This window comes from Sylvia atricapilla, chromosome 1 (assembly GCF_009819655.1).
Source record: "Sylvia atricapilla isolate bSylAtr1 chromosome 1, bSylAtr1.pri, whole genome shotgun sequence".
NCBI classification, from domain to species: Eukaryota; Metazoa; Chordata; class Aves; order Passeriformes; family Sylviidae; genus Sylvia; species Sylvia atricapilla.
In genome coordinates this window covers 129,669,365-129,812,561 of record NC_089140.1, presented here as the reverse complement: position 1 = coordinate 129,812,561, position 143,197 = coordinate 129,669,365, and the positions used below count along the sequence as shown (strand labels likewise).

The 143,197-nt window shown below is 42.3% G+C and overlaps 4 protein-coding genes, 2 long non-coding RNA genes and 1 other non-coding gene across 21 annotated transcripts; 4 read left to right on the top strand and 3 right to left on the bottom strand.

Moving 5' to 3' along the window:
- The first annotated feature begins 6,737 nt into the window (after positions 1–6,737).
- Positions 6,738–6,819, top strand: TRNAS-AGA (transfer RNA serine (anticodon AGA)). The gene has a single exon. It is a non-coding gene; the product is annotated as a tRNA-Ser (tRNA).
- A 190-nt stretch (positions 6,820–7,009) lies between these two features.
- CFAP418 (cilia and flagella associated protein 418) lies at positions 7,010–15,800 on the top strand. 2 transcript variants are annotated; one of them, XM_066333836.1, is made up of 7 exons: positions 7,010–7,107; positions 8,976–9,075; positions 11,410–11,480; positions 11,978–12,043; positions 12,867–12,962; positions 14,888–15,019; positions 15,242–15,800. In XM_066333836.1, exons 1-7 carry the CDS (start codon positions 7,010–7,012, stop codon positions 15,252–15,254), a joined length of 576 nt encoding a protein of 191 aa, XP_066189933.1. In that variant the 3' UTR covers positions 15,255–15,800. The 2 variants fall into 2 exon arrangements, with proteins under 2 accessions (XP_066189933.1, XP_066189923.1); XM_066333826.1 differs by having other exon boundaries at positions 14,888–15,800.
- Positions 15,801–43,602: 27,802 nt separating this feature from the next.
- Positions 43,603–64,192, bottom strand: PLEKHF2 (pleckstrin homology and FYVE domain containing 2). 4 transcript variants are annotated; one of them, XM_066333793.1, is made up of 3 exons: positions 64,070–64,136; positions 63,258–63,309; positions 43,603–46,857 (listed from the first exon to the last, which is right to left on the bottom strand). In XM_066333793.1, the coding sequence occupies exon 3, from the start codon at positions 46,841–46,843 to the stop codon at positions 46,094–46,096; it is 750 nt and encodes a 249-aa protein (XP_066189890.1). In that variant the 5' UTR covers positions 46,844–46,857; positions 63,258–63,309; positions 64,070–64,136; the 3' UTR covers positions 43,603–46,093. The 4 variants fall into 4 exon arrangements, with proteins under 4 accessions (XP_066189890.1, XP_066189881.1, XP_066189900.1 ...); XM_066333784.1 differs by lacking the exon at positions 63,258–63,309 and having other exon boundaries at positions 64,070–64,192; XM_066333803.1 differs by lacking the exons at positions 63,258–63,309; positions 64,070–64,136 and adding an exon at positions 63,692–63,848.
- A 684-nt stretch (positions 64,193–64,876) lies between these two features.
- Positions 64,877–69,533, top strand: LOC136370402 (uncharacterized). Of its 2 annotated transcripts, none has more exons than XR_010745171.1 (3): positions 64,877–65,190; positions 66,307–66,399; positions 68,107–69,533. It is a non-coding gene; the product is annotated as an uncharacterized lncRNA (long non-coding RNA). The 2 variants fall into 2 exon arrangements; XR_010745174.1 differs by having other exon boundaries at positions 64,877–65,270.
- Positions 69,534–81,029: 11,496 nt separating this feature from the next.
- On the bottom strand, positions 81,030–98,871 carry NDUFAF6 (NADH:ubiquinone oxidoreductase complex assembly factor 6). Of its 6 annotated transcripts, none has more exons than XM_066333765.1 (9): positions 98,720–98,871; positions 95,166–95,265; positions 94,153–94,275; positions 92,049–92,105; positions 90,319–90,421; positions 87,689–87,822; positions 85,749–85,850; positions 81,671–81,727; positions 81,030–81,180 (listed from the first exon to the last, which is right to left on the bottom strand). In XM_066333765.1, exons 1-9 carry the CDS (start codon positions 98,869–98,871, stop codon positions 81,052–81,054), a joined length of 957 nt encoding a protein of 318 aa, XP_066189862.1. In that variant the 3' UTR covers positions 81,030–81,051. The 6 variants fall into 6 exon arrangements, with proteins under 6 accessions (XP_066189862.1, XP_066189825.1, XP_066189832.1 ...); XM_066333728.1 differs by having other exon boundaries at positions 95,162–95,265; positions 98,720–98,851; XM_066333735.1 differs by lacking the exon at positions 98,720–98,871 and adding an exon at positions 95,881–96,150 and having other exon boundaries at positions 95,162–95,265.
- A 13,379-nt stretch (positions 98,872–112,250) lies between these two features.
- LOC136371814 (uncharacterized) lies at positions 112,251–117,627 on the bottom strand. Its single transcript, XR_010745411.1, has 2 exons — positions 117,356–117,627; positions 112,251–112,431 (listed from the first exon to the last, which is right to left on the bottom strand). It is a non-coding gene; the product is annotated as an uncharacterized lncRNA (long non-coding RNA).
- Positions 117,628–117,799: 172 nt separating this feature from the next.
- Positions 117,800–129,685, top strand: TP53INP1 (tumor protein p53 inducible nuclear protein 1). 5 transcript variants are annotated; one of them, XM_066333717.1, is made up of 5 exons: positions 117,800–117,901; positions 121,022–121,300; positions 121,800–122,148; positions 123,845–123,878; positions 126,233–126,384. In XM_066333717.1, exons 2-5 carry the CDS (start codon positions 121,189–121,191, stop codon positions 126,248–126,250), a joined length of 513 nt encoding a protein of 170 aa, XP_066189814.1. In that variant the 5' UTR covers positions 117,800–117,901; positions 121,022–121,188; the 3' UTR covers positions 126,251–126,384. The 5 variants fall into 5 exon arrangements, with proteins under 5 accessions (XP_066189814.1, XP_066189809.1, XP_066189813.1 ...); XM_066333712.1 differs by having other exon boundaries at positions 121,797–122,148; XM_066333716.1 differs by lacking the exon at positions 123,845–123,878 and having other exon boundaries at positions 121,995–122,148; positions 126,233–129,685.
- Positions 129,686–143,197: the final 13,512 nt, after the last annotated feature.

Below are 143,197 nucleotides of genomic sequence, written 5' to 3'. Positions count from 1 at the left end.
CCTCAGCCTCCTCCTGCTGTGGCTGTATTTCTTTCAGCTAAGGGCTGAGCCACTAAAGATGCATCCAATTTCCATGCTGTCCAAATGCTTGTAATCACAGATTTACAGTAAACTGAGCTATCATGAAAAGCAAAGCTGTTCATTAGGTGGCTCTTGGCCTTCAAAATTTCCAAGACAACAGAAGTAGTGGGAGGTAACAAATCTACTGTAGAGAGGGCTAATTTCCAAAAAAAAAAAAAAAAAAAAAAAAAAAAAAAAAAAAAAAATCTGATCACCTGTTTTCTTAAAAGCAGTGGATTTTAAAGAATTTTTGTTCAGGAACTCAAAAGCTGAGGTACTTTGACTCTACAGTCAGTCTACAGTCTCTACTGGAAAAAGAAAAGCTAACTTTCTAAGATTTTAGTTTACGGTTACATTACTGGAAAGCCAAAGGTGGTCTAGGCACTGTAAAACCACATAATAAAAGCAGAGCCCATTTTCTGTAGAAAACCAGAGCTTTTGTAACTTCACAATCAATCTGTAACATAAATTGCAAGGATGCAGCTAGATGGAAAAAAAATTAATTTAGTGAATCATAGTAAAATTCACCTAAATTGTGCTCATCAGAGATTCACTTGGCACAGATTGTCAGAATCTCATTGGTAGCGCTCCAAGGAAACACTACTTGTTATTTTTGAGATCTATCACCTTTTCTTGAGTTACTCTGTAGCCATTAAACAGCCCATGAGTGCAATTACAGGTGTGTATACTAGCAACTTCCCTGTACAGCACAAAGAACTATCTTAAATTTAAATGGTAAAGCATGAGAAATTCCTTTTGTTTGCCGTTCTCACCTTAAATATGTCTTTTTAAAGAGTAAGAGTTGTTTTCTGTTTCTTCTTACTCTTCTGAGTTTTGTTTCTTCTTAGTTTACTCATGTAATTCATTGCAGATATCAGGACAGTAACCTCTGTAGAAATTGCTAGCGGCCCACAGAGCTGGCATAAAATAAAAAGTTACAAGTCTACATAACCTTAATTTTATGGTTATAAGCTATATTTACTGCTATATCATAAGTTTGAAAAGACTGCTAAGTGTTCAGTGTGGGAATGTGGGGAATTTCTCTTAAGTTAGTTTTATGGAGAAATGTGTTGTTAAACTGTAGGAAAGGTTACAATCCTTTCAAGTCCTCCAGAGCCGAATGCCTATTAGGCATTTTTTAGGGTATGTATAAAATACTCCAACCACTCCCTCAATATCACTCATTGAAATTCAGATTCAGGACCTTTGCTCTGTTCAAGTCCCTTTGGTTTTAACACTGTAAACTAACCTGAGTGAGAACGTTATCAAGAATCAAAGTGGTAGAATTTAACTCTTGCCCACCTGGACTTCTTTGACTGGAAGCATTTCTCACCGTAGCACATAGACATGGTGCAGCTCAGTGAGTGTACAGCAAAGCTGAGACCTTAGCAACACAAGAGATGGGAGTGCTCTTAGCACTTCTATCCTGATTTTATCCAATGAGCCTGAGCAGGCTGCAGTCACCTGGGTGACTCAGTTTCTCCACCTGTAAAACTACAATGACTACTACTGCCTCCAGAGGTGGATTGGCACAGCTGACATGTGACAGAACCAGCCAGAATGTGGAGACAGGGTCAAAAGACCTGTCTGCATGAAAGGTACTGCCCTGTCTGCTCCTAAATGTTCCTGATGGGCCATGGGTGGGGAGGTGTAGGGCTCAAGGAAGATGGTAGGGAAGAGAAGCCTGCATTGAAAGCTATGCACTGTTCAGGTTACCCTGTAGCTTCTTGGTTTGATACACAGCATGCCCCAGTCATTTGAAAAATCTCCTTTCTTACCTGCATTATTTTAAATTATGCCTGTTATTCACATCTACTGCAAATGTTGAAGTTTCTCTCTTCTCCTTGTTGTTCACATCATTATCATTTTAATTCTGCATTTATTTCTGTAGGAAACAGTTTATTATTTTTTAAGAATGTCAAGAGGATCTGAACCTGAAACAAGTCTTTGCAATTCAGCCTACAGTGTCATCTAAAACATAAAATAAATTGTGTGATAGAGAAACTGAGGAAGAAATGCTTTCTGGCATTTGCTTTCTCTTTCAGGCATTAGGGTTTATTAGAGTGCAAGGAAAAATTCCTTTCGTCTTCCAGCTACAGTTTGCTAGCAGCATCTTTTGGTTTTAAACAACTGATGATCTACTCTTCCAGTGGAAGTCATGAAAATAAATTTTTGACCGGCCAAATAACCCCTTGAAGTTTACTTTACCTTCTGCCAGATTTCTGAAAAACAGTAATGTCATTCTGCAATGCCCTCTGCTGGGAGAGACAGGCTGAAGCTGGAAGGAGAGCTACCACTTCCCGTCTTCCAGCAAGAAACAGATATTTGCAGTGAGATGGACTGGCTATTTACCTTCTTTATGAAATCAAGCCCCTGCTGAAATCAGTGAGGTCCTAACTTTTAATTTTCACTTTGCCCTAAAACATTCTTCCTTTTGAAAACTACACTGGAGAAAAATCTGTTTATTGCAAGTCGAAATGAAAACCTCATTACTCGCTTACAGACATCAAGATCTCTTTTTAGCACTTGAGCTTCTAGAGGGAGGTTTTATGAAGAAGCTTTCATCTGAAAAAATCCTTGATCTTCTTGCCATTCTCTTAAGTCTTTTAACCGTAAAAGTCTGTACAAAATCACACATGCAAATGGCATTCATCTTACACAGGTGTGATTCTGCCTAACATGTATTTTCACTGACCAGGATTCTTGTACTGAGAGAAGGAAGCCATGCAGTGAAACAAAGTGCACTGCTATGTAGTGAAACCAAGGCGTGTATTTGGAACTTGATGTGCGACAACACCAGCCCTGTCAGCTGCCACATCTGTCTCCCTCTGAGATGCAGTATCTTCGGGCCTCAGAAAGAAAATTCTGAATCAGCCTCACTGAGGAGCAGGATATTAGTGTGGAGTTCATACAAAGAGCACCTTCACCCCCACATGCACACTCACACCATGCCCCTGTGGCTTTCAGGGTAGTTTTTCCTAGCTCCCAACTCTTCTGGAGAATCATCCCTGAAAAATATTTTCCAGCCTTGGCAAGGGTGAAAGAACATTATTCTTTGCTTTGGTTTCAGCTCCCTCAGCTAAGCTGGGTTTACATGGTGATATGTTCTCTGCACTGACCTGCTTTATCACCACGGGCCTCCCTCTTCTCCACTTTACAGGGACTGACACTCTTGGTGCCAGAAAATGCAGGTGCAGTAAAGCTGCACAGTGCCTGGCAACACCATTTTTATTCAAAGTTACACATAATTATCATTGATTTGGAAGTGTGACCTCCTTGTTACACAGCCTTACAAGTTTACAGGTTTTTTTCCAGAAATGGCTTTCCAATGTTTGTTATGCCCTCACAGAGATCGAAATGTCACGGTTATAAGAAGCTTTGAGGATTATGCCATGTTCATTAAAAGGCCCCCAGACAAGTATTTTTTTGTTTTGTATACTGTCCTGAAAAATCTTCTGCTTCTCTTGGTAAGCACCAGATCACATTCACTTGAAAATGAGCATGTATGTTTACAAACATCCAAAAGTAAGTTTACCCCTCACAGCAAGGGCTAAGAGCGAGATTCTAGACACTTACCTGTTCTTCTCAGGAACAGTTTCCTTTATAGGAGAGCTGTGTAGCCCAGGCAACAGGTGGTGGCTGCTCACACCCTCTAACCTTGAAATTATTAATTGAGAGGAAGGTTGGAAGTAACTGGAAGTTGTTCCAGTCCTCATGCCCCTCACAGGTAAGGCAGCTGTGCCAGCAAACTGAACTGAAAATCCACTCTCTGAGCTGGTACTTTGGATGGAAGGATTGACAGGGAAGTCCAAGACTGGGATAAGCTTCCAGCTTAAACTGTCCTTTGATCCAAGGCTGTCTCTCAACATCACAAACCAGTGTTATATGAGGAATCTTGTACACAGTCAGTTTTGCTGCCAAGAGGTATTTCAAGAAGTTGTCTCCCAATCTGTTATCTTTAGTAGAAAAATTGTATTCACAGGAATGCTTGCTGGTGGTTAAAATTACAGCCAAAAATCTAAATATAGCCCTGAATTTTCTCATGTTGATGCACTGTACTACCAATAAGAAGCAAGTGGTGTCACTCAAAATGATGTTATATTGGATTGTGATGAGGAACAGGATTAGAGTATTGTCCAGTGATGTAACTGGGAGCAAGGAGTTCTACATATGCAGAACACCTTGGTGGCAGAACACCTTGGGGAGAGGCAGTCACTGCATTACCTCCATCTCTTCTTCTGGGGCAAGAGACTGCAAGGCAGAAGGGCTTGCAGTAACATGTTATCATGTTATCACCATATCAAAAAGAAAAGTGCCTCCCTGCAATCATTTCCCTCTTGTCTGGCAATTGGTAGCATTTGGAAATGACTTTGGTAGTACCTGGCTCTGCTGATCTCTTACCATTACTGAGCCCCAGAGAGTTCATTGTTCAGAGAACAGGGCTGAGAAGAGTTCTGGTCAACCTTAATTTAGGCTTACTTTGGTTCCCAGAGAAAACAGAAGACAGAAATTAACATCCTGCCCTAAAAAGTGGGTTTGTTGTTTTTCTTTTTTCTTTTTTTTTTTTTTTTGTCTTCATCACTCTTGTGGCAACTCTTACCAACACTACTGAGAAAGCTTTCGGTAGCTTGAGGATTAGAGAACATTATGGCTTCCACCCAAGACAGCTTTCCAGTTTTCTGTCCTCTCTTCCTAAGGATATATTGAGATAGTATATTTTTTAAAATAAAAAACGGAACCATCATTATCGAAGTGGTCATTCTGTACTTTTCCAGCCCTCAACAATCAGTAACCTTTCCATTTGCACCCAAACAGTCAGTAGGAGACATGATTTGAACAAGACATTTCAATGATTTCCTAAGAGAGGACAAAATTCAGGGCATGACCTCAACTCCTTTCTCCTGGCCACAGCTTAGCTGAAGGCCCAGTATGTCAGATTCACCTCAGCATGATTCCAGGGACTAGTCTGGAATCAATTTGACCCAGTAAGTCTCTTTGATTGCATCAGGCCTTTCAGAAGTTTTGAACAACAAGGATCTTAACAGCAGGCAGCAATCTGCACAAAGCCAATCTTTTCAGCTCAACAATTTTTAAAGATCTGTGCCTTTTTTCTTTTTGGTTTCAAATGCTTTCCAACTGAGCAAATGCTCCAACGAGTTCATGGGAGAAGGCCTCGAGGCACCCCTGACTTTGGCACCGTTATCCCATAGACACTCCATACATTTTTGGCACCTTGCAACAGACACACTGACAGCCACAGGATTGATGGAAAGGGAAAGAAGCTGTTTTGCAGTCAAAAGAGAATGTACTCAGATTTCTAAGGCCATTTGAAAGAATGCCAGAATGATACTGGATTTCGGCATTCTTAAGCTCCTTTAAGATGATGCAGCAAGTGGTCTTTTTCCACATGTGATGATGTATTTCAGGACAAGAGTTTCTTCAAGATTTTCCAAGCCTGTGGGCTCCTGATCCTTTTTCAAATTACAGAGATGATAGCATACTGGGGAGAATTGTGATTAGTTTAAACTCTCTACAGCTGCAAGAGATGAATGTAAAAATTCCACCCCAAAATCCACTTCTTCTGGATTGAATTTACCTACATGACACAGAGTCCTGGCCAAGGGACCACTTAAAAGAGCTGGAGCAGCATCAACACTATTTAGTTTCTTCCATCACATCAACCCAGCAAAGGCTCACAACTCTTCTACCCAAAATATCTCCCCCAGCAGCACTGCCATGGATCGGGCAGGGGTATTAACAGACCTGAGATATGTGGGGAGAAAAATGGAACAATGAAGTAAAAGCTTAAGTAGGAGGGAATTCAGACACGGCTTGCAACTCATTAATTGAAATACCCAGAGAATTGTAAAATACCTTGTTACCGAGAGGCTTTGCTTGGAGCTCTTAAGGACAGCCGACCCCACTTCATCACAGGATGATGAATTTTGAGCCATCTTGGCAACGGGAAGGTACAAACCCTGTGCTTTCCATCTCAGCTGACCTAAGGAGATGGCAGTGCTCTGTTTAGCCTAACGGGACCTCTCTCTCTAAATTGCTTCATTATATTTCTAAAAAAATATAATAATATACAGCGTCCACTGACAGTACAGGCAGTGTGCCCATCTCGGGTCACCTCACATCTGGTGTGTCTCTGACGAGAGGAGAGCTGGAGCTGGCACTAGAAGACTGGTGACTGACACCTCCTACGGTCGTCTGGATTTATTAACTGGATTTATCGTCTGGGTGATCGGTGAGAACCACCTAATTTATGGGACTTTCCTCAAAAATGCCTCCCGACTTCCTGGGCGTTACTGCGGATGCCAGCTGGGGAGTGTTCCTGGTTTTAAGGGGACTGAGGCCATTCTCTCCACAACTGTTCCTAATCTACGCCAAAAACAAAACAAAACAAAAAAATAAAAATAAAGTAAAAAATAAAAACAATCAAACAAACGAAAACAGGCTTCCCATTAGAAGCTTGCTAGGCTTAGTAAAGCCTAGCCGTTTGGTTTTGCTCTAAACAGACCACTATCCAGCCCAATCAACTGTATGACAGACGGATTAAGTCTAACCTCTATTTTAAACCTGTCACGGCCCGTGAGGAGACGGACCGAAGCGCCAAACCAGGCCTTTTTCGGGTAGCCAGTCATGGGAAGGCGGGAAGGCCCTCCGTAGCATGCGTAGTCGTGGCCGAGTGGTTAAGGCGATGGACTAGAAATCCATTGGGGTCTCCCCGCGCAGGTTCGAATCCTGCCGACTACGGCCGCAGTACTGCGGCTTTCTATTTTCCTTTTTTTCTCCTCCCCTGCCCGTCGTTCCCCGCCGGATCCCGGGAGCGGCGCAGCGAGGGCGCAGACACGGCCCGACCCCGCACGGCCCCCGCCCCGGCCGGACCGGCACACCCCGCCCCGCCGGCGCCGCGGGGCCGCCTCAGCAACCGCGGGCCGGCAAGATGGCGGACGATCTGGACCGGCTGCTGGACGAGGTGGAGCGGCGGCTGTGCCAGCGGCACGGCGGCGAGGAGCAGCCCGCGGCGGCCAAGGAGGGCAGGTTAGCGGTCCGGCCGCGGTCCCGCCGCCCTCACAGCCCTCCCCGCCGAGCGAGAGGCCGCCTGGGCGGTGCGCAGCGCGTCCCCGCCTGCCCCGTGCGGCCGGACCTCTCAGGAACCCCAAATACGCGGGCTCAGGGGCCGGAACCGGGCCGACGGTCGGCGAGTGTCACCTGCAGCCCGTGTGTTTTACAGACCCAAATCGTGTGCCAGCGAGTTTGGTTATTCCAGACAGCCTTTGTCTCCTGCGTGTACCGCAACCGTGGATTAAATATGGCGTTAAAAGCTTCACTAATTTGCCTCTGAATTAGGGTTGAGGATTATTTGGCTCTGTGACTGACCTCATGGTAGCTCTTTGTATGTAACTGGCGTCAAATATCTATAAATTTCACTATTTAGAGCAGGAAGAACTTTAGCAGTAGCATTATCGAAGTTCTTATTCTCTTGATACTTAAGTCATTTCACTGAAATCACAGAATATTCTGAGTTGGAAGGGACCCACAGGGATCATCCAAGTCCAGTTCCTTGCCCTGCCCAGGACACCCCAGGAGTCACACTATGTGTTTGAGAACATTGTCCAAACACTTCTTGAGCTGTGTCAGGCTGATGCTGTGACCAGTTCCCTGGGGAGCCTGTTCCAGCGCCCAGTCACCCTCTGGGGGAAGAACCTTTTCCTGATACCCAACCTAGACCTCCCCTGACACACCTTCATGCTCTTCCCTCTGGTCTATTATTTCTGTTCATAATTTTTCTGTTCATACTTCATTAATCACATCTGCTACAGTAAGCACTTAACTTACATGCTACACTTTGAGGTATCTGCCTCAAATTCCATACTTTTCAAGAGGGTGGTTATCCAAGTTTGGTCCTGACAGGTCATTGCTGACAGTACTACCAAGCATTCAGTGTCTGACATCCCAGCCTGCCCTCAGGCTTTCATCCCAGACATCAGGTTCCATCCTGGCCCTGAGGTTTCCATACTGGCCCTGCAGGCACCTTTCCCTGCCCTTGGGTTTCCATCCTGACCATCAGGTTTACATCCCAGGCTTCTCAGGCATCTCGGACTCCCTTTGGAAGATCTGTGGACCAGAGAGGCTCAGCTAGATGTCTCTGCAGGTGGGCTGCTGAGCTCTTACCCAACACACATTTCAGAGTCTCAGGAAAGGATCTTGAAGAATCCAATGACTAATGCAAGACCAGCAATACCACTAGCTTTGACCACATTACTGGACTTCCACATTGTTTGCATAATGGTTAGATGAATGCTTAATATTAGTCGACCTAATTACAATATTGGAAAAAAACAGTTTTCTTCTTTCTCAGGAGTAGATTAGTTCTTGATTGGTTAATGGAGCAGTACTACAGGCCTCTCTTTCTTTGACAAAGCTAGCAAACAGCAGACTTGAGTGTTACTTGAGCAAAAGCAAAGTGCAAGTGATCTTTCTAAATGCAACCAGTTTGGCAGAAATTCTCTTCAGGACCCCTGCAGTTGTGTAGCTTGAGCAAAGACCCTCCTCCAACCTTATCATATTCCTGCTGCTGAAGCTAAATGTGAAAAATCAGAGTTGTCCAATTAATTGCCCAGTAAGTGTAGCAGGGGTTATACTGTTATAGTTTTATTCATGGCTGAGAGTGGTCAGAAATAAAAGGAGCAAGCAAAAGTATGACCTGTGATGGGATAACTCAACAGTGACTGAAAGGTGTTATCCAGCAGTTTACATCTGTTCAGTCATGATTTGGATAGCATACCTGAGATACTACTAAAATATTAGGGGGAAAAGGCTGTAACTGTTTATGTTTTTTAACTCACAGTTCTTAGAATTGCTGTAGTCTTGCTACAAAAATGAAGGGTGATTTCTTTATTTTTCAGATCAGCTAAAGTGTTAATGAGTGCCGGTAGCAGCGAAGAAGATCTGGACGACATTATTGATGAAATCTGTAATGACAGCAGCTTTACCAAAACACCTCCGGTGAGTAGGGGTTTGGAGGAATTCAGAACAATGGAAGTAAAAGCACCATAAGCTAAAACTTTTAAAGCAAAACATGATTGAAAACAAGCTGTAGAATAAACTTGGATAATAAAGCAGAAAAGAAAATGCAGTAATCTTGTAATGAGGAACAGGAGAGATATAAAGAGATGTTCTTACCTAGGCAATAACAGACAATTAAAGGAAATGCTGGTTCAAAATAGAGCATAGTGTTAATCCTCAGAATCACAGAATGGTTGCAGTTGGAAGAGGGACCTCTGCAGATCATCTGGTTCAACCACCTGCTTAAGCAGGACTACCTAGAGCCAGTTGCCCAGGACTATGTCCAAGTGGCTTTCAATTATCCATGAGGATGTAGACTGCAGCCTCTCTAAGTAGTGTTTGCCCACTCTCACAAGTCATGAAGGTTTTTCATACGTTTGAGTGGGAATTCTTGTACTTCAGTTTGCACCCATTGCCTGTCAGTGATCCCCACTGAGAAGAGTCTGGCTAAGTCTTCTTTATTTTTGCCTGACATACCTTCACAAGGTTCTCCTGACCCTTTTTTTCTCCAGGCTAAACAATTCCAACTCTCTTAGCTTATGCCTGGAGGTCAGATGGTCTAAATTTTTAATGACCTTCATGGTCCTTTCCTGGGCCTGCCCTATTGTGTCCATGGCTCTTTTGTACTGGACACAGTGCTCCAGACATGTCTGTGAGGCTGTATCTGGGGTAATGTGACCTGTTCTGGTCTCTCAAATACAAGAGAGAGATGGAGCTACTGGAGAACCTCCATCAAAGGCCCATGGAGATGGTTAAGAGAGTGAAACGCAGTCTCTTAAAAAAATATGAGGAGCCGCTGAGAGAGCAGGGACTGTTCAGTCTGGAGCAGAGAAGGCTCCAGGGGGATCTTATCAATGAGTGTAAATAGCTGTGAGTGTTGTAAAGAAGGGGCCAGACTCTCCTCTGTAGTGCCCAGTGACAAGACATGAGGCAATGGATATACACTGAAACACACAAAATGCCGTCTGTACACAAGAAAACACTTTTCTTACTGTCAGGGTCGTCAAACACAGGGACAATCTTCGCAGAGAGATTGTGGAGTCTCATCTGTGGAGATTTTCAAAATGCAGCTGGACACAGTCCTTGGGAAATTGCTGAAACTGACCCTGTTTTGAGCAGGGGAAGGTCCCTTCCAGCTGAAATGATTCTTTGATTCTGTCTCATCAGTGCTGAGTAGAGAGGAGGGATCACCTCCCTGGACATGCTGGCTACATCCCTCCTGAGGTATCCTGAGATACTCTGGGCCCTCTGTGCTGCAAAGGCACATTGCTGGCTCATTGGCAACTTGTTATCCACTGAATTTCCCACAGGCTTCTCTGCAAAGCTGCTTCCTGGCTGGCCAGCCCACATGGTGTTCTCTGCATAAGGATTATTCCTCCCCTGGCGCAGGAGTTTGCATTTCACCTTAGCTGAACTTGAGGAGATTCTTTTCACCCCATTTCTGGAAGTCATTTGAGGTCCCTCTTAATGGCAGTTCAGTCATCTGATGCACAAACCACTGCTCCTCATTTTGTATCCTCTGCAAATGTCTTCTCATTTCACAGCAGGAGATGGAGATGAAGCTGCAATTGTACATTCTCAAGACAGTTACAATGATGGAAGGCATTGAAAATTTGGGTATCAGCAGTAGAAAATGGTGTTACTTATACTACATAACCTTCTGCAGATTCCCTTATTGTCACAAGTGACATTGTTTTTGTTTTGCTTGCCTTTGATTTTTTACAGACTGGCTAAATCTGAACCAACAAAAAATACTTCCATACATCTGAAGGAGAGAGAATTATGCCAGTAAAGTTGTATAATTTTATCATTTTATATCCCTAGAACTTCCCATTTAGGATCTAGAATTCTCATACTCTTCTGTGTGCAGTAAATAAGATCCTTTCAAAGACTTTATCTTTTTGAATAGTCCAAGTTCTTGATGGGTTTTAATGAAACAAATGAAAAAAAAAAACATCGAGGGAGAGGGTTCCAAATTATAACTGCTTTTAAAAGCAGAATTATTAAAAGGAGGGCATGAAATACTAAGTCTTGATTGTAAAGTCTAAGTGATCGTGTGGTGATTCTTCAGCCAGAGCTGGAAATTCAGTGTGGGGAGAGAAGCTTTGTTCCACACTTACTTCAGAGCCTCGCAAATCTGAACAAGAAAATTCCCAAAGTCTTAGTCCCCTTCTTCTGTGACTGAGATTTTCTGGCTTCTGCTTATTAAGTAAAACAGTATATTGTGACTTTGCTGTAATGCTGCATTTTATTTTTTTCGTTGTTTTTAAACAGAAATTGAAGTCTAATTCTGCACATCTCACACCTGAAAGAAACAGTGTTCTTGTACAGGCACATGGGAAAAGGTAGGTGAAAAATGTTCAAGCTCGTTGGACATTGCTTGATTATAACTTCTTATCAGTCTGTTTAATCTGTGTTGATATTCCTTAGGAAAGATGCCGAGAAAAGTGACAGTCTTCTTAAAGAAAAACAAAGATAAACATGTAATTTCAAAGAATTGTTAATGTGTTTTCATGTGGTCAGAATAATTTATTACAAATTTATTAATTATTTAAGCTCATGAACAACATCTTCCTTTGCCTTATGGACATATACATTTATCAAATGTTGCAATATGTAGAACCTTGTGTATTTGGCATAGAGAGTGATTTTCGTAGAGTTTTTCTTTGAACACTTTGATAATGGAAATTTTAAAATTCTCTAGTTTACAAGCATTTGGATGCTTTGCCTATATTTAAAAATATATTTTTTTATAGATACCCTGCTGTTAAACTAGGAGAAATGTACTGCTTTCTCCAACCTGTCTTGCCATAATTTCATATTTTTTAATGAATCCATATAGGTGCTGTCCAGTGTATCTGGGTGGAAGCGATTCACCATCTGGTATAGGAACAAATATTTCAAAAAGGTAGGAAACCTGACAAAATATGTGCTACTTACTTTATCATTATTTTTATTTACAATTATGTTTCTGTAGTTGTACAAAATTCTGCATTTGAACTTGGCAGGACAGCCTTACAGTCATCTGAAGAAGTGGCTGTCTGTAACTGCAGTTGAAATCAGCTCCAGTCCTCTGTTGTTGACCACTTGACCTTTTGTTTGTTTGAGACGTTGAAAGATGCTTGCAAAGGAGACATGAAACCAAAATTCAGTAACAAGTAGTTAAGGAAATTGATGCTTCATTGTTATTTTTCCCTGCCTGTCTTCATCTTTCTGTGTGGTGCTGTCTTCATCTTTCTGTGTGGTGGCAAGTATGTGACTTAAATCAGTGGGCTGGTTGAAATCATCCCAGAACCTGAGCTGAAAATGGTCAGAGTGCTTTACAATTGCAGCTGAATTTAGCAGAACAGGTACTTTGATGATTTATCCACAACATCCTATAGAACATTACTGCATTTCCATGTGGCATTCTTTGTAGTAAGTAATTGTGTACTCAGCACATATTTGGGTGCTGCCCTTGTGCTGTACCAGCGAGGAAGACTAAAGAGAATATATCAAGTAAATATCAGGTTTTTTTATGTGTTCAGTGAGGATAGGAACCTGTAAAAATAATACATGAACATATAATTAAACTACATACCATAATGCTGAACGTGTCAGAGATGTAGAAACATTAAGATCAGGTGATGTTGCTTCTAGTATTTCTGAGTGAGTGCTGTACTTTGACCCATTTATGATGGATGTATGTTGTATCAGTCAGCTTCTCTGATTGTTTGTTCTTCTTTGTCCAGGACGTGTGATCAGCTCCGTTGTACTGCTTGTGACTTCCGAGTGTCACTTTTCGATGACTACGTCTGGGATCAATCCTGTGATTATCTTTTTTTCAGGTGTGTCTGGGGTGGGTGTTAGTGTTGTGCTACTGTGCTGTGGGCCTCAGTAAGAACAGGAAAGATGAAAAGCCCTTAGCACTGCTGGTCACCTAAAAAGAAGCGTGCATGCTACGGGATCAAGTGGGACAGTCTGGAGAGGGGGAAGCAACATCTCCCTGTTGAAAACAAAATCTGTTTTTATCCATTTCTGTCTCTTCTCCCATGACTCTCCTTTTGCTATTAAAAACAATTCAAATTTCATTGATCAAAAGGCCAGCTTACTGCTGAAATAAGCAGGTAATGCATGTGTTGGGTTGGACTCTGCCAACCAGTGCAGGGTATCTACAGTGTCAACAACATCAATGCAGACTGTTCAGCATGTGCTTTGCACCTCACCTTCAGTCATATGGACTGTGATGGTTTCAAGTCAGATGTTCGTTTTTCCACTATTAGGTGTGCTGTCATGTTCGGTGAAAATCAAGTAGCTTCATTTCTTAACAGATTTCTTTCTTGGAGCAAGGTTTGGTTAAATGGAGAGGCAGGATTATTGGGGTTTGCTTATATTGTGATGTCTTTAATTCTTTAAATAGTTTTTGAAGACTTAAAAGTAAAGAGTTCTTATTTCTAGTTTCTCTAAAGCTAATGGAAGACTTGGTGAAAGGTTGTGTAGGCACCTTCCTAATAGGCATTAAATTTGGAATCCTCTTATTTTAGTATGGTTTCTGTGTGTGCCTGTTAACTGATGGAAGAGGTGGATATGTTCAGAGTATGTGCTTGGACAGTGATGTGACAGTCAGAAAAGAAAATTAATGGAGATATGAGCTCCTTTTCCATTATTTTTCCTGTGTTACATCTTTATTCCTGTATTTTTCTTCCAGTCTCAAAAGTCTTATTTCATATTTCTTACTGAATACCATTATTTTTCCCATTTTTTAAGGCAGCTTTAAATACATCATACTGCACTAGTCTCCTAAGATGAGTTTGGTAGTGGAAAAGATTTAAACAGAAGTGGGATTCTTTTATTTACCCAAGTTAAAATTATTTTGTTTCTCAAATCTCGAAATTAATAAATGAAACAAAAAATGACAAGCGGTGTTAGTATCAGATACTTGTAACATTTATTAAAATCTGTAATCTTTAGCAAGATACTTAGCTGTTTATTTTGACAAACCTGAATTTTAGAAAGCAAACTTTAAAACATTTTCCTTCCATCAATAGGTATCTGATTTCTTTTTCCAAAAATTCTTCCCTTGATATTTGTTTTGAGTTTTCTTTGCTTTAATGTTGTTTGTGAGCAGTTCAGTGGCCAGTGGCCAGGAGGAGGTCATGAGAGCAGATATAGCTAAAATGCTACATTTTCACTTGTTTTCTTTGAAACAACTTATTTTTGTCATAGCATGTTGATTTTTCATTTGTTATCGGTAATGGCTGCACAGGAATTATTTCTGGTTTGATGTACAGTCTACCCTCTGATGGCCATTTCATTTCAGTCACTTTAACAATCACCCTGAGTAGCAGTTCCTGATGAAAAGTTTAACTCTGTAATTGTACCCATTATGCATGGCAATTTTTACAGTAAGTTTGATAAGATAAATCGATTTTGGGGTAATTTTTTAACACAGGAATTTACTGTGCTTGGTTTTCTTCCCAATTTTTTCTCTAGAGGCTGACTGGAAGTCTCTAAATCCAACAGATAACATTGTCTACAAAAACATCAGATCTGTTGTTGATCTGAGAACACAGAAACTACACACTGAGACTGCTCTCAGGAAAAGATTGTGTTCAAAACAGAATTCAAATATATCTGTAAATTCATCCTTGACAGTGGTACTCAGAATTGTCCTTAAGATGTCTTCTGATTTGAAATAGCCTCATGAATATTTTTTCTTTAAAAAAAAAAACCAACCCAGCATAATCCTAAGATGAATTCACTTCTTTGGCAGGAATAACATGCCTGAGCTCAGTAAACTAAGAGCAAAGATGATAAAGAAAAAAGGAGCACGAGCATATGCTTGTCAGTGCAGCTGGAGATCCATTGATGAATTAACTGACCTCCAAACAGAGCAGCAGCTTCGGTGGGTTTGTGGTAAACATGGAGAATGAAGTCTTCTTGTGTGGGATGCCTACTTGTGTGGAAATGGCTCTTAAAATCTATTTGTTTCCTGTCCAGTTTTCTGAGAACACATGGAAATTTGAATACTTAGATCTAGAAATAGATTATAACATCCAGATTTCAACCTGAAAACTCTTTTTTTTTTTTTTTTTTTTTTTTTTAAATTTAACTGTCTTGCAAGCAGTGTGAGGAGTTGAATTATTAAGAGAAATAACTTGGAAGCTTTCTGGAAGCTAAATGAGGTTAAAATTCATACTCAGTAGTGTTAAAGAAAAGAAGAGGAAATAACAGACTTGGGCATGGGCAAAGCACCTTGAGACTGTTTGTCACGTCTAGCAGAGAGCCTTATTTCCCATGTCTGCAGAATCTTGGACTCAAAATGGTGGGTTGGGAAACAGCCATGACACACAAGCATATGAATTTCTGCACAGAAGTGAATCCTGCTCTTCTGCTTTGCTCACAGTTGTTAATGAGCAAGTGGTTGTTTATCTCTTTAAAAATTACTGTGGGATCAACTCTCATCTTAAAGGTTTCAGCATACCCCAAAACTTTATTTCCTTTTACCCACCAGCAGCAAAAACTGCAGGTGATGAAAATTTTCTTCCAGTTCCTACTGCTTTCTTCAGAGCACTTTCTGCTGACTAAGGACTTCTATCACAGTGAATTTCTTGAACTTGTCTTCAGCCCTCACTGCACAAGAGATGAACAAGTTATTGTGCAATTATTAAATACGCAATTTTAAATTGATTCGGAAGGGTATGTTACTCTTTTATCAATATTTTCAAGGGAAAAAGGCTCAGGCTTTTCAGAGTGAGAAAATATATATCCCCACTGACATTCAAATTCAGATCTTTTTTTTCAGTTTCACATAGCTTTCACTTCAGCTTCCCTTTAAAAAATTTTGTATTCAGAAAGTGTAACTGTCCTGTTTCAGCACACTCCCTTCCCTCAGTAACATTGATACTTGGTGAATTGTTTTGCTTACAGTCACTGTCTCTATAGTTTATGAGTTTTTATTTTTCATTATGTAAAAATAACATAGAATATAGACTTGAGTTTTATGCAGGGGAGAGGGAAGAAAGAATAACCAGTCTTGTCATTTACTACACTGAAGTGTCTCAATATGGGAAGTCTGTCAGTGTTTTTGTTGTGCAGTATGTGTATCTGTACAGGTAAATTCAGAGTGAGTTACTTTGAGCAATTCTAGCTCTACAGAGCCATTTCCCTTTCTCCAAAGTTTTGCTTATGGTTCTAATCTGTACATTTGTTCTGTTTCTGAACTTTTCCAAAGCAATTGCAGGGTCGTAGAGAGGTGATTCCTGTGTCTGTCACCCTCTGAAAGAGCAGATCTCAGTAGTGATCAGGCATCATGCACTCTGCACCCTGCTTACCTTGTCTGTCCATGAGTACTTGTTTCAGGACGTGCAGAGGCCCAGCAGTGTGCCTGGGAAGTTTGGCAGTGCTTTTCCAGTGCTCCAGACTGCCCCTCCCAGTGCCCATGCAGCCTTGCTATAGAGTCAGAGGTGAGTTGGCTTTGAAGAGGTACTACTTGGCATGATGGTATTAGACATATTTAGGGTCATGAATTGCTTCCAGTGAATTTAGTATTTCAGGCTGAAGTTTCCACTGCTCAGGTCCAAAACTGCAGGCTCAGGACCAGAGATCAGTTGACTAATGCTCAGTTAGCTCCTAGAAGAGCTCTGCTTGCCTTTCTGTCCCTTGTGGAGATGTAGCCCTGGTCTGGGCTGTACACAGTGAGTGCTCCTGAGTGTTCTTCAGGTGAGACCAAGCAACTTTCATGCCTAGAGAGCATCAGTGCTAAGAACAAGAGAAGAACCCAGCACCAGGTAACAAGCTCTGGAGAAGAAGAAACTTGCTTTCCATTCTTCTTGAAGAATGCATTTCAAAAAGTGATGTGTTGCCTTGGCATTTCTGTTCAAGGCTATTTGGAACTCATGACCAAGTATTTCCACAGGGTGTCTTTTGGCTGGAATGGTACTGGAACTTGTGCACAGTGTAGAAATAAGCTGGGGTTGCAACCTGTGAGCAGGAAATGGGGAAAATCCTAATTCCCATCTCAGTTCATGAGACCAAGTCTTGTGTGACTTGGAAAGGGAACATGTCTCCTGTACCCTGAACATTCCCCTGAAATAATCAGGTTTATTCAAGTGTAGTTAACTCATTTCTGGCCTTGGTCATAGTAGTGGGATATGACAGCGTTTTGTCCAAGGGAACAAAACAAGTGCAGAAGCAAGTAAACAAGTATAGAAACAAATAAACAAATACAGAAATAGTGCTTCTTGTACGGGTTTTCAGAATTTATCATATTTCTAGATTTGAGGATGATTGCTATGTCATTAGATAGAATTATTTTGTTGGAAGGAGGAGCAGTATTAAGATTTGATTTCATTTCCTTTGCTTTCTTCAGTTACATGTTACAAACCACTCCAGAGTCCTCGGATGAAAAGAATGTAAAGAAAGGTAAAACTAGAGCTTGAATGTTCATTTGATGAAGGTATTGTCAGATTGTACAAGGTTTTCAATATGTAGCCCAGACCCTAAGTGATATTTCTGAGTCAGTTATCTGAGATAGCAGGGATTATGTAGAGAATTCTGTTTAAGAATATTTAAAGATTCCTGTTTAAGAATGCAATTCAGCTGTTGTTGAATGGAAGTACTGGAAAACAGTGTTGCTGAGGATAAATGTGACCATTGGTTTCCTCCAGTTTCTTGCTTTGGAATAATAATACCATTTCCATTTGTGAAATGGGCAAAGATGAAAATTTAAGACTGTTATTTTGCTTACTGATACACTGGGAGATTTTTCTAGCCTGTCCCATTAGTCTGCAGCAGATCCCTCAAAAACACAAAAGCAATGAAGGATGACAAAATGAGATTCCATTAAATTTTAATGTGCTGCTCTGACTTACCTTTCACTTATTTTACCTGCAAACTATGGAGGGTGAATGTAGTTCAGAAGAGTCATTACTAAGATCGACCAGCAATCAAAATTAACTTACAGAAGCATAATAACATTATATATTGCAAGCTCTGCACCATATTATATAAATAAAGATTTTTTTCCCTCAAAGACCTATTTTAGTTCTGTACGCTAGATACTCTGCAAATGCTGCCACTTGTTGAAAGACTGCCACTTCTCTTGTTTACTGACATGTGAGTCTTTGGGTCATGTAACCAGCACATGTGTTAGTCACACAATACAAGAAGTGCTATGTGGAGAGCTGCATACGCACATTTTCATTGTCCTCTGGTGTGACACCTGATAACTGCTGGCAGGTGGAGTAAAGGAACATCAGGTGCTGCTCATTTGTGAGGGCCACATCTGATGCCTAGGGTTTGGCATGTCTGCACTGAGAAAGTTTTTCAAATGTCAGCACTTAATAAAATGAAAAGTTGGAACTAATCTGAATCATGTGTTGTGTGAATTCTATTATATTGTTCCTATCCAAGAGAAGCTTTATAAAAATTATATTTTCTGTCAGAAGGGTTACGACATGTCCGTAGTTCAAAAGCATTATCCAGCTCATAAGAAGCACTAACTACTGTTGTGTGTGTTTTGTCCCATCAGTGAGGATGCAGCAAATAGAGAAGAATTAAGTAAGCTTTAACATTCTTTACTGGCTAACATGAGGAGAGCACATGAAATTATAGAGAGCTCACAAAGGTGGATGCATTTACCACATTTCTTGGATGTTTACTGAGGATAAAAGGTGGAGGCAGGTGCTGTGCAGAGGGGCATATAGCTAAACAACTTGAGTTGGGTGCTGGTAGCCTGGTGTATCAGTCAAGCATTTGCTGTGGTCCACATGCCCTGGGTCTTGCTGTAGAAAAACGTTCTTAGTACCAGGGAGAAGTTGCTATGCATATGGGAGTTGGAACTTTTTTCTCCACCATCCAGAAATGCTGTGTGGCTTACATTAGAGTAACACATAAATACTTCCTGTACCTCATCCTGAATTCGGATTCCAGGCATAGCTGCTATTCAGGCAGTCATTATTTCCCCAACTTAATTGGCAGGGTGGACACAGTGAGGATACTCAGAAACCAGGTGCTGCCTCAGGAGTACTCCTGACTTGCTCAGCACTTGCAGTGTCACAGCGATGTTCATATGTTTCATTCACTTCGGTAACTTCTTTTTCTGTTGAGTTAGATGTGTTCCAGAAGTGATTGGGTTAATATGTGATTATTCAATCTGGTCTGCAGAGGGCAGAGCAGCACCGCTGAGTTACAGTTCAGGCTTCTGCTTCACTTACAGAACCTCACGCTCCTATTTTTTTCTGTAATAGTGGTTTACATTCAAAAGACCAAGGCTTCTTGCATGTCTCCTACTAGTGTCATTATAAGTGGGATAGCCAGATCTGTAGCAATTCCAGTTTATTTTTGTTTTAATTCATCCAAATGGTCTTCAAGTGGTCCTTGACCAATACTGAAGTAGATTAAAATTTTAACTGTCATGTAAAGAAGCATAAAAAACTCTCTGTGTGTCCATACATAGGTATATTTGTGTATGTTTATTCTCTAATAACATCAGTAGAAAACCTGAATTGCCTCACGATTTTTTTCACTCTGCCCAAGTTAATTTTCCCTGAAAATGTTAAATAATTTTGCCAAGTAGATGTTGCATATAGTAGTATTTTCTAATGTTCAATACAAAATTTATATAGCACATTACCCAAGGTGATGGCTCTTTAAAAGGAAATAGTAAAAGTCAAAAATGTAGAAATGCAGAAAAACCAAGTTGTTCCTATCTGTGTAGGAAAGCAATGTAGACCAGAAATGCTGCAGAACAGTCTGAGATACTGAGAATCATCCAAAAACCTAAATCCCACAGTCCGTCATCCATGAGCCACAGCTGAGGTTAGTGAAGTCTCACTCTGTGAACTCTCTTATGGTTCTTTGGGAATCCAGAAAGTCTGAGTGTACAACGCAGATTTGAAATGGATGGAAATATTATTTCCAATGACCAGTGAAGTTGTGTCTGTTTCTGCAGAAGTGCTTTTAACTAGAAATGCAAACCATATCTAAACCACGAAACTAAAGTTCACTTATTTTACTCATAAAATAGGGTGTATGATCTACATTTAGCCTAGTTACACCATAGGTGAGTGATCTCTGTAAGACTTCATTCTTTCCTTACTTGATTTATTCTAATAAGAGAAACAATTGAATTAAAAGTTTAATAGAGCAGAAAGGAACAAGTAAGGCTGAGAACCACACTGTGAGAGGTTTCATACATGTTTTGATTAAATATTTTTTCAGATAAGAAATAAGCCATTGGTTTTTGTTTGCTTCTAAACTAAAGACACACATAAGTGAAAGAAATAAAAATACCATGCTGCAGGGAGAAGCTCAAATGTCCACCATTTGCCAAAAGCAAGGACAAAACTTCACATGGGAGGTGTCCTTTCTAGGAATCTTTTATGACTGCAATTCCACAGGCTGGCCCAGAAGATGGGGGTGAATCCATGCCCCCATTCCCTTTTTCAGGGTTTCCTGTAGTATTTTGGAACCTGTTTCCTGTTGATAGGCTTTAGAGATAATAGCTAACATAGATATTATATTTAGATAGAAGAGCTAAGATATTCAGGGCTTGTGAAACCTCTTAGACAGTGGTTTATAACTGTTATTCAAATATAAGCAAAAGGTAGTGAAGCTTTTTAAGAGAGTTTAGTGAAACTGAATCCCTTGCAGCTTCAGAACTTTTGCTAAAGAACTGAGGAGGCAGAGAGGAGGAAAGACATTTTCACAGTGGTCAAACCAGCACATAATATCCTAGCTCCTTAGTACCTTAAATTCCTCTGCTTAGAAAATGTGATTGCCTGCAGAGGGTAAATGAATGGTGATAATATAAAGTATCCATAGAATTTTTTCTATTTAAATAGAAAATCTCTATTTAAAGGCAAGCCATATGGCCTTACTCTAAGACATTGCAGTAGATGTAGTAGTGAGCATACATCTTTCAGCTAGGAGCTTTGGGATAGTCAGCAGTCTGAGTGTGCTCGGAATTCCGTGTCCTGACTGCCTTGATGTAAACAGCATTCACAGGAAGGGGGAAGCAGCTACCAGAGACAGGAAGGTTGAATTTAGCATCAAACTCCTTATCTAGGCAGAGCGGACTGCTCAGGATGCTGATAAGAAAAAGTGTATAAATTGCTGTAGCAGCCTGTGATAGCTGCCTGGCCCTTCCTGGGAAGACCATTCTCATCAGTGTAATCAGAGTAATCTTACACGTGCAGATAGATGGGTTTAGGAAGGGATTATATCTGGGGGCCACTTAGCCAAAATAATGCTTTGTGTATTACAGTCTCATTCAGTCTGGGTTACTGGCACTTGCAGGAAGAGATTAATCTGCATGCTGAAGTAGGAGGATGTGTGTCTTTAAAAATAAAAACTTTGTCATAGTAAGAGTTATTATTAGTCTTATTAGCCATAAAGGAATAGAAGCCTTTCCTGAATCTGAATACACACTGCAATATCTGGTTTAATTTTTAGATTACAGATTTTATATCAGTGCTGGTACAGCTCTGGTTCTACCTTTTCAGAGATAAAAGCTGTTGCTGCGTTGTTTTACGTGCTTTGGATCAGTGAGATGTCTTGTTTACAAGTGGCAGATACATGGCTTCAAAACACTATTTGCAGTGTAATCAGTTGCTCATTAACATAGGATGTCATTTTCCTTTTGATTTGTGTGTGTGTATACTTTGGGAAATCCATCTGCCCTGAGTCTACAGCTTGGCAAAGCACCATTCCATCAATATGTGCTCCTCAGTGGCTGAAGTGACACTAAATGCTAGGCTCCTCCACATTGATTTTTCTACAAATGATGACTCTCATTTCTCATGTCTTCCCCAAAGTATACTGAGAAATTATTTCGGCTAAGACTGAGACCTGGAGGCAGTTTAAAGCAGTCTTTTAGTTGCATCTTCATACATAAGTCTGAAACCTCTTCCCCTTTTCCCTTTTCCTTTCCCTTTCCCCACCCTCTGTGCTAGATTAATATTTAGTTCCATTCCAGTGAGGAAGGCTAGAAACAAACTATGAAAAAGGAGAGTGGTATAAAAGAGTGTACCCATGTCCTGAACAGCAATAAAGCAATCTGTCCTGGGTCATTGCAAAGGTAACATTCTGGATTTGAATGGCTAAAATAATTCAAGTCAAGAGGATGCTGGGGTGCATCTGTTCTGCTCGCTGAACTTGGGTACCACACATCTCCTGAGCACAGAAGAACGTGGTGATACAGCTGTCAGCAGTCTTAGCACCAGAGTATCCAGCCAGGTGCTCCACACCACGGTTTCTAGGGTAAGCTAAAATCTTTAACCATTCTAGTTTTGCAAAAGAGTTTTTCCTGTGTGGTATATTTCAAATCCTTCCTAAAACCTGGAAACATTGCTTCTTTATAAAGTATATGTTTGTAAACTGGATAATTTCCAGATGTCAAATCATTTGGCAGACCTTGCAATAACAATTCTCTGCTCTGGGTTCTCAGCCAGTGCTGGGCATGTGGTTACCTTGGGTATTTTCAGGATCCATCATAAGGCAAATGACACCTTTAAAGAGGGGGAAAACAAACAGCCTATTGGCCACCTGGTGGCAGAGAACACCTCATCAGGTTTGTCCCAATACATTTTCACGTCATTGTTCAATAGGGTAACAGGCCATAAAAAAATGAAGCTGCTACTTTCCTTTTCTGTTGGTATTTGCAAGTTACTCATATTTCCTGTCTTGCTATTTGAAGGACTAAGGGCTGAAAATGAGAGTTCATTAACTTGTCTAGATTTTTTTTTTCCTACAGCCATGCTTAAATGAATGATAGTAACATAGGGGCTGGAAGGCATCACCTTCTTCCTTGAGACAGGACTACCCTTACAGGAAGCTCAGGCTAAATCCAGGTGCAGGTTGCCACCAGAAATGCCTCTCCAATCTGAAAGGGGAGCTGGCTACAGTATACATCAAAGAAAGTGACATCACGTGTTCCCTGCCAGCTGCCCAGTGAGTCCCAGGAGGAACGGAACGAACACTCTTCTCTCCCTGCAGACTGGTGGGTTGGGCTGTAACAGCCAAGAACACGGGAGAATTGCAATAAGCAAACATCACAGTGGGCTTTAGGCACTTGGTGGTATTTTTGACAGTCTTACTTTAACTGAGCAGATTCACACCTCAAACATTTCAGAATAAAACATTGCTTCCCACCCTTTTTTCCGGCTCCTGTTGGCTGTTGTTTTCTTTATGGACTTGAAACTATGCTTAGTCATCTTCCAGAAAAAATCCTTATCTTTGTTTGAATGGCCTGGGAAAAGCTCAGGGCACGCTTGCAATGCAAACTTTGAGGAAGTAAATTTAGTTTCTCAATAAATCTAGCCAATTCAACTGTCACATTTGACAGCCATCCTTCTAAATTTTGCTGGAGACTGAACTCTCCTCTGCGTCATGCAGTCTAGAGTTGTGAGTCCTTCAGCCTTGGGCCCCAGGAGGTCACAGGCCACATCTAATAGGTCCAAGAAGGGTAACTAAGAAAAGCAATTCTATTGTCAGCCTTAAATTTTCTGTGCTGGAAACTCTACTGCTGGGGAAAAAATTAAAAGTGTGGGTTTGCAGATTGAAAGAAAGGTCTGAGAGCACGGCCACAAGTGGGGCAGCCGCAGCTGTTGTGTTTTTCAAAATGCAGAGGCAAATTCTTCTTGAAATGCAAAGATGTTTTCAAGAAAATCTTTCCACTGTTTAGTATATTCTGATTCAGCACTTGTGTGTAAACTATAGTGTGAGTGAGCACTGAGGAGCCTGCTCACTGGAAAGGCACACCTGAGGATCTCCCCTCCCTCTGCTAATTATATCCTAGAGGAGGTTGTAATATATGGCACCAATCCACCCTGCCGACTGTGGGGCTCCATTTTTCTTCCATGCACCTTAAATGCAAAGGAAGGGGCTCCCAGCAAGAGCTCCTCAGTGATTGCTGCCAAAAAGAGTAGCAGTGAGCTTGAAAGGGGGAGGAGATGAAGAATCCTTCCTGTGAGATGGAGGCCCTTCCACACCTCCTCCTCTCCTAAATCCCACACCACTAGCAGGGATTTGGGGCTCTACCATGAAAGAAAGCGTCTGTGAAGCCACAAGTGCACTGTGCTTGAGGAAGGCTTGTCAGTAGTCAGAAAGCAGAGGAAGATGATAAGAAGGAAGCAGGCTGCACTTTTTTAGAAGTTTGGGGAGTTCAGACAGTGAGTACTCACATGCATTGCTTACTTTTTAAAACCTCTCCATAAACTGCTAGTGATTTAAAAATAAAAAAAAAAAAAGATTGCCTCTTAGCAATGAAAGCAAAAAAAGTAAGAGAATAAGCTACAGCCACAGTGTTACGACACAGGTTTTTACACTTCACAGCCTTGAGAAATAATCTTCCATTGATTCATAAAATAAATCAACATGGTGCAAACAGCATCAGAAACTTAATAGTTTTAAGAGGAGTTGATGCTAAAATAAGGTATGCCAGCCCTGAAATGCCTCCAGACTATGGTTGTGTAATGGGGATAAGTACAGTACTTCTTTGGAGCATTAACCTGAATTAAAGGATGAAACGACTGGTTGGCTGGGCAGGGATCAAGCACACCCCTGGTCACTGCTGAGGCCTTGACAGAAGGATTAGAGAAATTGCAAGATGGTATTTTAAATACGGAAATTCCCACTGAGGAGCACAGCAGTGTTCTTAAAAGGGCCAAACTGGCAGCCATGGCTGTGAAGGAAGGCGTTCAAGAGGGGGCTCAGCATCCACTCTCCACCATGTCCATATCCAGTGCTTGGAGGACACAGCTCCAGACTGGCCCTGCTCACCCCACAGGTTGCAGTGGCTCTCCACAGAGCTGAGCATTGCTTTCCAGGGAAGGCAGATGGATAAAGTATAAGGGACTGATGCAAACCCAGTTTATTGTGTCTATTTTGCAGCTGCATCACAAGTCACGTAGCTAAATCCCTCCTTCCCTCCACATCACAGCAATGCTCCCCACGCAATGCTGCTTGTTGACAGCGATCCTGTCAACTCGCTCTTCAAAATACAGCACACAGCACAAAATACAGCACACAGCAGTTGCTGCTGTGCCATGGAGAAAGCCGTGGTGTGTTCCCAAGTGTGTGTGATCTTCAGCTGGGATCAGGCCGTGTTAACCAGGGCGATGCCTGCCTGCCACAGCTGGCTCATCCCGCTGGAGGCATTCCTTCCCGTGAGAGCACAGGCAAGGCCACACACCAACGGGAGGCTCCACTGCAAATACACAGCCCTTCAACTGGCTTATTCCAGATTTTCCTTGGGGATCTTGAGTTTGGATTTAGGCAACAGCACATACACAAATCCCATTTGTTTGAACTGAATCCACGGGGTTTGCTTCAGTTTGAGAGATACCTCAAAGGAACATACCTCTGTGCGCTTCACAACCTGAGAATGGATTTTGAGATGTTGCTGCCTGCACAGAACCTGTAATGCACACTGCCCTTGCAGAGCTGCCTTGTATATTGCACACAGGACAACCTTAACTTTCTCATCTCCATGATACCACACTAGATAGGTTTTTCTGCAGGGGAAGCCCACTGTGATAGTATTAGCCTTCAGTGGAAGGCTGGTCCCTGTGTATGTTGCATATAGGTAGGAATCCTATAGAAGAAAGGCCTTATAAAGTCAGGGCTTAGGCCTGTTACTTTGGCTAAGTGCAGCTAGCAGCTAGCTTGTAAGTTCCCAAGTGAAAAATCATGAGATTGAGAATCAGTTAGCACAGCAATCTATTCTGGTAAAAGAACTGTTCATACCTGTAAAAATACAAATTCTGTCCCATGAGAATCCCCAAAGAAAATGTGTAAACACTTGAGTAAAGAGTCTTAGCACATACACATACAGGCACCTTCTAACTAATTAATTGAGTGGCATAAAGTTACTAACCAATTAGAGTTAAACACATGTCTTTGAAAACTGTATAAAAATGGGCTGTAATATTAAAGACTGGCTTTTCTGCATGAAAAAACGAGTCATATCAGTTTATACTGCAACATGTGTAAAAGAGGAATAATACTGAAAATTTTGCTCACTAGATGAAGATTTTGAGGCTCGCAACTGTTGGCACACTCTTTTTCCTTTACTGCACTGCCAGCTTTTCCCCCGCTGGTGACATTAATGCAGTTCCATGATTTTGTTGTGGTGATTTTCACACTTACAACACCTTGATGAGATGAGCAGGGTTGGCACATACATACTCCCTCAACCATGACCAATGCTCGCTTCTGGGGGCTTCTTCTCTCAAAACTAGCTCCCAGAACTGGAACAGAGTAAGATCTGAGTCAAATTGCACACTGGAAAAAGTCTTCCTTTGCCACTAATTAAGGGCAAAGTGAAGATGTTTGGCTGGTGTGTTCCCCTAAACTGATCATGTGTCTGAGCACAAAACATGCTATAACTAGGCAAGGCAAGCTGGCTCTAGGACAGCTTCCCACTAAGACTGGTTTAACATGTGCTGAGGAACAAGTGACAGTGCCTTTTGGTTGGTTTAGACTCTGCTGGTTACATCAAACCAGATGAGATGATTTTGCATCATCCCTTTCAGCACTGTCTAGAGTTAGAAAGCCAGAAATTAGAACAGTCAGCCAGACTTTGATACCCTCCAAAGAAAACTAGTTTAAGAGTCATACCTCAGGAGCTTATCTAAATGTAGCGTTGCATTAATTTGACAGGAACAATTAAACTAATTGAAGCTTTTGCAAAACACTGCACTTGCATTTTAACCAAGTGTCTTTCATACCTGCCTCCACCATTGCTTATTCCAGTGGTTTTTGATGTGTGTTTCCTCCACATTCATTCATACACGTCACAAAAAACAGCTGAGAAAAGCAGTTTGGCAACAGGTTTGAATTCTTCTTGGATAAGCACTGGAAAGTGTCTGGTCAAATGACAAATTTTAAAAGATAAAAAAACCTACCAGCTTCTTTAGTGAGCTAAATAAGCTTACAACTAAAGCCTGGAGATGAAACCCACATCTCCCTCAGGCAACAATGCCTTGGGAGCGACCTGACTGACTGTCCTGCAGCATGGAGCAGAGGTGCTATGGCAGGGCACTCAGGACTGGAGCTGCAAAGTGGGATCCCGTCCCACCACTTAAGTTCTCCATGCCACAGGCTTCAAAAAATAAAAAAAATCACCACCTCACCTCTGCCAAACCCAGCTGCTCAGGCCTGCTGTGATTTCCAGAGCATAGCTGTCCAGCTGCAAACCTGGGTGACCAACCCCCAGCACACACAAGGCAGCCATGGCACTGCCCTTCCCACTGTCCCCTGTCCCCTGATGTGGTCTTACACACAGGAATGTCCCCACATGGCAGAGATTTGGCTTCACAAAGAACCCTCAGCCTTGCTGGCAGGTGGGAGTTGAACCAAGCTGGCTCCCCAGGGGAAATTTTGCCTGTGTGATTTCTAGTTCAGTAGTTCCCACAGCTAAAATACAGAGCATTGAGGCTGAAGGGTTTAAAATCGGCATCCATACTAAAACACAGTGATTATTTTATAGAATTATCATTAGTGTGTAAAAATGTACACTTCAGATCCCCTCAGAAGCAAAAGCTGGGATAGTGACACATAGAAGGAAGGAGAAAGGCTTACAGAGGTTTCACCCCTTTTCATCCTTTAAACTACAATTTTAAATTATAGTAATCACAGTATCTGATCATATTCCAGACTGGCAGAACCATTCCCAACAGAGTTGTCCTCCTTAGAGTGTTTAACCTTTAATTGTAAATAGTTTTCTTTTAGATAACTTCTATAATTACAGATAAATTTTGCCCACTGAAACATCTGTTCATTTCCTGTACACTCAACATTTTTTCAATTTGGCTTTTTTTAAGGAACTGTTTTTGAAGAAGTAAGAAAGTAGCATCTTGTACAATTTCATTGTCTTTACCTGCTTTTAAATTCGTGATCTAACATGTTAACAACCATCACTCCAAATACTTCAGCTATAGCTGAATCGATTGATGTGCTTAATTGTAGCTAAGGAATATGGGAAATATAGAGAGAAAAATCTATCAAGAAGAAGAAATTTTGGAATGCTTGTGTACATATATGTCGTTTTATCAAACCAGTGTTTAGCTATCTCATAAAAGATAGAACCTGGAGCAAGAAGCTCAGCTATTCCTGCAGTTCTTTTACATTAATTTAAAGCATCGTGCAATTAAAACAGAAGAGGATATAATAGCAGATATCAGTGTGCAGATGTTTCCTCTGGACAGTGAGAGTTCCTGAAGCTCACAAACCTTTCTCTTGCTTTCAGAGCAGACTGGCATTAAGGCAGATGAGAGACTGCTTATTTAATACAGAAATAATCTGTCAGGAGTTGTGCTGTCACTTTCACCCCCATTTCAACCACAGTCACTTCGTGGGGGGAATCAAGAGATGCTGTGATGAGGAAAGGTGACACTGAGGACCACAGGCCATGACTGGCAGTGAGTACTCAATGGAAGGTTGAGTATAACTGGTGAAGAACCTGGAGGAGGCAGCACACAGCAGAGAAGTAGTTAAGTGTGTTTGGGAAGTGCAGAACCCATTCATGTTTTTAGAGGAAGCACAGGGAGTGATGGGGACAGATAATTATGCCAAGGGACAGTGAGAGACACAGCATGGCCAAGGGTGACATTAATGCCCTTGGAAGAGACCACTATGGCAAGAACACTGGCCAGAGGAGGAGCTGCTTCATGTCCACAGCAGCAGCCTGGAAGAGGCATGTGGAAAGCTGAAGTGCCTGGGGTGAGCAAGCACTGTCTGTCCCACAGCAGCTCCTCACCACACTGAGCTCTCCCAGCCCTCCTCCCATCCTGGGCAGGGCTCTCCATTTGTAGGGGCAGGCTTTAAGCCTCTTATTCCCCTTCTTGTCATTTTTCAACCGCCACACTACATGGCATCAACAGTAAGATCAGGAGGATTATCCAGCCCTTACTCAGGAGGAAAGAGACAAAGGCTCATGCCATTTCCTCCTGCATTAGTTGTATATTTCTAGCTCAGTGGCTATCAGAAACTGGGAAGCGGTATGGACTAACAGCATGGTTGCTGTTCTCCAGCTCTCTGAAAGAAGTTAGGTACAGGAAATGAAATTAGGCAAAATAAGGAACCTATTTCCACTGTCCTCCTCAGCACTCCCTTCCCTCATTCCAGCAGCTGGAGACACACTGCAAGCAAAGAACATTACAGCATATGCAGGGTTATGCTGTACCAGAGCATTGCACAAGTCCAGAGGTGCCTCCCTTCCATATCCCAGACATCAAGAAGTTTCAGCTACCTCCATTTGCTTGTGGAGCTGCAGAAGAGCAAAGCACAAGCTCTTTCTGTCCCACCAAACAGGGTAAAAAAGATACTTTTAAACAATTTTAAATTTGTGTAAGTTTCTTTTCCTTGTGAAAAAAAGTAAGGAGGACACATTTTTGCTGACTACGATGAGTTCCAGCTAAGTGCCACCCTTGTTCTTTTCTCCTCTTTGTGACCCCAGAAATGATGTTGCTCCCCTTGGCACTTGTATGTATCTCTCCTGCTCTTGGTCCTTGGCTCAAATGCTGTTTCCAAACAGTGGATCTTCCATGAACCCTGTAGCCACATGGCCTGGACAGGGTGAGCTCTTACTAAATTTCACAGTAAGCAAACAGGCACACTGAAAGCCTCTTTAGGGCACAGCAGGATGCTGTGGCCCGTGGAATGTCCTGTCCACCACTGCCTGCTTAGATGTGGATGCTGCAGCAACTCTGGAAACAGTAACTTCACAAACATGCTGGTGAGTTTAAGACAGGTTTGAGATATTTCTGATTCACACTAGGAATACTCAGCTTGCAGAAGAAAAGCTCATGTCATGCAGAAATCAGAAAAGCAAAAAAATCCTAAGATGATAGACTCATAGAATCATAGATCATAGAATATGCTGAGTTGGAAGGAGCTCACAAAGATCATCGAGTCCAATTCCTGTCCATGCACAGGACACCCCAAAAGTCACACCAAGTGCCTAAGTTGTCCAAACACTTCTTGAATTCTGCCAGGCTGGTGCTGTGATCACTTCTCTGGGAAGCCTGTTCCAGTGCTCTGTCATCCTCTGGGTGAAAATGCCATTTTTTTTCTTTCTTTTTTTTTTTCTTTTTTAATTTATTCAAACCCAAAGCTCTGTTCTGAGACATCAGCCTGCTGAAAAAATACCTTCAAGTCCCACAGAGTGTTCACAACCAGGCAGATGGTAGTAAAATGACACTGTGGGGCCTGAAGTGCCCTTCTCTGGCAGATGCTACCTGCCTTGCCAAACCAAAATCCACCATGGATGAGGTGTCATGGAACTGGGGAAAACCACCTGCTGGGCTGGATCAGACCCCACTTGTGGTTGGGGCTGCTCATCAATGCAGCTTTCAGAGTAGCAAGTTTAGCGGGAGACACCTGAGCAAACATCCCCACATTCCCAGCCTATTTTCCTATCCCAGGGTTCCAGATGTCCTTCCTGTGCCTCTGTGGATGCCTCCAGCTTGGCAGCTTCCCCTGTGCAGCCTGCAGGAGAAGGACACACATCTTTATCCAAATCTACATGCTTTAGAGTGGTTTTTAAGCAGGTTTAGCCCCAGGGGTATTGACTGTGCCAGTCCTTGACATTTCGGCTGCTCTGCACAGAGAAACAAGAACAGCTTTTATTCATTAGGGAAATGGCTGTAGCAAAAGAAGAAATTAGTATTTATTTGGTTTTCTTCTCTCAGGAAGACTTTCAAAAAGCACCATTTCTGTGGCTTCAGCCTCAAACCCATCTGAGGTCTCTTATGGCCTCAGCTTCTGGAGTGCTTTGCTTGAGCCACAGGCACGTGGCAGGGTGGAGTTGAGTGCAAGAGGAATGTGAGGCCCCAAGTAAAGACCTGGTGAACAAGGGACATTCCTCTGCTTGCAGGACCTGCCCTTCATCCCCACCAGTGGTCACTCACCACTGAGCCACTGCCCCAAGGCTTTTATAAGGCTTTTACCTTTGCTGGTGAGGGGCATTGCGAGTGTAAATATTAAAAGAGCCACTTTGGCATGCTCGGAAGTTCTGCAAGGCATCTGTAGAGCAGTGTTGCCACGGGTGAGCTGCCCTTTGAGAGCTACAGAACTGATTTTTGTTGTGCTAATGTGACTTGGAGAGGTCCACTGGGGAGGAAAGTCGTCATGGTTGGAAACAAAGGTAAAATTAGATGAGCCTTTGACATTTGTCCAAAGTGAATTCAGCCCAAAAAGGCCTGAGCATCCATACAGAGAAGGATGGGGGACCTTATTTCCCTCATTAAAGGGGATCTCTTACCCCAAAGTGCATAGACAAGGGTGGTGTGGGCTGGCCCTCTGGCACCACACAACTGCCCAGGCAGCTCCAGCTCTCAGTCCCCTTGTCACACATGCGTGACCTGACAGCTGTGATATTTAAAATTACCACTTCCTTCATGCTGAGACATCAGGACATGTCCTGACATCCAGGGGTATCCCCTCCCTGTATGAAGGTATGGAGCCTTGCCAATTACAGCTAATCACTGTTTACTCCCTGCATTCCTTCCCACCTGCACACTTGTGGCAAGTTAAAATAAATGAATAATATTTAAACGAACAGTGCATTTGTGACTCCTAGTATTTTCCCTTGAAGTAGTGATGATGAGCACATTAACTGGTACTAATTCATCATGCTGCTTGTAATCTGTCCAGGATTCAGATGGGAGAACCTGTTTTCACAGCAGCTAATAAAAGGTGGTTTATTGCTGCCCTACCAGGTGTTCTGGAGCTCCAGTCACCTTCTCAGCACAGCAGCCATGAGCATCTGCTTCTCTTGGCACAGGCTTCTGGTTAGAGACACGACAATTTACAAATAGGCCAGGCTGGCCTATTTATGACTCAGCCCTAATCACCACCACAGTCCTTTTGTTTCATCAAAGGAAAACCAGATGGAGCAAACATCTACTAAACGCTGTGCAGTTCAGGTGCATTATACAGCACCTGAAGCCCAGGGATATGTTCATAGGCCTTGCCCTAAAAGACAGTGCCAGCTCAGGAAACCAAATTACACAGTGACCTTGCTTATGCATCATGCTTACAGCTGTTCCAGCTCACACAGGCACCTCCTGCTTCTGGGGTTCCTATGAGGCCAGGCCCACAGCAGGGACTGGCACAGCAGCACCAAGGCCTCCAACCCAGACCCAGGAGTCGATTTCAAATGGGAGGCTGAGGAAAAGGGCTGCAAGAGGTTGGCAGGATCCCCAGGTCAGAGAGTACTGACAGTTGAGCTCTGCACTCATTCCTGCTCAGCAAGGCAGGAATTAAGTTAAAACCTGCCTTCTGACGGCTGTGTGCGCTCTGCTGACTCATGCCAGGGTGAGGGGGCTTGCCTTGTTAGCCAGAGAAATGGCAAGGCTGGGAGAGGAAACCAGGGCTGAGATTTCCATCCCACTTTTGCCAGCACACCCAAATCCCGTAAGGCAACACACTCATCCAGTGACCCAGTGGAAACTGCTTACAGGAACAGGGAGGGAATTTGTTTGTCAATGAGTCCCTCTAATTTGAAAGTGTTTATCCCAGCTGAGGGCAAGGACAGAGGGCACTTGCCCTTAGGGGATGCAAAACAGCTTGCCAAATACCTCCTTATGGCTAAAGATGCTAAGCTTCACTAAACCCATCAGTTAATAATAGCTAACAGCTAACAAGAAAAGAAAGAGATTTGGGTTTTGGGGTCCTGGTCAAGGCCATATCAAGACCTCACCCATGGTGGCCCCTGAGCCATCAGTGCCATGCAGTAGCATCAGAGGTCTGCCTGTGTCACTGCATGGCACCACTGTCCCTACCTCATTAGGTGCTGGAGCATCCCTGTACCACCCCTCCTTTCAGCAGCCAGCTGCACTTCATTCCTTGACATCGAGCTACCAGGAGCCCAGGGCTGGCCAGACACTGGCATGTACTCCACCAAAAAAAATGTCCAAAAGGACAAGAGTCATCCTAGACCAGCCTGACCACATCTCAAATCTTGGTTCTTCTTTTTTCTAATCAATTTTACTGTATTGTTTTCTGATCTTTCTCATCTCACTTCTAAGCCTTTCTCTCCCAGCTTTTCCTTTGCAGCCCCTTCCCTAGCTGTCTTCCCCTCCCTTCTTGCAGCAGTGCAGTAAACCATCACCCCTAGACATGGCTACCAGTCCTCAGCAGTGCAGATGAGGGCTTCATGAGCCCTTCTGTAACTCTTGCCTTGTGGGCTCAGGTGCCATATCACAGGCCAGGCTCTTCCCTGTTTCCATCCAAGCAGGCAGCAGTTCACAGTTTTCTGGACCTTGGCAGGAGCCCAGGCAGTGCCTTCAGCAGAAATCACACCAGCACCCACCTGGAAGGTAGAGGCTGGGTTTGCCCAGGCCAGACCCAGCTCTTCACTGACAGAGTTTTAGCAATGAAGCTAAATTTAGCTTCTTACTAAATTAGTAAGAAGAGGGGGCTACCTTGATTAAAGGGTTTGTACTTTTAGGCCATTGTACTATTTGCTATGGAGGCCAAGGACGAGGAATTGATCCAGGGAGAACCAAGGGGTAGAGAGTGGAAATGAACCCAAGGCAGCAGTGTTAGGCTTTGGAAAGCACATCAGAGCAACTAAGCCATTAAGCTACATCCTGGCTTAACCAGGAAATACACCAAAGCTGCCAAACAAAAGATAAAATGCAGGAGCAGTGTAGCACTTTGCACAGAGTTGCCAACTCTCAAGAATGTAAAGGTCAGAACTCAATGCTTAAAAAGCAAGAATTTACATATAATGCACTTTGCTTCTCCTTCAGATTGGGTGCCTCTAGGGTTGTGTTTCAGTTTTCCTCCCAAACCACCAACTGCATAATGAAAACTAACATTTTGATGTACTTCATATTACTCTGGGAAGGTGGAGCTTTAAGTAAAACACCAAATATATCAAGAGCCAGCAATACCTTTTTCATGGCCCTCTGCAGCCCGCTGTCATTCTAATAGCCAGAAAAAGGCTTCCTCTTCTGTGGGCTGCCAGAGCAAATGAACCATCCTGAATTCTCTGCTGAAGAGGACTGCTATGTAGTCTTACCAACCCCCCAAAAATGACAGCAAAACATGAGAGGAGCAGAATCTGGTTGAGAAGAAAATTAATAACCAACCACATCATTTACTCTCTGCTGCCTTTTGAGGGCCACTGCTGAAGCAGCACACTGCCCTCACCCTGGATAAATACAGCACCATCCTACCCATCTGCAGACAGGCATCCAGCCCTGCTCTGTGTCAGGTAAACAGCACTGTATTGGTACCCTAAATTGAATTCACACTGCTGTTGGGAGTCTCCCCATGCATAGCTTCCAGCCAAATTCTTGCCTTCTCCAAGAGCTCTGTTCATTCTTGGTTTAATATCCAGTTTGTGTTGCAAGACTCAGAATTACAACTTCGGCCAGGTCTTCTGGGGAAAGCATTCCTTCTCTCCTGTTTAACATGCTTAAACAGGTTTTGAATTTGCCCACCATATTTTAACATAATAAAGAAAAAAAAAAAAAAAAAAGAAAATTAGAGGCTTTGAAGCCCACAGAATTCTTGTGAATTCTGAAAAATAGTAAATAAAAATCTTGCCATCACCCTTATGGCAGAATAGGCTGATAACGGAAGCCAGCTTGCAACAGGCATCAGGGAATACCACAACAGAACTCCATTTCTCCTGGCTCACACAGCTGCTTGTCTACAGGGCTTCTGTAAAACTCCTGCTTTCGGCAGTTACATTTCAGAAACACATGCAACATTTCTCTTGTCCTGTGTGGCAGCAGCTTCACACAGCAAACAGGGGCTCTGGCACCACAGAGCCACCCTCTGTAGCCAAAGGGTTCCATGCAGAAAGGCCCCAGTGGCTGCACCATGATCTGCCCTTTGCACCATGGAAAGCTTGACCTAGGAAAGCTTATGGCCATGAGCAGTTTCTCTACCCATGGCAGGGTCTTCTTGTGACACTCTCCGTGTCTGGGTGCCTCCTGGGTTTGAGCCATGAGCTGCCTCCTGTCTGATTTGCTTCCACGATAAGACTTTCAATAACTAACTGCATGTACAATAAAGTAAATGTTCAACCAACTCAGAGCTAGATTGCAGATCAAATATCTTTTAATCTTTCTTTCCCTGTCAAAAGCAAAAACCCACACATGCAGCCTGCAGGGGAAAGACTGCTCTCTTAGCGCTTCCTTCAGCTCATAAGATAAATAAGCAGCTACCAGTTTTGTACTTTACAAAAAACAGGCGAGGCAGCTGCGCCACTGCATACCATGGTAATGTGCTGGGAAAGAGCCAGATGCCTGCTGAGGTCTGGCTCCTCTTCTGCACTTGCTCTTTAGTTCTGCCCTCCAACCCAGCTCATTGGCATGGCAGTATGAGCTGCCTGAGCTGTCTCTGGCCAGGAGAGGAGATGGATGCCATCTCCTGTCCTTCCTCACCAAGTGGGGCCACATTCATACAGACTCAGACTAAAGAAAATCACTAGAGAGACCATGGCTGGAAAGCCCAGGCTTAAAACAGAGATAAGAAAGAAGGAATATGGGATACATCCTCTTTCCTGGTTGTGGATCCTTACAAAGGTTGTGGATTCTGCAGAAGTGAGTGCCAGCCCCAGGTTAGGATATCACAGTGAGAATCAGCCAGAAGCCAATGTCCAATTGTTTCTGCATACCACCATGGGTTTTCTGGGAGCCCCTTCTGTAGGGCAAAGCAGTGGCTCTTGGCAAGGGGAGGCAAACTATTCTTCCCCCACTGCTAGCATCATTTCACCAAAGGGGGGACACAGTCCATCATGTAAAACATCTGCACGCAAAAGAGCAGAAAAGGTTTGTGTCCAACCATCAGCCTGACATTCAACAAGTCATAACTTCATTGCTGTTCCCATCCTGAGCAAAATGATACCCAGCACACTCTGCAAAGTGCTTTGGGACTGCTGGAAAGTTACTTGACTTTTCTCAAAGGTATGGAAAAGGTTCCATACCTTTTCAAAAGGTATGGAAACTTTTACTTTACATAAGAGTGAGAAACCCAGACCTGTGAATGGCACATTTGGGGCTGAGCAGTGCTGCTCTGTTTGGAGCCATCCTTTGTTGCAAGCAGCAAATCCAAAACACAAGTGGCATCTTAAAGCTTCTTGTCTGTGAAGAGTTGAGACTTGAGAGACAAAAGCCAAAAGGCAACCACATGCTTCTTAAGAGCAGGCCTGGCTGCCCACCACGAATTAGTGACCACAGTGTCTGTACTCTGGTGGAGAAACACGGTCCAAAGCCAGGTCTCACTAACAGCTTGGCATTTCCCCTGGTAACACCAGGTCACCAAACAACTTCCCCATTGGACAGACAACAACTGACAATCACTTACCCTAAGCATTTTATCAGATGGGAACTCATATTCATGAGTTTCATAGAATCATTAAGGTTGTAAAAGACCTCTAAGATTCCCAGTGAACTGTGCATCTGTTCACATTAGTTTGCTCTTGGACCCACAAGGATAATTGTTCCCTAAAAAGGCTTTGATTGCTACTTGTACTAAGAATTGTGTTGCAAAAACAATTGGCAACACCTAAAAGCTGAAGTTTTCCTCTGTCCTCGGTTTATAATTAAGCAGCAGAAACTGGCTGCCTTTCCCTTCCCCTCTATACCTTTCCTGCTTTCCACCACAGCATGCTAGAGAGAGGGAAAAGAGCAGCCAATTTTCTTTCATAGGTGCTCCACTGTGAACCCATTGGGAAGAAGTCTCCATCTTTGTATCTGATTCAAGTGTTCCCTTCCCTGTGGTTGTTCCCTGGGTTGGAAGGGTTGCCCTCCCTCACAGTTACAAGGAGTTTCATTCCTTCTCCTCAGTGGAGCGCATCGCAGCTCTGCCCCGGCACAGGAAAGGACAGAAAATGGCTGTGGTGCTATTGCCAGGGAGCTCCCCCTTCACAGGGGATGACCAGAGCAGCTCTTGCAGCACCCATTACCCCACCTTGCTCTTAAATCAAGCTGCACTGGAAATGTACCGAGCACAGCTCAGGTTATTGGCAGTGCCCAGCAAAGGCGCAGGGAACTGAGCGTGTGCAAAGAGAAAGGGAGATCAATGGCGTCTTCGACAGAGGAATGAATCCGAGCAGAGCAGGGGGCTCAAAGATTGGGGAGAAGCTTTCTGAAGGGCCTGAATAGCTTCCTTGAAGGCTGCCTCACACACTGCGCTGTGCTCTAAGCTGTGAACTAGGCTCCACCGAAGCCCAGTCACATCCCTGGGATCGGCCGTGGCCGGGCCGGCGACACGGCCGCACCCGAGCAGGCGGCAGACGCCGTCTGGAGACAGGCAGGCACTGACGCAGTAGGGATTTAGCACAGCCTGAGCTTTGCAGAGCATATGCTGCACCCTTACATCCACCTGCTAAAAATGCCCTGGCAGCCGCTAGCTGCAAGGCAGGCACAGCATGGGAAACCTCCTCTCCTTCCCACCACGGCCTCTGCAATTCCCAGCACAAGCAGTTACACAAATTGTAAGAGGAAAATCCGATCTGCAGCATAACTTTATTATTTAACCTTGGTTCAGCTCCCCATATGCCCTTACATGAAAAACTTGCCTGTAGTTCTGCTTTGACTTTTCCATGCATAAAGACAGCCCTGGTTGCTTGGCACTAACAGGTACCCACTGCCTCCTCCCCACATCCCAATACCCACAAAATACAGCTCTTAACATCCAAATAGCACCATTCTACGGGTCATGCACTTTGTACAGTGAAGGACTGGGGCAAAGAGGAGTCTGGCGTGACCCTCCTGGAGCCTCAGCAGTGTTGAGTGTGCCCCCAGTGCACAAGTATGCTATGGGTGAGATGGATTTCCACCCAAAGCCGCAGGACTGTCCTCCCTCCCCTTGAGAGAGCTGAGAGTGCTGCTTCTGTGCGAAATGTGAGGTCAGGCTTGATTACCAAATCTCTGATCAAAGAGGAGAAAAAATTGCACACAGCAGAGAAAGTGAGTTAAGAGGAAAACAGCACAGCAGTCTCCAAACCCTGCTCCGAGCTTCTCTCGAATTGCCCTGAACCAGTTGTTTCTCTGTGACTCATATTCCTCTTCTCCTTTATCTGCACTTTTTCCCTTCCAAACTTGTTAGAGAAGGCAGGTTTAGGCATTCCTACGAAGTGAAGCAACAAAGGAGCCCTTATCTCAGCAGGGATGCGCGGCTGTTTCTGTAAGAGCCGGGCTGGGGTGTTGCCTCGCAGAGGCGGAGGAGCACCGCTCCCTGCTCCCAGCTCCTGTCCCTGCTCCCCAGCCTCCCTGCCCGCAAGCCGGGTGACGCCTGCACCGGGACACGCTTCTTCTCCAGGGCAGGCCCGAGTGCCAAGGCAAATGCCCATCCCACTTTGCTCGGTGGTTTCGTGCTCTGAGCACCACATCCTCTCGAGAGCCTGCCTTCTGCATGGCTGGAAGTGCAGCAGCTACCACACCTCTGCCTGCACTGAGCTGCTTCGGGCCGTGAGGACAAACACACTGAGGTGAGAGAAGTCCTGTTCCCACCACCACAGGCTGTCATGGAACCAACACCCACAGATGTGCTATTTTAGTCACAGGCAGGCCCACAGGTGCGGCAGCAGCCATGTGTCATCTGGGATGCAACCATCCCAAACACAGGCAAGGTTTTTGGCAGGGGAACTCCTGGCTGGAGCAAATCAAATCCTCACACTATGTTGGGAAGGCCAAATCAAAACAGTGTCACCTATTCTGCAAGAGAACAGAGATGTATTTAAGAGGTTGAGTGATAGTTCTCCCATCTAGAAAGAAACACAGTATGGGTGAGAATGCATGGCAGAGCAAAGGGATGGCAACAGGGTAAACATATTTGTCTGAAAAATCTGGGTACAAATAAAGAAAATGCCAGTAACTTTTAAAATCTCTTCCTTCCTCTTTCAAAACACATAAAAATATAACTTTTTTTTTTTTTTGGGGGGGGGGGTGGAAGGGGGAAGAAAAAGCTCAACTACACAGGTGGGACCAGCAAACCTGAAATAAAAAAAAATCACATTAGCGTAAGTTTATAGACATGTCCTGCACTTCATGATCCAATTTATATGAGGCAAAATATGCCCTTCCAGCAAAGGCAGCAAACAGTATCTTCACCTGCATGAGGGAAAAATGACCAGCAAACAGAGAGAGCTGATTCCTCCCCTCTGCTTGGCACTAGTGAGGCCACACCTGAAGCCAGTCCCATTGTGGGCTCTCTAGCAGAAAAGAGACATGGACACACTAGAGAGAATCCAATGAAGAGCCACAAAGATCATTAAGAGACTGGAGCATCTCTCCTCTGAAGAAAGGCTGCATGAGCTGGAAAAGTTCAGTCTGGAGAACAGTAAGGCTCAAGGAAAACCTTATGTGCATAAATACCTGAAGAGCAGGTACAATGAGGAGGGAGCCAAGCTCTTTCCAGTGGTACACAGTGACAGGACCAGAGGCAATGGGCACACCCTGAAACACAGGAGGTTCTCTCTGAATGTCAGGAAACATTTTTTCATCATGAGGGCAAATGAGCTCTAGAATATGTTGCCCAGAGAGATGGCGTCTCCATCCTTGGGGATATTAAAAAGCTACCTGGACACATTCCTGGACAACCAGCTCTAGGCGGCCCTGCTTGAGCAGGGGGTTGGTTCAGACAACCTGCAGAGGTCCTGCCAACCTCAGCTGCCCCACAACTTCCACAGAAAGCAGCAGACAAACACAATTTCCCCTCTCCTCCCAGCTTACACAGGTATAAGACCAAGAGAATAGGTCACAGATTTTTCTTCAGCCAAGGAGTTGGGTCAGTGCCAGCCCCACATCACTGGTCTGACAGCACACAGGACAGAGAAGCAGAAGAGAGAACCTTGCATGGCACTGTTGGTTCCTTGCTCCTGCCAGCATATGTGTTGTATTTATTCTGTAGACCAACAAGCTTCCTTTTAGCCCCACTTAGGTTGCCATTGCGTGCTGTGGTGAACAGCAGCAGCCAGAAACGCGGCAGGGGCAGGAGCTCGCCCCAGGCATTAGTCACCTGTACACCAGCAGTGACACTTGCACAAGTGGGACAATTGCCTGCATGCCTGACATTCTTCTGACAACCAAAACAGCCTCTGAACACGGGTACCAACTAAAGAACACCAGATCCAAGACAGAAACTGCAGATAAAGCTTCTCAGCCAGCAGCTCAGGTGCCAGGTATTCACTGCTGAGCCCCACCTACCCAACAGAGCCAGCGACAAATCTAAGACATGCTGATGCTTGTGCTCTAAGCAGATTGCAGTCTCTGCACTCGCTCAACTACCAACTGCAAACTTCACCAAACCCATCTGCATCCCGGGGTGATCCTGCCCACACATCAGCTCTGAGTAACCCAGCCAGCTCAAGTGAGGACTGCAGGGGCAGCAAGAATTCACTGCATTTTTGGAGAGCTGCTGTAGAGCACCCAGCAGTGCTGTGAACCCTCTTCCAGGGCAGACAGGCACAGGGCACTTCAGACGAGGCAAGTTCCTTCCCCATGTGTGGTTTTGGGGCAGCACAGCAGGAAGTCACTTTTGTTGTTACAAATTACTGCAATTAACTTTCAGATCAGATGTACAGGATCAATACTTTCACAGACCTATTACAGACTCTTTTTTTTTACTTTATTAGAAGTAACTTTAGCTTCCAGATTACAGACCCTCCAAAGCCCATTCCCCCTGAGGCTGGTTGCCTTTCCTTCTGCATCTGGCAGAAAGCACCTCACCATTTTGCATCAGTAGGCTGAGAGGCCAAGTCTTGCATTTCGCAGTGTAGCACTTAGCTCTGTTGTCTTCCTAATTCCCAGCACAGCGTACACATCCCACAACCTGCTGTAACACCACAGGAATGCTCACATCGTCCCGGTCACACTGGAGAGGCAAGCTCAGCCCTCAGTTATTTATCTTCCAGGGTAATACCTTGATAAAGCAAGTATGCAGCAAGCCAGGTGGGGAAGGAAGGAAATTACCTATATATTTACACAGATGGAAGCAGATATCCCAACTCATTCTGGAATTGTCATTCTGGAGAGAGCACAAGCCTGGAGTGGAGCAAACAGGTACCAGAAGGAACTGACTGCTATTTTTAACATACAAAGTACTTCCCCTTCTTTTGCAGCTGGACACATTTCTCAGAGACTGCTGATGTTACACAAACCTGATACAAGCCCAGAGGTTAGGAGTGCTCAACAGAAGCACTAGGCTCTATAAATAAAATAGCCAGCAAGCCCTAACTCTTATTACAACTCAGCCTGTGATTAAATTTGCATAAAGCCAGCAGCTTTTGGAGACAAAAATCTAAATAGTAAGTCCAGCAGCAGATGCTAAAATGAATCAGCAACAAGATACTCACACCTGTAACAGAGCTGCTTTTCATCAGCAAAAAAGACTACTTAAGAAAAATCAAGAGATCCTCTTGAAGATCTAACGGTTGAAAGATTTAAGCCCTCAAATTCATTCGCATTATGCCTCAGAATACCTGAATAATATCGGCTCTTGCTTTCAGCCTGAACACTTCCTTAGTCTGGGGGTATCATCTTGTCTAAAAGGATTTGTTAAGGAGGTTTCTTTTAGAGAAGTTCTTACCATTTAATCCAGTTACCTTCTGTGATACTGAGAATGACCCTGAAGAGGGCAGGGGGGGAGGCTGTGAGTGCAATCAGGCCTCTTCACATCACCTTGGCCTTTGCTGCTGTTATGTGTTAGCCCTCCACGCTTACAGAAATTAACCTGGGATGGAGTTTTAAAAAATACTAGCTACAAGTAACTGCGAGTTTCATAATTGTAAAACTTCATCTCAAGGGACAGATTCGTTAGGATAGGACCTGTTAGATGCACTAAGATGCACCATGAAACGCCTTCTGCTCCTTAGCATATCATTTCACCGTCAACTCAACTGATTCACTGTTAGTTTTTATCCTTACAGTTGAAGCATTTTGACTTTTACTCCAGGCACCTGCAGTATTTCACAGACAATTAAAAACTTGCATAGCAATTAATCTCTGTTCCAAAGACTTAGGTTCAAACCTCTTCCTCATTAATGAGTTTCAGAGAATGTTCAGGCCCGTGCCTGCAGTACAGCAGAGCTGTCTCTCATGTACAGCAGACCCATGGTGACTGTGCTGCGCTCCCGAGCAGCTCCCAGCTCCACCACAGCAAGGGAACAGAGCAGAGATTCTTCCCAGTGAGAGCGTCGGGAGAGACCCGATGAGTCATGGGAGGCAGCTCTGGCAAGAGACCGGCTGCAGGCACAAACAAGTAGCTCAGATTTCATCAAATGAAAGGCAATAGAGAGCCAAAAGACCTTCTAATATTTACTACAATAATTTACTATTGGAGGGGAAAGGGGGAACATTAATACTCTGACTCTTTTCTGACTGTATCTGCTAACACAACCAGCCATGCTTCTCTCAGTTCAGGATTTACAGGAAAATACAAAAATTACAATACAATCCATAATCTGCTTCCACACAAACATTAACCAGCAACTACGACAACCACTCTTTCATTTGCATTAAGAGATTAGCTAAAGCATAGCCCCCAGGGGGAAAGCCTCACAATACAAGGTTTCTGAATGTGATTTTCATAATCTGCCTGCTAGAGACAGGACCTTAAAAGCCCCACTGCAAACTCAGCACTCATTAATGCACTCACCCATTCTGTTAAACTTTGTTTCAACTGAGCAGCAGTGCTTGACCCTCAGATTACAGCCACACTAAAAACAGCTGAGTTTATTTTACGGGTAGTTTAGGTGCAAAAGCTAAAATTAGTAGTGTTCAATTAAAATCTTCAAAAGAAAGACTCTTCCCTTTAATATTTCCAGCAAATGAACTATGAAGTACTACCGGTAAAGAGTGTGCAAAATGTGAATTCAGCTAAAGCAAACACGTACTTATTTTTCTAATACAGAATCTTCAACAAAGCAGAAACTGACTGCAGAGCCTTGCAAGAGGCATGCACACTGTTACTTTTATTTCATTGAATTTGGGGAAAAAAACCCGGGGTTAAATCTACCATAAACAAAAAGTACACAAAAAACAGACTGCCCATATGTAACCACTATTATACGATCTGAAGAGCAAAGAAGTTTTGGGAAAAATACCAAGTTCCTCTCCTGTTTGATACCCCAAGAAGTCTTGTCCCCAGGGGTGGTCTGACAGGCTCAAGAACAGAGACCTGAATGTTGGAGCTGAGCCACTCCAAATGCAGGATCCTCCAGCCTCTTCCAGTGACTGAGGCTGTCAATTCCAGCAACCAACACCAGTCCCACAAAACCCAAACTTTGCAACATGCTTGGTCATACTTCTTTTAAACCATTCCCTAAGTGCATAAGTGGCTTCTAAATCCATAACCACACTGATTTCAAAATTAGTCTTAAAACTCCTTCTGCAGGTTTATGCTCCCAGTTTACCGACAGTGAATAAGCCTGCTGCTAAACTGCTCATCAATATAAAAAAAAAACTGTCCTGTTTTCTCTCAGTTTTGAAGGCCCACAGTCAAAGAAAATTAAACACAGGCTTGAAGCTATTCCATGTATTTGTAAATAAAATAACTGGACAGAAAAAAGATTACAAAGTACAAAATGAGCCCTTTCAGAAAGTTTTAACTACAAGGGAAGTCAATGTTCAGTCCATTTGCAGATGAAAAATTCCACATGCACACATTGGTTTGGTTACAGCTTCAGGTGTCAGTGCAGCACAGTGCAAGTTTCATTCACAGATAAAAAGATATATGAAGTAGGTACAAGTACATTCTCAAAATACAGGATGTGATTTAACTCTCAGAAACCCTTTTCCCCACCACCAAAAGGTGCTGAAAAGCAAAACATACAGAAAACAAGGAGAGGGACTCTTTTTAATAAGCCAAGTTAATATTTGACAGCTTAAGAAAGAGGAAACAATTGGCTAAGGAAGAAAACTATTGTTAGTCATTGGAAGGTATGTATGAGGGAGGTTTGTACTTTGATTCCATAGAAAAATGAAAGCTAGCAAGTCTCCACTCCTAAAATAGAAATACCAAGAGATACAAAAAAGTAAGCACTATTAACTGTAAGTGCCTTCTCAGAACAGCCCATTTTCCCTGCTGCAGCATCACCACTCCCTCATCTTTCAAGGAAAAAGTATATGTAACTATTTATTTCCATCAGTCTCTCAATATATACAATCTCGCAATTTTACAGAATCTTCCTGGTCCCAAGTCTGTATCAAAGTGTTTTTCCCTTTGTGTATTTAGTTCCAAGTAGAACAAATACTCCTCAGTGCTTCTAAAGAAAGCCTCATTTTTAGAAATTGTCTGAGCTAAAAATACTGATTTAATTTTCACCTGAAGCAATGTCTTGCGAAGTATGAATGTAGAATGCTTCTCTATAGATGCTACGTGCATCTTCAGCTACCAGAAATCTCATGGAAGGATTTGGCTCTGAAGTACTCTGCTAATTCTCATAGAAAAAAATGACTGACACTTTCAGCATACAGAATGGGAGACTAGTGCAACATACAGCATTGATTGTTTATTCAATAAATATTTAACCCAATTATTGCCAACCAAGGCAAACAGTGCAGAAATTGTCATTTAGAGATACAAAAGTTTAACTTTTTTTTATAGAAAGTCAGTTGCTACTATATTCATACAACTATTTCATAGAGGTTTTTCTGCTTCAAAATTGAGGTTATCATTATAAAAATACAGAAACATATTTGGGAGTTTAACATGTCTTTGCAAGTGTAATTTTTACATTTATACAGGAACATGACACTTCTGTATTGAAGAAATTAAAATGAACACTATGATAGAGACATTTTCTGCACTGACTGTTTCATGATAGTCCTTACATACATCTTTCTTGGTCCAGGGTACACATTTAAAATGAAGTAACTTGCATCTCACATTTATCCTGAGGTCAGCTGTGTAAAGAGGAAAGCCAGTTTTATAAGGATACTTGCAGGCTTCTTGTTCAAAATATGAGGTCATTTTGAAACAAGCCAATAAAACTCCTGGGGGAAGAAAAAACCCAATACTCTCACCATCGTTTTAAGAAAAAAAATTGTGACATTTTTGGGAATTACTTCCAAAAATATGTAGGCTAGCACACCCAAATGCTGTATCACCCAAGTAAAATTTTAGTATGCATTTGCCAAATTTGAAACTCTTCTGAAAAGAAAGTATATAAATCCCCAAGAAGAATCTCCCTAAGCTTCTCATCTCAAGATCCCAACCTACAACACAACTTCTGCAAGGAGAAAGCTGCTGAAGTCTGTAGGAATCTGCAGAGTCTTCAGCACAGGTGAGGACGTGCCATTTGGGTCCCCATCATCCACCATGGGGTGCAGTTACAACCTTGTCAAAGTTCCACTTTGAACACAGCAGTTATTTTCAATAGCACCAACAATCTCCCAGATACCAGCATTTAGGCAAATACAGACATAAAATAGGTTTGTTTCTTCCTGAATCAGCACAATTGGTACAAGGCACTGCTTGGCATAGGAAGTAATAAGTAACAGCAAAACAAGAGTTCCCAAGTTTTGTGACATTTAAGTTTGTACATGGATGACCTTGTAATTAATTATATACCATGGCTACTAAAATAAGACGGTCTACAGGATTAATGAAAACATCACCATCCCATGCATGCTTACAGTTTTCCTCCCTAGATCAGAAAAAACCCTGCATAACATACCAATGTGAAACATTAGAAAGTATGGGTTGTTAAATTAAGGAAGTACATTTCATTCTCCAATCTTCCACAAAAGTCTAACCTAGACACAACTCAAGTAAATGAAGTTGGAAAACATTCTGATAACATTTTCACCAGTCTATCCCTGCAGAGGAGAAAAAAACTCTATTGTGTCTAGAGGACTCATAGATTGAGGCACATTGCAGTTGAAGATATTCAGGCATATTTCATGGCTAGAACATAATTTCTCTGAGGAACCTCACTACAGACTTCCCCAAAAGCAGCTCCATATGGTTCAAAACACAACTTGCAACACGTGGAAAAAACATTTGGTCCTTAATCGCTACTGTCTTCATCATCATCATCATCAGATACATCATTTAAAGATGACTTAGGTGACTGGCTGTAGGAGTCTGACCTAGCGGACTGACAAGCAGTCATCTCCCCTGTAGAAAGAAGATCGTAGCAGAAGTCGCAGATCCTCACTGGCTTGGAAGACTGGCTGGGGAGCAGAAACCTCTTTTCCGAGCAGGGCCCGCAGACGACAAAGCCGCACTTGCGGCAGTGGTGACGGCGGTTCACCGGCGTGAACTTGGCTTTCTGACAGCGCATGCACACGGTGGCCTCCGAGTCCGGGACCCACACAGCCGCGTGGTCATTGCTGGGGGTCTTCCCACTCTTGGAAAGCAAATCGGAAACGCACTTATTTATGTGGTTCATCCACTCCGACTTCTCCGTAGCGGTGGCGGCATAAACCGCGAAAGACTTTGTTGGTGTCTTGATAAGCCACCCATTCCGTAAGTCTCCTTCATCCTGGATGGAATCAATAGTGACGTTTTCCAGTGGGATAATGTGCTGTTTATTGTATTTCTTCTTCTGGATGACAATGTTACCATAAACAAGAATGTCGTTGAACAGGAAGAACTGCCTTGCTTTGGGCTTCTTCCTACACAGTTTTGTTAGGACTCCCTCTCCGATCAGAACACGGCCGGGAATAGTCAGGGGTTGACCAGCTGCTCCAAAGCAGTTTTCCACTATACTTATTCTTCTAGTATTTGCTTCGCTGTTTGCCAAGCGATCCACCATCTTTCACAAGTATCCTAAAATTAGAAAAAAAAGTTTGTTATTAGAACAGGACTGATTCAACAGCAAGCAGCCTTCCCCAAGGAAGGTACCAACCCCGCATTTCTTAAAATATCTAACAGGACCTGCTGGCTGAGAGGCATTGACTTGGGCTAGATTTAAATAAGTATTAACACCTAAGAATTTTTAGCAACCGATTAGTCTTTTTTCCAAAAGCAAAAATGTTCTATGCAGCTGACAGCTATCTTTATCACACAGACAGCACCTACAGCACTGCATCTGAGAGCCTCCGGCAACAAACTAGTTCTTCTCTAGTAAGGCTACTGCATCCTGGTTTAATGCTCCTATTTCTCTGTATATCCTCCTGCACCCACTCCAGATAGCGACAGGAAGTATCATCCATCATTTCAAATTCTAATGCTACAAAAATACCAACTTAACTGAGCAGTCTGGAGATCCACATTAGTTTTAACACAACAAACAAATTATATAATTGCTGTTTACATAGGAAACCACACTCCCCGAGCTAGCTCACTACTGCTCTTTTTTTCCAGTATGTAAACCTCAAATCATGGGCCAAAACCATGAATCTACCTGCTAGAAACATTTTGTACAGGCCACAGCTTGCACTCCCCCTACATCTGCTTTCACGGCAAACTCTTGAGCCAGGAACAGGGAGTGAGTCATGGCTGGTGGTTCATCACCTGCTCGCTGGTGCCTTCATTTTGCAGGAGTTCCACAGTCCCTCCCTCCTCACCTACACCAGCCACATCTGCGTCCTCACGTTCAAACAACCTACGCTGGCAGACCTGCACAGAGGACCAGCCATACAGCTCCTGAGAAAGACTAAGTGACCTGCACTAGCACAAAGTTTAAAAAAGACTACTTTATATTTCAGGAAGTGCTAATAAACTGTATGCTCCAATTACAGACTAAAGCCCCACCTCGTTGTTCTCCAAGTGGCAGGTAAGATTTTTTTTCTTGTGTGAGATAGCTAAGGCATTCAACAGGGAATTAAAATTAGGAAGTCACTATAGTGATTCATACCTTGGCAAACCACTCTTTAGCCTCTTTTGCCCTAGAGTTTCCCAGGTAGAAGTCTGGCAAAGGCAAATCCTGCCAGTACGATCCAGATCTGCTCCCTTCAAACTCCTTGTAGTACAGCCATGAACCTGACCTGTTGTGCTTGACAAAGCAGTGAGACGTCTGGCAGAGGCAAGTACTATGGACAGACTTTTTCTCAGCAGACAGAAGACATTCCCCCATGCCTTGCACAGGGCTGATGCCCACAACACCCTTTGCCACATCCACAGCTTTGAACAGTGAAGAGCAGAGCAGGAAATACTCCAGTGCCTTCTGCCTGTGCTTCATGACACAATCCCAGGCTGGGAAGTCCTCTACAACACCTACTTCTTTAATCTGCACTGCCTACCATCAATACACCATCAGCCTACAACTGAGAGGAAACTGGGCTGAAACAAGGCTCAGACTTGAGGCTGCTCAGACTCCATCACTCTGCTATAACCTGATCCAGGCAATCTTCCTCCTAGGAATCAAAGCACCGATACTTCCTTACAAAACAAGGATGAAACCTCTCATCAGGCCTCATCTAAATAAGTATGTTACCTGTGATTACACACATCTACCTGCCTGATGTTAAGTATTATTATTGTAAGTTACTGCTTTGAAAGTGTAATTAGCTTCACACTAAAGGAGTTGGACAAGTGATCTTGCACAGATACGTTTTTTAAGCTCAGCACACATTATTTTATATCAAAGTCTGACACTCAAGACAGAAGAGTTATTTAACTCTATAAGTTATTTCTCAGCACTGTTTTTGAATTTTCTTTATATGCCTCACAGCATTAGTTACAGTATGTGAGTATCGTAGTAACTAGTTTTATGGTTAAGAGAATTACAAAGCCACCAAAACCAAAGCACTTTTGATTGTAGACGGAGAAGACAAAATACAAACTGCCAAGTAAAAAGTAGTAGGAAGGGAACAGAAAAGAAACTAGGAGCTTTTTTATGTGCACCTACTGTTGTCATAGGCTCCAAAATCAAAGTCAGGTGCCTGACTGCTGAAGCCCAGGATCTGGAAGGACAGTTAATTGCCATTAACTGCCAAATAACCATTCCCATTAACAACATACAAGAAATAACCAACCTCTGCAAGCATCAATCAAAACTGAACTAACAGCTATTCAAACTTAAAAAGCAAGGCCTCAGTCACAGGGTCAATCTAAAGTTTTTAGTAATCCCATGTTCTCCATAAAGTGGGAAAGGACATCAGAATGCAAAGGGGACAGCCCAGAAAAGACACTTTTCTACAGGTACAAATCAACATACACTACTTACGAACTTACACTTTACACAAATTATCTACAAATTACAGGAAGTTAAATGCTTCTGGTAGTGCACAGGGGGGGACATGACTCCCACCTCACCCCCATAAACACAACCAGACTGATGGGTTTCAGCGAGGCAAACTCCTGGTGTGAACTCACAGCCACCTGTAGGAAGCAGTCACTGCTCCATAGCTCCGACTCAGCCACTTGGCACTCCCTGCCAATAAACTGCAAACTCAGTTCAAGGCCACTGCAAAAGCTTTCAAAATACAAGTCACTGGGAGAAGAAAACAAGGGGAGGAAAAGCTAAAGGTTTCAATTAACTGTTCCCTAGGACAATTTAAGAGAAAACAGCTCTAACCAGGATCGTTTAATAATCATAATGGCTTCAAACCAAGTCACATGACTCCAGAACTTGTGCTGAAGCCTGTATTTTGAGCTTGTTGTGAAAATAGCAACTAAATAGACCTTAAGCAAGAATCCTGGCAAAGTAAAGGACTATTAAGAAAAAACTGATAAATCGTAGCTCTTCTAGACTGAAACTTTCCTGTAATGGATAGCATTCCCACCTACCAGCCTCAAGGCCATAAATGCCAGAGACTGCTGCTGCCAATTCCCCCTTTCCAAGGCATTAATTGTATTTTCCACACTATCAGATTGGACTTTTTAAAATAAGCACTCAGATATTTTTCTCCTGAGTTTTTAAAGAACTAAAAATTAAAAATCCATCTGAAATCCTATGCACACGAATGCTCATACACCTTCACTAGCCTTTTCTGAGAAAGGGAGCAAGTTCAGAAATGGATGGGAAACTACACAAAATACATCCTAATTACAAGTAATTATGAAACATGACAAAAATAGATCAGAAATACAAGAGAATACATCCCAAACTCACAGGTACCTCTTCCTGTCATGAGCACAGTGACCAAGGAGACTGAAATCAAAATATTGCCTGGACACCCAAAGGAACTTTCAACCCCAAGATGTGACAGTCCAAAACCAAAGTTATCAATACCCAGTCTTTAAATCTTGTCTTAAACCAAATTCAGATCAATAGTAAGAGACAGCAGATCATCATACCCTGGAACTGGGTGGCAACATCCTCCTCTCTTCCAGCTAAACTTTCTTCTGAAATTTCTACTGTTAGCCATCACGAGAAGGAGATACTGGATTACTGCCCTGAAGATGCAGAATCTCAAGACTTGATCAAACAAAGTGATTACTGAATAATGGCAAATTGCTCAGAACATGCCCAAATCCTTCCCCAATGAGGAATAAACCAGAACCACAGGCTTTTAAAAGAAAAAAAAAAAAAAAAAAAAAAAAAAAAGGTTAGACAGCTCCACTTAAGGGGGGGAGTATCTTATACATAGTCTCATTTTATGGATGCTGTGAAATCAAAAACCTCAAACCTATTATTCAGACTTTTATCATATTTTACTAATTTCACACTTCTGGCACAAAAACTCCTAAAAGTCCTGAGGCTGTTATGCAAGGCGGATTCCATTTGTGATGTCCTCACAGACATCAGATTCATTTGCTGTGTCCAGAGGCAGCACAGTACTAGCTGCTAGTCAAAACATTACCAAAAAAACACCCTTAAAAAACCAACCCAAAACAAACCAAAAGAACACAAACAGATCACTTCGTAAGAAAAGTAGCTACATAGAGCTACATCATAAGCAGGGTTTAGCAGCCTTTCCAAATAAATTAAAAAACTCTCAAAACACTGCAATACCTTCAGTTTGTCCCTCACACATATGCTCTTAGTAAGTACCTTCCATGATGAAAATGCTGGGCAAAGGCTCTTATTTTCATGGCACCTATTTAAAGGTGACAAAATATCTCATGACAAAAAGCCCCAACTCTTATAATTATATATATAATTTATATATTATAAAGAACTGTCTTTGACACTTCAGTTATTTCCACTTTAATTCACATGAAGCTTGTGGAGAAATAACAATTCTGTTATCAAGATATCAAGATTTTCTTGCTCCCCTATTTCAGTCCAGTTTTATACTTGTATCCTGTTGGTGAGAACAACCATCTTCAATGTGATCAAACATAGACACCACTGAAATTTTTGAAGAACTAACAGGTTACCCACTTACCTAAAACAAAATCCATCTTGAGGAAATCACCCACTTAGTACAGTTATTAACATTCTAAACTACTGCAGCAGGAAAAAAATTCTATTAGAGTTGCTGTGCACTGACAAGTCACTTTGTACATATTTTTTCTTTTTGCCACTGTATCCTGGAGACCAAACCAATGATCTCCCAGGACTCAATGCTTCTACAGGTCTTATTTAAAATAGCATGTTTATTTTATATGCTGGCTCTGCTTGTGATTGTGGCCAGACTAAACTGCACAGAATTGCTGCAGCTGAGGACAGACATAAGGAGACAACTAAAAAGAATGCAACCCTGACTGACATAGTTACACCAAATTAATTCAATGCTGACAGAAAACCTTTCTACTAGTACATCAGCACTGTAACAGTTAGCATTAGCACCATAAGCTAAGAACCACAAATAACAAAGGTGCTGGAGGGGAGAAATGAGATTAAAAAAGCTGTTATGGCACAGTGATGCAGACTGCATACAGCTCAGCACAAAAACATTTCCTCACCCCAGCTCAGTGCACACCACCATTACAACCAGCACGCCCTTCAGGCTGTAAGACAGGCACAAAGGGTGTGCAGGAGAGACAGACAACCCAAATTCTCAAGTTCCTTCAGCAAGACAGCAGAACTGGCAATGTTCCATTACTTCTGGCTTGGGCAAGAACAAATCAAGTCCAGTGTACAGTCCCTGCTAACAAATGTTAATTAATAAGCATCTAATTTTTAGTATTATTTGTCTTTAACACTCTTCAAGGGAGAAGAATATTACTGGCCTTGTTATAATTCTCAGTTCATCTATCATCATCTTTGCAATTAGCTATTAGGCTGTTAACAACTACATTTAACACATTGCATTAATACAAACCAGGCAGTCTGTATTTCTCAGAGCCATGGCATCAGGACACAGGCATCTTATCCATTCCTACGAATATTCATGGTTAAGGCAACAGCTTTAAAGAAAAACAAAAGCATATTTAAGCTATTGCAAAAAGCAAAAGAGATCAGAACTAATCACAAAGAGGCCCATCCAGTCCTAAAGCAGCAGCAGGATCCTGGATGTTTCAAAGCCAGATTCAGTAACACAAGTCCAATAAAAAAGTGCCACTAACCACACTACAAGACTGGACGAAGTGAGATGTAGATATTGCACTGAAGCAAATGTAGGGAAAAGAGCCAGAAATAGAGGAGTACAAAAAAGAATAAAGACAGAAAAGGCAAAAAACAGCAGATCTAAATCAAAGCACATTATATCTTGCCACCCAATAAAGTTCTAAATAATTATCCAGCTGTCATAGAGAGCCCTTGTTCTCACACCTGCACAAACAATGTCAGCAACTATGCTATACTACATACATTCAAATTAACCAATTCTCCTTCTTACCTAAAGGTAATATACATGCTTCACAAAAATTTCTAGTCAGAGTCATTTAAGAGCAGGCAAAAGTTACAGCTTTTATCATGTTTGACTCCACAACTGGAAGGTTCTGACTAAAACAGAAATTTCAAACAGAAGTTCATTTTGCTTCATTATACTTAAATCACACAAATTAAACATATATGAAAGGTACAGAAGATCAAAAAAAATTTGCAAGACAGAAACAAGTAAATTGTAAAACCAGAGACAGACAAGAACTATCTGCAGACCAGATATCTAATATGCGTTAAATGACTGGTTTGTAAAATGACGCATTATTTGGATCCACAGAGGAAAATACCACACTCTCCTTAGAGAGAGTTCCTCAAGAAGAATCAGTCATTTATTTACACAGGAATTTTCTAGTAACAGGTTTCAAATAATTGTTATATATTATATTATCACATCAGACTCATACAGTTTTCCTCTTGCATTTTACCTATGCAAGGAAGACAGGCCAATGCAAGGTACAGCTGCATGAACACCAACAATTAAGCTACCCAGAACCCTCATACATCCCTCACTTAAAGCTCTGTTTGAAACAGTAGTATCACTACTTTTCGTGGACAAACTTCCAGCTATAAAAGCATCTCAGTACTGTAATACAGTATGCTGACCTCTATCAGTAATATATACATTGCTATTACGAGCAACATCTGACATTTTGCACAACTGTCAAGAAAAACACAAGTGTAAATTCCTGAAGTGCAACCTGTTTAAGGACACTTATCCATGTTTAACACACTGGAAATAGTTTTAGTGTGGAAAATTGCTGAACTAAAAACGTGTACAGCGGATCTGATACAAGTGAGAAGACAAATCAGCATGTTTTAAATCTTACTTCAGCCTCACTAGTTACACCTCCTACCCTGCATCCTTTAGTACATCCAGAGAAGGATGATACTGATGCTTGTCCTGGTTGGCAAAATTACATTTTCTGTGGCCTTAGATCTCATCAGCTGTAATCAGAATCCAAGCATTCATGCACAAGCCACCTTTGTGATCCTTGACAGGTAGTGCCAATAACAACAGTTGGATTAAACATAATATAGAAGGAGACATTTAATTAAATTTTAACCCTATAATTCAGCATATTAAATACTGAGGAAAATTAAGTGTTAAGCATCCATCAACCCATTTTTAATCTATTAGTATTTCATTCAATTGTCTACAGTTACTTAAATACATCTCTAACAATTAACTGATAGCATTTTTAGTATTAATTATATATTTGCATTCTTCACCAGTTGCTTTTTATAAAATAGTAAAAACACCAAATTGAGCATAAACTTAAGTGAAATCAAGAAAATTTCACCCACAAAAATACTATGTTGATAGGACATATGGGTATGGCAAATGTTTTCTAAAGGTCTTTATCACTGCTAAAAGCTGACAGGACAGCAATAACTAAATGCCTGTCCTATGCTGGAGCTAGCAGGATGCTACTTAAAACATAAGACAACAACTCTCACTTAAAGAGAAATACAGCCTTCTAACAAGCAGTTGTCTTCACGATTCTTTTCAAAAAATATTCCCCCAACTGCTGTATTTAACAAACAGTCTCGCTATCACTATCATAAACCAGCTGGTAAAGATATAGAGGATAGCCCTGATAATATATCAAAGATGTATTAAGTACAGCAAAAAGCTTAATCACAATACTGAAAAGAAAGAAGAGCACAGATATTGAAGAGACTTTATCAAGGTAGAGATGATAGCAGGAAATGAGTCAGTAAGATCCCTCTGAACTTCAGCATTGTCTTTATCCAGATAACCACTTTTGACTAAGCTGGTTAATAGCTGCAGTGTTCAGAAAGGTACTCATAGTGGGACAGAAACTTTTGACTTGATTTACAGGCAAAAAAAAAAAGCCCAAACAACCTTTTCCTTATAGCAATGTAAGCTGTTCAATCTCCAAACCATTTCTCACACCCTTAATAAATACTGGTATTCAATAAAGCCAAAAAAGCTGCAAGATAAAACACTAGAAAAGATGATGGCAAAACAAGGCTGCTTCATATTACAGATGCAAAGATGCTTGTAACAGTTTCATCTGAACACTATAAAAAACAGTGTAAGCAGCAATCAGCAGCACACTGGCAGGAAACAGGGTGTTACCGTGGACACCTCTCCCAAAGTCTCATTTTATGACTCTAGTGATTTTTAGGATTTTTCTATAAGAATGCATTTTTTTCTTCCCTCCATGAAGACACATCTTCCTGCCTTGTGCAAGCCTGGGGAGGAATGGCTCCAGTGTGGGGAAACAGATTAGCCAACTCAGCCCCTTACTGGTACACCCAGTATGACCCAGCAGCCTTAACCCTTCATTGGTCTCATAACCTGTTGACCAATGCTGTGGCATCAACCACAGAAACCATGCCGGAAACATGTTAACAGCAACCACATTACTTCATACCGTGCAGCCTGTAAATATTCTGCCTTGACTAAACTTTAGAAACATTCAGATTATTTCTGCGTCCAGCATATAGTCATGTCCAACTACATCATGAAAGTCATGAAAGCAAATCCATGTATTTGTCTGCTTGGATGTCATCATAAACCTATAATTACTATAATGAACCATATGATAGTTCATACAAACAATAATGAACTGTTTTGTTTTTAACTGTTGCACATGACTGTCACAAGTCAAATCCCACTAAAATTTTTCTTGAAAGTAGTGTAGAAATTCTTGTTTTAACTTGCTAACATCTTCAGTTTAATATTTCTTTCTATAAATTGCACTTAATTTTTGTATAATCTAATTTCTATCTCACAATCAAAGACTGTTCTTTCACTTTAGCTAACCATTTGTGTAATAATTGCTCATACAATGTAAATAATTCTAAGTGTATAACAACAAAACCTCTCACTTTATTATCAAACCCGCACAGCACATGCATTGCTTTTCAAGTTTGCATTATCCAAATGAATTAGGAATTCCTGAATTAGGATTGCCCAGACAGGTCAATTCTATCGTCAGGATGGAGACCGTTTCTAGGTAGATCTTTCAAGATGTATGACCTCATATTCCCTAACCCACTCAGAAAGCTCATTTGAGTACAGAAAGGTATTTTTAGCAAAAGACTGTTTATTTTGCCAAGCGGCATATGTATTAGCACAGCAAGAGCAGAGCAATGCTGTTTTACTATCCAGGCTACTCTGCTGAACAATTACCACACTTCCTGAGTTGCTGTATGCAGGCAAAACCAACTAAGTTCTACACATTAGCTCCTCACAAGGTTTGGCATTTAACACCATAAACCTCAGCTAGAAATAGAACACCAACTTAACCTGCTTGTAAACAGAATGGCCAACTCCCACATCCAGAAGAGTTATAATGCTAAGTAATCATAGAGGAGACACAATGAAGAACAAAGGCACGCGGAAGAGGGCTGTCCCACCTGACATGTCTGGCCTGTTCTAAACCTGCCCTGCATGAAGCATCAGAGGAACCACCTCGGCCACAAGGCCACGTGCAGGAATGGGAGCACCCCTGCTCCAAGCAAGAAACATGTGGCACCTATGAAAGGGACAGAGAAATCCAGAATTGCTGAGTTCAAAGCTTCCCCCACTATCTTCTGCCTGGAGAAAACGTGAAAGATGGAAACCCAAGCAGTACTAAAGGGTTTGTATCACAGGGAAGTACATGGTCCAGAAGCCTCAAGGCACTCCTAGACCAATTGGAAGGGGTTGTATTTCCCTTCTGTCCCCTGCTGCACTGAAAGTCATCCCTGAATGCCTCTTCGGGGAGAAGAGACCTCACTACAGAAGTCCAGGAGGAACATTCTTGTAAGAGGCCCAGCTTTTTAATGAAGTCAGCTGCTTATTACCACTGTCAGGCTTCTATTTACAATAAACCATGATAGCTGGTATTGCTTTTGTCTTCTGGCATGATAGACTTGCTGCTAGGAAGAAACACATAATTTTCCATCCCCCACCTGGTAGTCAGGGGTTGGAGCAAACACAGCAACTTTCTAAGCTAACTTCCCTGTGTCCTTACCCATCTTTTCATAAGCTGATCATTTCCCAAGTACCTACAAATGCTTACGTGACTTTGGTGTAACTTCAGGAGCCAAGGTGCTGTCACATTAAGATGTGGAAATTTCTAACACTGTTCAGAATATGAAAGAGGAGGTTGCCAGCATAAGCATGTGAAATGGCTAGAATTAAAGGAATTATTAAAAAACTAATCAAGAAAAAACATACACAAAAAACCCCCCCAAACCACAGCACACAGCCAAAACTCCTGAAAGCTTGAATTCTGCAGAGATGAACAAGCAGGCCTGATCCACCATGAATAGTGCTCAGCTTTGACAAACTCTTCTCTCAAAGCACAGAAAGCAACATAAAGGCAGCTACAGACACAGCAAATACTTGCAGCTGTCAGTATACTAAAATGGAGATAAGTAAAAAGGCTGATATTTTGTATACCTAAAAATTATGTATTCATAAACTACATAACACAAGTGTGCCCTTTAAAATTAATTAACCAACAACTGACTAAAAAAGCCCAGTATTCACATCAAATTTTTGTTGTCATTGGAAAACACCTAAGTATTTTGACTTGCCATTTGTATTTAGCTGCATTATCAGTGGTTTAGCTTAACTTCTGGCACTAGCAAATGGCATCTTTCATCTTTACCAAGGCACTGGGGATATCCACCAGAATACAGTTTCAAAATCAATTTCCACACATCTGAAGTCCAGAAAAGCTCAAGTTCCTTCTGAAGTTCTCCACAATTCTGAGTAAATAAAATACATCAAAAGAAACACAGACAACAGAACAACACCTTCAAAATGTGCCTGAAGATTCAAGAGCAGAGGACAGGAGCCTGGGATCCTGCTCCACCTCGAGAAGCTCCAGGAGACACAAGCCCCATCTGCTGAGCCACTGGCTAAAAGATGACTTGACCAGGCAGAGATACCAAACACTGGGATGTATTTTTCTGTTTACAATTTAGTGTTTCCCTACTCCAACTGTTCAGCTGTTTGGAGAGTCGTTCCTCTCCAGTTTGGCAGGAGGGACTTACCCCTCCCTTCCAGGCCTGGACAGGCGCCAGGTGTGCCCCTCCCATCCCATACACTGCTTTTCAAGGAACAGCTTAACTGGCGATAGCCCGCTTTGGCAGCACCAGGTCACACATCTGGACAGCCGGGCTGGCAAATTACTTGACAGATATACACACTTAACATTAAATGGACATTGGGAGAGATACATGGGGAAAAAGAAAAATCAGTCAAAATGACCTGATCAATTCCTGAGCAAGCTACATCCTGCTTCAGCTTTGTCAACGCAGCATAACAAAGAGAACCCACTGCATCAACGTTTTAAATTTTAGAAACGACCTATTGAAATTCTTTTGAGGAGGGGACACAGCATCATTAGTATAGAAAAACACAGATCCAGATGCAGCTGTTGTACAAGAACTATTGCCAAATCCATCTTGCATGCAATTTTCCAAAACCAGATTGGCTGTGTGGTTTGTTTTTTTTATGGATTATTACAGCACACATGGAGGCAACTTGTTAATGGCTACCCAGATCGTCTCTCAGTCAATGTGAAAAAGAGGATTTGGTATCCAGTGACTGCAGTAAGTTGTATTTTTCAGCATGCTTCTTGCAGCACCTTTAACTGACAAGTACAGAGCAGTTACAGAAGGATCTCTATATATCAGTAAGACACAACCATACATTAAAAACAGCACTTCCTGGATCTCAGAGCACCTGCTTGTTTTAGCACCTGAGAGCTACCAGACCAGCTACATGTTCCAAAGAGCTTCGTCAAGGTCACAGGTTTTATTTCTGCTTTTTCTTTTTCCACAAATGCAAACCTGTGACACACCTGTTTAATGGCTCATGTATTTTTATTATGCACTGGTACTTAAACAAGACAATGTTAAAAAAATAGAAAGCTTTCTGCTTTAAGTTTTCTTCAGTTCACTTTTATTACCATTATGAGAGAAGTTACTGACTTCACTAACAGTCTAGGACTAGAGGACAGGTAATAATTCACAGCATGACCAAACTAGAGAGGTTACCAAGTAGTCAGAGCCTGGTGAGAGCCATTAATTTTCTACAAAGTACAACACAAAAGGATTTTCAATTTTAGCAAGCCATGTTTTAAAAGAGAGCAAAGTTTTCCCATGGAGTCTCACAAGCACAGCAACATAACATCATTGCTATTTCATTTTGATTGTATCAGTTTTTTTACCTGCATGTGTTCTTTGAATCTTATTATAGGAAAAGAAGCTGCTATGACAAAGAGCATAGCTAGTAAAAGAGTTTCTTTTACTAGCCGAGTAATTTTAAGCAATTCCACAAAACTAAACAAGACACAAGCCAAGTAACAACACTCAACCTTCTCTTCTCCGAGCAGGTGCAATCACCTCAACTTTCTCCGGCTCCTGATCCACCTAAGCTAAGAAATTTCTACTTCAAGAGGTAGCCCTAATAATACATTGTACCGTAGAAATACTTTCAGGAGACCAGGCAGCTGATAACTACCCAATGGGATCAGACAAAACACTGCTAGAGCACATTTTCAGTATTATAGTAGAAAAAAACCAGAATATACAGACATACGGAACTCTTTCAAATTCTTCACTCTTTAATTAAAAAAGCTCCAAATAACTTCTACCAGGCAAAGGACAAGTATGACTGACTGCAGGGAATCCTTTTCCTACTATTTAAAACCACTGAAAGAAGTTGCCCAAATTGGTACCAAAAATGGCTCATGCCCCAGTAACCACATGCAGGGCTGGCATGAGGAAATCCCAGAGGCACAGGCAGCCGAAACACAGCTTAGGGCTTGGAATTAAACGAAATGTGTTTTTCAGCAAGCTTGACAACACTGAAATGCTGTAATCGTGGACCTGTCACTGCTGATCCCCAGCAATATTTAAAATATAATTTGCCAGTATTATTTAAAAACACATAAGCCAATATGCCAAGTGTTGAATTCTCTTTCTGAGCAAGGGACATAGGACCTTTCTTACACCAAATGCTGTGACCTGGTGACACATGGTATAGTGAAAGTGTAGAAAACCAACATCTGACAGCTGTTAATAAAAGCCAAAAGGAAAGTTTTAACAATGATACCATAAATAAAATTTGTCAATCCTCAATACAACCAGCTTTTCAAACATAACCTGTGTGTTAAAGGGCAGTTCACTTGCCTCCGTGCTGTTAACCTAGATCAGAGAGAGGGGTGGAAGGGAACTAATCACTGTCACACAGCTTTCAGAACAGAAGTACACTGAAAATCACTCTCAGAAGTTTTACATTACAAGTACTGACAGATAAGGCAAGAGAAATTTAAAGCAGAAAAAAATGGTAAAAACAAGGAGTTATTTCCTGAAAGAAGTCCTTAATCACAGCAGCTTACTGTAGGTTAGGGCCAGCCTGGGGAATGCATTCATTGGCCCTTTCCCCTTTCACTGCTTGTCAGATGTGTTTGATTTATTTTAGTTACATGGAAAGCAACTAGAGCACAGACTATCTAGAGGACAACTGGAAAACTGCACAAAGGTTTGCACTGAAGTTAAGCCGCACAAGGAAGATGCTGACAACCTGAACAGCTGCGTGTACAGTACACTGTTAATTTGGTTGGCAAATTATGTGTACACTTTAGAAATGCAGATGTCAAAGAACATGCTGTAACTTTTCCTCTTTCAGAAGGCATATGAAGCACTTAAAAGCAAAACGGTTACCTCTAGATGATACACTGGAGGCATAAGAAGCATTTAAAGAAAGCTAAAGCTGTTGATACAAAGATCGTATTTATCACTATTTAGCAGCCCCCTGTATCTGTTTTAATCAGTAAAATTTCTCAAGAGATTGCCTCTCAACACAGTAACTAACAGCTTGCATGTCCTCTTATTACATTCACCCACATTCCTACAACCCCCATTACTTTGGGGGTTGGAGGGCAGGGTGATGATGTAGCAAGAACATTCCTGTATTTGAAATCTTTAACTTTCAACTAGTTTTTTTTCTTCTTTTACAGTCTGTTGAATGCCAAAATGCTGCTACATTACATACACAATATGCTTAACACTGTTTTACTGTAAAATGAAATACTGCAGAGCAAAAAAATAAAGTCATTCCAGTTTTATTTTTTAAATCCTTAAATTATTTACAATCACTAAAAAGCTAAAAAAACCTAACCAAATGAACAACAACAACAACAAATCAAATTTATGTCCAAACAAGTAGTACTCTTACCTATCAATGCAACTAAAGTCAACATGTGTGCATTTTTGACTGTGTAGCATTAAAGTGGCTGAAAAACATGCAGGACACTTTTTTTCAGTAACACTTCTGCACAATAATATTTACTTTCATAAAAGGAGCATCTTTGTCCTACAACTCTCAATCAAATCACTCATCATGTGTACAGACTCAATTTATTTCAACCGGACTACTCTTGCAGCCCTGAAATTCAGGACTCTACTTGCTAACATCATCATATCATACAGTTCATGGCAACAATAAAAAAATCTTTAGTAAACATATTCTATCATGCCTATACAGAGTAGTTTTTCACTCCCCTGAACTATAAAAACAAATCCTCCAATGAATGATGAAGACAGAAGTTATCCTACAACAGCAAACCAGGCACTTGCTGCATTAGAGAGAAAGTTTTAAATACGTGTTTCTATTTCAGAAATCCATATTTGCCTGTATGTGTTATCTTTTGAAACAATCTCCAGATTATCACACTCGCATCCAAATATTGAATTAATTAATGAAAGTAGTAAAATATATAAGCATAATGTGTAACTTTAAAAAAATATAAAAATTAAATGGAAAAGTAAGCTTGAATATTAACAGAGCTTGAAGTAAATCACAAACGTATCTTCACAATTTGAGGCTGTAGAGAATAAGGTTTCATCTCCTAATACAAAATCAAGAATTTAAATTCCATACCTACCATCATTTAAGAATCATATCAGTTGTTAATACTGGGATTTCCTTATCTGACATCATCCATTAATAAGTGCACTTTAAAAAGAAAAACTGGCATGCCATTTGTTTGCTAGGACACCACTTCCAACATTTTATCTAACATACATTTTCAGAAAATCAGGTCTGCAGGTACTAAAAAATTCAAATCTGCCTTACCTATGTGCCATGCCTTACTCCTAAGCTTTCACTTACACATCTCCAGCGCTCTTAAGTGAAGACAAGCCACTAAAAATGATGTAAGTGTATGAAATCAGTGTTTGCACTCTGCCATAATTGCTCTCACGGAGCTTTTGGCAATGCTCTGCCATATCATGCCTCACCTGAAATTGCAATTCCATCTCTTTACTGCTCTGAAACTATCCTGCATCCGCTAACCGTGAAACTTAAAAGCCACCATACCTTTTGAATCTAGCAAACATTTTGCCAGTGATAGTTTTTTGTAAACTAAAGGGCTTTAGGATACTATGGATAGATCCTTCTGTCACTGTGGGCACATGTCTAATTACTACAGTTAAAGCTCAGTCCTTGATTTAAGGGAAACAGAACAAAGCTCTAGCTGAAAAATTATTTCATCACTGTATCTAATGAAAACTTGCTTCTAAGTGAAAAGATGCTACTCTCTTGCTACATAATACAACAGAGGAAACTGAACCAGCTTCTCCAGCTAAAAATTTCTACACACCAGTTTTCATTTCGCATTTAAAGGACTTCCTCTATGTGGGCTTCTATGTAGAGCAAAACTCAGACACACCAAACAGCACAAAGCCGATCTGCATTCAGAAGCAAGAATTTGGGATTCAGGCACACAACACTCACTTCCACCGTTGTTTTCAACAAAATCGGTGGCACTAAAACCCTTGGGGAAAGTACTATTTAAGAAACTGTGCTGAAATAAGACAGTGGGATTCCTATTACCTACTGGGATTAGTCAACAGTATTGAGATTAGAGGCTAAAAGCAAGAGCACTGCTTTCTGAGCTAAAGGATTCCATTCTGCATGCTGATGACTGCACACAAAGCAATTAATCTGCAGGATCTCAGCACCGATACGCTGCCGTCTTTAAATACTTCCCTTCTTTCAGACATGCATCCCTAAAATAATTCAAAATACAAGTATCAGAACTTAAGATCGGAATATGGAAGTTCTCCTTATTTCAACGGAGAAAGAGGAATTTGCAGTCTCAGTTCTGAGGCAGATTCCTGTGTTGTAGGTCTGGTTTTAGAGTCACTTTGCCAACTGTATTAACCTCATCTGACCTTAAGCTGTTAGGCACATCGAAGCTTCAGATATATAGTGTTTCTCAAACAAGCATCAACCCTTTCAGTAACTCTTAGCACAGCCTGACGACAGCCTGAATTAGAACTTAATGATGCGTCTGGAACCGTTCCCAACAATTCAGCCAAAAGACAACCCTTGATCTCGGTTAAGGACATAAAAGGTCCCTTTGGTTATCAACAACCATTGTACTGACGCTTCATGCCAAAAATCGAGTTACAGCTATCTCCCTTAGCAGGGACAAAGCCGATGCCAGGACGTGCTGCTCAGCGGACTCACCCATCGCTTTCTTGCCGTGACGAGCAGTTTTGCCATTTATAAACATCGGTGCCTATGAACATAAGTATTTCGAATGAGGCGAGAGGAAAAACATGCGGTTGTCTTTTCTCGAGCTACTTTCAGAAAACAGCTTATGAGCCATACATATCTCTGGCAGACCAGCTACACTCCCCTCATCAAAACAAGCGAATTTCATAGAGAAAAAAAATTAGCACCTTATGCTCGCAGCCGCACGACTCGGGGTTCCGCTGGTGTTTCACCACAGCGTCAACACTTTTCGGGGGACTCGCTCCGAGGAGGACTCGGAGTTCCACGGGACGAGCGAAGGGCCGGGGGAGCGCGGCCGGGCAGGAAGCGCCCTCCGCCCGCCCGTCCCGTCCCGCCGCCTCACGGCGCCTCGGCGGAGTCACGAGCCGGGAGTTTCGGGCACTTACGTAACGCCGCGGGGCCGCCGCCGCTGTTCTTTCTCCCCCTTTCCGGAGGCGAACTCGTTTCCGAGATCTCCCAACTCCCGCGGAGCCCTGGGACGAGCCAGCGCCCGCCGCCGTAGCTTCCTTCCCCGGGTCCTGCCCGCCCCGCCGCCTCCCTCCCTGTCGGCGGGACGCGGCACTGCCCCAGCCCCGCGGCGGGACAGCGGAGCCCAGCGCCGCCTCCCGCCGGGGAGCTCCCGGTTCCCAACATGGCCGCGGGAGAGCGGCCGGAGTCCCGGCGGAGAAGGGTTCCGCGAGGAAAGTTTCCCTCTCGCTCCCCGGCCGGCCCCGACCCGAGCCGATCCCCGGGCGCCCAGAACACGACCGGACGGCGCTGCTCACCCGGTACAGGCCGCTCCAGCCGCCGCCTGCCCCGCTCTCCGCACGGCCGCGGTCATACACCCCGCGCCGGGGGACGGGCTCCGGGACACCGCCCGGCGGGGCGGGGCCGCCGCCATCTTGGGCGGGAAGGAGTCGGCCCCGCGCTGCCCCGAGAGCCGCCCCGAGCGGGCAGGGCCCATCCCGGCCAGGGCCCATCCCGGCCAGGGCCCATCCCGGCCCATCCCGGCCCGCGAGTGGCACCTCGTGGAAGAGGCACGCTCCGGGCACGAGACCTGCCTCCCGAGGGGCTTTTTAAAGGGACAGAACGCCTCCATTCTTTGGGGACAATCGCGGGTTTGTGCTCGCGGCCGTGGCTCCAAGTGTGCTCGCCCAGAGGTAATTCAGGATGGGCATGTTTTTAACCACCTCTCTCCACACAGCGTCTGGAACCGAATTAGTAACTTGTTTCAGTCTGAAGAGTTGCTGGTTAGCCTGGAGAAACTATAGAAACTATGGCAGGTCTGCTAGAAGGGCTCTTACCAGAAACCCTGCCAGCACAAGGAGCCCTTTCCACCTTCCGTGTCAGAATTTTTTGTGTACGTATCCAGAGCGGTATTTTCCCAATCTAGCCGGCTGTTCGGCAGCTCACCTGATCCTCCAGGATTTCCAGCCACTGATAGATGCTGTCCGAGGGGAAGGGTGGCTGGCAGGCCTCTGGAGGGCTGTGGAGCAAGGAGGGTAAGAGGGTACAGCAGCATTCTGTGGTGTTGCTCTGATGCCAAAATCTGCGCTGGAAAATGCCCCAATCCTAGTGGGCTCCGCTTTTTTCTTTTTTGTGTTTTTCCCTTTCTTGCTTTTTTATTTGCTTTTTTTTCCCCCCAGGAAATTTTCAGTTACATGTGATACGGCAGTTTCATTTTTCAAATTTCACATTATTGAGCAATAATGTGGTTAGCTTTTCTGGGGATTAAAAACAGGTAGTGGGGTTTTCCAGTATTAATCATGAACCCGCTGAACTTTCTGACTTTCAACTGGATTTTCTATCCCAGCACAGACAGACACAGATAAGCAAGAGCCACATCACTGAGCTGAGTTTGTCCTGCTGTGGAAGAGGGACACAGGAAAGGGAGCAGGACATGGAGGTCTGAGCACCCTAGAGCATGACAATCTGGTCTTCCACTTCTCTCTCAAATCCATCCAGTGTGTCAACCTGCGCTATCATGTAATTATTCTTAATGCACTGATTTATATAAAATGTGGGCCAAGCTGTTTAAGCCATGAGTTTTTTGGAAACAGGTGCTTATGGCTGTTTAAGCCACAAATCTGAGAATGTGTGCAGCAGGGTGTATTTGGCAGGTGCTTCATGTGTAAAGAATTCAGGCACAGCCAATATTTAAATTGACAACAGGCGTCTTCATTTTGTGATTGCCAGTTGCAGAGTGATCTTCACACCAGAAGATCTTTTATGTGTGGACTGGGTTGGTTCTTGTGAACAAAAAATACCCCTTTGTGTTGTAAACTTCTGTAGATTTAAGTTGTCCTTTAGATCAATTTTCTTGGCATCAGAAGCAGCTTCGTAGTTAATTAATTTTTCTTTAATGCTTACAAATAATTTTATAATACCCAGTCGAGTTGAGATGCAGCAGAAAGTTGGATACAGGCAAAATGAAGCAGTCCTAGTGTTTCTGCCTGTTTGCCTGTTTTAATTCTTGTCATGAAGTGCAAAGTGACATTGTTTTCTGAAAAGTTTGAATAGTGTAACTAACAGCAGTGAGATGCTTCTTCTACCATATGTAGTCATGGAAAATCAGCACAAGACCTTAACTCTGGTTAACAGAAGAATAACCTGTTGTCTGAGGAAGGCTAGGAACTAAAAATGACTTAATGTTATCATGGAAAGTAACTTTAGTGCTATGAAAGCCTGCCATAATTTTCGTCTGTTACCTTCCTATATCTTCGGAATTCTTTTTTTTCCTACTAATGGGATTTTTTTTTTTTTACTCTGTTCAGCAAGACAGGAAAATAAACCTGAAAACAATCTGTTTGCAAATCCTTAAACACTTGTTCCTAAGTCTCTCTATAGAAAAAGTAAACATTTGACCTAATTTTTAAGTAGTGTTGAAGAACTTGGCCAAATGCCAGTGATTCTTGCTTTGTGGTCACTTTATAGAAATATCATACTGATCATGTGCACTGGTTTCAATGGGGGTTTTTATGTTTATCTATCTTTGCTCTAAGTTGTCAACTTTGTATCTTAGTACTGCAGAAGCAATCCTGCAAAAAAATGGCTGTAAAGAGAAGATTAATAGAAAACAAAGAATGGGAGATCATGGAGTGTTCTACTGGAAGAGGTATACACTAATTTACTTTACTATTTCACATAGAGTGATTATTTATTTGTAATTTTAATTTAGCTGAAAAAAACCTCTTCCAAAGCATAGTGTAGTCTAAAGAGACATTTATTTTCACTCTCTAATTATAATCTGACTTCTAAGTTGTGCCAGAGCTGTGCTTTAAGGGTGGAGGAAATATCTTCAGAAAATACGAAATAGCAGTGATATGCTGCAACACATGTCTTATACTATGCTTCCTGAATCACCTCATGATTTTTGAATGGACACTGTTTGCACACAGCTGTTTTGGGGCTTGCATTTTCACTTCAAATCTTCACAGGGATCACATGAAAACTGAAGCCAATCTGTCTGGTGTTGAGCCAATGCAAATAGTTGTGTCAGTAAGGATTTTTACTTCATCGTGTCAGTGAGACCTTTGCACTATTTATGAAAGCTTCCAGTAATGGGCTTTCTACAACTCCCATGGCTTACAGATTTCTCTCAAGCAATTTGAAAATTGCTGTGACCCTTTCTTTTGTGCTGACATAGAATTTCTGATGGAACCTCACTGAGGTTGCAGCTTTCTTTAACATATAAAAATGCTCCAAAAGTTTCAGCACTGTTGTGTGGAGGGTTTCTTAGCAGTAGCAAAAAGTAGTTTTAAGAAAATTAAGAAGTAATATTTTAAAAAATGGTAGAAACAGTATATATGTAGGTTCAGAGGTTTACTGTGAGGTGAGATTATCCATTACAGGTGTCTTGCCTTTAAAAGCTGGAGTTGGAGATTTTTTTCCTTTAGAGTTCCATGTACAATGAATTACCTACTGGTAGTCAACTGTAGTTTTCTTTATAGAAGTGCACTTGTCTCTCCCACAAACTCTGTGTTTTATTCAAATGCTCAAGCATCAGTTTTAGAATTGATAGAACTTGCAACTGAAACTTTGCAGTGTTTGTTGTGCTTGGTCTAAAATAAGAATCCGTCCACTTCTTACACAGCTGAGTTCTGTGTTACAAAATTAATATTAGAGATTTAATTATTAACATTATATATTCTTGATCGGCAAAATTCAGTCATGGTATATTGACATGGGACTTTAAATGCTTTGCTTTCAGTAACTTCAAAAATATTACAAACAATAAAAGGAAAATCTTTATGGTTTTTTGCTTCTTTATTAAATGAATATTTTGAAGCAGCAGCATGTTGGCTTTTCTAGCTGATGAAAATGCAGAACACCTTCCCAGCTTTAGATTACTTCTTCTTTATCACTTGCAAAGGGAGACCAAACCCAGTAATTTAAAGCTTTTAAAGGAGCAGTGAAATGCTTTGCTCTCAAATCTTGCCTTTTGTGAATATGAGAATGAATATGCAGAACTGTTGATTTCTAAATTATCCTGGTCTCAGCTTCTGCATTTGAAATTTGTTTGACTCCACTGTGTTGTAACCACCCCTGTTGGTTCGTCAGAGCTTTTGGATGTGTCCTTCTGGGATGTTACTATCTTTACTCAATATTCTGTACATACACATTATCCTCTTCATTAATTTCATTTTTGCATTGTTGAATTGTGTAGGAACCCTTTTGACTTTTCTCACACCTTAGCTGTTACTGCTGTCTTATCTTTGAAGTGTTTTGCTGAGGAGAGCAGAGCTGTATGTTTTAGGGATGGGGGTTATAACAGACTCTATTCCATTATGATTTTTTAATGTGATTTTTTTTTTAATTGCAGAGATTTCCTGTTCTATGGTGCTCCAGGGACTGGAGAGACACTGGTAGCTTGTGTGGTTGCTAATGAATGTAGCCAGGGTGATGGGGGAGTAATATTTTTTATGAAAAATGGTGTCAACTGCCTGAGTGAATGGGCAGAAGAATATGAATGACAGTTTCATTTATTATTTGAGCAGGTAAGATTGAAATGTGCCACATGTTCTGTCTGAGTTGTAACTAATTTTCTGTGGTCAAGAAGAAATTCTTTTTCATGTTTTGTCAGGTCCTTCAACTGAAATGGGACTGTCAGTGTTTCCTTTTCTAGTGGGGTGTTGAGGGGGCTGGAAATCTTGGGATGTATTGGGAAATATTAATAATGCAAACAAGAAAATTTTGCAAAGCACCACCATCCCCTTCAAAAAAACCCCAAACTAACCAGTTGCAGTGGTCTTGTAACCATAATGTTTTTCATGTATTTTCTCTTTCAAATAGTGCTGTTTTCTTTGTAGGCCTACCAGATACAGCCTTCAGTTGTTTTCCTGGGTGAGATTGATGCTCTTGCTCCTATATGTAACAACAAACAAGACCAGGTTTATCGGTAGGACATGTTTTGTATCTTTTGTAGAAGGTTTGATCTTTGTGAAAAGAAGACCACAACCTATTTAACTTGATGTGACACCTTCATTTCACCTGAAAAGTAGTAATTCAGTGCTCATGAATTTCAGATGATTTTTAAATGAGAATTGAAAACAATTCACTAAGCTTGAAGTCAGCTCAAGGTCTGTGTTGTGTTATCGCATCTGTATTTAATGTCTTAAAACAAGTCTTTTGCAAATCCACATCTCATCATTAAAAACTTGTCCTTTTTGAGGGATCAGTGGAGATGGTTATGTGGAACTGAAGAAAATTTACTAAACTAGTGAATGAAAATCATATTGTTCTATTAGCTGTGTTGTAGGAACACTTCTGGGACTAATGGATGGCTTCACTGGTGGAAAGGTTGTGGTAATCAGAGCCATCAGCAGACTGGAATCTCTAGATCCTGCTTTACAAAGACCTGGACACTTTGTGTTAGAATTCCCCTTCAACTTGCCAAACAAAGAGGTCAGAACTCTAACTCAGTGGTTATGAGGCAAAGTCCATCTTGATAACAAACCCCAGTAACAAGGCAGCATGGCAGAGCAGTGCAGGTCTCCATCAGCAGTGTCCAGCCTGGACACCAGAGAGCTGTCTGGAGACTGCATTTGCTGTGGAGGCCAGACCTGCTACTGGATATGTGTGAGTAAGATGATCTCAACAGGCAGGTAATTCTCTGATCATTTTTGGTTTCACTTTGACCAGTGATGGAAATGGAATGCTGCCAGACACCAAAATGTTTTAAAAAGAATGAGTTGATGAATTAATTATAAAGTATGGCTGTAGCATCTTGAAGGAAAAAAAAAATAAAAATGACGGGCACACAAGAATTTCTTTTTGATAACAAAAGCTCTGAGCAAGGCTGGTGCTGGAGCAAATTAAGTGTGTTGGGATCTGATGTTCTTACTTGTACTTAACAGAGACTTGGACTCAAGCACACTGCACAGGTGCAAGGCTTGGGAACCTTCTAGCTCATTTGCAACAGCTAAGCAAAAAAAAAAAAAGGGTAGGCAGCAACCAAAAAGTTTTGGGATGGAGGTGGTGTGGGGGGACAGTGTACAAAATTGGAACCCTGGTTTTGTGGGTTTTCTCCGTGGTTTTTTCTCTTTAGTATTATCGCTAATACTTTTTAGCACTTTTTTGAAAAAAAATATCCACTTCTTGGATTTAAGGCTAGTAAAAGTGCTCTAAACAACACATTTAGCACAAACATTTGTCTCCAGTTTTTATTTGCTTCCAGGAACAGAAGATGAGGTGCCATAAAACAGATCTAATACATGATTCCCTACTGTGGAAGAATTCTAAAAATCTGCCATAATTAATCAGGAAATACTTCAAAGAAACTCTTGCAAAGATCAGAGATAAGGATAAGTGACATTTTCTGGATAAGTGACAGTAGTTTGAGTTATACCTACTCTTCTTGATAGTAACTTGATAGTAGCAATTTGGAATGGAGTGCTAGGACTGTTTTCCTTGAATGAACTGGCAGAAAAGCAAATTTAATGAACCAAGACTGTCACTATAAAATTTTGCTATTGCAGAGAATTTGATGGAAAATCTAAGTTTTCAGATAAGGTTTTACTACAAATTTTTCCTCACAATCATTAGATCTCATGCTTATGAAAACTCACTTAATGAAAGGGGTACATGCCTTTTATTTCACTGCAACCTGTAGCAAGTGTTTAATGTAGTAAGTTGAGAGTTACTAACTTTCCCATTTGAAGATGCAAAGAGTGTATTAATAACTGACCTTTAAAATGCTTAAAAGCATAGCAGATAAGAAAAGTATTTGTGTTGGGGTGAGGGCTTTGGGGGGGATTGTGGGTTTTTTTGAGAGAAAACTTAGGGCAAACTAAAATACAGCTATTTGCTTTCGGACAAGAAAAGGGATTTGCAAAAGTCACACATGAGACTGGACTCTGAAGCCATTGGAGAACTTTCTTGAAGAGCTGGCTGTGCTACAAAGAAATGTGTAAGTGAAATATGTGTAGCTAACAAAAACTTTCAAGGAAAAAAATCCCAAACACCAAACGATCTCGTGTTTAAATGACAGATGCATAAAATTCCAGAGAGGACTTTCAGATGCACTTCAGGAGCCACAGGAAGCAACAAATGATCTTCCCTGGGAACTGGAACATGGCACATGACAACAAGCCAACCTGTTTTCTGCACTACACTGAGCTCTGAAGGCTTTCCAGGGGGAAATTAGGAGCTGTTCCTAAAGTCACCATTAATTTTCCGTCTTTCTGAGCTGCCCAAGAGATGTAAAATGTGGAGCAGGAAGGACTCATAGGACTGTCTGTGCTTGTATGACAGAAGGGGGTTGGCCAGGAGCGTGCACTGTGTCAGGCACTGCAGGATTGATGAAACAAGTGTTGCCCAGGTTTTGGAGGCCGCCTTGAAGATCCCACTTTTCCTGCCAGGCCATTCTAGCAGGGCAATTTCAAGATGGAGAGGAACACCACCATTGCAGTGGTTGCAATGCCTTGTTTTTGTGTCCTTTCTTTCTTGCATGCTCAAGCTCTCTGCAGAAATCAGAAGCAATTTAATTGTCGCACACTCCTCAGTGCCTCTTGCTGTACACCCTATTCCTGCAGCAGTGCTGCACAAGACTTCCTGCCGAGCCCCATCTTTGTGTCTTCCAGGAGCTCACCTCAAATTTTCTTCAACTTCTCGATTTCTTATTCCCACAATATCTTCCATAAAGATCTGCACTCAAACCCAGCTTTCCCACACCAGCACTCTCTGTCTCTTGGGACTCAGTGCCTGCTCCAAGGGGCAAGCCTGGAGTAACAAGGGTGGTCTGAGTCAGAAGTGTCCCTGCAGCTCCTTATGGCTCCAGTCTCATCCTGTCATGTTCAGGCAGCACGTGAGAGGACACAGCAAAGACTGAAACCAGCACTAGAAGCTGGAAGTTAGATCAAGGTGCTCCAGCCCCCACTGTTTCTGGACAGGGACAATTCCTGTCCTCCCTGTCCACAAGAAGAGACAGTGCATGGCATTAAAAAGCCATTATGGAATGGTCCTGGAGTGACTGGGAGAGACTGAAGGCAACCACAGAGACACAAGGTGACATAGGAGCTTCTCCAAGGATGTTGATTCCAACCCAGGGGCCCCAGCATCAGGGTGACCTCAACCCCAGGGACCCCAACAGCCCATGCCTGGAATCCCATGCTACATCCCAACCTACTGCCATCCCCCCATATACACACCCCTTTGGGGACCATACCCTTGCAAGCTCATCCCAGCACTCTGTGCCTGCTGTGCCAGCCGTGCCAGCATTCCTGAGACCCCCCACTCAACCAGCACTGTTCCACCACTGTGTCCCTGCCTGGGACAATAAATACTGACCTGATGCCAGAATATTCTGTGTTTCCTGGGTGTCCCCATGCACTGGCTCTGTGTTCCCTGGTGTCAAGTCCAGTCAGAACACACCCATGTCTTGATGGATTTGTGTGTCCTATTGATCTGCATGTCCAAAACTAGCACACATCTCCAGAGATGGAAGGACTGATGAATGAGAAATTAAGTAATTTTTTTTAACATCTGTCATTCTGACAAGATTTCACCTGTTGATCATCTTTCTCTTTCTCTTTGCTCTTCTTTTGTCTTTTTCCCCATGTTTGTGGTTTTGGCTCTTTTCCAGTTCTCTTCCATTTCCAATGTGTTGCTTCCTGTGCTGCTGCTGCTGCTGCTCCTTTTTCTTTCTCTTTTTCTTGCTACTTTGACTCTCCAGAGCTGGTGCTGCTACTCTGCCTTCCAGCTTGACTTTCCAAAGGCTGAGGCTACACTAATCTGCACACACAAATTAAATTACTATAATTCAGTCACCCTTACACCAAAATTTCCTTCAGCTGCTGACATAGTACCTGACAACACATGAAAGGGTTCTGCTTGAAGGCAGGACAGCTGCTGCTTTGTGAGTGTAGAACACACCAGAAGGGTCAGTCTCCTTCCACTCCCTTCTGGCCCATGATCTACCAGACTTACTGATGGATTTCACCTGGTGTATACTGGCCTCTGCTGGTACCTGACACCCATTTTTAATGTTTATTGTCCAAATCTGTGTGCTCACTGACTGCACTGTGTGTTACTGAGGATGACTCTGACTTATCAGAGTATTGACAATAGAAATGTTATGGAAGTTTAAAAGGAATACTTCCACTCCAGCGTTTGTGTGTCTTTTATATTACCAATCTTGAGATTTACTCACTGAAAAGGTCCCTTTGTTTTTTCAGCAGGAACAGATGTTCCTCAGATTGGAGGAACACTGTTCCAATACCTGTCAATAATTAAAACCATTGTTGATGAATTACTTTTTAGCCAAACTAAGGAAGTTTTGGGGGTTACAATCCATTATAAAGCCTCATCTATAATTAATGGGTGAATATGATCTGGAATTGAAAGCATGAAGCTATCACTAGTGCCAGAAATTTCTGGTACACAGCAATACTGTCTGGTTTGGGGATTTCTCTGGTGCAGTAACCTTTGAAGATCTTGAGCTGGCTGGGTCAACTGGTCTCTCTTTCACTCTCTAGAACAGTGAAGAGTCACCAATCTCCAGATTAATGAATAAATCACATTTCAAAGCACTCCAAATTAAACTAAACACTGACATTTTTGGAGCCTAAATCTCTCCTATAACCGCACCACCAGAAGAAGGAGGAGGCAACAATTTTCCTTCTGCAGATGGTCACTAGATGAACCAAGAAAAGTAATTTTTTGACAGCTAGCAATGAACTTTCCTGTTATTGGCCTGAACCTGCAGGTTCAATTGCAGGACAGTATTGTGTGCTCACAGCACCTCACCAGGTTGAGGATCCTTGTAAAATCATACAGAGACAGCTGACAGTGGCATCTTTGCTTCACCACTGCAGCTCAAACACCTTTTCATCTACTGCCACTGAAATGGAGGCTTTCTGGATTTCTAACCCTCCCCACCCTGTCTTCAGGACACCTTTGCTTAAAGAAATGGTCCAAGTCCAGTGGGTTCATATTTTATGTCGCATTACCTCAGCCACTAACTTTTTTCTGGGTGAAATTACTGGTTAGGAGAGAAGTCAGGAATTCAGGCCAGTAGCACTGACATCCCATGGCATAAAATGGTTCATCAAGAGGAGACTACTGTGAGAGGGTGGGAAAGGGGATGTATTTATTACTTGCTGAAACTGCAAGCATTTAAAAAAAAATTAATTTATCATTAATTTTACTTGCATTAGATTTACAGTCCTGGAAAAGTGTCATTGTCAGAGAGGTTACAAGTAGGGCTGGCTCCTATGCCTCAAAGGCTCTAGAAACCCACCATCTCTCTTAATGTTAGGACCATTTATTCAGCCATCTTCATATTTTGGGGGGAAAAAAACACATCAGGATCCAGAAGCAGGAAAAAAGATGTCCTTTTTCTGTGTTGGCAACTGCAAGTCTGACACAGAGGCTCAGCAGGGACTAGCAACTGAAGGGGCCTGGATCTGACCTAAGCAGAAAATATAAAGTAACTTTTCAGCTAATGTATTTGATATGGCTAAAGATTGGAAATAAAGACCATCACTCCAAGCAAAAAGTTCACTGTAGAACTGCAGTAACATTATATAAGCCAACAGAAATATTCAGTCTTCTTTTCTCAGTTAATCAGTTACCAGCCAATGAAATTGAGTACACAAGTAAGTCCTGTGGTTATATCAAATACATTAATAACATTTAAATGATCATATATCAAATCTGTAAGTAACTTCTAAGTAAATACTGCTAAATTCCTTTCCCCTGATTTAGGAGAAAGTGAGAAAAATGTGTATTTTGGAGGAAAGCTCTTCAGTCAGTGTTTAATACTTCATGCACGTCAGTGGACATGGGATGGTTTTTAATTATCAATTCCTCCAGATAACTGCAGTCATAAAAGGTGTCAAAGACACCTTTTCTGGCCTGTTTTGTTCAACACTGTTTTTCTGGCCACATGTGTGCACTGTCTCACACACACTGAACACCATAACTCTTGCAGCATGCAGGGCTCTCAAGACATCACAGCACATGAATTATTCTCAAAGTATCAGCATTTATACAGTCTAGTTTCACATAAGGGCACCAGCTCTAGTCATTGAACAACTAGGTTTCAGTAAATTATATCTATATGTGTATATATACGTATATATATAGAGAGAGCAAAGAGCATCCCAAAGAATATTTCCATCAAGGAAATACTGGGAAACAAAAATGGGATTTTTACTACTCTTGTGATTTTTGCCTAGTAGGTAGACCCTACAAGGTAAAACAATACAAAGCATATAGAATTAGCTGAAAATAAATACAAAAACCCAAACAGACAAGCTTCTGTGCTTCTAAGTAATCAAAAAGCAGTTACTGTGAAAGAAAGGACAATGTTAACAGGTCAGGTGAGTAAAGGAAGCTTTAATAACTCAAACGTTTCTTTACATGCAGCCATTTGAAAACTGAAAAGACCACAACATGCCAACAGCAAGGGCTTGAGACTAAAAGGTGCATTTGTTTTGTTTTTTCTTTTGTTTTATTTTCCTGATGTTTTGTTTTCTCCTGAATTGCACTGGCTTTCAAATAGGATGGTTTGATTTGTTTGCTATTAATGCAAGAAACTATATCAATTCAGTTAATGATCAGAGGAAAAAAATGCTTTCAGGAACAAGTCAAGCTAGTCTGTCTACAAAGACAAACCACCAAAACCCTCTAAAATTCCTGTTTAACAAGTCCAAAAAGATATACTGTTCTGCAGGTCTGAGGCAAATTGTTTCCAACTGCTTTCCTAAAGATGAAGATTCTGAACTTCAGTTGAACAGAACTGTCTCTGTGTTTCCATTATGCCTTAGCGAAGTGCAGAAAAATAATCCATCAGATTATTATGTGTAACCAAACTATGTGGGTTTTTTCATTCTTTGTTCCACCCTTCACCATTATTTTACATAGTCTGCTGATAGCAGAGAGCCAGAAATGTGCCAAGACCCTGACCCACCTGTCAGATCTTGCCAGACATCAGCACCATTTCTACTAGGGTGCCAAATTTCCTGAAGGGCTTCTAGGACTTAGTAAGGAGAATATCCTTATGGTATAGGAGGAGATGAGTGTCTGACATGGGGCAGTTGGTGAGTTTGCTGGAAAGAAGCACATGGAAAACAGGAGTGTGGGGCAGAAAGGAAAATAGAGAATGGATGTGCTTTTCTTCCTCTAGAGTGAACCAGTACAAATATTTTATGTTACTGTGCCAGAAATGCAGATTTAAATTGAAAGACTGCAGGTCCAGGTTAACACTGGCCCTGAATGAGTCTTCAGAGGAGAAAGAAGAGATGCCAGTCAGAGGCTGAGGAAAAGAAAGTAAATAAACAAGGAAAGAAGAAAGGCAGTCTCTGCTTTAATATGGGTGGCATGAGTAGGAACAGAACTGCTTTCAAAGGTTTTATTATTTCATACAGTTTAATGAGGTTTCAATCCCAGGAAAATCAGAAGGGCATGACTCCAGCAAAGTCTTGTGCAAGTATGCCCAAGTTTAGTTCTCATCTCAAAGCCCAGATAACAGTCACATTCACAACTTAATGACACTATTAAAATCTTCCCCTCTTTTCCCTTAGATATACCTTACCTTGCCTGTACCAAAGGTAGGTACCAACTTCCATGATGGAATCATGCATGGAAGCAATTCTAGAAGACTATTTTCTGCAGCAACAGGCAATACTGTAGCACATTATGAACACAAATGGATGACAACTGCCTGTGAGAAATAAAAGCTGACTGCAGGACATGCTCAAATGCATGTAAAAACAGTTTAATCACCAACCCCTCCACTTCCTGCACACTCCATCACAAGTTTCTCTGTACCTCAGATGTCAAATCCAACCTGGGGCCCTCAGGCATGTAGGGAAGTGACAGAGAGTGATGGTTCCTAAAATACCTGTGTGAGGTACCAGCACTATCAGGATATATTAAACTATTTTACAGTACCTGTAAGAAACATTCAGTCCTTTTACTCATCAATCTTAGACAGTGTCCAGTGAAACAATGAATGTTGCAGAGGAAAATTCCTTGGAAAAGAAGGAAGAACATAGTTTGCTTCCAACTCAGCAGGCTGGGTGCCCTGAGGGCTGCTGGTCTTACTGTTAAAAGACTGTGGCATTAAGTACCTCTACTTTTTCATCATCACATTATAGATGGGCTTTTGGAGGCTGTCACTGAACTAATTTTGAAATTAAGGGTTTTTTGGCTTTTTGTTCATGAAAAACAAAGAGCGTGGGAGGAGAGCTTTAGCTGTGAAAGCTGGTTTGTTGATTTTTTTTTTGTGTTGCTTTTTTTTTTTCCCTGAGAGCTACTTCTTGGTGTAAAAGTGGTTGTTACCTGCTGTTAGCTGAGTCAGGAGAGTTGCAGAGTAAACTTTCCTCAACAAGTCAGAATTTCCTTCTTAGCTCAATATAAGTGGTTCAGATAACACTGTTCTTCCTTCTTGTTCCAGGAAAGTTCAGTTTGCATCCTCTGAGTATATTCCTGTGGAAGAACATTAAAATGTCAAAGACAACTGAAAAATGGGTCAAAAAAATGAAAGAGAGTGATCCTTGTGGCTAAGTCTCCTTCCAGAAATAAGGGCATCACATCTCCTAAACAGTCATACCTAAGCAAGGAGAATGAAATGTTGGATTGCCAAAAAGCTCAAACTTTCTGCAGGTTCAAATAACAAGGGAAAGTCAAACTGGACCTTTAGCTCCTTTTTTCTTCTTGAGGATGGTTACAGTATTTATTAGGTTTTATCTTTCTTGAATCCATTGTTAATTCTGTTATGTCTCTCTCAACTCAGCATTTTCTTGCATAACGTTGCTGCCCCTCTAGTTTTGCTGGCCAAACTTGTGTTTTTCAGCAGCTGCTGGTTTTGATTCTGTTTGGTTTTCAAATGGTACTAATTGAAAAATAATCTCTTGTCTTTAATTTCTTCTATGAGTAGCTTCCCAGTAATAAACAATGCGAGGTAAAAAACCTGTACTTCAAGCAGTGTGGACCCAGAGTCACATGTGAAATGGAATACTTATGTCCTAAAGTTTGCAATGTAAGATGTTTTTCCTAACCTAAATTACTTGGACTTCTACCGTACAGTGCTGTAATAGCAACGTGACATTTTTCCCTAGTGCTCTTTTTTTTTTGTATCCAAGTTTCTCATTTTTATGGAGCTGTGACTTTTGCCAGAAAGTAAAAGTCAAGCATTTCCTAGTGCAAAAAAGGTAACAGTTCTCTGTTATTGCAGAGACATACCCATTCCAGGTATAGGATACTTCACTGATACTGTATTCCAAATAAAGAGAAACCCTGACTTAAGACATTTGTGCCACTGCAGATTTGCGGGTACACACTGTGGCTCATGCAAGATAGTCTCAGGTAGACTAAGAATCACAAGTATGTGATGGGAAAGCAAAGAAAATTTACCCATGGGGAGCATTTTGGGATTACCCTGAGCTCAGAGTAAGTTTGATTTCAATTTTTTAATACTGAAGTGGGACATTTTCTTGATACTTGTACAGTAGGAAATTCAGTTGGTTGTTAACCAGTGCCAATTCAAACAATTATGGGAGGGATATTTAGCTTGTGAAATAATTCAACCTGTAATGGACTCTGACTTGTTTCTACAGCTGGTGTAAACTGTTCCTCTTGCTTTTAGTGAACTAAATTTTAGGAGACTGGTTTTTCTTCTGATTTCTAAAATTTTTAATGTAAAGGGGGCTTTTACATTTTAAAATAGCCCACTGACAACCTCCTAGTAACATTGGCTATTAATGTCTTAGCAGTTTTTATGAAGGATTGTGGTGGGGTTGTTTCGGTTTGCTGTTTGCATGTTTTTATTTAATAGGAACCAGAAAAGGACTGATTTGCAGCAGTGATGACTTTAATCCAGAGGTTTAGTGACCTGAAGTTCATCCTAGACAAAATACAAATACTTGCTTTTTTCAAATTCTTTCAAAATCCAATGTTAGAATTGTGCATACATAGAGTTGCAGTGTTACAAGGTTACCCCAGTAACCTTTTAACAGCCCTGTAGGAAAGAAGCTGCCATCCTAGGCTACAACTGGGGAAAGGGTCAAGAATCGGCCTAGCTACAGCTTTGCATGGATTGGAGAAGGCTGGAGAAGGACCTGCCCTTCAGAGGATATTAATATGAGGAAAATTTGGGAAATTGCTAGGTTGAAGAGCTGGAATATGGTCAAGGCAGAGGAGGCTACTGTTTACCTGCCATGATGAGAAAGAGAGTATTACACAATCACACAATCATTTAGGTTGGAAAAGACCTCCGAGATTGAGTCAAACCTTTGACTGATCTCCACCTTGTAAACTAAACCATAGCACTCACTAAGTGCCACATCCAGTTGTTTCTTGAACACTTCCAAGGATGGTGATGCCACCACTTCCCTGGGCAGCCTGTTCCAGGAAGTTCTAGTCTAACAACCCTTTCCACAGAGAAACTTCTTCCCCCCCCCCCCCCGCCCCACCCCTAGCACAGCTTGAGGCTGTGTCCTCTTACTTTGTCACTAGATGCCTGGGAGAAGACTTTACAGGAGCTGATTCCTTTTGAGAGGACAGACAGGTCTGCTTCAACTGTCCTGACTCATCACATCTGGAACAAAACATGACCAAGTGCAGAAAGAGGTGTTTGTAATGCTTGCTCCAAATCACAAAATAAACAGAGCCAATGTGCAGCTGGCCTGGTAGCAGCAAAAGAGCCTAACCCTTTGCTCTTCATTTGCCATGAAGAGCTGCAGAGCTGCAGTGCCTGCAGCTTTCCACCACATTCAGAAACACCAGTGATACGATCCTGCAGCTGATCTGAAGAGTGGACAGAGCCTGTAAAGATTTTACATTAAGAAAACAGCCAGTATGCTCCCAATCCAGTCATTCTTGTTTTGTATCACCTTGATTATTCCACCTCTAGTAATAGAGAAACCAGTAGCCTGAGCAGAACAAATTCAAAGAGAAATTTTATTCTTACTCAGGAATAAAAAAAACTGTACATTAACCAGGATCATGAACCAACTTCAAACACATAAAGCAAAATCACCAAAGAACTTAATGTCGGGATGCTAAGATTTCTACCAGGCTAGCAGTTTGTGATAAAAAAACCCACAAGTCTTGTTTGAAGAAATTCATTATGTAGCATTTGACACAAAAATACAGGATGTTGTTATACAGCCAAGCATCTGGGGTGATTAGCCACGATTTAAGAAAAAAAAAGTCTCTAGGAAAAGCAGCTATTTACTAGAACAAGGATGAGGGCACAACAAACTACCAGATTTGTGCAACTGAATCAAGCTGAATGTTAGGAAGCATTATTTTGCCATGTAACAAATCAAACAGAAATACTTACCTTGATCCTAAGAGATGCTGAGTACAAAGCTACCAGCAATTTCCCACAAAAACCCCAGACCAGTATCTTTAGAGAGAGAAAGAGAGAGAGAGAGAGAACTAAAATTACCTGAACCATTCAGGAATATGTTTTCACAGTACTAAAGAAAAGGAATTCAGGGAAGCCACATAGGAGTGTGTCCTGAGAAACATGCTGAATACTGAACAAAGGAGCAGTAGAACCCACATTGCAATGACAGCTGTGGGCAACAACAGAAACAAGGCCAGAAGGAAGATAGAGCCAAACCAAGAGCAGAGTGAAAACACTAGTGAAAACACTAGAGATAAAAAATGGATTTTGTTTTATCCATGCTAATCCATACATATTAATGGACTCTTTTCCTTGGTTGCAAAGTTATCCTCCCACTACCTACAGTCACTTCAATACTCAATCTCAACACACAGTTAAATAATTTCTGCCAGAACTTTTCCTGACAGTTTTCTTGCATTCAAATACACATGTTCAGTCTTCCAACTTTGAAGCATCATCACTACTTGAAGGAAGCCTGCTCCTTGCACTATACAGAACTACTTAGTTGATATATAGGCCATTTACTGTAACAGCTTTTGGGCACAAACAAAGCAGTCTTTTTTCTTTTTCCTTTTCTCAGCAAAGAATCAGAACTGCCAGAAGTATCCATTAGCACAGTGTTTGTCCGAGCATTCTATTGTACTGCTGTTATTACAGAAAGACAAGAAAAGCAATTTCAGACAAGGACATATGACTTGGCAGACAAGTGAAAAAGAGATACCAGCCTAATATTCCAAGAAGAAACTTAGCTACTGCCAGCAAGCTGACAGCTACAGTTCATGTGCATCTGCTGTTTCCCTGGAATTGCATTTTGCAGAAGTGTGAAGTCAGACACCTCATAATTCTAGCAAGTTAAGACATTAAAGAAAAAAACTCAGCACTCTGAATCCATATTAAAATAACCAAACTTTAATATGTTTTTTTCCAAGATCTAATATACAAATACAATGGTAGTAATGTACTCTTCTTTTGTAAGCTTGGATGAAATATATTGAAGTCCACTTTTCGCATATTATATAAATAACCATCTAAAGCAACCTAGAAAAGAAGAAAAAAAGCTTAATGCATATGGTGCACGCAAATAATTAGGCATTAAGTTGAAAAAGCAATACAAGAAACTGAATTAAAAACTGTAAAAAAGGCTTGACAGTTTGTCTGTGCTATTAAATGGTAATCATCAGATTCCAAGCATATAAAAAAGTCAAGTTTTATGAAGAAAAGTGTTATCTATTAGTAGAGCAAATACTAAATTATGAAAATAGACAGGATTTGAGGCTCTTGCATCAGAACAGCAGTCTATGAATAAACAGACTTCTTGGGAGGAATGACGTAGTTAGAAGAGGTGTTGATCAGAAGTGTAAGGTTCTACAGTCAGGCACACATTATGATTTCTATGAGTTTTAGGTATTACATCCTCCCAAAATAGACATGTGAAGTAGTAGTTAACCATGCTTAATTTGGTACTCTTCACAAATGTATCAGCACAGTAATAAGGCCACCACTTAAAGAGTCCATATATCACACCCACCGTACAGAAAAAAGCAGGATACGCCTTCACAGGAACTTTCTTACTGAAAGATCTAGCCTAAAAGTAAATGGGGTAGGGTGGGAGGGAAAAACAAAACACAAAAAAAAAAAAGCACTTATCAGAAGAATTTAACATTTCCTATTAAACACTGAGTACTATATATTATAATGCTTAATTATTGCTTATATATATACAAGCTTAATGTTTATATATTGCTTAATAAGGCAACAAACTGTACTACCAGCATTATCCCTTTTTATTTTGACATCCTGAAACTGTAATGTTTCATTCCATGAAAGCTGTGTACAAAAGTAGTTACAGAAAAGTACGTAATACTGGGAGAGGCTTACTAAAATACTTATGTGATTTGACAGACCTCAAGACTACATACTATAAACCAAGGTAAATTAGCATGCCTTGTTCCAACAAAGTCCCCAGTTGCATTCTGGCTTAGTAAACACAGTTTAGCCTCTTTTTTTCCCAATAGACAGAAATGATGGAAGACCAGAAATGCATTTTTCTGAGTGCATCATTTTGGTTCAACGTTGCCATCAGTCCCAGGAGTCCAGTTGTAAATGCTCTGGTTGCATTTCTGAGACATTGAAATTATCTCAGTTCCTCAGTATCTACATATAAAAATCTAAAGCATGACTGCATCAAATCTGCAACTTAAACTCGTATTCAACTCAGTGCATCTAACAGAGCTGAACAAGTCTTCCTGTAATGACTGTCTATAAAAACAAAATCCCTCCTTGTTTTGCCTTTTCTTACAGGCTAAAACAAACTAACTCTCTATAAATACTGATAAGAATGTGTGAGTTTGTTTAGTTTTTATGGACCTTTTCAGGCAACTGAGAAAATGAGCCTGAAATTTTAGGAGGAAAAAAATATCAATCTTTTCAGAAGACAAATTATTTTAAAATGCTGGGATATAATAATACCTGTGTGTGTTTGTGTAAATCTATTTCTAAAATAGAAATGTTCTTCCCTGGTCTAATCCTCTGCCCTTCTATTATTAATTGCAAGATGAAAAAAATAAAGTAGTCTTGTTTGACCTCCTCAACCCAGAATGGATCACATGTCATTCAGAAAGCATTTTATCTCCTTTGGTAAGCTGAGTCCCATAATGATGTAGCACAACTGAGGCAAATGCAAAAAGCCAAAAGGGAGACCCTTTTTCACAAGAGGAATTGGGGAAGGAGTGCTGAAGAGAAGGAGGGAGAATGTGTAAATCTATTTGTAGGCTTTCAAAGCCAACACTTTGGGGGACTGACAGAGCATTCTGTTATATGCTTTTATGCTGATAAAACATACAATTCCTAAGGAAAACTGCAATCTTCATTATCATATTTTGCCACCTGCTGGTCAGCAGTTGGAGTGTCAGGAAGACCCGACCATAATCCAGAAACTTTCCTCCAAGCTTAAGGGCCACACGACTACAATATTCTTCATGTAACATGGCCAAGACTCCATTCAGCATTTCAGATTTATGTGTCTTCTGGCTGTGAAACGGGGGTGGCAATTGTTACTCTCATCCTCTAAAACACATGGTTTGTGTAAAAAATGCTGAGATAGCTGAAACCTCTCTGCAGGTTTGAACTTTACCCTACCCTGTAATCCCAACTAAAACTAAGGATAAGTGGCTATAAAGACCCTCAGGCAAAACAAAATGGTGATTTTATACAGCAGAACAGGTGCACTTAAAGGCACCAGCCCATTAGAATCACCAAAAGCCCAAAAATACCCAGCAAATGCTGCCAGCAAAAGCCCATTTCATCCATTAGGCAGAAAGTATCCTTGTCCTTGGATTAAGAAAGACCATCTGATTGTGAAGGAGGCCAATACTCTCTTACTACTGCCAGCTATGGCCAGTTCAAGTGGTTTGAAGAGTCTAGAGTTCCTGTCCTGTCAACTATTCACTGATGATGGGAGACTAGAAGCAAGTATTCAGAGAGGAATTTTGTTTCAATTTTAATTAAGATGATACAACCCATCCATTAAAAAACATACAAAGGGGGGAGAAAATGGGAGGAGTGCCAGGATCAACATTCAGTTGAATAAAATGCTAATGCTGCCCTAATCTGGTTTCTTTGTATTTATACTTTTCTCTGTCGTCTCCAGTTACATGATCACATTGCATATTTTCCACAGGACACTCCCAGTGCATAACATGGGCAGGGCTCTAGGAATGAAGTGGGAAGAAAGAAGGCCTGTTCTCTTTAGAAGTTGGTAGGCTTATCTTGGGAGCCAGGGGATCAATACACTACAAATTATCAAATTACCTGAAAGGTTCTGAAGAACCAAATTCTCTTCCTGCTTCTGTCCCAAAGTTTCCATACAATACCAGCAACCAAATTTTAAATATGTGGACCATAAATACACATTACTCATTTTACATGCCTCTCATTCCTGATATGAGGCATTTCAGGCCATGCACTTGGCATTTTTCTAAGCCAAAACTGCAACTAAAGGCCATGGGTTTTATGTACTGTACATTATGGGTTTAAGTGTGGAGAATAAAAAAAAAAAGAAATCAAAATATTTCAGCTTGAACAAAGATAATTGGTAGTTTTGATTTTGTACTTTGTCTCTGTTCCCTGCTTCTAAATGGAATAAACAGTTTTCTTGGGCATGTGACCACAAAAACTGAGACATCAGGTTAAACAATATGAATAGGAATACCTTAAATGCAAATTATAATTAATGTCTGAAAAATAAAGCTGAAGGGTACACAGAATCATGGAATGGTTTGGGTTGGAAAAGATCATCTAGTTCCAACCTTCCTTCCATGGGCAGGGACACGTCCCACTTAAACCAGGTTGCTCAAAGCCCCATCTGACCTGCCCTTGGACACTTCCAGAGATGGGGCATCCACAGCTTCTCTGGGCAACCTGTCCAGTGTCTCACCACCCTCACAGTAAAGAATTCCTTCCTAGCATCTAATCTAAACCTGCTGTCTTTTCAGTTTAAAGCCATTTCCCCTTGTACTTAATGCCTTTGTAAAAGGTCCCTCTCTGGATTTTTTGTAGGCTCCCTTTAGGTACTGGAGGGCTGTTATAACATATACACATTATTAACATAAAATAAAAACATTAATCAGCTCAGTAGGCACTGACTGAACAAATCAGGGATGCCACATTTGACCTTCAGAAAAAAGATGCAGGGCTCTCATATTCTGACTGCAAAAGATACTGTGATCACAGGTAATGCTGTAATGGAGGCTTGTATTAACGGTCCGAATGCAGGGATAAATCTGGCATTTCTTTACTCTGAAGTGGTATCTTTCCCCACTACCTTGACTGGAACCACTGGGTGCCGTGCTCAAAGTGCACTTGCACTTGTTGACGTAAGAAACTCTTTGCAGGCTTTATTTTCCAGCTAGAGGCAGGCAAAGCATTGCCATTAAACCTTCATCTGCTTTTGTACTGTGCACTAGCAAGGATATCAGAATGCAGCTAGAATAAAAGCATGAAAGAAAAAATAGAGTAGGACTCTGCAGTTCTTCGGGGCCCATCATCCACTGTTCCAACCAAACAAACTTTCCTAATTGACTTTGCTGCATGCCAGGAAAGAAACAAACAGAAAGCACCTTTCTCAACATAGCTTTGGGCATGGCTGGTCATGTTAGGGAATGATTCCCCCCTCCCACACACACAAACCAGCAGTTAAAGGCAACATGCTCTGTTTTCCTGGCAGCTATTCCACTGCACTGTGAAATACCATATGCAGATGTACTTTCTATGGTGCTCATCCCATGCTGGCACATAGCTGCATTTATAGAAGTCTATTTAAAGTTTCTCCTCCAGTAATAATTCTTTCAAGCAACATTTATATATATGAAATTGGACCTGGCTGTGAGTAAACTGCCTCCTGTACATAAAGATTATATTCATATGGAAGTAGTTGTAATATTTGAATCTCTTGAGTGATGGGATTTTTTTAATGTAAATTCTCAAAATAATAAAAGGCAAAATATTTGAAATTAAGTATGCAGCTTTAAGTCTTCTAACAACAAATGTTTTATTAAGACTAGCATTGGTTATGATTATTTAGATAAATGAAAGGAAAGGAATCTCACGTGTTCTAGATGAATATGGGCCTGGCTGGCGATGTCATAAATTACATCTCTCACATTTTTCTCTTGCTTGCCTCTTATGAAATCCTCTTGTGAAACTCCATGCTAGACACGGGAAGGAGAACCAAAATCAAAAAAAGAGGAAAAAACCCTCATAAATATCAAGTTTCCATTTTTGCTTCTCAAAAACCTGTCCCAGCAACGAAGCTAAAGACTTAAGACTAAAACAGCCTACATGTTCTACCACTGCTCTCTCATTTTTTTAATTCCCTTTCTTTTGGTCAGTCTTTTTCTTTTTAGAAAAAAAAAAATCAAGAGAACAAAGAGAACAGTTGGTACAGACTCTCTGCATAAGTTTGTTTCCTAAAATTTTGTGGTCAGCAAGAAAACAAAGTCAGATTTTAAAGTTTAGGGGATTTAGATCAGTTTAGATAGCTAATTTTTAAAACCATAATCCAAGAATCAATATTAAGCAGAAGAAGACCAGTAACAGCTACCACAGAAGCCATGCTGCCTTTTGAATCCTGGGACTGCTGTGCACATCCCAGGCTTGCAAAAAAACCAACCAAGCAACCCTCAACCCACAAAACATCAAACAAGGTCATCTCCAAAAACCAATCAATCATCAAAACCCAGAATGACCAGGAAATAACCAACCCCTCCAACTCTCCAAAAAACCAACTCCAAACTTATTCTTTGACTACAGTGACCAGTATTAAGACAGAATATGGCATATGCAGAATTGCACCAGTTTCCCGCTCCCCTCAACAACCCTCAGGCATCTGAGCTGTATGAAGGTGGGCAGCAAGGCTTCACAGGAGGTACAGACTCAGGAGAACTGCACAGTTCTTGCCAGCAGCTGAAAAGCTTGCAAGATTGTCTGCACAGAAGTGATACAAGCTGTTCTAACAGTTTCACAGCAGAACACCTTCCATGGCAAGGAATGACTGAATTTTCAGGCTACATTTGAAAAGATGAAAACTTGGAAGGCCTCCCATAACATGCAGTCCCAGAAGGACTGATAGGAGAGTGCAATTCCTTTCTGCAGTCTTATAACCCTGACCTATATTAGCATCTACATTTATTGCAGCTACCTACCTTACTAAACTTCCAATCCAAACTTTGAATTGTATTGAAATTATATTCAGAAAATACTAACACAACAACCTTAGGCATCATCACAATTGTATAAATTTTGGTGAAGTTGAAAAAGAACAGCATTAACATTTAAAAACAAAGACTGCAAATGAAGGACTAACAGCTGAGATGCCTCCAGATTAACCCATGGAACAGTAATGCAAAATTCTGAGCTTTAATCCCATTTTACCTAAACTGCAAGATCTGCTAAATTCCAATGCAAATTTGATGTACAGTTTAAATTGGAGGACTATACCATCTCCTACAGAAATGTACAGAATATAGGCCTAAAAATAGGCCTGTCAAATATGGAACAGAAAAAAAACACAAACTACCAGCACATTATGAAAAGGTAATAAAAGAGAAGCACAAGAAGATTGTTCAAAAGTAAAATTTCTCATAGTGCTTTCTTTATGGTGATAGCAAAAAAAAAAAAAAAAAAAAAAAAAACCCCACACCCAACCCCAAAACACACAAACTCAGGCCTCATTCTGTACATGCGTTTTTATACAGTATTGGAAAAATTCCAGAAACCTAAAATACTACTACATTTAATAATAACAAACCAACCAACCAACCCCAAAGAGAAATCTAGTGTTTCTTGAAGATCACTCCTTTCACATCCCAAAAGATATAAAACGGTGACAATGATGTATTAAGTAGGCCGCAGCAGAATAAGTACGAATAAAGAAAAAACATACCATTTCTTTCTGGCATACTAAATTATGATCTCATATCATAATAGCCTTGAGAAACACAGTTAGAAAAACTACACTGTTCCATTCCAGACTATTTGCTTCTCTTACCAACATACAAATGTCCATGGGAAGAAAGACCTTTCGTTTTGTACAATGATATGGAGTTGCTCTTAAACAGGTGACTATGCCTTGTGCTTTCCCAATGTGACTGGCTGCATGGTCAGCATGGATGTCCCTCACACCTAAAATTGCAGAAACAGTGTTTAGAAACGTGCAGTCAGGCCTTTTGAGGGGTATGGTCTTCTCTGATGAGTATCACAGTCATACTTTAGGGAAGCTACGTGCATTGGTCCAGATGCACGTAGCTTCAGAACTGTCCACATGCATAAACTGCCTTGAGATCTCATCTCAGAGGTGCAAAATAGCAGGAAAATTCATTCATTTCCACATTTATGCCTCTTGCTGCAGTATCTGCAAAGGGTACACTTAGCAGAGCAGCACCTATTCAGATATAACACACTGGCACACAAACTCCTTTTCATTTGCATATTCTCTTCCCAGGATAACAGTATTCCAAGAACTGCTTCTCCTGCCAGAAAAAGTCATTCAAGTGTGAGATTCCTGACAAGCATTAATGCTTACAGTGTGGTTTCACGATTAGCTGCAGCTGATTCATCAGTGTAGTGAAGTCAAAGAGAATGAGCCTATGCTTCACCCTCCAAACCCATATTTCTGCCCCCTCCCTTGTGCTGTCAGGAGCAATGAGGCAAACTGAATGAGATCACCAAAACAATGGAAAACTAATGTTAGTTACTGCACAGTCCCACAACTGTGAGAACTGAAGGAGGGAGATGAGTGGGGCAGAGCAGTACCATTGCTCTTCATGGCAAGACCATACAAGTTTTGCTGGGACTGACTATAAAGCTGAGCTGGGATAAAATAAAAAATTAAATTAAAATTTATAAAAACTCTAACAGAAGCAGCCTTCTACAAAGAAAGAAATGAGGATACAGCAATTACAGCTCGATGAGCCTAACTGACATCTGGAAATAACACTGGGAGTACCAGATTCACTGCAGAAGCCTGTCTGGATCTTCAGTGGGTCTCAGAATTCTGTGAAGGAGTGACTATACCCAGATTACAGGGAATGATTTTGGCAATGGCAGGAGAAAGCAAAGTGTGGCTTGGAGGAATCAGTGGGTATTATTTACTAACTACTTAGGTAATTAGTTAGAGAGCACAAATATTACCATTTTTAAATGACAGGAGTTGAGAGGAAGTACCAGGACTTTGGATGACAAAGATTACCAGTCAAAATGAGCTTGACAAAAGAAATAACCTGAAATCAGCAAGAATAGAACAGCACTAGTACAGGGAAAGATACACACTAACTGGAGACTGGTCAGGAATAGAGTTTAAAAAGCACAAGAAATTGAGCAAATATGACCTGAATGAAAACAGGTCCACGTAGTCTAGAAAACACTGCTGATGGGCAACATCAAGAAAGGGGCTGTATTTGATTAGTTTCTCCATTTGGGGAAAAAAAAATCACAGAACTGCTTAATATGCAGTAAAAGACTCTTTTGCTTAGGTATTTTGTTACATTTATATATTTAAGAAAAGTTAAACATGACAATAGAACACTTAGAATATCCAGAGTCTCCATATAGATTTTCAAAAATAGTTGTACAAGATTTGTACAAGAAGAGTGATCCAAGCATGACTGAACTTATTCAGGAATTCTCAGCATGAAAGACACTGACATTTCTTATAATCCTACATTTCTTCAGTAAGAGGTTCAGAAAGACACTTGCAACATTTCACTGATTTCCTACTGAGGAAGCAAACATCAGATGTTAAGAATTAAGTTCCTCAATTCTTCTCAAAAAGAATGTACTCACCATCTCTCTCTCTTCTCTTTTTTCTATGTTTTTAAACTCTTTTAACATCAGTATTTGTCTTTCATCAGATTAGTCTGATAGAGGAAAATATCGCTACTACAATACAAAACACTAAATAATAATAATAATTATTTTCACCTTTTTTTTACATCTGAGCTCATATTGGGAATACTTCCATAATGCAACAGACATCTAAATGAAAATTACCCTTTTCTTCACTAGAAATGAACAGTTCTTTCCTAATCTGTGGTTCTTACATTACACATGTCACAGCTAGTAGCTCTTGATCACAAGGATCATCTTTGTTGCATTTTTTTCTAGCTCTTCAATTATTGATAGTTAACCTATTTCTACGAAGAGGAGAGGATTCAGACCCAAATTTACAACATCACCAAAGGAAGTTTATAGGTTGGGAAGCTGGCTGCTTCAAGATAATGAGTGTCCCCTACTGCAATATACAACAACAGCTGCAGGATATCTACAGCACTTTGTATTCTGACAAATAGGGCAATCGAAATACAGTGAAGAGCTGAGTTTACCACGTTCTATAAGAGGAGCAAGAACAGAGAAAACAAAGCTACAAAGAACAGTAGGAAACTGCACTTCAATGAGCTCTGCACTGAGCAGCTTCCAAGGAAAACAGAGACTTCTAGGACAGCTGCAGTACAATTGCACATTTATGGTTCAACATTCAAAAGATATCTGAAGTTCTACCTAGGACAACTTTTACTGAAATTAAACTCCAATAGAAAAAGAAAGGGCTTTTTGAAATATCAGTAAATATTGCACTGGCACTAATGAGTCATGAGCAAAACCTGTAAAGGGGAAAACACCTACCCAGAGTTTCCAAGGTGAGGTACAAGAGAGCACTCTGAGTGTTCTCAGCATATGTTTCGAGCTCCTGGATGTTACGGTACGCCCTGTCATCCAAATTCTTCTCCTGGAATATAAATACGGAGCTTCAGTGGAACACAAGCATAACTGCTGCTCCTACAGGCTTATTACTACGGTCATGTCAACCATTGCACTACCAAAAACAAAAAAAATTACAAAACTGAGAGACAGAGAGAGTATAAACTCAGATAGAAGCAGTCATTAAAGCTTATGGCAAGCCTAACAAATAACTATGCTCAACTGCAGCCAAGTCTGCTTCTAAGAGCAAATACAACTTTCTGCAATAATATGAAATCAGAATTCTCCATTAAAAACACAGGAACAGCCAAAACAAAACATCATATGGTATTCTTACATTACAGGGTTGTCAATTTTAAAATGTAATTTGCATATGAGGCAGAGAGAAATTTAGATAAATAGGAATGTATTTTTTTAAAACATAAAATAAATCCACGAAAGGCACACAAGTGTTAAAGTCATGTAAAAAGCCATAGATTCATAGAATCATAGAGTGGTTTGGGTTGGAAGGGACTTTAAAGATCATCTGGCTCCAAGTTCCCTGCCATGCACATGGAAACCTTCTGCTAGACCAGGCTGCTCAGAGGTCTCCCCAATCTCTGAACACCTCATAGAGACCCCACATCCTCTCTGGGCAACCTGCTCCAGTGCGTCACCACTCCCGCAGTAAACAATTTATTTCTCAGATTTAATCTAAACCTACCCTTCTTCACTCAAGGCCATTCTCCCTTGTCCTATTACTACATGCCCTTATCTAAAGTCTCTCTCCAGCTCTTTAAGCCTGTTCCAGATACTGGAAGGTGCTCTAAGGTCTCCCCACAGAGCCTTCTCTTCTCCAGAATCAACAGCTCCAAATCTCTCAGCCTGTCTTCATAGGAGAGGTGTTCCAGCTCTCTGAAGAACTTAGTGGCACTAATAAATAATACACCCAAAATAATAAAATACACCCAAAACTATAACATCCTCCAGCATTCCTCCTGTCCTAGCAGTTTGCTGAAGTGTGGTTGAAACATACCACTCTTAAGACTAAAAGACAGGCTAAACATGAAGAAAGTCTGAAGTTTTTCACAGCAATGATCCTCTGCAAGTAACTTACCATCAATCTGCTCAATTTACAGCTTCACGAGACACTTACTAGAGCAGCAAAAGTAGTTTAGGAGATTCCTGCACTCTACTTTTCATTCTTGTCCTTGTGTCAAGAGCTTTTAGCAACATTACTGTACCAGTGATAGTCTTTTTTTCCCAGGAAAAAAGCTGGCTATTTTAAACTTAATGTGATTTGAATGCTCCAGTTTACACTGCTGCTTAGAAAACACTCCACAGCCATGATAAGGAGTAGCATGAAAGTGTGGCAGAAGGGTTCAGATAGGTCATTTAATTTTTGAAATTTTATATCCATGTAAACCCACAAACTACATCAATTTAAGACAAAAATAAACAAAGGATTCAAGTAGCCATTTTGGCAGAAAGAACAGAAACTTTCAAGAGTAGCATCAAGGAAGAATCAAAAAAAATGCACCAGTACCATTTTTAAAGAGAAATACTACTGTCTGGAAAATTACAAAAGCTTTTTGTTTTACACACAAGCATATTAAAAAAAGGAAAACCCAAATATTACTAAAGCCAGATTCAGACTCTGAAGGGTAAATACTTACTCTTTCATCTATGATCTTCATGAACCACATTTTAGTCAAATTATGCCTCTTGACAGCCTGAAAATTATCAAATAAAACGTCCATGTTAATGTCTACAAAGTGATGGTAGTACTGTATTCTGAAGGCTGAAATACATTTTAGGTGTTTAATACAAGAATTGCATTCACTGGATTAAATCAAAGTGGCATGGCAGTGGAAAATGAGAATCGTCTTCACGTACAAAAATTTTCAATTGGCATTTACTGCAAGTTGCTGCACAGAAAATGAAATACCAGACATCACGCCAGCTAACTAAAAGCATTTCTTTTAAAATGTTTTTGAAATTAATTTATTCTTGGAGTCATATGTTCCCACAAAATATTTGCAGATAACTATGTTCACTTTCAAAAAAAACCAAGCTTCCTCCAGAGTCCAATAATAAAAATATTTCCCCTGTAAATTCTCAAGAAAATGTCAGCACAACAGATCAATACATACTGTAAAGACAGAATGCTAACAAAGCAATACAATTAATATTATGGGTTTGTTTAAAACAATATCTCACAGCATCTCCTATTCATGCATTCTTCTTTTGGTTCTTGTCTTATATTTGACTTCCTTCCTGTGCCACTTCATTCTATCACCTTACTTTCAATCCTCTTAGTTCCACACTTTGAAATTTTCAGACCACATGGTCAGAAAGGCTACAATCACACATGAAAACATCTATAAACAAAATTTACAGAGCAGATTTCTCACAATTTAGTCTTTATAGCTCACTTTCAACTTCTTCTTTAGAACCATCATATTAGTAAATATTTTTTCATGGTTTGACAAGACCAGAGCTTGTTGATTCAATAAATTCTGCTTGAGAAAGTACTTGGTATATGAAAAGGCAAATTTTAAGTTATAACTACAAATGTTACTTTTGAGTATCACTTGTTCACCTCAAGTATCCATTTTGTAAATTAAATCCTTGAAATACTAACAGGTCAAGACTTAAAGGACCAAACTCAACTATGCTAAATTACCCAATTTGTACATTACATCCATTTTGAATTACCTTCGTTCAAACACATGGGTCCTCATTTCTCCACAGTCTGAAAAATTGACTTGTTCCACAGAAATTAACAGAGAATTATGCCTCAGTTTTCATATGATCAAAATAGACAGAAAAGTAAGATCATGCATCATACAGTTGCTGTGTAAGTTTGTATTAAAGTTACCAAGAGCTGAGCTATTATTCTAGAAATATTATTAAAGACTATTTATCCATTTTACTAGTGCATAAAAATTTGGAACCCAAATGCAAGTATTCTGGGATATGCAGAACTTCAGAAACACATTTAAATATCATTAATTAAATTTATTCTGGAAAACCACATTGTCCTCATATAAACTCAACAGCAACAAAGGAGTATACATAGATTATGCTGTGCAAAGACACATTAATTCTATTAACAGGTCTGCAATCCTTGTGAGTTCAGGTGTCTTTCCAAATCCTTTTTACTAAGAATTGCAATGACATTTTTGGACATTTGTGAAGTCATGGGCTTCAAATAGGTCACTTTCGGGGTATTTGCTGAAATACGGAAATAAAATCCCATCTTGAGTGCAAAAGTCACTAAGTTGTGACAATTTGAATTGAATTGTTAGATTCCTCCAGTGCTCTGCAGTGCTCAGAGCTATCAGAGCTCCTAAAATACTTTCTGAATTATTTTTCATCATCTTATTTTGCAAGCAGTTCTGTTTGGATTGTATTTTATTGGTCTTCCTTTACAGGAATCATACATGAGGTGAAATCTCACCAAAGACCGTTTTTCTTCCACTTCAAAACCAATTTTCTGTTTTGCGAGAAAGAAGTACAACTGGCACTCTTAGCTACTGGAGAGGGTTGCAATTGGTATCCCAGAATCTGAATGACTTATATCTGAATACTGTACTGGTTTTGGCTGGGATAGAGTTAATTTTCTTCACAGCATTTTTATGAGGCTTTGTTCTGGATTTGTGCTGGAAATGGTGTTGTTGGCTAGAATGGATGCAGCACAGCACACACACAAAACACTGACATTACTTTCCACAGTAAGACTGAAACCAATTTTAGGAGAAGAAAGGTGTATTTTACCCTCCACAGTTCTGCAGCAATGGGCTGATGTGGTGGGTTATCGGCATATATGTCCTCCACAGCATCTCTCCAGAACTGCATCCGCATCAAACCTGTAGTCTTCTGAGTTACAGAGTCTTTAATCTGGAAAGGACACATCTGGAGTGAAATTCAGTGTCTTTAAGACGCTTGGTCTATCTATGCTGAAAAGACAGACACAGGACATAGTCAGACCAAGCACGGAAACAGCTCAGTTCTGAATTGACATTTATTCCTCATAAAGCTTAGGAACACTACATAGAGTAAATGCGAAATCTTCACTCCAACCTCATTTTAAAACCCACAGATTAAGTGCTGGGCAGCCCTCACCTTAGCTTTCTAACCTGAAGGAAAAAAAGCAGTGGTGACAGCAGCAAGGGACAGTACACCATGGGTCGCCAGAAGCACAGCCTACAGAAGCTGGTCAGGGGTTTTGCCTGGTCAGCTCATTTCCTGGATCACTCCTTTCTGGCCATCACTGCCAACTTTCCTGGTTGCAGTGGCAGTTTCTGGCCACCTAGCAAAGCAGAGAGACTGCAGCCACTCCTCTCCCACAACAAACAACAAACTTCCCTCCTGCAGCCTTTTCATCACCTCACTTCTGCCAGCGAAGACTTGGTCCTGATTATAGCATCCCACTTTTTGACCAACCTTCTACAGTTGGGATTTAGCTGCACTTTACCCATCAACTGCATGTGAAGCTAGGACTTAGATGCAATCATGTAACAGCATCAAGAACTACTGCCTATTTGTTACAATTCAATTTTAAAATGCATAAAGAAAAAAGTCATAAAATTATATATATAAAAAAAATAATAAGGCAGGCTGGGTACTTTCTGTGGGCCATTCAAAACTGGAGGTTTGTACTGCACTATCCAAAAGTTAATCTTGGCAAAACACCACCTACTACAGAAAGAGTACTTACAAGTGTAATTCAGAATATCAAAATTGTTATTTTAAATTTCCGGAGTTCACAAATGTATTTTAATACCTGCCTGAGCCAGTTCCACATTGAAGGCTCTCAAGGCAAAAGCAGAGGTTCGAGATTCTGCAGGCAACAGCAGAGAACACAGAAACCCTTCATAGTCACGCTTCCTATAAAATAATCAAAAAGTACATTTGTTATTTATAGCTCCAAGTCAATTGAGCATGCTACTCCTTAGCACTGAACTCCTGAAAGAGTAGCAGTAAGTTATAGCTCAAAACTCTTGACTTTGTGAAAGTAACAGCTCTTAGGCTGGTTTTAAAATAAGACAAATTCCAAGATAGCCGGCAGGCTGTCTGAACTCTTGGTGCACCTCTGAAATCCACATCTCAAGATATATGGCTAAAGGCATGAAGCAAGGCTGTGGCAGAACTGCAAATAGAGTCCAGATGGTCTGACTGGCAGATTTCTGTTCCAAACATGAAACCACATTTATTTAAGAGTGTGCTTTGGAGCTTGGCAGAAGAGTGCTTGCTTAACCATTAAGTTTTTGTTTACTGGCAACTATATTCAAAGCATAAAACCTCTGGGAGTTGGCAGTTTCACTGCAGGTAACTCGTTGCCAAGCCAGAGTGATGTGCTTTCATTTGGCCACGTGGGTGTGCCACGAAATTAAAAACACAGTGCTCAGTAGTTTATGAACTACAAAATCACTCCAGCTAACAAAAACACCTGACCACAGCTGAAAAGCTAAACTGCTTGTTTTGAACAACATTTTTGTGTACCTTCTGATAAGCTTGAAACCTGATTCTTCCTTAAAACAAGATGAACTCCCAAGTTTGGCCTGGAGAGTGGAGAAGTAGGTTGTCAAGGAAAACACATGTACTCATTTTCATTAAGTTTGCTGTTCTTCCAGGTACTCATATTTCTTTTAAATATGATCTTAAAATAGAAAGCCAGACTAAAGCCTAGGGTTATTAGGGCTGCTACTTTTACAATCAAAGACAAAGGAAGCAAAGTTTAACAGAGATGCTTAACCCTACAATACACAGCAGCTGAGAACTAGCAAATGCTTAGTTTCCACAACTGTTGTCAAACGCTTTCAGAGCTTGATGCAAATCCAGAAACATCAATCAAGAAAAAATTACATTTTTGAGTTGTAGTAGGCTTTAAAGGACACCTTCAGAAGGTGTAGTAGGCTTTAAACGACACCTGTATTACAGAATAGATGCATTAAACCTCCCTCAGTTAAGACACTTTCTGGAAAGTATTATCAGCTCAAAACCTATCATTTTTTTCAAGATTAATTGTAGAAATACCCAGTATTGCCCAGCCTAGACAGAGCTGCATGGTTTACAGCCACATTTCCCAGTCCCAGTCTGTCTGTGTTGTTCACAAAACACATAACCACCTCCACTTTCAGAAAGGAAACAAAAAAATGCGTCACACAAAGTACACAGCAACACAGTACAAGAAAATTATCTTCCCTGTGATAATGGTGTTGATATGGTCAGGGTTTGGCTGGTTGTTTTGTTTTTTTTTTTTTAATTACTCCAAGCTTAAAAATTTAGTGTCACAAACCCATTAAGCCTCAGTAAAATAAAATTGATATTGCTATAGATCACGTTCTACCCCAACCCTCTTCATGTATCAGTGTAAGCAATGAAGAAAGGAGGCAGTGACCTTAAGTCAGGTATTGGTGTTTTCATAGTTTTCAAATAAGTATAAGCTTACATATGAACCCAGAAACAGAAGAAAAATTAGTAATGGTTATAACTGGACTTTCCAAATAATAAACTCATAATAAAGCTATCAATCCACAAGCTTGTCTTTGAGAGCAGGCATCATAGACAGTAAGAGACATAAAACATACCTATCATGGAAACATATTTTTAGTCAAATAACTTGAAGTGAATTTAGTTTTTTAACAGAAAAAGGAAGACCGAGGAGAACGGGCATCTTCCATATCGCAAAAACAAATATACATTATTAAGGCATAACTCAGTTTTACTTTTCTAATGTGTTGGAGACTCAAATTCAGAACTAGGGAGTTGCTGACATTTGCATAGCCTCAAGTGTTTTATTTCTGTTTGGATAATAATTCCTTCCACTTATTTTTTATAATTATTATTATTACTTCCATGCAATATTTGAGCTACTGGAAACAGCAGCTTCAATTAAATGCTGCCAAAAGCAAAACTACCTTTCATTTTACTTTTTGAATGCTTGTGTATTTTTCTAATTAGTCTTTTTATCATTTAACAAAAATACATATAAAGAAAAGTTTTAATTCAACCATCTCATTGGAACCTAACTATTCTGTTCACAGTTGCTTGTTACTGGAAACATTTCACTTGCAAGGTGTTAACTTTACCTGTATTTTAGCTGTACACACAGCCTTTGGTCTCCTGAGTTTCAGGGAAATTAACCCTGGTTAGAGTAACTAGGAAAAGAAACCTGTATTCTGAAAATCATGAAAAATGCAACGTGGCTGTGCATTCTGCTGCATCCACACAGGTCAGCTTCTTGGGGCTGCACTAAACATCTAAGATTGTCCCATTTCTTTCCCTTAGTTTTCCTACCTCAGACATTACTGCAGACCACATACACTTTTCTTTCTTTTATAAGCACCAGTTTGGAGAAGATAATCCTGTTCCACTGTTTCTACACACACATGGGAACCCTTCTCCCAGCTTTTGTCAATCATCTGGAACAACAGTATCCAAAGGGAAACTACCTAGGTCTTTACTAAGATGCTTGTTTAATTTCTTACTTTAGAAAAAACTGAATTCCTGGGAACTACGAAGCAGCCAAGGGGCCCTACACATTGTTTACAGCCCAGATTCCAAGAAGGAAAAGTGGCCTGACGTGGAAGTGTCTGGCTGCACTCCTGCTCCTCTTGGAGCATTTTGGGTTTGACAAAAAAAAAAAAAAAAAAAAAAAGGTGTTTTGGAAACACAGCCTTCCTCTTGCGTTTAGGAGAGAGAAGGTACTCAGCTGCTCCAGCTGTCAGATGTCCTCTGCGTTGGCACGTTTTTCCAAGGAGCACTCAGGAAGCATGGCTATTTCTCAGTAGCCAAGATCTGAAAGCACGCAATGTTTTTAAACATCCACTTCGGTGATTTCGCTCTCCAAAACACCGATAGAAGGAAACAGACACGTTCAATACTTCTGAAGAAATCCAGGCACGCAGGGGCGGTAGGAGGAGAAGGGTATTGCCGTGGGAGGCCGCCCAGGAAGGTCGTGGAGTGTCTCTCTCCGGACACGTTCCTGTGCGACCTGCTCTAGGAGACCCTGCCTGGGCGAGGGGTTGGACTGGATATCTCCAAAGGTCCCTTCCAACACAACCAGCGATTCTGTGCGCAGGCTGAATCATGCACGCGGCCTAAATACACGCCTGGTTTCCCCTCTCCCGACACGGCGTGGTCCCGCCGGGCCACGCGGGCTGTTTTCGGGGCCAGGAGAGCCCGAGGGCGGCCCGGGCAATCCCGGTCATCCTTTCCGGGAATTCGTCAGCGTTCCCGTCGGGTGGGAAGGACCGCCGAGCTTTCCCGGGCCCGACCGGCCGCCCCCTCTGCGGAGCGCGCACCCCCGGGCCTGCAGCCCCCCGCGGCGGGCACTCACCGCACCAGCTCGGCGCAGTACTGCACCGCTCCTCCGGCCGCCGGGCCGCTCCAGCCCGCCGCCCTCCCGCCGAGCGCCGGCGGCCGCGCCGGGCCGTGGCCGATCCCGCCGCGCCGCAGCGCTGCCCGCGCCATGCCGCCCGCCATGGCCATGGCCGCGCACGGCGCCCGGCAGGGGGCGCCCGCGGCCCGGCGCTGTGGGGGCGCGCCGCCCTTTGTGCGCCGCCGATGGCGCCGGCTGCGGCCTCTCACGGGAACCCCCCGCTCCTTGGCACGGCGGCCGGGAACGACCTCGGGGTGCTCATCGGCCGCTGGCTGAACGTGAGCCAGCGTGTGTCTGGGTGGGCAAGAGGACCAATGGCATCCTGGTCTGTATCAGCAATAGTGTGGCCAGCAGGACCACGGCAGTGACAGGACTCTGCACTGGTGAGGGCGCACCTCGAGTGCTGTGTCCAGTTCTGGGCCCCTCACTGCATGAAAGACACTGAGGTGCTGGAGCGTGTCTAGGGGAGGGCAATGGAGCTGGAGGAGGGTCTGGAGCACAAGTCCTGTGAGGAGCAGCTGAGGGAACTGCAGGTGTTTAGACTGGAGAAAACGAAACTCGTGGAGGATCTTCTATACAAGTGCCTGAGAGATTGTAGCCGGGTGGGGGTTGGCCTCCCGGGTAACTAGTGATACAACAAGAGGAAATTGGTATAAACTGTGACAAAGGAGGTTTAGGTTGGACATTAGGAAGAATTTCTTCACGGAAAGGGATGCCCAGAGAAATGGTGGAGTCACTGTCCATGGAGATATTTAAGGAAAGACTGGACATGGCACTTAGTGCCTTGATCTGGTTGATGGGATTATTGGTCAGATTAGGCTCAATGATCTCAGGGGTCTTTCCCCACCTAATTGATTCTGTGATTAAGCGGGGGTCTTTCTAGTCCCCAAGTTTTTGAACTTAGGGCCCGCAAAACTCAAGGAAGCTGAATTGTAAAGGCCTCTCTGTTTTGGGCAGTGTGGCATAGGAGCAGCTCTGGGACTGGGAAAAGCCTCAGGCTGGTGCACTGTGTGAGGGAGAAAAGCAGAACAGTTTTGCCTAGGCAGCAACATTAGTCCCAGGGCTCCATCCTTGGTAAAATGTGTTTAAGGTTTGCAGCAGAAGCCCTAGTTCCTCCTTTTAGCTGACAGATGGGTTCACCGTGCAGGCTGGCTGGACTTTATCTAGAGACAGAATGGCTCTGTTAGCCATGTGGTCATGGACAGAACAGCTGTACTTCCTCAAAATTTGGCCTGTATAAGGATAAGACAGCAGATTCATATAAAAATGCCACTGTGCTTAAAATTAGTTTCATCTTAAAACTACACCAGCCCAACCTATTAGTAACTAGCCCAATCTAGCTCTTGCCAGAAGAGGCACAGCAGCAGTCTGGCTCTTCTTTCTATCCCCAGCCATGCCATTCTCTTCTTTTGACTTTCCTTTTATAGTACAGGGAGTTAAACCAGTAGAGAGCCATCCACTGCTCACTTTTGTTTCCCATGAGTTCATTTTCTGCCAGTTTGGAGCCTTGAATTAATTCACTGTGTGGTCAGCTGAGCAAGGGGGTGTGGGCTGGGGAGAAAGTGGGCTCTCCTGGGTTGTGGGCACTAATACATGTGTTCATTAGCTTAGTTGCAAAGGGAGGCCATGCAGTAAATATGGGGACAGTTTTGAGTGGGCAGTGATACTCAAGCGACAAGGCATCTATTTGGAAATCAGAGCAAGCCTTTATTTTGTGTCACGGAGACGGGGAGGAGGAGGTGAGGGATCACACTTAAACATTATTTATTTTATTGATTAGTGGTCCTTGTGGGTTTACTCCAAGCCTTTCTTTTTCCCTTTTACTCATGTCTAAAGTTCTCTCTTGTCTTGAAACTCTGAACCTTGTTTTAAACTCTTGCTATGCCTTGAGCAGGATTTATTGTTTGTCGAGGCACCCAAAGAAGGTCATTTAGCTTTGGGTGGAGGCTGAAACTGCTCTTGTTTAAGTTTTCAGGGAGAACCCCTAGATAAACGAATCCAGTTCTTTTAGTTGCTGCCAATTCCTGGCAGAAGGGTTACATAAACATACTCTAAACCTCAAGGGTATTATAAATAAATCTTACAAAATATTATACTTTTTTTGGTCTCTCAATGAAAAGGGTGCCAAACTGATTTAAACTCATAGTAAGGAAAGAATAAACCAGTTATTTATGTAAAATATTAATCCTGACCTTGTTCTCAGTGTACTGACATTTGTTTCTTATTGTTCTGTACCTTTACTGTTCTTATTAAAGTACTTATTTTTTCTTTAAACAAATATTTCAAGTGTCATGTGTGATTATTGAAAAGCTTCCTCAAGACTTTATAGATTCTAGTAAGTTAGCTTTTTGTGGGAGTAATGATATGGCTTAATGTTTTAGCAAGTTTTTAACAGTATATGAAAATTGAAACCTTGTAAGAGTCATCCACGAACTTTTTTTTCCCCATTATCTTGCTGCGTTAAAAAGCATGTTCCATCACCTTTTTCAGCATTTCTCTCAGAAGCTGAAAGGTGGCCACCTCTCTGATATGTACTTCTTACTGAATAGTTTGTCCCACTGACTCTTCAGACGAAACTCTGAAATCCTTGGGCAGCAGTGCTAGTGACAGCAATGGCTGGTTTAGGCAGAGATAGTGCAGTTATAACTCTAACCTGGTATTTCTGGGAAAAAAAGAAAACCCAAGTTTTCTGTCAAGAGAACTGATCAGTTATAGCCCACCCTTGTTATAAGAACATCCAGATACAATTTGTCAAGAGAGAAATGAGAAAAAGAGCCCCTCGGCCATCTCACTGGCCAAACAGAGGCTGAACCACAGCTTGTACCACAAAAGTCTTCATGCAGAGGAGAACAGAGGAGGGAAGAGAGAAATCTCCCACAGAATATCGGGTGAGTGGAGGTTAGGGTGTTAATTGGGATATGGGGGATAGTCACTGGGCTCCCTCATCTCTAGTGATGAAAGCAGAAATACGAACAGTGATCTAACAAGTCGGTTCTCTACACTCACAGGACCAAGGATATATTTCCCATCTCTCTCATTTTCCTTTTCTGAATAATCCTGGATTAATTCCAATATCAGAGCTAAGGAAAAATTTGTGTGTACTAACAATAATGTTTCCTGTTTAGTTCCATGCCACAGTGAACAGGTGATTGCAGTTACTTTTACCTGAACTACTAAAAGTATTCAACCAAAAATCTTTGTTTAAGGAGAACACTAAGAAAATCAGTTTAATGGCAGTCATTTCTGTCCTGGCCAAAGAATAATACGTTAATACACATGCTAATAAATAGTGGGCCACTTTAAAACACATTTTTCCCATTTTCATGCTTTATACTTCTCAGTCTTTGATTACAAAGTAGATGGAAAGTTGTCCCAAAGGACATTGCAGTGAAGGGGTTTCATCTTTGCTGTTGCATTTTTTATTGTTGGTATGTTTCTCTGTAGATAAATGGCTGGTAAACCTTTGTTTATTTCCTGTTTTCATTTCTCTTGCTCTTTCACTTCCCGGTTTCAAGCACAAGCACAAATGAGGTTGTACAAAGTCATATGCTAAAAGTAGTGGGAGACAAAGGTCTGGGTGATTTATGGAGAGTGAGAAGCACTGCAGGCTTCCTTGGCTTTGTGCTGCAGGGCTGGGCAGGAGCAACTGTCCTGCAGGGGGGAAGCAAACAGCAATTTTTCCTTATCCACTGGCACCTTTGCCAACCATGGGCATATGTCACTGCACTCAGTCAGAATGGCTGCTCATCTGATATTCCCAAGCCTCCTGGGGTTTTACCTGGGATTCAGGTATATTCCTGTGAAACGAATGGATCTATCAACACAATTTACATATATAATCAAGTAAAGGCCAGATATTACCAACTGCCAATTCTGATTCAGACTGCATGCAAACTTGTGAGTGAAACAGTGTCATGCAACTTTTTGATACCTATGTTTTGTTAGGTTAGTCTCGTCTCTTTTCAGACACCAGATTAAAATAGGACTTCTACAGAGAGTAGTTCAGAATAAGAAATAGCTTCAACTAATGAACTTAGTCCCTCTCCTTGCTGTGGGTTACTGACTGTTTCTGATCAGGAACCTCTCCACAGCTGTGCCACATTCTTTGAATACGCAAACACACTGATGCAGATCTTCGGGCCAAGTTTTCAAGAGTTTAGTGCATCATAACTTCCCAGCTTCCACTTTGGGCTCAAAATAAGACCTTCAGACTTAAGAAGCCTTTGCTATTAATCTAACAAGTTCCTTCAACACTCCTGCTCTCTGGGGCACAATGTACTCTCCTCAGAATTTTGTCTCTAGTTTTTCAGCACCCATCATAAAACTTCCATACTGCCATGAGAAGAGATGACTTACTTGGCCACCCTTGCACAGGAGTGTAAGCCCACACAAACACAGTTTGGTCCCATGTTGTTGTCTGGTGTGACACACTTACAGTATCAAATGCAAATACAGTGAATATTTGAATGGAATTCACAAAGTGTGTGCTTTCAAGATAAAGCCAAGTCCTTCCACTGCTGCTTTGGATGCAAATGTATTTGTAATGAACTCCTGGTTTTGTCTGTATCCCTTATCTTGCACCTGTTATCATCCTTGCTGTAAAAAGCTTAGGGGTAAGCTTGCAAAATGATATGCCCCATCTGTGCTACCTGGATAAACAGTGTTAGCAAGAAATATGCAAACTGAAAAGCCACAAGTTCTTGACAGACGGGTACCAGCACTTTCTCTCTGGCTATCAAGGATAGGGTCTTTGTGTTCTTTCAACAAGTTGCCAACCTTTTCTTTGAAATTCTTGTGAAGTTGTTGTGAGGGAGATGAGAGAGAAAGAGAGGAAGCTGAGGATGTGCAAACTTATTTGGGGCATGCAGATGAAGTCAACTGCAAATATAACCATGATTTCAGTGAAATTCACCAAATGAATGTTTCTTCACCAGAGCCTAAATTGACCTAAATGTTGTGTCTGCTGTGTTGAAGACAGGTGTATTAGTTGTGTACACTCCTTTTGTTTATATCTCTTTGCTTGGACCCCTGCAAACCAGACTAGCACTCACAAAGAAAGAAGGTGAGTAATGAGAAACTGCATCACTAGGACTTGTCCCTGACAAGCCTGGAAAGAAGTGACAGCAGAAACAGGATGGTGAGAGAGCCCTTAGGCAATTGGGCAAAGAGGCAACAAGTTGAGAGAACAACTTGTTCCAGAACCTTATCATGTTCTACTGAGGTCTCCACACTTCCCTATGTTTTCTTTTTTTAGGAACATACAGGAGGGACCATTATTGAGTAATTAAAGCACAAAGTTGGCAGCTGGGCTTCTGAAGTCCTGTCACTGAGCTCCTGTGGCAACACATGTCCTGTCTGCAATGGTCACCTCAGAGAGAGGCCTACACTTCATGGTCCTGGGCCAGGTCATTTTAACTGACTTGCATCTTTAGTGTTCCCATCTAAGGGCCTTTTCAGTGCATAGGGCACATCACTACTGCATATTAATGGGGATACAGGGTGGTATGAGAGCTGCTCCATTTGGGAAAGATCCCCAGGCCTGGGTCCTCAGTTTGCTAACTGAGACAGAAGAGGTGAGACCAGCAGCACCCGCTGTGGATGGCTACAGACAGCTCCCTCTTCTACTGTTCTTCCTCTGACTTGTGCTCCCTGTGCAGGCATGCTGGGGCTTGTTATTTTGTGTGTTAGAACGAGATAGAGGGTAGAACTGGGCATCAGGAGTGACCTGCAAGGGAATTTACCTAATGCCATTTCACCAAAAGAAAAGACAGAATTAGGACCCACATTCCTTTGGCTGCTTGTCATATAGGGTCAGTGTCTGCAAGAGCTAGGAAGGATCCCTCACCTGATCTGCCCAAGCCTTGTCAGTCAGCAAGGATAATTCATAAACTGGCTGCCCTGGAAGAGTCCGAGATGACGCCATGTTTTGGCATTTGGATACATTCCACCAGGCACAAGCCAGGAACTTTTGATGTTTTCTACTGTTTAAAAAACTGGTGGCCTGAGGGGATGCCTTTTAATTATGGTCAATTTAGCCTAACCCCTGACCTGTCCAAGAACTTTAACCAGGCTCCAAACTCTTGCAGGGTTGGGTGTGCTGCCAGGCAGCTGGGCAAAATATTACAGGTTTGCTGGCAGAGCTACAGCAACCCATGCACCCTTGCTGCCTCCAAGGCCCTTGTAACAGCTTGTAAAAGGGCTCAGAGAAGACTTTCTGTACAGAACAGACACTCCTAGGGTGTTACAGACCAGGCAGTGTGCCAGTTGCCAGGGATGAGACAATGCTTTGGGAAGCTCACCTGTAACCAATGACTGGCAGCAACATGTTCAAAACTTGTAGAGCCACAAGGACACAGACAGATTCATTGCATCTTGACTTTTGCTTTCTATGTTCCAGTGGCAGTCTCCTTCCCTGCTCATAATATGAAACTAACCTCTCCCCCTCTCTCCTTCCTACATCTCAGACCCTGATGGCAGGTGTCAACAGTCCCAGTGAGAACAGGCTGTAGAGTCAGCTGCTTAGCAGGAGACTGCCCCAAATCCTGCAAGCTTCTTTTTGAAAAAAAGTTCCTTATTGAAACCCATTGTGCAAGGGTGCAGGATTGCTAACCCAACTAAAAAAAAAACTTAAATGATCTGACAATTTTATACCGTGTAGGCCATAAGGAACAATTGTAGGGGGACAGTACTGCAGAATACAATGTAGAGACATTCAATGCCTAGGCTCCTGAGACTGTGCAGCTTTTGTTCTTTTTGTATTCATTTTAAAATGATTGCTGAGGGAATATGAGGGATTGGTTCCTGATGTGAGTAAGGGATGCTGATGTGCCAGAGGTCCTGTGGCAGCCAGCTGTACTGAGATAATGCCACACACAGAAGCAGGATCTTGGATATCTTAAATATTTTTTCTGACAAAAACTTGGGCACTTCCAGCTCCTCAGATCAACAACCTGGGCCTGACTGTCCAGTCAAACTGCTTTCTGCCTGGTCTTTATCTCTGGTAACTATGTCCCCTTCTGGAACTCAGCCTGGTTCCTCAGAGGTCACACAGAGTGCTTCCACTCTGTCACGTTGTTCTGCTCCATCTCACAGTGGGATCCTACTCTTTCAACCATCCACGTGAGCATTCTTACAGACAGTGTTCTTACTCCTCAAAGAGAATCCCTCCCAGCTCTGCTTGGACAAAGTAATTTGTCAGATCCAGGGGGCCTAGGCGAGGGGACACACTTGGGCAGAAGCCAGGAGGATCTTCTGCAGAGGGCTTCAGGGCACAAGCATACGTAGGAATTTTGATACTGACATTTGCAGTGGTAAGTAGAAAGAATCATCCTCGAAAGTGTTATTTATCAGCTAGCCATAATAACTAGCAGAGCACAGCATTTGTTGGAAAGAATGAGATGCCTAGCTACTGCCCTGCTTTTCACTTCCCCAATTTTTTCTGGTGATGTGGAATCTCAAAGCATTTCTAAAACACCTTTTAGAAATCACCTCTTTTCAAATCCACAAACACTCCCGTTCTGAGCATTATAAATGATCATGCTAATTAAATGCAGCTAAAATAGTGAAAAGAGTTGCAGGGCAGACAAGATCAATGACAAAACACCCTGAGAGAGCACAAAAGGGGGAAAAGTACTGTAGAAAGGTGATTTATGGTGATTCTCTGGTTGCTGAAGCAGAACAATTATTGAGAATCCTAAGGAGAAAGGAGCTTTAGGTTGGAAGATTGACGACTGAAAACCATGGGGAAGTAATCCTTTCAGCACCAGCATGGCAAAGCTTCGGTTCTAGGAGGCAGGTCAGTGTAGGTCAGCACTGGCTCGGGAAATACTAAGGCTCCCCAGCTTATCTGGTTGCTTTCTTACACCATGTTGCCTCCTCCCCACCCCCTCTTTGACAAAAGGAAGCCAGTGCATTTTGTTGTTGTCATTTCACATTCAGCTCCACAGTCTTAACTCCTAACCAAAGGCTGCAGCACTAGGCAGCCTGGTGCAAGGGTAAAATTAATTGCTCCAACATGGTGATTCACGCTTTAGCCTAGAGTTAGGAAGTTCTTAAATGTAGGTAGCATTGGGATTTGGTATCTGTGAGTTTAAGGGGTCCTTTTGTCATCTTTTACCCTATATAAGCCATTATCAGCTTTTAACATAAAGACATTTCAAGGTCCATCTTATACAAATAAGCACTTGTGAGTTACTTTGTGGCCTCCAATAACTGCATGAAAAACAAAGTGAGAATAAACTTCTATTCAAAGGGACACTGTTACACTTTCCTGTAGAAAGTTGTTCCTGCCCATAGCAGGGGGTGGAACTAGATAATGGCCCATTCCAACCCAAGCCGATTTTTGATTCTGTGACTGTATAATCTGAGAACATTGTATGAAAAGATTGTATTGCCATATTCTGCACAATGAGTAATATTCCACCCTGACCCAACACAAGATGAGAATCAGAAAGAGTCAGCATGTTGATTTTTGAAACTTTTAAATTTATTTTGGATTAATACAATTACACATTTGAACAATTGTACTGTTATATTTGGACAGTTATTTTATAATCCTCACAGGCTGTAATTAGACACAGTTGTCTCACTTTAAAGATATCATTTTCTTTGTTTCAAGAAGTTTCAGACAGCAATTACTGCAATTGGATGGCGTTCCAATAGCTGGTCTCAAGGAAACTCCTATGTTGAATTACACCATTGGCAAAACTCGTCAAGTGTGGTGTTATAATGTCACGTAACAGCAAATCAGTGTCTTTTGCTAATGTTTTAATGACAATTGTCTCAAGTAGTCCAGGTTTTCACAAAGTGTTTCTTATTCATACATAGTGATCTGGGTTGCAAAAACACTCTTGGAGGACAAAGCTAATAAAATAAGCAGCTACTTATTACAAACTTCTTAACTCATTTTTTTTGTGTGGAAAATAGCAGCTTTCTTGCATGAGAAGGACTCTGCTGTTGCCTACAAAGTTTCCACATGGCCCTGCAGCGTTCACATGACTCCAGTCAAAGGTGTCAATCAGACAGTTGCTGCACTTTCACTGTTGCCGACCTGTCCATCTCTGTGTATTTCACAGGTTGGCTTATTCAAAAAGTTATGTATAGCTGTAAAGTATGAGTCATTAATCTGGCACCATTTAGATGCAAAGTATTAATCATTAATCTCATTAACCCTTTTCATGCTGGGTTTGCAGTCTAATTTCCTTTTTTTAATAGCAAAATAATGTTTGTAAACAAAATGCAAGCTCACTTTTTTCTCTGTTTCAGAGATGCATATCAGAAGTCTCCTGTTGTGCTTCTTTCCCTCAGAGAGTAAAGCAAATCTGCCCAGCTCAGTGAGCTACTGCACTGTTCCTTGCTCACTGTGACTAACACAGTTACACCAGAAGGAGGTTTAAAATAATTTTGTTATGTTTGGAGCATGAGGCTTGTCTTCAGTGACCTCAGACTGTGTTTTCCACAGCATTGGGGTCACTGAAATACCCTTATATAAGCCTAATTAGCGCAATTAGAAGAATGACTCCTTGCAGATGTGTGTTGCTGTAGCAACCTGGGGGGAGGGCAGGCAAAGTGCCCTCCATATTTAGCAAAATAATATTAATCATAATAGATAGATGCACTTTATCGTTTTTGTAAGGCACTTGTTCAGGAGGTAAGTGCCTTAACATGTCACAACAAGGATCACTGTACCAGAGGTTAAATAATTTGATGCCAAGCTAAAATTCTCTCAGTAGTAACAAAAATTACATCGAGACAGAAACATAGTCAAATGTTGACCAAATCTTCCAGAATATAGGCAGAAGGCTTAGCTGTTCAATGCTTTGATTCCACTGCTGTAGGAGCACTGGAGGGAACAAACCCACCAAAGGCATCCATGGTGGCAAGAAGAGGCCTGTGTGGCTGAGCTCATCTCAAGTCTTCCTGCTGAAGACCCCAGTAATTCAGTGGGAGCACTCCTGGCAGACTTGAAATCCACCTGCCACCTCCTTTGTGTGAGAGGGACCCCATGTTGCTGGCAGTGGATGTTGGTATGTATAAAAGTGTCAGTGGTGCTGGCAGCAAAGTGAAACCGTGGCAGATCTTCTGCTTCCCATGTGGAAAGAGTGGGAACAGCTGCTTTGCAGAGTGGATACAAATGGTTTGTTCCTGACTCTGACTTGCCTGTCCCAGTAAAATTGCACATCTCATCCAAGCATCACAGTCTCTTTGAAGTGTCAAAGGGACCATGTGAATTACCCAAGACTCACTTAAGACTTGTTTTCATGAACTCTTTTGATTTGAAGCCAATGATAAGTCTGGTATGATTGTTTGCTCATAGTTATTAATTTAACATAGTTTTAAATTTTGTCTTTATGTCTTTGCACCTTGAACAGTCACATTGTGTTGCTGCAGAGTACAAGAAAAACCTGAACTCATCCCTGACTGGGACTGAATAATGGGATTTCCATTTCTAAGATGAAGAAGCAAGTGACTAGCATGAATAAACAAGCAAGTCTGAAAAAAAAACAAACACTCATCTTGTGGATGAACATGGAAAATAGAGATGAAAAGGTATCTCGAGAAGTTATCTGTACCATCCCACTCTTTACAGATGGATAAATTTTATCTCTGTCATTACTGACTAAGTTTTATCTGATCTCTTTTAAAAAGATTTACAATCCCCAGGCAATCTTGCCTAATGCATCACTAGCTTTATTTTTAGAAAGTTTTTCCTAATGTCTAACCAAAGCCTATTTCTGCTGCAATGGAATGTCTTATTAATCTGCAATATCTTTGTTTTTGAAGACTCACATTTCTGTTAGATTTCTCTTCACTAGAGCAAGCACCCCTGTTTGTCCAGTCTTCCTATGTAATTTGTGTTTTTCTAGAACTCTGATCATACACATTGCTCTCCTCTGTAGCTTGATGAACATTTTATCCCTCCTAAGCATGGTGGCCCGAGACAGGTTTGCTGAGTTCTTGCTGATCTTCACCAATACTGAGGAAAGTAGAAGAATCAATGTATTTTATTGCCTGTATTTATATCTCTCAGTATGTAGTTTGCTTTTTTTAAAGAGTATGCAACATCCAGACTATTTCTTCAGGGCTGCTCCCTACTCATTTGCTCCTTAGTCTCTGTTTTTTGCCATGGATTATTCTTGACCAGACATAAAGTATTAGATTTCCTATTCTTAAATAGCCTCTTATTTTTTTCACTAACAATCCAGCTATGTAGTTAACTGGTGTGGAATTGCTTAGTTGAATGCTAAGCTTATATTTCTTCCATCTTATTTTCAAATTTTTTAAAACTTTATCATATTGTTTTATGCCTGGTATCTATAAACCTTCAGCTTTGCTCTAATTATAGTCCCAGAGCCCAGGTACATTATGTTCATGTGCAGCCTGGATGTGGCCCCTCCACTTACCCTGTTCTGTGTACAGTGTTATGATTATAGCTGTTTGACCTGTTGCACCATTGGAAGTTCAGCATGTCCTGATAATAGTGCAGTTATGTTTACTGTCCTTGCACCTCTGGGCATTACATCTCATTACACCATTTTAATAACTCAAACACTGACATTTGAGTGATATTACGTCCAAAATTCAGGCACAGAGAAAAAGGGTTCTTTCAACTTCAGAGTCTTTTATTTATCTGTTCTCTTGAACTGCCTGTTTTCTCACAACACATTCCACACTCTGTCACAACCACTCGTGTTTTTCCAAAAACCCTGGAAGACACTGTAAGGCCCTGCTTCAGCCAGAAATTTTTTTTCATAAAAAACTACTTCTTATTCTTCAGCACTTTCACTACAGCAGGATGAAAGATGTATCTTTAAAATACATTGGGTACTATGCTTTGAAGCACTGGCACAGGTGAGACAAATGGTTCATAGCACATCAACTGTTGGGGCTGAGCCCTGGGAAATACCAGATGCTAGGAGGGCATCATTCGCAAGTTGTCACATTCTGTTATACTGTCATTAATGGTCAAGAATGCGCTGTTTTGGTGTATTTGTTTAAGAATTGAAGCATACTAACTTACTTTCTCTATGTTTTGGACGTCACACCTTCTGAATTATACTAGGAGCAGCTCTACTTTGCCTTCCCCAAGAACCTTTCAGCCATTTGAACAGTTCTTAGGCAGCCTAGAGTAAAAAGAGTTAAGTGCAAACACCTCTCTTGCATCATCCCAGTGGAGTGCCTGGCTGCCTGACCACATGAGGACCTCAGGCAGAGTTACAAAGTCTGCCCAAAGCCACGCAACAGGTTAACAACTAAATCTGGAGCTACAGGTCTCTTGCTGTAACGGCTGGACGACATGACCTTGCTGGCAAGTTTTAATAAAACCTTTGCTGTCATCTGGGGAGTTATATTGTTATGTAGGGAAGCAAAACCTTTCTGTGAACAGTAACTTTTCCAAACTGGAAGGGCACGTGGAAGGGATGATCTGTCCCTTGCCTGAAGGCTTCATTAGCACAAATCTTGAGGAGACTGAGACCTTACAAATTCATTATTGTGCAGGACCAATTTGAAATGCTATCTGAAAAAACAGCTGTAATACCAGATCCTGAGCTGCAGTGATTCAGTATGTAAGGATGACGCTGGCACCTGGTCCTGTGAAATGCTTAACCCCACAGACCAGACCTCCCACGCTATTTATTCATTCAGCCACACTCAGCTGGCACAGAATGCTGGTGTTCATGTTTGTGAGCTACATAAACATGCACATATGCTGTATTGTCCTGCATAAATAAATTATGAAATACACAAGGACACATATATATTTGCATATATCCCATGCTAAAATGGGGTTAGAATGTGCAAAGTAAGGACACTGTGAAGTATTGACTGCTTTGTTACAAATGCAGTGCCTGAGACCTGGGTGCAGGAAAGGTCATGTCTTTTTTATCCACCATGATCACCTCAGCCCCCATTGCAATAGACATTATTTGTTCTTCTCTCAGAAGCATTTGGCCTTTTTTTTAATTGGGAGTGGTCTGAGCTATGGTGAGGAGCACTGGGTCCAGAATTAGTAAGAAGCATCCATGGCTGAAAAGAATAACAATGCAGAATTAGGGTGTGTGGCTTTGTACTGTGAAAAGACTAAGAAATCTTTCAAAAATAATTTACAGTTAGATGGAATCTTACAGCTGAAATCCAAGCACATCTAAGCATATTATATGATTCATATTACTTGGTGCTAAACTGATGTTCCGAATTCTTTTGTAACTTTTCACAACAGAACAAAGATAGTGGGCTCTATTTTAGGAAGCATATGAATCAGTGGGAGAGCCAAAAGGAAACAAATGCATCACTGGTGAGACTAAAAATGCCTCAGAGATGTGAGCAGTGTGTCTGCTGACTCTGAGGTTGTGCAGAAAAAAAAATCAAGGAAGGGTTTTAAGCATGGCTAGCCACACAAAAAAAAAACATGTTTGGAGCTGACAATTTAAGGAGGAAGTGATCTTGCACACTGTCCATCCTTCCTACATGGCTTAAAACAAAGATATGATACAGACAGACACTGTTTATTCTCTCACTGAACATTATCTGACAGTCTTTAAAAAGTAAATCCAGCAGAGGAAAATAAATCATATGAACAAGGCAAGTTCCTCATAAACAACCTGTATTAACTGATCAAGCATAGTTGCCTATACATTGACTGGGGGGTGCTGATCATCCTAACATCACCACTGAAATGAAAAACAAAAAAAAAATGAAGGATTAATAACCATGGTAATAACCCATCAACATCTGAAACATGCAAGAATTTCATAAATGTAACAAATGCATGCTCAATGCCATAGTCAAAAATTCATGGGTCATTTCTCCTTTGGATGTTAAGAACACTTTGCTTGGCTGTGTTAGGTGGGAGGTTTGCTTCTGGAAAGGCTCTCTAATCACATGGCAAAGAAGAAAACAGTAGAAGAGTATTCCTGGCTGTACCCAGAGGTACAATAGGGTCTTTTATTACTGAGTGCTGAAGGAAAGGACAGGTTCAGGCAAGAATAGTGAAAATGCACTGGACTTCTTCTAGTACAGAAGACAAATATGAGAGAGGACAGACAATCCCAGTGGAAAATATTTGATGAATGCCTCTGGGCTCAGGAGAAAAATCATTCCCATGATGACAAGAAGAGGCATCTGTCTCTGGCTCTCTGCTGGCTGGCATTGCAGTACAGCATTACCTACTGTGATGCCTGACACGCTTCAGCCCAAGCTAATAATTCAAATGCTGCCACTGAAGGTGCTCTAGAAAAAAGCAGGGTTATTCAGACCACAGAAATCTGTACTGATTTCTGAGAGGATTTTTATTTTGACAAGAAGAAAAGTGTGACTAAAGCTTACCATTATTTTTTCAATCTGGCTATGATTTATAATGGCTTCTTGCCAATGGCAATTTGAAGGCAGAATTATACCTGGTTTTACTCTCAAACAATACGAAAAGCAGGATTTGCGTTTTGACAGTTTCAAAGGAAAATGAGTTTTTTTCTAAAATGTACTCTGCTGAAAAGGGCAACAGATTGGATGTTTTAAGATAATAGTTATTCTGAAAATGGAATCCCTCAACTTTTTCAGTCTGTCTTAGAGGATCATATCCAGTAATTTCTGTGTCCTTGGATCTTGTTCAGCCAAATCATGAGGGTTCTAGTCATGTCAAAATTGGATTCTTGAATTTGCTGAATTCATGCAGTAGAAATACAGCAACAGGTCTCTAACACCTGTTTCGCATAAAAGTCTGGAAAGGCCTGCTCTTACTCAAATTGTAATTTGCTGTTTGGGAAAGTAGCATTAGAAACTTGTGACTTATAGCAGAAACAATCAATCTATCATCTTGAAACCAATGTTGCAGAAATCTTTGCCCTAAACAAAGTCAGGGGAAGAAGAACAGTAAAGTAAGTTTTAGTTGAGACTGATGTTTAAATCTAGAAGTCCACTCCAGAAATGGGATTGACATTTGTACAAGCACACAAATGTCAGACTGTGCTTTTTTAGGCTTGGGTCTGTTTAGATTGTTTGTGCTTTAAACAGCAGGTTTGAAGTGTTTGTACCTAAATTTGGACAGAAAAGTTTGGGCTCTTTTGAACAGTAGCTAGTATCTTTTCCATAGGAAAAACAAATAAAAAAATCTAAACCAACACAACAGCCTTTCATTGTGGTTAATCATACACTTGAGATATTTTTAACATTAGAAACCCTGGCTGTTTCTGCATAAAGCATTCAGTAGGACAGACCAGAATCTATCTGATAGCTGTGATCTTGCAGTATCACACAGAATCTCTTCTCATACAGCACAGGACTTTCTGCCACAGCCAGGTGGAAGCTGTAGGACAGAAGGTTTTAGACTTCATCTTAGCCAGGGTTCAGAGCATCAGTTTCTACTTACCATTAAACTGAAACTTCCACTTTGGTAGCTGTGCTAGACTGACCTTAAAACAATGGCATGTATCAGCAAAGGTGACCGATGAGGAGGTTACTGTACTGATATGCCAGGTTCTTTTTCTCTGGGAATGATGGGTGTGTTTATGCAAATCATTCAGTGATATCAAGCTGGTTTTAGACATTGTTTGGAAAGAATTCTTACTTGTCTTTGTCTGGAGGATATATCTTGCCCAAAGTTTAGAGAGAGATTGTTTTACGGATGTGCAAAGTATGTTTGGTGTGGTTCTCCCTGCCGCTACTCAGTATTTCTAATACAGAGACAGATGTGCATTCTCACCTACCCTTGAAACAGGCATGACTCTGGAGTAGGGCCTCTCCAAGAGGCACAACACATGGCAGTGCTTTGTTGTAAGCTCAATGCACTCATTGTAACTTGCAGGTCTTGTGGTAGGAGGGTCACTCTCTACTCCAAGGCCAGACACATATTGTGCCTGCTAAATACTGCTGTAGTGGGAACCCAGACAATAGGTCATGCCTTGCATTAATGTGTAGGATCTTGAAAAATCAATACAATTCAAATAACAGGGGACTGCTGTCCAGTTGTTTACTGTTCCCAGGACACACAGAGCAGCAATGGCTGTGCCATTAAGCTGCCACTGAGCACACAGAAAGTACAATGTGCTCTCTCTGTTAACTCATACCAATAAATCCAGAATCATGTGTGGGCACATGTTATTGGAAATATGAATAGTTCCCTTGCTCCAGAGATCTCTTCAGAATAGATTTTTTCTGCAATACAAATATAAACAACAAATTCCTCAAAGGAAGGCCAGTTTCTCAGTCAATTTTTGCAAGCCCCAGACCTAAGCAATTGTGTGTCTTTTGCTGAGGGTCTGATCTAACGACCATCAGAATCAATAGAAAGGCTAATTGATTTGAAAGGCTTTGAATAAAGCTTCTAAGGCTACAGCCTTCACTAGTGCAGTCACCAGAAAATTTATCATTGACCTCAGTGAGTGCAGGATGAAATACTTGGGCTCTTGCTCAGTAGGTATTTGAGTCCACACAGGTAATTTGTGTTATTATAAACCATTCATATGCCTAAGTACTTGTCAGATATGGAACAAAAGTGTGATAGTTGCCGGGCTGAGAAAGAAAGTAGCTTTCAGAACTGCCTTTCTCCTGCCATCAGCAATGATATTTGAGAGAAAGAATAAGCAAGTTCATTGTTTCCACCATTTTTGTTACAATAGAGAATTAAGAAATAAGTGAAATGAAAATGGAACAATTTGAGAGCAACACTACTGAAAGACAAGAGCTTTTATTCCTTCAGTTGTCAGGGGACTTTCAAAAATATAAACAGTGACTTTTTATCTTTATTAGGAGTCTGTGTCTCAAATACAACCCAAGCTTTTTTAGGGCTTGTCTACACTGGAAAAATACATTATGTTAATTGATTAACATATAATGCTTAATATAACAGTCACTATAAACAAAGACCAAGGCTTTGACATTTTTTGTTGCTGCTGACCCAAGGTAACCCAGCAGTTAAAACATGACAGTTCTTGTCTACACTAAGTGGTTTGTATCACCTTAATTAACATGTTCTAACACAATGTAATTTTGCAATACAGATTAGTCCTTCAGGGCATTTATTATGTACATTTAATTTTCTGTCTCGCCTATCTTGAATTTGCAGATATGCACAGCATCTCCCCTCCCCCTGCTATCCTCAAGCCACTATCACTGAAAATTGAGGAGACTTTGTAAGCATTCTCATTTCTGGCTTCAACTTATAAACTGAAAGTTCGACCAAATAGATGTTCCTTGATAGTGCTGGTGTTATAAAAATAAAGTCGATCTTTTAATTCAGGAACTGCTAGTTCTGCATAAAAACATATGGAAAAGTAGAAAAGCTAGCATAGAAAATACTAGCTAATTGAAGCTTCTGCAAAAATATTGCAGATTGTATGACTAGGCAGTCTCTTGGTCAACTTACACAGCCTATTCCCAGCCAGAGGAAGGCACTTTGCAGCATTTTTCCAAAATCTACTTCCTCTATTTTGTTTTACATAGAGAAGCTTTGTCCTTACAAGAAAATGAAGGAGAGAAAAAAAAAAAAGAAAAGAAAGAGAAAGTAAAAAAGTAGACAAAAAATTATCATTAAACATTGAGGTTAAAAGATCAAGTTTATTTAGCAATTGACACACTCATGCTGCACACATAGTATTTTATTACAAAATGCTATTATTTCGTAATAAACCCAGTTCCACAGCACAACTGAAACTATGAAAAATCCTATATTGGTAGGACATGTTGCTGTTTGGCTACATGTCACTGATTCTTTTAAGTGTTTTCTGAAGGATCTTTGTCCATCCAGCACTCACTGCAGTCTGAAGTGACTATTAACTTTCTGATATACTCAGTTCTATTAAGTGACTCGAGGTGTGCAGCACAGCCACAGCAGCTCTCCAGGACTGTAACTTCACTGTCTGGAAATTCCTTTCTGAGAGATAAGCAGCTAAGACGAAAAGTGCTGCATTTACATTCATAGTTTTTTGTTTTTTTTTTTTTTTTGCCTTTTTTTTTCCCCCTAAAAAGATGGGATAAGGGATGTAATGCATGAGTTTTCTAGGGCTTTACATCTAGTAATGTAGACCCCAGGTGCTTCAGCCTAATAAATGTTGGGAGATGTGATTCGTTTCCTATACTCTGCTCCGCTAAGACCCTACATGGAGTCCTGCATCTAATCCTCAGCACAGGAAGGACATGCACCTCGGTACAAGAGAGGAGCTACAGAGGGCTCCTGGAGCTATAGAGGGTTCCAGAGAGCTAGAAAGTTGGTCAAGGGACTGGAGCATCTCTCTTAATAAGAAAGTCTGAGGGAGTTGGGCATATTTGGCCTCAAGAGGAGACACCTGAGAGAGGACCTCATGTCTACCAGCCTCTGAAGGGAGGGAGGATGGAGCCAAGCTATTCTCAGTGGTGCCAAGCAATAGAACAAGAGGCAACGGGCAGAAAGGATGCACAGGAAGTTCTCCCTGAACACGAGGAAAAACTTCCTTACTCTGTGGGTGACTGAGCACTGAAACAGGCTGCCCAGAGAGGGTGTGGTGTCTCCCTCACTGGAAATATTCAAGAACCGTCTGGACACAATCCTGTGCCATGTACTTTGGGATGGCCCTGCTTGAGCAAGGAGGCTGGACCAGATGACCCACTGTGCTCCCTTCCTACCTCGCCTGTTCTGTGATTCGGTGGCCTGTTGGAGCAAGTTCAGAGGAGTAACACCAAGATGACTGGAGGGATGGAGCACCTCTCCTGTTAAGAAAGACTGAGAGAGTTGGGATTGTTTAGCCGTGAGAAGGCTCCAGGGAGACCATGAAGTTCTTCACGGTGAGGGTGGTGAGACACTGGAACAGGTTTCCCAGAGAAGCTGTGGGCGCCCCATCGCTGGAAGCGCTGGGGCCAGGCTGGACGGGGCTGTGGGCGGCCCAGGCTGGCGGAGGAGCCCCCGTCCCCGGCAGGGTCCCGACCGCCATCGCCGCCCCGCTCGCGGCCGGCCCAATGCACCGCCGCGGGGGCGGGGCTTGGCGGCTCCGCCCCGCCCCCTCCGCTCCCCGCCCGCCCGTCACGTGCGTTAGCGACAGGCGGCGGCGGCGCCCATTGGTGGAGCGGCGGGGGGGCGGGGCCGGCGGCCGGGCCGTCAGCTGCGCCGGGCCCTGACAACAAAGGGCTCCGCGGAGGCGGCGCGGGCGCGGGGCTGTGGTGGCCGCGGTCTGGGTGAGTTCGCTTTGCGGGTACCTGCGGGCACCGAGAACGCTGCCGCTGTCCCGGGTGTGATGGTCTCCCGCGATCTGAGCCCTGGAAAGCAGCGGTGGCGGCGGAGCCCCCGTTTTCCCGTGCCCCCATCCCAGCTTCTCTCCGCTGGGAAGGCGCCGAGGCCGGGAGCTTTTGGCGTTTTCCCGGCTGTGGAGCAGGCAGTGGTGCTGTCCGTCCGCCCGGGCTCGGGCGCGTAGCCGGGATGTGCGCAGCCGTGCGGGCTGTGGCGGCGGCCCCGCGGCGCTGGGGAGCCTCCTGGTGGCTGCGGGATGGAGCGGGGGGCGCGGGGGACCGGCGGCTCTGCTCACACAGGACTGCGCTGGGAGCTGTCTGCTTTTGGGTGTGTTTTCTTTTTGCTTAGCACATACCCTGTCTCCTCTGCTAGGTTAGAAACAAGGGGGAAAAAAAGAAAAGGAAAAAGTTCTTTTTTATTGCAGCGATACTGTATTGTTTACATTCGTTGGATGTGTTATCTATAACAGCCTCTTAATCATTACGGTAGCTGAGTCAGTTGTTCCCAGGCTCGTGTTTTCCTGCAGCTGACAGTTCCTGTCTGAGAACTCGAAAGCCTCTCTCGGTCTCTGTCCTGTTTTCCTCCCTGGACGATGGCCCTTGATAACAGCCTAACTTCTCTTTTGCTCTCTGGCTTGCACAATAGCACACAAGCGTGGCCTTTTTAAAGGCACTTGTCCAAAAGGATGTCAAAGCATCAACCGCTTTGTAAAATGTGCCGTAGTTTTTAGCCCAGCTGGAGATGAAACCAGGACAAAATGATTCAGATGTTTTTATGGATCCTCCTTGGGGTGCGGGAAGGGAAAAAATGGGACAAACTGCTTTTAATCTACAGAAAGTGATTTGTGGGACAAAAGCCGAGGTTTGTTTAGGTCACATTCTCAGGAACAGTGATATCTCTTACTTGTTAGAGGTTAATTATTTTATGTTGCTGTGACGCCTATGTTGCTCTGGCCTTACTAGAGTGTGAGCTCTCGTCTTTCTTCACTCTGTGCACAAAACAAAAAGAGCCTCTGCCTGAAGGTACCTCCAGGCTTGATCTGGGAAGGAGGCAACACACGTGTGTGGGAGTACACGGAAAGCCAGTGCTGACCAGCAGCCACGCAATGGCTTACTAGTTAGCCTAAAGAAAAAACAAACTCATTTTTTCATAGGCCTGGTGCCAGGAGAGAGTTAGGGAAGGATGTGGAAGGTAACTGGAAAACTACAGACTTCCAGCTTTCCCTTAGAGTTCATTTCCTTATCAGCCTGTAACTGAAGCACTCAAACCTTCTCAAGAAGGTGCTTAGGAACACTGTAGGTGTTTGGCATTTCCTCAGGTAACCCATCCAGGGCTTAGTGACCTTAATGGTTAAAAGTGTTTCCTGCTAGTAACCGCTGAAAGTTGAACTTTGCTGCAGTTTAAAGCCACTTCTGCTTGCTCTGTGTATAAAAGAAGGCAATAAATGTTTGCCTCTTTCTTCACATAATTGACTACTATTGTAATTTTTTCCTTCCCTCTATTGAACTTTTCCATTTTTAAAAATTTGTTGATTTTCTTTAGACTTCTGATCATTTTTGTAGCTCTCTTTAGGAGTGACCTGATGTTTCATTTTCAAGTGTGCTCCTTAAAAATAGACCTGTACCACTACTGCAGCTGAGCTTGTTGTTTCTAGTCTTGTGTTTTCCTGCAGTCTGTCGTTTCTCTTGAGGAACTGGAGTGCATGAGTTTCTTGAGTTTCACTGTGCCTTTTCATATTGCTCCTGAAGACTACTTTAAATTCTGCTCCTGCTATTCTGTGCTGTCTGAATAAGGAGGAAGCTGCATAAATGTCTTCAGGAGCAATGCTGCATGGAGCAAGTGTTTGTCCTTACCTTGAATAAGTGGGTGAATAATGGGGTCTGGTTTCCTGGGATAAGATGACACAGGAGGCCCAAATGACTCTCTAAGTGTGGCATCAGAGTTCTAGGGTGAAGCAGGGTATACTGGCCTCTATATAAATAATATTCTTTATGGGTTGTATCTTTTAATATCTCAGTTTGTCTACTGTCATGGGTCTTGCTCCCCTTCTGAATGCAGGCACTCGTACTGTCTTACATGGATATATTCTTTCCTATTTAATTATCAAACAGGTATTTAATCTGTAATAAATCTGACCTGCTATGATGATTCAAATATTGCTATAGGCAAAAATAACTTGTAGTTAAGTTAATGAATATTTTTCCCCATAATTTTTAATTTTTCATCTACTCTAATGGCTTCTATTTGTTGACTCGTACATAAATATCAAAGGCTGTAAGTGTGCTGATCTGAGGTGTTTAAACATTCAGCTTCTTGGTACTAATGGGACTTTTTTCATCTTAACTGCCAGATGCAGCAGGCAGGCTTATGGTGACCAATAAAGTGTAAATTTAGAGCAGCGAATTGAGAAATAAGCACTGGGTTTAGTTAAACATATCTGATACTTTTCCATGTTCCTTAGACTTAGGATACATGACTAGTTGGGTGGTTGCTCTGAAAATGACCTCCCTGGTAACTCTGTGGTGTACTTTGAACCTGAAGACAGGATGTGCCTTGCTACTGTGTTAACTTGCAGTCAGCAGCTCTGAAATGTGTGTGAGGGAAGGGAGAAGAAGCATTGCTTTGGGCTGCCCTGGGAGCCCTCACAGGGACTCCTCTCTGTCAGCAGAGGAGGTGAGCTGTCTGGAGCAGAAAACATGCCCTTGCCCTTGGTGTCTCTCTGGCATGGAAGAAGACAGGGAGGGAGCTGGGGGAGCGTAGCCACAAGAGTCCTGTACAAGAATCCTCTCCTCCCTTAGGAGAGGGTGGGACTGACAGCTGCACAGTCCTTTTCTTGGGGAGGAGGTCTGAGATGAAGGCAGTCAGCTCCCAGGAGAGACCTAGCATTGGATTGTTTGTATGAATCTAGCTGGGAGGGGATGGTGAATGCCAGTGAAGCTGCCTCTCCTCTTTGGGGAAACATACTCATTGGAGCTTCAGACTGCACTAACAAGGGGCTTTTAATTTGTTTCCCTAGGATTGTTACCTGTGGTTTTTGTCATTAAGACCCTTGTCATCGTTTTTTACAGGTCTCACGTAAACTGTTTACAAGTCATGCTTTTGCATGTCCTGTACCTAAGCTGATAAAGCATCTATGCACTTTAATCTCAAGTCTGTGCCACTCTGCTAGTGTGACCTGTGCCTTGAACCTTGGATATAAAGACCTACCAGCCAAAGTCTTGTTCCTGCCTTAGTAATGTTCCAGAGGTTAAATAACATGCTAATGGGAGAGATTGATAGCTTGTCCAGCCAAGAGCCAGAGTTCAGTGAGAAAGAAGATGACGAGTGGATTCTGGTTGACTTTATAGGTAAGATGTCTGTCAGACATAAGTTCTGCCTTTGTCTTGCTCTGGCTCTTACTTGTCTTACTTCCATGTGAACAAACCAGTACCTTGGGGGACATTTATTTCAGCAAAACCAGTGTGGGATTAGAGTGTAGGGTGTCTTCCAAACAAATGTTACATGTTGTGTAAATTGGTGAGAAAATGATGTCAGGTTTATAAGCCTGACACAGGCTTCAGCAGAACCACTTGTACAAATATATTTGACTTATTTTGCAATTATATAGCTTTACTGATAACAGTTGTTTGACATGTTTAACATGGCTTGTCTGGGAGCTCCCTTTTCCCCTCCCCTGCTTTTAAAAAGTAAAAAAAATTATGTATATGCTAACAGGGCGCTTTTTTTTTCTTTTATTTTTTTTTCCATATCCCATTTCTGGCTATGTGCAACCGTGTTGTTTTCAACCTCCTGCCATCACCACCGTCCCTGTGTTCTTCTCCACTGGTGACCTGTCCCCTACAGCAGACACTTGCACTAACTGCTCTGTGGAGGAAGCAGACATTGTTGAAGCATCGGCCACGGACAGCTCGCCCGTCTTCTCTTGTTTATCGTCTCCCCTGGAACACTTGCCGGAGGCCAGCGAGTCTTGCTTCATCCAGTTTGAGTCATGTCCTATGGAGGAGAGCTGGTTTATTACCCCTCCCCCGTGTTTTACTGCAGGTGGATTGACCACTATCAAAGTGGAGACCAGTCCGATGGAGAACCTCTTAATAGAGCATCCCAGCATGTCTGTGTATGCTGTCCACAATACCTGTCACAGCCTTAATGAGACTGGATGTGGGGATGAGGAGTTTCACAGCCCAGGTAGTCCCAGGTATGTCTGAATTCTCTTGTCAAGTAGCTCTGGTGCTGAAAATATCTGGTTTCTACTTGGATCAGCTTAGACACTTAATACTGAATTTTCCAGCTTATTTCAGGAGCGGTGAATAAAGCATGAATACTACACAAGGTGTGTAGAGTGGTCAGGTGCCTGCCTGCTCAGAAAAATGTTAAACAAGCTGACCATGTCAGGAAACAGTTGGGTATGCAGTTTGGCACTACAGTGAATATTTATGGAGCCTTATTACTCCCTTGCAAAGTATGTTCCAGTCCTGTGTAAACTGGTGGCAGTTAACTGTATAGGCAGTAACGTAGATATGAAAGCACTTTGCCCCCTTCACAGCTATGTGTGTTTTTCATAGCTCTTAGTCAGTACTCTTTCAGTCACCTTGTGAGATGAGACATAGAACTTTAATTAGCCAGACAGGGAAGTGGCTTGGGGTTTAGGTGCAAGGCTGCTTTGTTGTTTTTCTTTTCATTCCTCAACCTAGTAATAGGTCAGGACAGGATAAATTTACCTGCAAGTGGCTTGTGGAGCAAAAGCAAACTGAAAGATTCCACAAAACTTATTCTCCTCAATGTGAAAATCTGTGCTGCAAACTTCAACTTTTAAAAAAGTAAGGGGTGCTTTTTGGTTTTGAGTCCTAAAAATCTATCCCTGTGGGTTTATTGTAGGGGCACGTTTGCCGTGTTGGTGTATACAGCATACCAGTATAGCTGTATACACTATACAGCTGTATACATGTATACATGGCTGTATGCAGGTGGAGTATTTCTTTGCCATTATGACCCCACCCTTGCCTGTGTTGTTAATTGGTTTTGAAGTAATGGGGTGTTTTGTGAATCCTAGTTAGTAACAAAGACTGACTTTTCATACCATCTAGTTCTTAAGTTTAGAAACAATAATACTAAAGAAAAAATCACAGTACGCTAAGCTTTGATATACAAGAAGAAATGAGTATAGCAGTTCAGTTGCTGTAGGTAGATGCCTGTTGACTTGTCTGATCAGCCCCTTGCCATATTTAAGTTTTTAGTTGAAGGAAACAGGTGACTTTGAGGTGACATGCTGCTGTATAATGTGCAAGTATAGTGCTGATACTATTGATCTTGGAATGGGATTTGTAAAATTATTTGGGGAGGACAGTTTGTGGTGTTAAGCATCAAGGGTCTAGCTTAAGTTAAATTGAGGGAAACTATGAGCAGACAGTACCTTTTAAAATGAGGATCTGAAGGAATCTGAAAGAGTACTGTAGACTGCAAGGCATGTCCTAAAAAAAGACAGGAAGCCACTTTATCTAAAATACCAATTTGCAGTGAATAGTTACACTCAAAGTTGCATACTGACTTTTCAGTCACTGGAACTGTGGTTACTGATGTAAATTCATCCAGAGAATAATCCTGTCTTCTGATATACAGTACAGTGAAGCTGCTTTAATGTGTGGGAAGCTAGAGCTGTGCTCTTCAGCTCCTGTGTAATTCAGTTTCTTCACACTGAACTCTGTGCTGTTGCTTTGTCAGAGGATCTAGGCTCTTGTAGAGGGTATTTTGTGTGACAGCTGGGATGAGACTTAAGTCTAAAGCTGAAGTAGACTGCAGAATTTGAGAACATTGCTTACATTGATACTGCAGTAAGTTTCAAAAGCTGTTATGAAGTCTCTAGTGGTTTAATGGTTGGCCATTTAATATTGTAGGGCCAAGAAAAGCTGCTTAAGGCACACTGGCACAGTAAGTACTACTGTTTTGGAACAGTGCTTTTTGTTTGATCAGGCTGCTAGCAACACTGCTTCCCTAGAGCCTTGTCTGCCAAAGCAATACTGGCTTAAGGACTAACCTTTGTGCCAAATGATTACTTGATCAAGCCTAACTATGTCTGCTTTAACAAGCCAAAATGCTAAGTGCAGAAAAATTACCGAAATAATTGGGTTGGGGGTCTGAAACCTTTAATGTTTCTTGTGAGGTATAGTTCTGTAGCACAGTGAGCAGGACACTTCTGCTTTCTAGCAAAATAGACACTGGAAGTGTCACTGGAAGCAGCAGCAAATATATGTAGTGATGGTCTGGCTTAAGACACAGCTCATCTAAAATCCCATTTGGACCATATGATGGAGACTCATCAACCCTGTTCTCTCAGTGCATGGAGCTCACTAGTGCCAGCCTACCAAATGCACCTAAGGTACCAAAATGCTTCATTAAATGTGGGAGTTTAATTAATTCAAACCACCTCTGCTGTCCCAGTGTCACTTTATGATGGCAAATAGAAGTGTTGGTTTGCTGGAAAACCATTGCTAGAAGGGTATTTAATAAGGGGGAGGGCAGAAGCTTAGGTATCTTCAGCCGGCAAGTTTTAACCAGTTAACCAGTTTTTCTCCTTTTGTGGAGGAAATGTCTTCTTTTTATTTTAAATTAATTTCAAAGTAAAAGGATGTTGTATAAACTTCCCTATTTGTCAGATTAGTCATATTTTTCCATAACAAAACCACAACAGTTGTATTAACAGTTGCTGCCCTTTGCTAGCTAAGGGTATACTTAGGAAATGCAGGTTGCAATAATTGTGGTGTGGCTTCCTGGCTCCTTAATAGCTTTCTCCAGAAAGGCTTCACTTGCGGTTCCACCTCCAGCACTGTTGGATGTACTAAGGAATCAGTCCACATAGAAAATAGTAGACCCGTATTTGCAGGTGCCCTCATGCAAATTAAACTGGTATAATCTGCAAAGAATGTATTTACAAGGCACTGTGAATTGATTTGTGCTTGTTATTCACTTATTTTTTTGCTTTGATATTTCAAATGCTAGGTTTAGGACAATACCCAGTGAATAAACAGAAGACCATCATGTCACATATGACTATTCTGTAGTCTTCAGTCACTCATATCAAGCTACCCAAGGATCCAAAAGCAAGACTAGGATGTTTAAAATAAGAAAAAAAGTAGAAGGGAGGGAGCAATCCCTTGATAATAAGGAGTATTTCCCTCCAGTGTGGAATGGGAGGAGGCAGAAAAGTTTACTTCATGTCAGGCACCTGCAGCCTCCCAGAGTTAGGCATACCATGGGCTTGGCAGACCTTACATCTACAGAGGCACCATACAATAATTGCAAGTTAAGCTCTTCCAGGAGAGACTTTATGATAAAGTCGTGCTAGTGTTGAAAGACTGACCTCCCAAGAGACCTCTTGCTCATGCCTGAGCAAGTTCCTGGTCTTGCAAACATCTTTCCTGGGCACCACTGACCAATTGACAGCTGGTTGTTTGGTCCTGACTGGAGAGAGAGAAGGCAAGAAACTCTCCTGCCACTGGTCTCACACCATCTCTGGCACTCAGATTAGGGTTTTGCTTTGCTTTTAAAATGGCAAGGCTATTTTTAATGTTACTTTGGAAGTTTCAGGAAATGCCAGTGATTGTTCTGTCAAGTAGGGAAGTCCTTTTTCAATATGTCAGTCTCTGCTTGCATAGGCTGCTGGTTTGTTTTTACTAGTGCATGATGAAGCAAGGGTTTGCCAAAACTGCTGACTCACTGCTCATGAAATTTAGGGGCCTGGTTGAGAAACAAGCTTTCTAAGTTATTTTTCATGTGTGTCACAACTGGTCTACCTTTCCATTCCTCTGCATGAACATTGTTTGAATTTACTTGTGTGGCTGGCAATTGAAATGCACTTTTGTTAGTGTGTTTCTGTTTTCAGGCTGAACCACCTATGTTCAAGATGTTTTTAAACCAAAATTTGCCTAGTGGATAACTCTCAAGTCTTCTAAAGCTGGAGCAGTGTGACACACATTGCCTTATATTTCTTATCTGTACTGCATCTTGGGCTTAGGGAGGTGGTGTGGGGTAGAAATGGCATAGAAAAGACACCAAAAGTCCTAAGGCTGTTGTGGGGCCCTCACAAAGAAAGTGATTTAGCAGCACTACACATGACTTACCAGTGTGGTAAGTGGCTTGATCTCACCTCAGCCCAAATTTCTGTCCAGTATAATAAGGGTACCCTTTTGAAATGCTGGATGTTGATGTCCATGTTCTATCCTTTATTGTGCTTGCCTTTCCAATGCACCTCAGTGGTGACTGATCCCTGCTTGTTACATTTCTAGATTGGAGGCCCGAAATGAAACAGGACAGCGTGTTCACTGCTATGTCACAGCTCTTGCTACTAGTTCAACTTTTCTGGAGAAAAACAAGAGCTTTCGTCCTACCCACTGGATAAAAGAGCATAATGAAAGACACTATCTCAACAGAAACAGTCTCCGTCGCCAAAACCTTACCAGGGATTGCCACTCTCGGCAAATCAAGCACAACGGACTGTTTGTTCACCAGCCTTGCCAGCGTCAGTTCAATTACTGATGATCCTTGTGGTTTTAATCTATGGTCTAATTGTTTCTTAGGTGGCTCTTGTTTTCATGTGTAAGTAGGTGTGGTCAATCTGAAGCTGATCGTCAGTCCCTCAAACATAATTGTAACTAGTGTTGCATTATTTTCAAAAGAGCATAAATCTCCAAACATCTTGCATCAAGTTCTAAATGTTGATGTTAAATATCAATGTCTTGGAAGCCTATCAGTACAATAGTTTGTGTGCTGTTTTATAAACTATGATGTAGAGATGGGTTCTTAGTTGGTATTTTAAAGAAACTTAACTGAGATGGAAATCAGTTACATTTTTCATTAATCAAAATGGAGTTAAAAAATTTGAGGTTAGCCATGTGCTTTAATGACCAGTACTTGACAGCTTGTGTATCTGTCTGTATTCAGCATATATGATTACTTTCTAACAAGGAAATGCTATAGCTGCCAGTGGATATTTCATAGCTGTGCTGGGCTGTTTCAAGAAGGACATCTCATCTAAATTCCTAGAACTAAACTTGTGTTAGTGGGGTCTGTGTAGGTGTGCTGGGTACTTGATATGGATATTGAAAGAGGGTTAAATGTCCCACCAATATTGTTGCAGTACAATATGGCTCTGTTGTTACAGAGGTAGTACCTCACAGTGGAGTGGGAAGAAAAGTGAACCTTTTGGGTAACGTGCAGATGCACAACACAGAGAACTGAACTGGGTTTTACTAGGTAAAGTTTGAGTTTCTCTAACTGTTCCTGTTTTTGAAGTATATATTTCCTGTCCTCAGTCTCATTTAATCTCGCGTCTACTTAAAGGAAAAAGATGGTGGATTGACTGTTCTTTTAATCCTATCAGCAGCTGACTGCTCTTCAAAGAAGTCAGGCTGATGGACAGCTATTTCTGAGCTACAAATTGCTATTAGATTGTCTCACATTTACAGATTGAGAGTAGCTTGGAAGTAGCTAGAAGGAAACTTTGAATAAAAGTTCTAGTTTTCTCTTTCTCTCTATGAAAATGAAATCCAAGTTAATGGAGACTGGAAATGAAGGGCAGTGCGAGGCAGGGAGAAGTGGATGCTGAGCTAAACACAGTGATCACAGAGTGTATAAAATTTGGTCAATCAGACGTGGTTGTTCTCTTAGCCCATTGGAGGCAGAAGGACTGGATAGCAATTCCATGGGCAAACAGGAAAGAAAAGCCATTTAAAACTATCAAGTTGTTTTCTTAAGAACACTGTGCAAGATGTTTTGGAAGTTGGCAGGCACTGCCAACCACAACTATAGGTAAAGTTCACCTGTATTACACAGCAGCCAGTGGTATGCTGAACCCTAATAGATCAATCTGGAAAGTGAATTAAATGGGTAGGGAAGTAAGGAAGCAGAAATCTGCACTGAAAGAAGGGGGAGGGGAAGTAAAAGCACTTCCTTTCTGCAAATGCTAAATGTGACGTGCTGTTTTCCCTTGTGTTTAGTGCCTAGGGCATTACAGTGTTAACATTACACTCAACCATGTCTTCCAGTAGTCCTTACACAGAAGTTGGTATGAGTCGTCTTTGGAATAAGTCAAGGTCAATAATGTGAATTGTTCCAGACCTATGAAGTATTTAAATTCAGCCAAATGCTTCAATTTCACTGAAGCAGAAGCCAAACAATTCATATTGACCTTGATGTTGTGGTACTGTTGCATGTTCTGCAGCTGGAATTTGTGGAACCTACTTAGCATACAGGGAACAGCATTTATAACCTATGTTTCACTGCAGATGTGATGCTTTATTGGAATTAGGATCGTCACAAAGGGATACTGAAAATAATAAAATGTATAAAAGCAAGAGGTGCTTTCCTGGATACACTAGTTTTTTGGGTGGGTTTTTTTGTTGTTGTTGTTGTTGTTTTGGGGGGAGGGGTTGGTGTTTGGGGTTTTTTGACAAATTGAATTCACAGGGACATTGAAAAAAACCAGAATTGGTCACATCATGAGTTTCCAAAAGAGATATTTTGTTACTGCTCTTTTAGCAGTATGTGCCCATGTCCATACAACAGTTCTTATGTGGTCAAAGTACTCTGGTTTATCTGCAAATAGCTGTAGTTCACCAGTCTCTTACCTGCTCATGAGTACTCTTACTTGCCTCAGATTATCTACCTTTATCACTCCAACTTTGTGTCTAACTTAAACTTCCTTACCCTTGCTGCCAACTTTGTAGCTCAGGAAAATTCTTTGCTTTCCTGTATACCTTTCCTTTATATAAAGTAACTACTTTCCTTCAGCTTTAATTTTCTTAAAGTGCAATGAAGGAAGATGGAGTCTCCACCTCCCTGTGTTGGAAGGAGTAACTAATCCCTTAACTCCTAATGGGGAGATGGAGCTGAAAGTATAAGGCTCCCAGGCATTAAAATGAGAGCCTTGGTCTGTTCTTCTCAGTAGGCAAGTAAATGCAACTTTAGACTGCTCCTAGAATTGGGAGATACTGATCTTTTTATACTGCATTACTAGATGACTTTCTGGTGATGAAAACCTATATCTTTCAGGATATAAACTATTTTGTTGCACAAAGCTGTGCTTCTCAATTTGTAATATTGGAAACCATATTATCGTGTGAGATAGTACTACATCAATGGCTTTTTGTTAATTTGTTTTACATATTTATGTTGGTCTAGCCCTGTTTTGTGCCTGGAGCTATTGGGCAATTAGATTTGTTTTGGTTTTCTGTTTCAATAGTGAGCTGTGTGGCTTTTTATATGGTTTTTTGAATTGTATTAAAGTGTGTGTTTTTTTCTTGTAAAAGTGGAGGCCTTGTACTGTCTCAATCTGATTGATATTCATGAATCTTGCTGAAATTGTATTTTCATATGTATTGGTCAATGGACAGATTTGCATTTTAAACTGTGCCTTCTACACAGCAAACTTGAAGATTCAAAAGGGACATTTCAGTTGGGATTAATACTGTACATCAGTCTATGCATATATGGCAGCTTCTCTCCAGAGCCACTTCTCTATTTGTAGCAGTCCTTTTGATATGGAAGAATGTGTGGCTCTTATTTTTAATAGTTTAACACAAGCTGAAAACAGACAAACTACAGCACTTTGCCAAAAAAGGTAGCATTGCTTAACCAGTGTGTATTTACTAAAGTGATCTTCTGTATTTTGTTTTCATAGTGCGTTCTGTGCACTGTGGGGAAACATGATCTTAACTCAATAAAAAATGGCCTATTAAAAATTGTCAGTCTGTTCTTTAATGTTACAGGTTAGTGAAAATCCAAATGCCTGAGCATCCTGTTCAGGTGGCAGGTACAAGTACTGAGTGTCTCAATGCCTGCTGTAGCAAAGCAGTTGCTCTGGGACTTGGTTTGCATTGCTGAACAGGTGATAATGTGCACCTGAGCAGTGTTGCCCATCTCTGCTGGCTGCTGCCTTTCCTGATCGACATGCAGGAACTCTGTAGGTGAGCAGGACAGAGATAAAAGCACATGCAATGTGCATGGGGTGGGGGGAATTTCTTCGGTATCTGGGCTGGGCATCTCTTGTTTCAACTCATGCCCCACTGCCTCTTGCTTTCCTGCCATGCACCACCACGAAAAAATCTGTATGGAAAGCTGCCAGTACAGAGAGGGGGGCAGAGATCCTGTGCAGATGCCTAGGGATGGGATTAGAGAAGGCAAAGCAAAGCCACCTGCAGCTGAACTTGGCAATGGATATGGAGGACATCAGGCCTTCCACAGATACACCAGCTGCAAAAGGAAGACCAGAGAAATGTGGGCCTGTTGCTAAGTGGGACCAGAATCCACGCGACAAAGGACATGGAAAAGGCTGTGGTATTCCATGTCTTTTTTTGCCTTGGTATCTGCTGGGAAGGCCACCCTTTGGGATTGCAGGCCCCTGATGCCTGTGGGAAATGCTAAAGCAGTGACAATCAACCCTTGGATGAGAAGTCTCAAGGTAGGAAATGCTTAAATAAATGCATCATATAGAGTTTTATGGGATCCACCCATGACTGGTGAAGGAGCTGGCTGATGTCTTTGTGAAGCTGTTCTTAATTGTCTGAAAGGGTTTGGCAATGAACAGGATTCCTGAGGGCTGGAGAAAAGCAAGTGTCTTTCCTATCCTCGAGGCAGACAAGAAGATACAGGGGAACAAGACTGTTCCCTTGATGTCTGGGAAGGTAATGAAGCAAACAGTCCCGGAAACCATTTCCAAAATGAACAAGAAGGGGCTTAGTAATAGTCAGAATGGACTTATGGAAGGAAAAGCCTGCCTGGCAACCAGATCACCCTCTACAGTGTTGAGCCGTAGATGACTGGCTTGGTGGGTGAGGGGAGAGTGCTGGATGTTGTTAATCTTGCCTTTATCTTGCCTCCATAACATCTTCCCAAAGCAATGAATTACGGACTGTGTGAAGCAGATGGTGAGCAGGTGTGTTGAGAGCTGGCTGAACCCTGCGTTCAAAGTGCTGTGATCAGTGACAGGAGGCTAAGCTGAAGGTTGGTTTTAACTGGTGAACCCTATCAGTGCAGGATCCTTACACTGTTAGAAACCTTCATTAATGACCCGGGTCATAGGGCAGAGTTGTTTATGTACCAGAGGAGTGTGCTGCTATTCAGAAGGACCCTGACGTGGGGAAATACGAAGTCTTGTACCTGGAGGAATAAAAGCCCAGGCAGCAGTCCAACTGGCTAGAAAGCATCTTGGCAGAAAGGGCCCTTGGGGTCCTGGTGGACATGAAGTTGGGCATGAGCCAGCAGTGCGCCCTCGTGGCCTCAAAGACTCAGAGCTTCCCGGGCTGCCTTAGGCAGGGTGTTGACAGCAAGGGGGTCAGAGGTGATCTTGCCCCTCCACCCTGGGCCAGTGAGAGACATCTGAATGGCACATCCAGTGCTGAGCTCCCAGTACGAGAGGGCATGGATTTACTAGAGGGTATCCAGCAAGAGGCCAGGGAATAATAGGATTGAAGATTGAAATAACCAGGAGAGGAAGAGTGCTGGGATTGTTTAGGCTGGGGAAGAAAAGTCTGGGGGGATCTTGTCAAGGTATATAAAACAGCTGAAGGGGGCAATAAAGACAGCAGAGCCAGACTCTTCTCTGGTGGTGCCTGACAAAAGGCAGTATGTGCAAGCCGAAATACAGGAAATTCTTCAATGGGAGAAATGGGCTCAGTGATCTTCTCCATTTTGTTCCTTTGGCTTTTTCTGAAACTGTATGGATGAGTGCGGTTTTTTGCCTCCAGTCACTGAGGGTCCTTGATCTCTGTGGCTTTCCAAAGATCGTGGAGAGTAGCCTTGAAATGGCACCAGGCAGTTCTCTCAGCACACTGGATACAGGCTTCCATGGATTTGTATGGGCTGAGTTGTTACAAGTAGTTCCTGATTTAATTCACACCTACCAAACAAAATCATCTATTTAACTGACAGCAGTGAAAAGGTATTTGTACAACAAAGCATCCATCTTCCCAGAGCAAGGACTGAGTAAAATCTTTCCCTTTGAAACGTAGATTTTGTCCTGTATATTTATCAAAGTGGAAAGTCCACGCTGAGAGCTGTTCGGTATCCTTCAGGAGAAAGTTTGATCAATTATGCCTGTATTATTGTGCCTATACACATAACCTACCATAGTTAAGTTGATAGTGTTCCTTTTGGGGGTGCTTATTTCAGACCTGATGCAACTTTTAAAATTTAGCTTGGACAGTCTCCAAAATACCACGAACTAGTGTTTTTTGAAATTTCTCTGTGCTGAAGCAAAAATGTTTGTATGAAGGGTTGCATTGATGTAGCTATTGGCTTAAGTTTCACTTTACATTCTATTTTTTCTGTCTATATAAATCCTTGTATGACTCTGATAGAGTGCCTTCATCAGTGCTAGATGTCAGGGAGAACCATATTTTCTACACTGTTTCCTCATCAGCCATTCAGTATCTGTTGTCTTTGTCTTATTGACTTCTGGGGCATGTTTATAGCCACAAAATATTGTGCCTGTTATTGAGTGATACTTGCAAGGAGGGTTTGGGCTTTGTGGAATATGTAGGAATGACTCATCAAAAGAACATGCTGATGCTGCTGTGGCACTGCTGTTCCCATGGTGTGGTCATGATATATCAGTCTTAGAGTAAATGAGACTGAACTGAGATGTAACAGGATAGGTTTTGCAGCCAGCTTTTTCTTGATGAAAATACTGTTCTGGAGTTACTGCTGTATAACGAATACTTCAGAAGTCTCTTGACTTATTCAAAAGTTCTGTGGGCAGACTGATAGCTAAACACTAAAATACCTTAATAAGGCAAATCATTTCATGAGTATGCTAGGGAAAAGGAATAATAACAAAAAAAGAACCCAAATAGATAAGAGTAACAAAACTAGGCTAGTGTCCAGGAGCAGGCTTCAGATCTCAGTTTGCAGACATGGGCTGTGCCATAGTTCTATACATTTTCCCCTATAGACTTCGAATTGTTGTGTCCAAGCAAGGTGACTTATGCAGTATAATAAAAAATACCAATATGTACAAAAATAAATCTATCAGAGTGCTAAAAGAATTGTAGATTCCCTGAAATGGGGCTCTGCAGAGAATTAGCAACAGAGGTAGAAAAGAGAAGGCTTTTGGGATATGTGGTTATTGGCCATGAGCTGTCAATTTTTGCAAGGTAAACAAAGGAGATGCTATTTTGATTAAGAAAGGGGGAACTGGCATGGGGAGAAGTATCCCCTTGTCTACTCCCAGCAGTGAATTTCAGTTCTAGCTCTTCTATCTATGGTGTGAGACTGAGGAATAATTGATGTGCCAAAGACAGTGGTCTGAGATTCAGTAAGACCAACTGCTGGGCCCTTCACTTGGATCACAATAACCGCATGCAGTGATACAGGCTGGAAAGTGGCATGTCAGAAAAGGAGCTGGGGGTGCAGGTTGACATGGTTGAATGGTTCCAGGCTCTTTGGGAGGGTTAGACATGGCAGAAGAGGTAGGGGTTAGCACTGTATGCAATGGAAGGGCTGGAGTGTGTGGAGCTCACAGTTGGCAATGGCACAGTTGAGACTCTGGATAAGAATCAAGGGGCAAATAAACAATGTGGACATCATTGTGGCAGTCTACTATAGGCCCGCCAGGCAGGACAATGACGTCAACAAATTATTCTTTGAAGAACTAAGGGACACTTCTAAATCAACTGCTCTTGTCCTTATGGGGAAGTTCAACCTGCCAGAAATTAACTGGGAGCATCACACTGCTGGTACAACCTGAAAATTCCTAGACCAGAATAACAATTTTATGGAGCAGGTACTAAGGCAGCTGACTCAGAAAGACGGCCTCCTTGATCTGCTGCTTGTAACAGAGTGGATCTTGTGAGCAACATGGTGACTGGTGCCGTCTTGGCCATAGCAACCACGACATGATTAAGTTTTAAATCCTTATTGACAGGAGGAAAAGTGCAGGAAAACCTCAGGCTCTGGACATGAGGAGAGCAAACTTCAGGCTACTCAGGGAACTAGAAAGAAAAGTCCTCTGGGAAATGCTGGGGGCTGTCAGTGCTGGTCACTTTTCAATCCTCACTCCTAAGGGCACAGGAGCAGCAATTCCCCAGTGTCAGAAGTCAAGCAGAAGCTGGTTTGGTGAACAGGGATCTTCTTTTGGGTCTAAGGCAAAAAAGAAGGTGTGTGCCTAGAGGAAGCAAGGCCAGGTGACCTGGAAGAATACAGAGATGCAGCTTGCCACTGCAGGGAGAAAATTCATGCAGCTAAAGATCAGTTGGAGTTGAAGCTGGCTGGAAATATGGGAGACAATAAAAAGTTTTTTTCAAATACATTAATGGCAAAAGGCAGCATAGAAGTAAAATCAGCCTGTTACAGGATGAGGATGGGCACCTCACAAACAGTGACATGGACATGGCAGAGGTGTTTAAGGCATTCTTTGTCTCTGTCTTCAACACAGATGATGGACCAAGGGAGTCTCAGTGCTCTAAGCTGGAGGACCATGACTGTGAGAATGATCAAATCCCACCTGACCCTCAGCTTGTGCAGGATCTATTACTCCAGCTGGATCCCTACAAACCTATAAGGCCTGATGGGATTTATCCAAGAATCCTCAAAGAACTAGCTGATGTTATCACAAAATCTCTCTTGATGGTTTTTGAGCTGGGAGTCTGGAGAGGTCCCAGCTGACTGGAAGCTGGTGAACATTGGCTTGATTTTCAAGAAGGCCAAGAAGGGAAACTCTGGAAAATACAGATGTGTCTGTCCCACTTCAGTGCTGGTAAAATCATGTAAAAGATTATTCTGGGAAGTATTGAAAAACATCTCAAGGTCAAAGCAGTCATCAGTCACAGCCAGCACAGCCTCATGAGGAGAAAGTTCTGCTTGTCAAACCTCATTTCCTTCTGTAACAGGGTAATCCACATAGCGGATCTAGGAAAGCCTTTGTAGACATCAGCAAAGCTTTCAATACTGTCTCTCTCAGGATCCTTCTGGACAAAATGTCCAGCACACAGCTGGATAAACACATTATGTGATGGGTGAGCAGCTGGCTCAGGGATCAGGCACAAAGGGGTGTAGTGAATGTGGTGACACCAGGCTGGGGACCTGCCACTAGTGATGTTCTGCAGGGCCCCATCCACAGCCCAGTTCTCTTCAACAGCTTTATTAACAACTTAGACACAGTACTTAAAGGAATACTGAAGTTTATCAAGGACACCAAACTGGGAGGAGCTGTCAACTCCCCTGAGCTAAGGAAGGCCCTGCAGAGAGACCTCAACTAGAGAGATGGGCAGTCACCAAAAGTATGTAGTTTAACAAGGTGCCAGATTCTGCATGTGGGATGGGGCAATGCTTCATGTAAGGACAGACTGGGGAATGAGAGGCTGGAGAGCAGCACCACAGAAAGGGACCTGCGGGTCCTGGTCAGTGGAAAGTTGAATGTGAGTCAGCAGTGCCCTGGCAGCCAGGAGAGCCAACCATGTCCTGGGGGTTACAGCATCACCGGCCAGGCAAGGGAGGGGATTGTCCCACTCTGCTCTGCAATGGGGCAGCTTCACCTTGAGTGCTGGGGGCAGTTTTGAGCACCGCAACATAAAAAAGTCAGTAAACTATTAGAGAGTGTCCAAAGGAGGCCATAAGGATGGTGAAGGGTCTGTAGGAGAACCCTTATTAAGAGCAGCTGAGGTCAGTTTGTTCAGCCTGGAGGGGAGACCTCAACATCCTCATGAGGGGAGGCATGATCTCTTCACTCTCATGACCAGTGGCAAGATCCAAGGAAACAGAGTGAAGCTGAGCTGGGAGGTTTAGAATATCAGAAAAATTCTGGTTCTTCACCTAGAAGGTGGTTGAACATTGGAATAGGCTCTTAAAGGAAGTGGCCACAGCACCAAGCCTGACAGAGTCTGAGAATTTTTTAGACAATGCTCAGGCACTCAGTGTGATTCTCGGGATGTCCTGGGCAGGGCCAGGAGTTGGACTTGATGATCCTGATGATTTCTACTCAGCATATTCTACAATTCTATGACAGCAGTTGAACATGAGCCAGTGTGTGCCCAGGTGGCCAAGGCAGCAAACAGCATCTTGGCCTGTATCAGCAACAGTGTGGCCAGCAGGACCAGGGCAGTGATTATCCCATGTACCGGGCACTGGTGAGGGCACTGGGGAAGGGTCTGGAGCACAAGTCCTTCAAGGAGTGCCTGAGGGAGCCAGGGGTGTTTAGCCTGGAGAAAATGAGGCTCAGGGGAGACCTTGATACTCTTTACCTGAGAGGAAGTTGTAGCCAGGTGGAGTTGGTCTTTTCTCTCAGGTAACAAGTGACAGAATGAGAGGACATTGCTTCAGGCTGTGTTGAGGGAGGTTGAGGTTGGATATCAAGAAAAATTTTGTCACTATAAGGGTTAAGCACTGGAATGGGCTTCCCATGGAGCTGGTTGAGTCACCATTCCAAGATGCATTCAAGAAAATGAGTGGATGTGGCACTAAGTGCTATGGTTTGGTTGACAAAGAGATGTTCAGTCAAAACTTGGACTTAGTGATCTTGGAGGCCTTTTCCAACCTTAATGATTCCATAATTCTATGAATGTGTCTTGTATTAAATTGGGAGGACAATATTGCTTCTGTGGCTGGTGACAGATGGCAAAACAGCTGAATAAGTACATACATCTTTATTAATGGTAGGCAATTTGGGGTGGAGTTATCATCTCCTGCCTATCACCTTTGCCTCTGGAGAGATCCATGGTGTCCTCTAAACACGGCTAAGTCTTAGGCTATGGGGAATCATAAGTGCTAGTCACATCGTGTTGAAAAGGTGTTTGGACAGTACTTGGAAGCTGGAGCATCAGCAGTAAACACCTTGCACCTTGCAGGCTTGGGAGGGGAAGTCCTGAGTCCAGGGCCTGGCAGCTGTAGGTTTGATGAGGTGATGTGAGTTATCTGGATGAAGAACCACATGCAGGTCACAGGCAGAGCCAGGAAAAGAGGGCCTTCCCCTGTAGCCAGCTGTCTGCTTCTCCCGGCAGCAGGGCAAAGAGATGTCTCTTTACGTGCCTGTGAGGTGACCCTAGGATAAATTAAGCTACTTTCATTTTTAAAAATGCTGTATTATTGTCCTACTTGTCTTCTACATGGCTATTTTCTGTGACTCCATATTCCTTATCTTCCCTTACTTACATTTTTTTCCTGATCTAAAAGGTGTCCTCTTGCAGACCAGTGGTTAAGCAGTACTGGTAAATATGAGGGAAGTGTGCCCGATTACATTATGCTGCAGATAAGAGATTCAACACAGAGGTAGGAGACAATAAACTCAATTCTTGACTGTTAGTTACAGGTGCTCCTTCTCACTGGAGAGATGCTATCCCTACTGGGGTGTGACTGTGGGCTTTGCTTGGGAGATCAAGTGTAAGAATTGCTCTTTAGAGGTGTTTTGCCTTTGGTGTGTTCACAGGAGTTTAAATCTTTATGTACAGGAAAGGCTATGGGTCTCTGACACGAATATGACTTTTCATGGATATGAATGAAGTGCCTTCTGCATAAAAGGGCTTTCAGGACAAGAGAATGTTTTTTTCCAACCTTTTTTCAACCTTCTTTTCAGAAAGGTGCATGACCTCAAGAAGAAAGAAAGAGGCTACTAACAAGAGCCAGAAGAACATACTCCATTGCTTTGCTTTATAACTGCTGTGAAGTGACAGCATCTACTTCTGAAGGTGAGTTAAAAGACTGGCAAATCTGCATCCCCACCTCCTTTAAAAGTGTGCCTTCAAAAACTTAATTCAAAGAGGAAATCCTTGTATCATGCTTTGACATCAAGGTTTGACACTGTAAATTGTAAGGGAATTAGTAACTTATTCTTGATCTCTAACTGAGTTTTCTTCCTCTATTATTAAAACACTTTTTAGTTATTATCTTTTAGTTAACTCCTAGTTTGGATATCTTAAGCTGATTTGATTTTCATGCAAGCTGCTTATCAGCAGCTGGTTGTTGCCTATGCTCTCTGTTGCTGGTATTTCCCTTAGAAAGATATATTCATTTGCTTATGACTAAAGGTTTGCTCACCTGTATTTTACCTAACAGGTTCTTAATAACTGTAATCTGACATCTCTCCCCCCCAAATCAGAAAAAAACCCTCAAACTGCAAAACAAATTAATCTTGTAGAGTCTTAAATATATTCCTTAATCCATATTAAACTGCATCATGCCTTGTTTAAAAATAAAGGGGTTGTGGAGTCTCCCCTGCTGGAGATACTCAAGAACTGTCTGGATGCAATCCTGTGCCATGTGCTCTGGGATGGCCCTGCTTGAGCAGGGAGGTTGGGCCACATGACCCACCGTGTTCCCTTCTGACCTCGTCCATTCTGTGATTCTGTAAAAAGGTCTCTGAATGAAACAAGCAGGAAAGTCGAACATTGTAGGTTCTAATAGAAAACAAGGTTTTAAACCTTAGGGTTTCAAGCTGTCTCATGCTTTTCAACAACAACAACAAAAACCCAAACAAACAAACAAAACCCCAAACTTTTATAGAAGAGTGCAACTTCCTGCTGAAGTATTTCTCTTTAGGAGGTATAAAGCTTTAATGGTGCTTTGTTTAGGCTATGTAGCTGGAGCCATAAATAACCTTAAAACTACTCTTAAACACTGTGAAGTTCATCCACACAAGAGCAGGCCTTTCCCTTAACTACCTTACAGAACAGCACTGACAAAACGGCTGTGACTGAAAAGGACAAAGCCTGACAGCACAAGCAGATGGCCATAGCAATATACAGTAAGTATTGCAAGGTAGGAGGAACATATAGACATGATATTCCATGTTATTTTTGTGCCCAGATCACAGTAGAGTGTATGCAAATGTTCTGATGAAATCCTGCTTCTTTCCTTGAGAAAAACCAAATGGATTCAGAAGCTCCCTATGAGAAGAGCAGTATTGAGCACACAGTAGATGATCCTCAGAGCTTTAGAACTGTGCCTTTTAGATCTTTGGTAGATTCCAGGCTCCTTCAAATAGAGCCATAAAAGGATAACCAAGAAAAACAACCTTAGGTGTATAAACTTGTAAGGAAGGCCTTGACACCTTCTCTGGAACATACCTACAAGTGGTAACTGGGGAAAAACAAAACAAAACAAAAAATAATAACAATAAAAAAACCCTCCCTAGACTAATCTAAAAGGATCGCAGCACAAACACTGCTCAGCAATAATGTATTTCTAGAATCTTAAAAAATTCTTTTACATTCATTCTCCCTAAGGAGGCAGCCATACAGTAAAAGAGGATGTGCTGTGTGTCAATCCACTTGAAAATGTCCCAGCATGGACTAACTCACTTCATTTTTATTGCCACATCGAAAGGTCAGTGTGTTAGCTTGCATTAAAATCATAATTTCATTGTCTGCCACAGGATTTGATTACACATTAGCTTCTGGGGGTTTGGTTGGGTGTTTTGCGTGATTTTCATCAGATTTTTTTACTGATGAAAATTTATAGGAAAAGTTGCTGGCAGGATGGGGAATGCTCATGGGACCTGGTGCATTTTCCATTACTGAATCAAAACCACAAAAATGTGGCAAGTGACCTGCAGCAGTCACACCGAAAGATCTAGAAAAATGAGCAGCGTAATCATTACAGTCTTTGTGCTGAGCCCTATTCATGGCCAATCTGGCCTATTCAATTTTTAGCTATCCTTCCCTTTACAGTATTCCTCTTTCACAATGTGCCATGGAACTTATTCCTGATGTACCAAACCCACTTTGCTGTGTGGAGCCTGGTTGCCAACTAGCCCTAATCAGGCATCTCTGAAGCGTAGTTTTTTTAGGGAAAAAAGATAATTTGTCTCTCTTCTCTTGCTAGCTGAAGTTTCAGTTGTTTTTAACAAATTAGCTATGGTAGTATTTCAACTTCAACAAGTCAGCTAAAGGCAGGAAGTCAGTTAGGTCAAGTTTGCCCAAATTCTGGGGACCACCTTTTCTCTCTAGTCAGTGGAGTAGGAGATGAACTTCCAGACAGCAGGATGCATCTTGCTGGTGGATTTCAGTGGAAGACAACTGAATGAGATACCTGCATGTCTACTGCAGGCATCCTGAACTATGGGTTAGATTTCTTGCAATGAGGTGATGCAATATATTCAGTTGGCAAAAGATTGTTTAAATGACAGTGAATTTTGGGCTTTTTTGCATTCCTTTTGAGCCACAACTCGCAGATTTTTTCATGACAAGGTCTGGAACAGATATTTTGCAGAGCTGAGGTGGCTGTCTCTCTGCAATGTCCATCTTGTACGTCAGTGCTTTATTTGAAGTTTACAGGAATTTTTGTCCCCACTTCATCAGGTGCAGTAAGGATGCACAGCTGAGAGATGGCCTTTGGTGCCCTAAACTTGGGACCTGTTAAACTGCTGTCAGTGACCCTACTGTGACATCTCTGCCTTGGTGGGCTGCGCTCCTTTTTCTCTTGCCCTTTAAAATGGCAAAGCTACCAGAGGGTAAGCACTTGGTTATCGTGTTTAATTACTATAATACGTACTTGGAAGAAAAACCTATATTTACTCTTTAAGAATGTTACACTTGGGAAAAGAAAAATAAGTGAAAAAAAAAATTGATTCACTTGAAGACAGCCGTGGCTTCTCTTTGTGCTGTTTTGCACTACATGTGCTCAGTACTGCGAGAAAGTTGTTCTCATCAGCAAATGGCTGCAGATGCCTTGTACTGGTTATTTTAGAGAAATGTGTCTGCTTACGGCACTGCTAGGTATGTGGTATTGTGGGGTTTGGTTGCTTTTGGGGTAGTGTGGATTTAATTTTTAGGCATTTTGGAATATGTTTAAGAAAACTCCAAGCAACCATTGAGTGATATTAACAGGAGGTATGCTGACACTGAGGGTAAGCTTCGGTATCATCTTCTGGAGAAGGGGATTACAGGGTGAGTGCTCCTGCAGTGGGCTCTGCTGCCCTTGGACACGGTGGGACCCTGAGGGGCAGTGGTGGGGCTGGCTGGCAGATGTGGAAAGCAGCTTTGTAGGGAATAGAGTTTGTCCACGTGGTATCATGGAGGCTGTCCTTGGGGGAGGCCCGTCTTAAGCTGGCACAGAACCACTGAAATAATTAAGTTGGAAAAGACCTCTGGGATCATCGAGTCCAACTTCTGACCTAACACCACCATGTCAACTAGATCAGGGCACTAAGCTCCATATCCAATCCTTCCTTAAACAACCTCCGGGGACGGTGACTCCACCACCTCCCTGGACAGTCCATTCCAATGTCTAACCACCTTTTCTATGAAGAAATTCTCTGTAACATCCAACCCCAACCTCCCCTGGTGCAGCCTAAGACTCTGTCCTCTTGTCCTGTCACTTGTTACTCGGGAGAAGAGGATGACCCCTACTTGGCTACAACCCCCTTTCAGATAGTTGTAGAGAGCGATAAGGCCATTCCCGAGCCTCCTCTTCACCCCGCCCTCGTGCAGCGGGATGTGACAGCCTGCGGCTGCCGGCGGCCACCGCCGTGCACGGTGCGGATGTCGGTGGGGTAGCAGCGCGGCGGGCGGCGGGGCCCGGGGGCCGACAGCGGCGGCGGGGCCCGGGTGCCGGGGGCTGACAGCGGCGGCGGGGCCCGGGTGCCGGGGGCTGACAGCGGCGGCGGGGCCCGGGGGCTGACAGCGGCGGCGGGGCCCGGGGGCTGACAGCGGCGGCGGGCGGGGCCGTGTTTACATCCCGGGCCGCCGCACGCTGCCGCGGCTCGGCGCGCTCCCATTGGCGGCTCGGCCGGCGGCCCCGCCCCGGGGCGGGCGGGCTGAGCGCCGCTGGGCGCGCGGGGCCGCCGGCAGAGCCGCCGCCGTCTCGGCGGGGCCGGGGTCCGATGGAGCGGGCCGGAGCGGGGTGATGGTGCCGGGAGTGCACCCCCGCCAGCGGCGCCGGGCGGCGGAGAGGTGCTGGGGCTGCGGTCGGCGGCAGCGACGGCAGCCTTCCTCCCGGCACTGCCTGCCGCTCTCCTGGATGCCTCCGACGGTGGAACCGGGGCGGCCGGGCCGGGACGCGGCGTGTCCCGGGGGGCGCGGGGGTCGGCGCGGCCCCGCGGCACAGGGGCGGCGCTGGGGCGAGCGGGGCGCGGGCTGCGAACGGGCGGAGGAGCCGCCTGCCGCCCTCGCACATGCGCAGCGCGGGCCCGGCCGCGCTATATAGCGGGTTGGCGCCGGCGCCAGCTGAGCAGCGCGGCAGCGGCGGAGGTGTGCGGGATCCCGCCGGTGAGCACGGGGGCTGGCTGGGCGATGGTGATGATAATAATAATGATAATGATGGTGATGATGATGATGTTGTTAATTATGATGGCAGGGGTGATGGTAACGATGATGATGGTAGCGGTGGCGGTGTTGAGAATGGGGGTGATGATAGTAGTAGTGGTAGTGGCGGTACCGGCAGACACGGTGCTGGTGGTGGGGGCTGTGAGCGGGACACTGGCAGCGCTGGCCGGGAGCAGTGAAGCGGGAGCGGTGACCGGGAGCGGTGAGGCGGGCTGCCCGCCCGCCCGGGCAGCGTTTTGGAGGGAGGGTGGCTGAGGAGCGCCTGGGGGGAACATGTCCCCGCGGGCGGCCCCATCCGCAGGGAGCGGAGAGTGGCGATGGCACGGGTGGGCAGCCCCGGAGGGAGCAGTGCGGCGGGCCGGGGTGCCGGCGGGATCCCGCCATCGGCTGGCCCCCTCCCCAGCACGGAGAGCCCCGCGGGGGGCGGGCTGCCCGGTTTTGGAGGGAGCCCGGCGCGCTGGGGGCGGGGATGCCGGCCGAGCAGCTTGGCGGGCTGACCCCGACCGCCCGCCCGCGCCGCACCCCGGCGGGACCCGGCTTCCCCGCCCCGGCCTTTGGAGCGGGGTGCGCGTGGGGACACCCCCTCACAGCCCCGGTGCCTGCGCTGGGGGCTCCCGCTGAGGGGTGTCGTGGCGGCGGGTGGGTGTCCCCGCGTGTGAGGCGCCGTCCCGGCAGCCCCTTCCCTCCCCCTCAGGTTTTGGAGGGAGCCGCGCTCTCAGCCAGGCGGGAGCGCGGGGGGATGAGGCGGGGCGGCGGTCCTGCCCCTCCCGCGTCCCCTCAGCACCCTCGGGAGCGGGTGGGTGTCGGATCGGCCCTTGGGGAGGGCAGGGCGGGCGCCCGCGGTGCCCCCAGCCCGGCCTGACCCCGGCACAGGCCGCCGCCGCCTCCCCGCTCGCTGGAAATTGGCGCGGAACCGGCGCGGCGGGAGCGCGGGCGGCGGCGCCCAGCCCGGCCCACCGCGGCCCGGCCATCCCGGCAGGTGTGGGGGGCATCGCCCCTGAG

Coding starts and splice junctions, on each gene's coding strand:
- CFAP418 (XM_066333826.1), top strand. CDS start 7,010: ATGGCGGACGATCTGGACCGGCTGCTGGACGAGGTGGAGCGGCGGCTG. Junction 9,076..11,409: donor GCTTTACCAAAACACCTCCG/GTGAGTAGGGGT, acceptor GTTTTTAAACAG/AAATTGAAGTCTAATTCTGC. Junction 11,481..11,977: donor GTACAGGCACATGGGAAAAG/GTAGGTGAAAAA, acceptor GAATCCATATAG/GTGCTGTCCAGTGTATCTGG.
- PLEKHF2 (XM_066333784.1), bottom strand. CDS start 46,843: ATGGTGGATCGCTTGGCAAACAGCGAAGCAAATACTAGAAGAATAAGT.
- NDUFAF6 (XM_066333765.1), bottom strand. CDS start 98,871: ATGGCCATGGCGGGCGGCATGGCGCGGGCAGCGCTGCGGCGCGGCGGG. Junction 95,266..98,719: donor TACTGCGCCGAGCTGGTGCG/GTGAGTGCCCGC, acceptor ATTATTTTATAG/GAAGCGTGACTATGAAGGGT. Junction 87,823..90,318: donor CCTCACCTTGGAAACTCTGG/GTAGGTGTTTTC, acceptor CTGCAATTTTAG/GTGTGAGGGACATCCATGCT.
- TP53INP1 (XM_066333697.1), top strand. CDS start 121,189: ATGTTCCAGAGGTTAAATAACATGCTAATGGGAGAGATTGATAGCTTG. Junction 121,301..121,796: donor GATTCTGGTTGACTTTATAG/GTAAGATGTCTG, acceptor TGTCCCCTACAG/CAGACACTTGCACTAACTGC. Junction 122,149..126,232: donor CACAGCCCAGGTAGTCCCAG/GTATGTCTGAAT, acceptor TTACATTTCTAG/ATTGGAGGCCCGAAATGAAA.